Raw genomic sequence first — 144,179 nt, forward strand, 5'->3', positions numbered from 1 at the left:
TTTTTTGAACCAATGAGAATGTATGTAAGTGGACAAGCAGGAACTGGAAAAAGTTTATTAATTAATGTAATTAGAAGCTACCTACAGAAGAAAATGGATTCCATTTTGTCTTGTGTTGTTACTGCTCCAACTGGGTTAGCAGCGTATAACATAAAGGAGTTACCTTACATCGTTTGCTAATGTTACCAGTAGAGCATGAGAACAAAATACAATACCACAAACTAGCAGGAGAAGCATGATTGGAAGTTTCAAGAGTATTGAAGAAAATGAAAGTACTCATTATTGATGAGGTAAGCATGGTATCAAACTTAATGCTTGCCTTTGTGCATTTAAGAATGCAGCAAACTCTGAAGACAGACTGACGTGTTATTTGGAGGAAAACACGTCATAGTTTTTGGGGATCTTTTGCAACTTACTCCAGTTAAAGGACAACCGGTATTCCATATACTTACACATGAAGACACGAAAAAGTCGTTAGGAAGTATAGGCAATGTAAATATTTGGACATATTTTGAGTATAAGGAACTCATTACCAATATGAGGCAAGCCAATGATGAGGACTATGCAAGTATTCTGAAAGATATAAGAATTGGACTACTCACAGAACATGGCAGAAAAGCATTACAGAGTCGATTTCTGAGTAATTTGTTTACAACAGAAGAAATAGTTCCAGAGAAAATATACAAGAAAATTGCTGAAAAAAATACTGTAATCTGCTTAATGCCAACACTACATGAATGCTCTGTATTCAATCAAGAACTTTTGAAATTGGAAAATGAAGAGATCATAAAACTGGAAGCTGTGGATAAAATTCAACATGAACGAATAACTATTATATTGACAGGCAAATTGGCTACTAAATTGGATTCTCTGGAGAAAAACATTTCAAAAACAGCTGGTTTGGAAAAGAATCTTTATGTGTGTATGAACTGTAGAGTAATTTTAAGACGTAATTTGGATGTAGAAAAAGGTTTAGTGAATGGAGCTATGGGTAAAGTTGTGGGTTTTGTAAAGTACCAGAAAAAAGATGGAATTGAATTCTTAAAAATAAAATTTGATCAGATTGAAGAGGTTAAAGTCATTAGTCGTTGTTCAGTTTGTTTTTTGCTAGTGAAAGACTTATATGTACGTAGGAAGCAGTTTCCGATTTCTCTAGCATATGCTGTAACTATTCACAAGTCTCAAGGATTAACTGTTGATAGTGCTTTTGTAAACATTGGATCTACTGTGTTTAACCCCTTCGGTGCCCGCCCCTTTCCCCGCCCTGTGCCGGCCGTTACATTAGAGGGCGGTGTTTATGACGAGCTGGACTCGTCATGGGCACAGCGCAACCGCGGCCCATGACGAGTCCAGCTCGTCATGGGCACCGAAGAGGTTAAGGAAGGTATGGCATATGTTGCTTTGTCGCGCGTGAAAAAATGATCTGGTTTATTCATGATAGACTTTGATGACTCAAAAGTAAGTGCTGATGCAAACTGTGTAAAGGAGTATAATAGATTAGGAAGAAGCTATGCTCCTCATTTAGGTCAGTATCCTGTGTTTGAAAAACGTGTTTGTCGGAAAAGGAGATTTGAGAATATCTGTAATGAGGATGTACAGAAGAGAAAACAAAAAGACAGTGATGTGACTGCAAGCAAAAAGAAAAAGGACAGTGTGGAAGAGGTTGTTGGTTGTCATTTTGAAAATAGCTCTGGTGTCAACTGCTACGCAAGTGTAGTGCTGAATGTTGTATTTTATCTTGAAAGTTTGCAAGAGCAGATAATACTAAATCATAAAAAAGATTCTGTTCTTTGCTGAGTCTCCTTTATGAGAAGCTGAGTAATGATAAAAATAAAATAGAAAGTGCTTCTGATGTTAGAAATCTTTTAGATGTATGTTCTGGATGTACAAAGTTTACACAAAATGTCCAGCAAGATGCACAGGAATTCTTGATGTATATCCTGATGGTACTGGAAGATGAAGGGGTAGAAGTAGAAAATGTATTTGGTGTCTCTTATAAATTGGAACATTGTTGTGATAACTGTATGAACACATGCAGTAGTAATGTTGATTCTGAAAGGTTCAAATATTTACCATTACCAGAAAGTAAAACAGTGACTTTTAGTAAATTAGTTAAAGATGCTAATCACAGCATGGAATGTTCTGAATGTAAATCTGAAATGTTGTCAACGTCATTTTTAAAGAAATATGGTCAGTATGTAATTTTTATGGTACAACGTTGTAGAGCTGATGGAACAAAATTGGAAACTTTACTAAAGAAGTTTGTTGGTAATCAATTATCTATATCTGGAAAAACTTTTGTAGCAGTTGCAATAATTTTTCATGACGGTCCTTCTATAACTTCTGGTCATTACACAGTTTATCTTAAATGTGAAAAAGGATGGACACTGTGTAATGATTCTTAATTGATTTTCAAGCAACATTTGCCTTATGATTTACCCAATTGTTACTTAATTTTTCTGAAACCCAAATTTTAAATACTAAATTCAGCATCTGAAGAAAGCATTATTTAAATTTTAAAGGATTAAAATTGAATATTTCACTCAAAAAGGATTTTAAACTTACCATTTGGCCTCAAGGAAAGGTAAAACAAACAATTGTGGACTTCTTTGACAGATATTATTTTGGCATATGTTCTTTTGCAACAAGGTTTACAGACGTTATTTCTTGAAAATTGTTATTGTACTTAAAAGGTATTTTTGATATTTCATTTAAGGTATGTTTTAGTGAGGATAGATTCAGGGCTTTTTTAAACAATCTTTCAGATTGTTTTTTTTTTGCCCGCTGTTAAATGATGAATACAATTGATTTCACTATTTTCAGTGAAAATCAAAACATTCTGAAAACAGCAAAAAAAGGGCAAAAAATTGCTTTGCTAAATATGAAAAAACATGTACTGTTTAATAAAATGTATTGTTGAATATTAATACATTTTTTCTTTTTTTCAGAACTAGAAAGAAAATTTAGAAAATGTAATTCAGTTTCCTTGCAATTAAATAAAAACATGTATTTCTAAATAAGTTACTTTGATGGTCAGGTAAGTTTAAAATATCTGTATGTGTCACTGCTTTCGTTTCATGCTTCCTTTTCTTCACCTCTCCTTACTCTGCTTTTCTCATTTCTCATCTCACTCTCTCTTCCTGCTTTACTACTCTTTTGTAACTCCCTCACTCCTTCTCTACTACTCCCCTACCTTTACTACCTCCATCACTAATTATTCATCCATGTTTCTTTCTCTGTATCCATATTCTCAGTTGTTTGCTTTCTGTCTCTGTATCTGCCACTCTCTGTTTGTCTGTTTTACCCTTAACTTCCTTAACATCTCTGGGGCAGATTTACAAGCCACCTGCACCACCACTATGTCACTTTTCTTGACTTACTAGTGGCGCAGGGTGCTCCTCCATATTTACAAGGAGAGGATAAGCCACTCTGTGTGTCTTTTCCTCTCCTTGTAAATACAGCCAATTCAAACGCAGCACTAAAATGAGCTATTATCTTTTTTGATAGGTTTAGGGTACCTATACGTAAGTACTGATGCAGAGTTTAAAGTTTAATAGGAAGACTCTCTTCCCTTCATCTGTGAAATGTACACCATCTCTTTTTTAATTACTTTGCCACTCCCCTCTCTTTGTCAGGGAGTCCCTGAAGGTTTACTAAAGTTGAAAAAAATGATTATTTTTTTTAAAAAAACATCATTGGGTGGCGCAGGGTGCGTGCACCCCAACAAAAAAATTGACAAATAGATTCAAAAAACAAGTTTTTGTGTTTAGATTTTAGGTGGCTCTAAAAAGAGCCCTTGAGTTAATGTAGGGACAGAGGAAGAGAAAAAGGAAAAAAACAAATCACAAAACTATGGCCCAGTGCAAGAGTGCTCCTCAAATTTTCTCTGAATGAGATCAACACTGCTCTCACCCATAGTAATAAGAGTACCAAAATCCATGCACCGTGTAGTCATCCTCCCAAAACAAGGACGAATATCCAGAGGTGTGTAAGAAGGTGAAGGCACCATCGCAGAAGAAGTGCTCGGCTGAGCTGCCAAAGATGTGCTCGGCTGAGCTGCTGCAGATGTCGTTGGCTGTGCAGGTGGAGGGTTTGCTCCAGAAGCTTGACGAAAAGTCACAGGATGCATTTTCTCAACGTGCCTCAACATTGTGTGAATACTAAAAGAGTACTTCTTATTAGCATTCCCACGTGATAAGGTGCGCTGACAAAGTATGCAGGTGACTTTTGGTGCATTCACCTTCTTTTGTCCCTCAGGAAAAGTGAAAAACTGCCATATAAAGGAGTCTTTCTACTTCCTCTGCCTCTGTCTCTCAAGAGTGTCCTGTTCATTCTCAGAAGGTGGCTGGTGCTCTGCCATTGTCTCACAAAAACAGAGTAGCTCCTTCTCCAAGGGAATCAGAACTAACAATGAGGGGAGTGGGTGTGATTTTGGAAGAATCTGGAACTGAAAGTACTTTGAACCAATGAAAAGTGATGTTTCTTGATCACATGACTTGCCATGAGGGGATTGGGTGTGGTGTTGAAATAATCTGAAACTGAAAGTAATGAAAACCAATTAAAAGTGTTGTTTTATTAATCACATAACTCGAGGTGCGCGCACGGAGCAAGCTCAGAGCGCGCACGGTGCTATTACGCATGTGCGAACACGTACGCGCGCATGGGCATAAGTATTATGCGCGTACATAACGCGCATACGCAGCACGCGCGCATGCGCGAACGTCAGCGCACGTACTCCGTGCATATGCGCGAGTGTAGCGTGCGGAGCACGAACGACGCACCCAAGCGTATGTACGCATGCGTACTGGGTGCGCGCTGCGAGCGCGTACTAAAACGTACGTATGCGTACATATATAACGTAGTCATGCGTACACAAAAAACTTACGCATGCGTACTGGGTGCGCGCTGCAAGCGCGTACTAAAACGTACGTATGCGTACATATATAACGTAGTCATGCGTACGCAAAAAACGTACGCATGCGTACTAGGTGCGAGCTGCGAGCGCGCACTAAAACGTATGCATGCGTACGTAGATAACGTACGCAGGCGTACATGAAAAACGTATGCATGCGTACTAGGTGCGCGCTCAGTGCGCGCACCCTAAAAATGTATAGAAAAAAAAAAAATTAAAGTGTACATAAGTTAATAGAACATATTAACAATGCTGTTCAACTTTATCCAAATTCAAAGTAAAAAAAAAATGAGCCACACCAAATGAAAGGATACAGATAATCTATAAATGTATACATAGGGAAATTTTTGTAAAAGAAATATATAAAAAATATATTAAAAAATTCTAAAATTAGCATTTAAAAAACCTTTGAAATTCACTGAAAAAACCATAGGTTTCACACACGTTATAGTTAGGAATTAGCATTTAAAAAACCTTGCAAATTCACTGAAAAAACCATAGGTTTCACACATGTTATAGTTAGCTGGACATTTTACTCGTAAAAAACCAATGAAATTCCCCCATTATAGTTAATTCAGCTAACTATAACTCGCGCGCCCGCAATCCACCGCTGATGACGTCACATATTACATCACTCATGACGTGGTCAGTGACATCACTCATGACATCACTGATGACATCTCAAATGACATCACTGATGACATCACTGATGATGTCATCCATGTGATAAATTAGCATATCTTCTCACACCCTAATATAACCTTTGATACACCGACTCAAAATTTAAGAGTTCCATTCTCAAAACCATACATACTGCAATACCAATAACTACATACCCACTTATTAACTCTTAGGTCTACATACACCTCCACTCATTCACCTGTACAGTCACTCATACTTACAGTCACTCCATACAAAACTATCATATGCATTTATACACCTATATAGACACTCACACACCACCAATCATCCATAGAGGTACTCTCACACCTAGTCAGTCATGCAAATAATCACACTCCCATTTACTCACCTATGCGGTTATACACACTCAAGTTCACTTACTCATAAAAATACTACCACATTCTTACGCTCTTATAGAATCATTGATACAAGCACACATTCATCCATACAGTCACTCTCACAATCACACACTCTCACATCTACCCACTTATATACTTTTACACGCATATATACTGCCTTTCACATATGTAGTTAGTCCGAAATGTACCACTGAGATATACATTCAATCCCTAACACACCCATACATACACTAACTCAACCATACAGTCCATCACAGATGCACTCTTAAAACCATGCACCCATAGAATCACCCACTCACACATTTATGCATAGAGTCACACACACCCTACCCACACAAACACTCAGGAACGAGTAAAATGTCCAGCTAACAATAACATGTGTGAAACCTATGGTTTTTTTCAGTGAATTTGCAAGGTTTTTTAAATGCCACCAAAGTTTACACCTGGCCATAAGCAAATCAGTCTTGACCCTGTGCCTCATGGGAACAGTCCAGCCTAGGACCGGTTTAGCCAGGTATGCCCAGACATGGGTCCGTGCTCTCCATGCCACTGGAGTCAAGCTATCCTGGCTGATGAGGGCTAAAAGCCCGAAACCGGTCCTAGGATGCTTGTTTTCAGTACAGGGAGGACATGGCCTGGCAGTTCGGGCTGGACTGTTCCCATTGGGCGCAGGGTCAAGACTGATTTGCATATGGCTGGGTCCAAACTGGAATGGCATGGTGAGCAAAAAAACAATTGATTTAGGCCCAGATCTCTGTACTGGGGTGAATGTATGACATTGTTCTGCATTCTGTCCATCAATGGTTTTTGAATTTGTCACCCCTCGTGGGACAGGTATGCCCAGACATGGGTCCATGCTCTCCATGCCACTGGAGTGAAGTTATCCTGGCCGATGAGGACTGAAAGCCCGAAACCGGTCCTAGGATGCTTGTTTCCAGTACAGGGAGGACCTGGCCTGGCAGTTCGGGCTGGACTGTTCTCATTGGGCGCATTGTCAAGACTGATTTGCATATGGCGGGGTCCAAAACTGCAATGGCATGGTGAGCAAAAAAACGATGGATTTAGACCCAGATCTCTGTACTGGGGTGAATGTACGACATTGTTCTGCATTCTGTCCATCAATTGTTTTTGCTTTAATATGATCCATCATCATCATCAATGCTCACCCCATCTAATGCTTCTTATACATTCAATGCTTAATAGACTAAATTCCCCTCTTTATATTCATATTTATATCCCATTCTGTTTCAATTTTTCTGTGATTATACATCAAATGAGTTATGAATTAACATAAAGACCATGTATTATTCTATTCCTTTCTCCTCCTTTATTTGTTTGTTGTTCCTTACGTGACCCCCTTCTTTACTCATATTTTTGTTTATAATATATGATTCTTTTCCCCCTTTGAGAAAGTGATATTTTTATTGATGGTATCCTTTTGTGACTCCACAATGCCATGTAGTTTACTTATTTATGTATTTATTTATTTATTTATTTATTTATTTATTTATGTGTTCATTTATTTATTTATTTTTGTATTAGTGTAATTATGTATTCATATATCTTACATTTTCCAATAAAAAATTATGAAACAAAAAAAGAAATGTTAGCATTGAGAAGAGGAGAGATATGGGATTTGCCATCCTGTCATACCTATGTTAATTTCTCCTTAGATGCTTCCTCAAATGCATTGGCTGCTGGCTTGAGGGAGAAGAAATGAGAAGTGACCAATGAAGGAAAACATGAATTCATTGTATCAGAAATGTTCCTCACCAGAGGGGGGTTGCTAATGGGACCATTGTTCCGAGACTAGGCCCCTCCCTTTGATTACTGGTTGCCTCTATCCTTGGGGCAGGTTTTCTGCTTCTTTGAAAGCGCAGCTTTTTTAGGCCTTTTTTTGAGATTCAGTTGGTATTTTAACAGTGAAATTGTGACCCTAGCCCACCTTTTAGAAACAGCAGGAAAAGTGCTCGGGGTCAGAATATGGAAAGGATACATATGGAAAGACAGGTCAAATGAGAATTAGTCCAACAAAGGGCACCATCACCCCGAAAACCATCTTATTTTAATTTTCTGGATCATTGCTGATTTTGAAATGTTCTTTTTCTTTTAGAGTTTTTGAGCAATACACACCGGAAGCAAGAAAAACGTGTTTCTTACACATTTGCATTTTATTGTATGCAAGTCCTTTCGAACAAAATATTACCTTAAAAAATGTATGGGGATATTATCAAGACAGGCGATAAAATTATCGCTGCTTTAGCGGCAGAAAACTGCCGCTAAAACGGCGATAATGGGCTTGATAACATGCTCCATGGAATTCAAAATGAAGCCCATGTTAGATGTGAAGGACATCTAACCTGGGCTTCAATTGGAATTCCATAGAGCATATTATCAAGCCCATTATCGCCGTTTTAGCGGCTAAAGCAGCGATAATTTTATCGCCTGTCTTGATAATATGCCCCGTAGTGAATTATGGGAAGTGATGACTTTCATATTCAGGCAAAAAATACTGACACCTAAAGTGCCCTTTTGAATACATTTTAATGGGTGCGCAATGCACGAAAACATACCGTTTATCACATTACTAATTGGAATTCCAGTCCTGAACAAACAATAGAAATGACATTCTGTAGAAAGGCTTTGTTAGGACTATTAGCGGGACCAAGTCTATGGTCTGCAGCTAATTATTTATTTTTCTTGCGGATTTAAGGTCTTCATTAAAAATGCTCTGCTTCAAAAGAACATTTTTGCATCCTGCAGCTCTATTTTTCATTAGAACCATAAACACAATGAAGCTGTCCGACATGTTTGGAGAGCAGCCACTATACACGAGTTCTGTGTGTTTGCATCCAAGGCTTCTTAGCATTTGGAGAAGAATGTCAGTTTTTATAATGAGCACATTTTCGCTTTGAACAGTTTGTATTTGTGAAATTAAAGTGCTACAAGCATTGTCCATGACAACATGTCGGAGGTGAATTAAGTTTACTGCTTATAAAAGGCAGGATTTAACATATTGTTACTTAGAGAACAATTGGTGTTTTGTAAGGCAGGAATGCCGCTTAAGGTAATTTTGAGGCCATTGCATATCTGGTTGTTAGCGGTCTATGCGTTGAGAAAAAAACTGAAGGTTAATAGATAGCCCAGTGTTATTGGTTATTCATAGTTATTGGAATTAGTCTCTAAAGAAAACAAATGGACTTGGCATTCTCTGCGCAGTCACCACCAAACTTTTTGCCTTCACCCCTCCAGTTTTCTAAACCTGTTTTTGTTGGGTTTTAGAACTATGGGGCCCATTATGATGGCGTAACGATCGCCGCCACTGAGCCGGCGGTGTTGATTGTTATGCCATCGTAACGTGAAATACCCCCGCCATATTACGATGGTGGTGGGTATCGCGGCGGATGCAAAGTCTGTCCGCCGCTTTTCTGCCAGTCAGTAATTGTTACGATTGCCAGCCGGACGGAGCTGGACCACTGATATGGTGGTGGTGCCTAGTATATACCACCAGCCATATTAGGATGTGGGTTGGTTAAAGGGCTTTTACATTTCAAAGGAGCTGCTTCAGCACACACACAAAGAACATGACACTAGCCTTTGTGACTCCATACATCCTGTGACCAGGGCAGGGAAGCAGGAAATTCCACAACTCTCACTGAGAGGAACAACTCCAGAAGTATCTTCCACTTCAAATTTGTCACCAGGTATAAAAATAGGACCCTCACACCCACTCTTCAGAGCACTCCTAGACCTTTGGATGCTACAGAAGAAGGACTGTCCTGCTGCCAGGGGACTGCCCTACTGCCTGGCTATCTGAGAAGGAAGACTGGAACTACTCCCTTCATCCCAAGTGAATTGACTCCATGGGCTGACTGATCTCCTGCAGCTTCTAGTTTCTGATCCCCTATAGGTGCCCCCCATGTCCTAGGCCCTTGACTGGCATCAGCTAAGCTCCTCCTGAGAATAAAAGGAGAAATCCTAAAGGTTTGTGCCCTTTGTGACCATAAATGTACCCGTTCATAACAATATTTTGCCTCCCACAATGACCATGAACACGAAGCTCTCTTCATGCTTCAGTGATCCACATCGACAGCCCGTAACATGAGATCTGCACTTTGTTCTACAGCATCAGCAGCCTGGGGTTACTACAAATACAAAGCTCCAGCAACTCCCATCTGTGGTACCCTGCAGGATTTTTGTGCTACAGCGATGACTGTCTGCAAATCCCAGCCTGCTCTTCATGCTACAGCAACGACCATCAGTGTCATTCTCCCTGCTCCTTGCAATCTCCTGCACCACAAACAGGATTCTTTGTGCTGGAATTTGAGAAAGGTACCTCTTTCAATAGGACTAACCTCGTTCCAGTATTCAGCCCACACTCCATTGCAGTCAGCCTGAACTTGTGACGGTCACCCGGTCTTGCACGGCCAGATAACCGCAAGTGAGATTTTTCCCATTAAGGCGGTATTTTTACCTTAAATCTTTGAAATTGCATACCCCTGTTTTACCAATTGGATTTTTGTTGTTTTGATGTCAAATATTAACCGATTGGATGTTTGTTGTTTTGATGTCAAATATTTTTGGGAATTTTACTCTATTTTTCTAAATTAGTGTGGGATTTTTCTTGTGTTAAGTTGTCACGTTATTGCTGTTCAAGTGCTGCATACCTACTTTACACATTGCCTCTAAGTTAAGGCTGTCTGCCTTTTTGCCAAGTTATCAGAGGGTTAGATAAAGGTTAACTTAGTGATTGTTTGTGGTTCACCCTGACAAAGATTGTGGCAGTTGCTAGAGAAGGTCTCACAACCCCATCAACCAACAACCCAATATCTCATGCAAACCATTCCATGCATTTCCTCCAGCTTCCTTGTTACAGATTTAACTGATAGGATTTCAGTGTGATTATTAGTGGGGGCAGAGGTATGTGAGGTCATGACAGTACTTAATTTGTAAAAACAAAGTAAATGCAGGGGCCCAAGATGTTTCATTGGAGGACACTAGCTTGCACCACCCATTGCCCCTGCTAGTGCAGTCAAATGCCAGTATCAAACAACTGTTGTTTATCACAATTTTAACAATTGTGACTATTTAACGCCACCAAAAGCTGAAAGAATAGATTGGATGCACTAATATAATGTATTGTTAATATATGTGGAATTGCTAAACACTTTAATGTGGTCTCCTCAGAAATACACATATAGCTCCTCCATGTGGCATACGTTTATAAGTGACAGTGTTGGGAATCAAGTGCTGTTGCCTAGAACCATCATACACCTGTTCAAATTAAGTACTGGTTCATGCTGATGGTTGGTGGAAACAATGGATGAGTTAGAGGAAAATAGATATATATATATATCTTTGTTGTTTATGTTGTTTTGTTTCTGACTGTCTTGAATAGCACCATATTGCTATTGTTTTAGAACATACCCCCGTAGCAGTACATTCACGTAGAAAATATGGAAATTAAAGGAATATGTAAATGTGGTTGACAATTTGCTTAGTAGTCATGCACCCTGAGCAGTCAAAGAGTGGTAACTCATAGTGAATTTTCCAAATCTCTAACAATCAATAAGAGGGCACAATTCATGCCTAGCACTCTGGAGTAGGGTACTATTAAACACTTGCTCGGAAAGACATTGAACCACATATGTAGTAGGCACAGTAGGGCAACCCTCATGCCTGCTGGTGTAATTTGTGGTAACATAAAACAATGTCTCAACTGGCATCAATCGAAATGAGTTTACGAAATTAATTAATTCGAAAAACAAGGGAAAAACACCAATCAATTACTGCGACAGTGAAAACAACAAAAAAGTGGCTCATGATTTATTACATAATAATATAATTACTGTCCATCATCATTTCTTGTTTTAAAATCTTGTAATCATTGCCTACTTGATTTTTGTCACTTCCTTCTTGTGTATCATATGCGCCGATCACAGGCACTTGTTCATGAGCATTATGTGTTCACCTTCTATTTATTGCACATGGTTTAGACAACTCTTGATGCTGCTTACATTTGTCCTTTTGATCTTGTAAATGTAATCGCAGTAATTTGATTTGTGTTTTGTCCATTGTTTTTCTTATTAATAAATGTTGTTAATTTATTTTGATTGATACCTGTTGAGACATTGTTGTATGTTACCAGGAATACCTAGGTCTCAACTGAGTCTACGGGTTCTCTTGTGGTTTGTTTATTATGCTAGTGTAATTCGTTTACATTTCTCTAGATTAAAGATAATGGAGTCTGTCGCATTTTGAGTTCTCTTTAAACTCTGTAGTAAGCACTAGAGACCAAGATAGAAACTGTTTCCATATTTTAAACGTGAAATCATTGTATCCAGTACTACTTGGATTTTAATAGGATGATAAATGATAACTAAAATCTCTTCTTAAATAGCGCTTTGTACCACACTTTTGCTGTAAATATCGTGATACTGTTGCCCATTTAACTGGTACTCTATTTGCCAACTGGAGAATGACAAACAACTCAATCAATAGCAGCAATCAAACTTGTTAGCTGTAGATGGTCAATCACTACATATCTTAGCAGTGAACATTCAACTCACTTAGTTTCTCTGTCACTTTTTGGGAAAATGAGCTCTAGTAGTTTTTTCTCAAATAACTTTTAGTCACTGCTAGTGCATTGGAAGACAAGGGAAACTAAAGTGTAGGTGTCCCCCTGTTGGAACTGTCATTCTTGGTGTGGTCTTCCCCTAAACATTTTTCCTACACCCCTCCTGTTTTCTACATTTAGTTTTTGTTGGCATTTAGTAATATGTGCAATTTACCACTGCTAACCATGTGATCTCCCCTAAAACATGGAACAATTGGCTTACACCTGATTGGCATATTTAATTTAATTAAATAAGTCCAAAGTATATGGTATTCTCATATGGTACTACATGTAACTATGTCCTGTAAATTAAATGCTACTAGTGGGTCTGCCAAACTCATTTTGCCACCCACTTAAGAAGCCCTTTAAAACATGTTTCAGGTCTGCCATTGCAGCCTGTAGTGCAGTTTTAAACTGGCAATTCAACCTGGAACAATAAACCTTTTATCAGACCTAAACCTTCCTTTTTAAAAACAAATAATTCACCCCTAAGGTAGGCCCTAAACAGCCCACAGGGCAGGGTGCATGACATTCTCTAATTGGATAACATTGGGTTACCTCATCACATTTATTAAGCCATAACATTTGATTTGGAACAGATAGGAGTGCCAAGTTTGGACTCAAATGAATTATAATTTAAAATCCTTCTTAATAGTATAGTTAGCTTTCTAAGTTGCAATTCTGAAAATGCCACTTTAAAAAATGTGCCAATCATTTAGTAACGTCCTGCCAAGATGGTTGGGGCTGAGCTGTTCCCTTCCCCTCTTACATTTCAAAGAGCTGCCTAATAACACCCCAGGACACACTCAAAGGCACCTAAAACCAGTCTTTTGTCACCCCAGACTACTTAGTGCCTTGGCAGGGGAAGGGAACAACTTTTCAGTAACAGGTGTGTGGATAGCTAGGATGCCACCCCCACTTCAAATACCTGGCACAAGGTACTAGTATAGGACATCCTGAATCACTTCTTCAGTACACTCCTGGACCAGTGGACTACAGAGAGGAAGGACTGCCTTGTTACCCAAAGGACTGCCCTACTGCTGGAGGCCTGCCTTGTTCTTCAGAGAACTGCCTTGTTGCTTGAGGCCTGCCCTGCTCCTTGACAAGGAAAACGGACCTGCTCCCTTCATTTCAGGTTATCTAAGCAACTTCAAGGGCCAGCTGACTGTCCTCAAGTTCTGAGCTACAGGGACACAACAAGCTCCAGAGGCTTTCCTGCAACTGTCTAGTTGACCTGCTGCAACTGGACCTGCCTGGACCTGCACTAGCCCTGCTAGCCTCTTCTAGAGTGAGTTTCTGATACCCATGGTACTGGGCCCCTGCTGGCACCAGAATGCACTCTGCTGGAAGTAACATTGAAATCCTGAGGTTTGGGGCTCTTTATGACCACTAATGGGCTTGTTTTCTCTGAGACTCTACCACTTAGGTTGACTGCCAAGGTGAAGCTCCGATGAACCTGACTCTTCATGCTACAACAACCTCTATTGACAAACGGCCACACAAGATCTGCACTTCGAGCTACAGCAACAACAACCCTCTGTGACTGGCAATTTGAAGCTCCAGCAATGACCTTCTGCAATGCCTATGAAGATCTTTGCTGTACAGTGATGACAGCCTGTGACACCAGGCCTGCTCTTCATGCTACAGTGATGACAATCCACTACACTCTGCTTGCTCCTTGCGGTCTTCTCCACTGTGAACTCAAATTATGGCACCAGACTTTGAGAATTTAAGTTATCAGCTGGACTAACCTGTCACTGTATCCAGCTGACACTCCATCATGATCAACCTGATCATGTGACTTACCCCCCAGTCAAGCACTACTAAAAGGCCTCTAGTGATGTTTTGTGCTTTTAGGTGCTATACTTTAAAAAATTGAATTACATTTCTCCGGTGCTACTGTTTGGATCTTTGTTGTTCTGGTATCATTTCATATTTTAAAATGTACTTTTGTTTTTCTAAATTGGTGTGGGATTGTTCTTGTCTTGTGCTTTTACTTCTCTGATGTTTGTGTGCTGCATAAATCCTTTACACATTGCCTCTAAGTTAAGCGTGACTGCTTTGTGCCAAGCCACCAGAGGGTTAAGCACACATTAAATTAGTGACTTTGTTGTTCACCCTGACAAGGATTCTGGTTAGTGCTTGAGAAGGGTTTTCACCCCCTCAATCAAAAACCCAATTTTGTACACCATCTACTTTGATTATGGTAGCCGTAGTTTCTGAGAAATTTCAGGCCATGTCATGCAAGAATATATATTTAGGCTGTCCTGTTTCAGTGCTTATTTTTGGGGAATTTCATTAATACTTTCTTAGTGTTTTCAAACCATTTGAAATCGATGCTTATCAGTGTTTATTCTGCTGCCTAACTCCCAAAAAGAAAAAAAGTGTTTTCCAGTGTTTATAGTGATTTTTAATTTAAAGGGGATGTAATGCATGGTATGTAGTATCTTTCCATTGGCAGTGTGTCCAGTGGACGTGTGTCAGAGTATTTTAAGCATAGAAATTCTGTGTATTTCACCCTTTGTCACATATCATTACCTCTCAAATTCACTATGTCTGGCCTGTGTTAGTTGTGCAGAAATACTAATGGATTAAATATGTAGAGTGCTGTAATCAAATGTTTCGATGAACAAAGTTTGGACAACGCTGTGGGTCATTCACCTACTACCTATTAAATATTATGACATTGTTTGGCTGCCCACAGCATAGTACCTTGCAAAACCTTTTATTTATACTAGATTAAGTTGCAATCCTGCATTCTAAGGTAACTGAAGCTTGATGCTTTTAGCCTGCTCTTTGCTGTTTTTCTGCTATCCTCTCATATCACCATTAAGGTAGTTCTGCTATTGTGTGGACAATCATAGTAACCCTGAGCCGGTAACTCCATTCCGCCAGTGGAGTTTGCGGAGATTTGCCTACTCTGCACTCCGCTGCAAACGTGGAGGTAAGCAAAACTCCGCCTCCGTGGCAGTTAGCCGCTCACTCCCCCCTTCAAAATGATTTCAAAATTGAAAAATAAGGCACTTAACAGCTTGTCTGTAGCCTCCCCTGCCGGGCCGCTCACCTCCCTGCTCCTCGCTTCCTTCTTCAATGAAAAAAGCACTATGTTGAACATCTTGCACAGTGAAAGAATTAAACACTGCCAAAAGATTTAATATGATATCAATATTGCCAGATTTTCCAAAGGTTATAGGATATTTTCTATTTTTTTAATTTTCTTTATTGGTTTTCCAGTAGTATAACAACAAAGCAAAAAAGAAAGAAAAAAAAAGTGATACATTATTAATGCAGGGGTACTAAACAATATGTGCCTACCGAGTGCCTTTAGACTGTCACTTTGAGAAGACATTGAAATAGAATTATCCGTGCACGCTAGCTCAGGAAATTACACAAAGTCAAACATGCCCGTACTGAGTATTGTTGTTTAACATTTAGATTTTATGTTGAGGTTGCCTCCCTGTGCCCCATCCTCACTTGAGCTTGTGGCCTTTCCCCATCACCCGCCCCCAACAGCTCTCCAGTTTCCTTGCACACCAGATATTGCTGGAACACATTCCAATAGGCTCCCGTCTGAACTGGGGGGGGGGGGGGTAGAAGCTCATTGTAATCATCAGACTGTGTATTGCAATAGATCATGTCTCTAATCTATTCCTCTGTTGTGGGAATCAGGCCTCTACCCCACCGCATCGTTACCCGCCTTTTTTCCATCGCCATGAGTTGTCGGACCTCTTTATCAATAGCCTTGTCACATCCCAGGGCGAGGAAAGGGTCCGGGAGAAGGGCAAGTCCAGTTATGTCATTAATAGTGTGAGAACCTCTCACTAGGTTGATTGAGTTAAGTTGCTCATTTCTCTAATTAATTAGGGTTCTTGGGGGTATCTGTGACAACATTACAACATGGGAAACATGGAAATCCTTATGCGTGAAGATTGGTGAACCTCTGAAGTGTTAATTGCATGATGTTCTAAAATTAAAAAAGAGGTTCTTTAGTACAAACTGGATCACTCAGGTGTGCTTGTCTTAGTTCACTGTTAGGATGAAGGGGTCCTTTTTGAGCATCTGTATTTGCTACTTTTTTCTGTGCTTCTGCTACCATCTTCATAAATTTAAAGAAACACCCTGATATTTGGTTTGATTCCCCTTTTAGACAACAGAGGATGTCATCCATAAGGCATCTGATATTTAGAGCTTGAAACATTGGGCGCAGCCAGTACATCCTCATGGAATTTAATCTATCACAAATCCATATCACATATATCAGTTATTTGTCAGTTTGGCCGCACAATCTACACTGTTTACTGACTTCTCCATTCATGCGGCTGTACCAATAGCATTTTAACAAAATCAGGTCAAACCTAAGTCTCATAAGGTTATACTTCGCCATACTATGGAGAGGAAGCCTCAGGTAATCCAGCAGGACTCCCGGGTTGAATAGGTTACCACCCAGCTAACATGGGACTTGGGCTTCAAGTCCCTCATATCTTGCTCAAATGACTTTTGGCATTCTTCATTAACAGTTTTGTTATCACTTTGCTGGGTAGGGTTATTTGATGAGGTCATCTATTTTCAATATTCTAACAGAGTCAGTTAGAAAAGATCCCCACGCTGAGTTTGGCTCTGAAATTTGTTCCAGAGGAGTTGTTATATAATACATATCTTGCATGCAGCACCTGATCCTGTTGGAAGAATCTCAAGTCCAGCCTGATTTAAGTCTGATTGGTGCAGTCTGGTATGGAAAATAAGCAGAGGTAACACTGGCATTGCTGTTTGTCCAACAAGTTGAATAGTTGGTCTTTGAACATGGTTGCTTCACATGAAACAGTGGGCATCCATTTGTGTCTAACGACTGGCAGTAAAGCTCTTGCCAGCAAAGTTCTTTTTCATTCCACCCATTGTACACATCTGATGTTTAACTGTTGTCTTCATGTGCCCCTTTGTTACCCCTTTCATTGAGGTGTACACCTAGGTATTTGAAGCTCTTCACTCTATCTAAGACAGCTCCTTCAATATGCAGCACACCCTGTTAGATAAATTTCCTTGCAAAAATCAAAATATTGTTTTATTTAGGTTGATAATAATGGCATTATCACTGCAGTAACAGGCTAGCCAGTGTATTATGAGACCTCTGGAGGCCCAATCAGGAGTGGTCTAACTGAAGCATTATAGTTTGGAAAATAGTGGGGATAGAACACAGCCTTGTTTTATGCCTTTATTTGTAGCTATCTTTTCTGAGGTTGTCACGTTTGAAGATATCCTAATATTTAGCCATGTCTCATTATAAAAAGACTTAATTGCTGTAAGTAGTGATGGGGGATTCCCCATTTGCTTTGCTTTCCCCATTGCCTGCCTTTTACAACGTTATCAAAAGCATTGCTAAAGTCTATAAAAATAGCACAAAGGTACAGGGACTTGGGATGTGCTGCTTCGTCAATTTTGCTCACAAAAATAAAAAGCGTAGTGTGAAATAGTGAAAGTGAATTTTTTTAAAAGGCATTGCATTGACAGCAATATAGCAGAAATCCGTAACTGATTTATACAAGTTTATAAGGAATTCATGTTGTGGGGTGGTCGACGGCGTTTCGAAACCAATTATTGGGGTTCATCTTCAGGACAAGGTGAGCAAGTTCGGTAATATGGGTGCTTTGGCAGGAAGTCAAGGATGACAGAGGAAGAATTCAACGGCCAGCCTCAGCAGCAGCAGGACGTCGTCCACTGCTTGGCTTCAGACACCCATTCATTGCCATGTCGCCTCCCGTGACTTAATTAATATCACCCAGGCGGATCTCTGTACTGCCCACCTGCTCTATTAAAACATAGGATTGGTTTTCCTGTACTTATTCATCTGGTGTTTAATTAATTTGTGAAGTCCAATGACTCGCGCCCTGGATTTCTGCCTATAGGAACTACCGAATTGATTTTGTCTTAAAACAACCGGCAGATTACTTCAGACCTAATTCTTCCTCCGTCATCCTTGACTTCCTGCCAAAGCACCCACGAGACCAAAATTGCTCACCTTGTCCTGAGGATGGACCCCAATAATTGGGTTTCACTATTTCACACCACGCTTTTTATTTTTGTGAGCACTCTATAATTGATTTCGTGCAAATATCTTTTTGACCTACATGACCCTCTACAGACTCTGTCTTTTGCTCCCTACTGAATTGATTTAATCTTTTCTTAAGAAAGAAAACAGTGCGCCTCTCTGGGTCACCCCAGTTTCCCTTGGAACTTTTAGGCCACACTTGAACCATTGTTCGTTAAATATTCATCATCACCCCAGGTTCACATATTGGGGTACCCTTGTTTCCCAAAACCCGCTTTGTCAATTAGGCATGGCAGGGTTGACAATTTGTCCTCAATGATACTAATTCTATGGAAGTCAGATTGAAACCATGGGATCAGCTGTTTTTCTGTGGTTCAACTTTCCAACACTTTGCTTAGAATTCTGGCATTGCAGTTCCCTTCAATATTTAGTAGTGCTATAATTCAGTAGTTCCCCCGTGAAACTTGGCTTCCTTTCTTATGGATTGGGACTAGGATAGACCCTCGCCAGCTATCAGGGACCATGCTGGTGAAGAAGCAATCCCAAAAAAGCTTTGTTTAGATCTTGTATCCATAGTGTGTGGTCAGATTTAAAAAGTGCTGCTAGTAAGCTGTTGGGGCCAGGAGAGCATTCTTGCTTAAAGATTTGCCCCTCTTATTTTGTTAATTTAAGTTGAAACTTCAGATAGATCATGCTGAGCCTGCTGGCTAATTGGTTCACTGGCCAGTGACCTTCTGACTGGCAAATAATGTTTCAGCTCCTTTTCATATAAAGCTACATCCTCCACGGGTTCAGGGTCCCCTGTTGCAACTGGCTTACAGTTAGATCCTTCACCAGAGTGGGTGTTAGTGCTGTGTAAAAACTCTCTTGACTCACTAAGTCCCTCAATTTTTTCCAGTGTGGGCCCTGCTAGAGCAGGAGCTTCTTCCTTACTATATAGTCACTTGCATGTATTCAGTTCACTGTTTTGCAGCGATATTACAAATTGATGGCATTTTACTTTGGCAGAGTATATTTACAAGGCCCCAGAATTTCCTTTAATACTTACATTTAAGGGCTTCAAGGAGTTTGGCACATTTTACATACTTTGCTTTCTGTGTGGTCGCATCAGACCTTTACTTATTTCTTTCAGCTTTTCAAATGTTAGATTTTTAGTGAAATAGCTTTGTAGGGCTATCTTTAGCTCTTTCCTTATTTTCCAAGCATTCTCTCCCCAGGGGGATTGGGATTCTACTCTATGTTCTCTTCCGACTTTCAATGCTTCCCTTCATTTTGTGCTGTAAGTTGTTTATTAATTTGGACGAGCCCTCACTTGGGTTGCTATTTCTTCTAAAGTCCAGTCCCAGTTTATTTATCTTACTTTTTCTTTCAATTTTGCTTCTGGGGGATGCTTCCCAAGTCCAATTATGTGGTTAAGAGGCGCCGTGCCACTTTGTGTGACCATCAGCAGGAGTTTATGCCATTGCTGCAGTGCGGAACTAAACTTACAAGACAGCGTGGCAGTATCACTTGAGTTTTTCTGAATTATATGAAAATCATGAGTATTGTGGAAATGTTCTATACAAACCCATTTGTAATCTAGTGTTGCTAATCTCAAAGGGGAGATGTGGGTGAAAACGTACCAACTTACCATTTAGACATCACAGCCCAATTGCTTCAAATGTATTTGCTGAGTGCTCGCCACAGGTGTCTTTTTTCTGTTGTTGCAGCATCACAATAGCGATATCTCAGTATTCATTTTCGATGTTTTTACTTTCTTCGTGGGAACTGGGCTATAATAAATTGGCATTGAAATTACCACCAATCAGTAGCAGCGTGTTGCGGTGTTCTGATTTAATGCTCTCTATTTTCTCTCCAGGGATCCTAGCAGTATCACATTTCCATGTCTGTTATGGATGTAGATATATTTTACCAACAATCAGCATTTGCCATGAATTCCTATGCGGACTCTTGGCAGTGACAAGTTTAACAAATATAGCATTGCCATTGCCTGCCCAGAGTTTTGAGGCATTAGCTGCCAATCATGTTTTATTTGGATCGACATGCCATCACTCGGGTGGCATCGTCGGACAGATGGTTATTTGTCAACTGCGGCAGTGAAATCCAGGTAATCTTGAAGGAGCTCCTCCAAGAATCACCAGGTCTCCTGCAGACATATGATGTTGTTCAGAACTCACAAGAACCCTCAAGTCTAGAAATTAAAGTATTTGGCTATATGGAAGAACACCAACAACAGGTGGCATGCTTCATCAATAGGGAACCTCTTTGCACAATTAAACCTAGTCATGTGGGCTACAATCCCCTCACTGTGAGAGAGGAGCTCAGGGATGCTTTGTATATATTCTTGAGGAGGGTAGTTACTAAATACCCAATGTGAGTTTTGGGTTGTGGTGAGGAATACAGTGCAGGTGAAAAAGTGAGGATAAGCCTAGCAAAAGGACATGCCACATGTGTTTATTCAGGCCATCTTGTGCTAAGATTAAAACCAAGTAACTCAATGGGAGGCATTATACCCAATCGTGTTGTTCATGGATTGATATGTTTTGGCCGATGACCTAGTCAGATTCGTGGCCTTTTTCAGGATCTATAATGTGCTACTGCTGTGAAAGTGTAAAGTGTAAACGAAAAATGAGTATATCTTAACTTTACAAATTTTATATTCCTTGTATGCAGAACCAGTGGTCCATGGATTTTCATAATGGTGGGTTCACTGGTAGAACCCGCAATAGTCGGTTTGAGCAGGAGTAGTCAGCGGAACACTAGCTCATCACTCTCTGTCCACAGCAACAGAGTATACTGAAGTGGTGGTGTTTAAGTTCCACAATGTATACCCAGTTGTGCATTTGAAGTGGAGAGAAGTTTCTAGAGGTTTCTCTTTGAAGTCCCCAGGCATCCGACAGATGCTTAGCCCTTTGTGTGGAGACAGGATGCAGCCTATTCAGGTTTATTTTGGGCTGTGCCCAGCTCCTCCCACCCATCCTGCCAGTGATGGTCCTTCAAAACACACCTAAGCTGTCATGGTCTCACAAAAACTCAATACTTGTTTGCCCTTGTATCTCTAAGAAATCTTTTATTTGTTAATTTGCGGAATGCTGATTGTATTTTTTATATGTATGCTCTAGGCAAAACCAGTTTATTGTAAAGGAACCTTAGCATGAATGGTGAATTCAATTGTATACCAAAAGAATAAGGCAAAGATTGTATTCACGCTTGTGCTTCAATTTGCATTTAGAAAGAAAAAGTGTCAGTCCTCGCATGCACAAGTTAATGAAGCGAGTGAGTAATATGATCCCTCACGAACAAACTGCCAAGTTTCACCACCCACTGTGTGTATCTTTAACATATGCAGCAATCCCTATAAACAGATACCAAGCGCTAATGTTAACCTTTTGGCCTGAGGTACCGCTGAGACTTGCCTGTACTCCAGCTCTTGCTCCTCTGCTTTCAGCGGCTGCTTAGAAGAGGCTTTGTGGCTCCTCGCTGGATTCCGGTTCCTTTTCCGGTTGGTTGCCTGGCGTCTGGCTCGTAGAGTCAGGCACACCGCTTCCCTGTTGATTCCTGTAGAATAAAAATACAGAAAGAGACGTGAGTTACAACTTTATTCGTTGCATTCTTGGTGCGCTATGAAGAAACACGAAAGACAGCTATTCTTTTGTTAAATCCTTTAAATTTAAGTACATTTGCAATTTTACAAACTTCCTAATGCTTTCCTTCTGACTTTGTTGGGCAAGGTTTATTTCTCAAATTACGGAAAGCCTTCCTGGCTAACAAAACAAGTTTGGCTATATAATTACTGAACACTTATAGAATTCCAGGAACAAGTTTGGACATTGAATTCCAAAAGCGCTTGTTTACTTTCAGGACTACGAGTTGTTTTCAGACTTTCTTCTTTATGTTATACACTTTGTTTTAAGAGGTGATTAATCATAAATGGTATTGAGAATAATTATTATAATGGTAACAAATAGGATAATATTGGTATTTTGTTTTATAAAGCAGCGCACAAGAGGAAATCCGAAAGTCAAAGCCAAAATGCTAAAGACTTCCTTATGAAAAAGTGTCTGTTTACATAGAAGTTAATGTTTGAAAAGAACAAGAAGTCAGGCAGGTATTCATTCATGGTATTCCAGTCAGCATAAGTTTACTTTGCATTTATTCTCTAATAATAAGTTATCATGATAACAAATACAGTGATGAGACTGTATAATTTTTGTTCTTTTAGCAAACTGAGTGGCATTCCCTGTATTTTAGCATTGCAGATTGTGAGAAGCAATATCGAAGAACCCTGGCATATCCTGAAGACTCCTATGGACCTGAAGACCCGTGCAGTGTTTTGCCTTTATTTCTCATCCCATTCCCCCTTCCCCTTGTCACTACTTACAACTCAATCATGACAAAGAACATTTTTTTTTTGTCCTCATTTAGCCTCGGAAACACATTCCAACGCCAGTTTCTGGGTTTTCTTTTTGCTGCAAATTAGAAAAGAGGGGGATTTGCAACCGTTACAACTCTTGGAATGTGAAAAGCCCCTTCTCCAAACCGATGTTCCTATAAGCATTATCTGCCCGGTAGGATATGCACCAGCTGAGGCGGATGAAGGCTTAATAATTGGACCCCTCTTCTAACCTGTTTCGTCTTGCGTTCACCCACCTTTTGAAAAGTTGCCATCAATCATGACTTTTCTTTCTATTATCAGATGTGTCCAAGGTAACTATATTATTTATAGCCAATATCCAATCCTCATATCGCGGGGGGGGGTTGAGACTACCCATTTCTTACATATTTCCCTACGTGCAAGTAACATGGAATAGAATAACAGACTTGAGTGCCCTCTACAATCTTTTAGCTGGACCGCTAAATTTCCAAAGACAACCAAATGAACGCTTACCTGTATTCAGACATTCAGGATATCAGGCAAAGTTCTACCCACATCCTCCAAGATCTGCTGAATCTTAGGGCATGATAAAAACATATGGAGATCATCCACCTTCAGTATGCTGCACTTCGGACAGGCCACGTCTCCTCCTTTACCGAATTTAGACAGCCTTAATGGAGTTGAATATGCCCTATGAAGTGTAAACAAACAGTTTAACTGTATTGTAAAGCATAGACATAGATACTTGCCATAGGTTCTCCAGCATAGATTCCGGCAGGGATCTTTCCCATACTTCAGAAGGCAGCATGAACTCCCCATCTTCCTGATCCATCATAATCCAGTACCAGGTGAATACTTCTTTTTTCGTGGGTACTCCTGATATTAACCTGTCTTTTAGTTCATTTGGCACCCCAATCAACATGCTGGACACTTGACACCAGCTCAGTAATTGTAGAAACTTGAATCTTGACATTCCGTTGGCTGTTCTGTTCCTACACGTTTCCCATGATATCAAGTGGCCATCCTGGATCAGATGTTCCCATCTCAACATACCTGCTTCCTGAATGGTTCAGCCAGCTTGTCTCTAGTCCAATCCGGAGAACCCAGAGAGTCCCAAATTGGAGCTAACTTTGCAAGACATTGCAATTTGAGGGATCTCCTAATACTGTACCAAGTCTCGGCCATACCCGCAGGACTTTTAGTCTAACTTTCTTTAAATATTTGGGGTCAGCATACTTGTACAGGAATCCACAGTCCCCACCTTTCACCTCCTTCAACATCTCAGAAAATAATCTGCCTATGTCTGAACACCCTGCCCTGTCTAAAAACATTTTCCCATTTTTCTAAAAGAAAGCCCAAGCATAAAATTGTAAATCAGGTAACGCAAGCCCCCCTTTCTCTTTTCTTCTTCTCAGCTTTTTCCACACTATACGTGGACCTTTAGAGGCCCATAAGAAACTGGAAATATAACCCTGCACCTTTCCCAACCACTCCTTCTTAAAGGGAAGAGGAATAGAATCAAAAAGAAAAGTACATTTTGGTATGATAGATATTTTTTATCAAATTTGCCCACCCAAATATTGTTAAGGGGAGATGCGCCCAACTCCCCATCAAGTTACACACCTCCTTCTTGGTTTTCTCAAAGTTTACCTTAGTCAACTCTGAAATGTCTTAGGTTGCCATGATACCTAAGTACCTGATTTCTTTTTTACTGCTACCCCTCCCTCCTCCAAATTCCAGGCCATTATCTTTGTCTTACCACTATTAATTTCATAACCTGATATCATTCCATCATAGATTTCTGTAAGTTTATTGTATAGATTATGAGATCATCTGCGGGAGACATCCGTTACAATGCGGTCTTTGCACCGTGATATGTTTACATTGCGGGCATTACAACACAAGTTGTTACAACGACTTGCGCTGATTGGCGCTATACACTAAGGAATAGTATGATTTACTATTCCAACACCTTCCCTACTGTTACATAGGCTGGAGTTGGAGTAGTAAATCATACTATTCCTAAATCCAGCGCCCTCCAGCGCAAGTCATTGTAATGACTTGCATTGTAATGCCAGCGTTGTAAACGTATCGCGGTGTGAAGACTGCAATGTAACGTCATATATTCATCATCTGCATATAGAGTTAGTTTGTTTTCCCAGTTCATAAACTTAGAAGGTAGGATCTCAGGGTCAACTCTGAATTTTTTAGCTAAGGGCTCAATGTATGGGTCAGAGAGTAATGGCGATAGAGGGCAGCCTTACCTCGTCCCTCTAGTTATCTTCAGAGAATCTGTCAACGAGTCATTCACCAATACCCTTGCTACTGGAGAGGGGTAAATCCCAGCGAGAGTTCTACGAAACTTGACTTCCAAATTCAAAGTTTTCAGAACTGTTTGTTGAAAAACCTAGTTAACCCGATCAAACACTTTTGTGGCGTCAAGTGCAATTACTGCCAGGGGAAGATCGTTTGTAGTAGCTAAATCTATAGAGCCCACCAAAGCATATGTCAATTCTTTTAAATATCTCCCTTGTATAAGCCCTCTCTGGTCCTCATGAATGAGTTCTGACATGACCCCGTTCAACCTTCCTGCTACAATTTTTGTAAACAGTTTATAATCGCAGTTTAATAGTGAGATCGGTCTATAGGCATCACAATTATTTGCATTTTTCCCAGGCTTAAGAATTAAGGTTATAATGACCTCCTTCCAAGACTCTGGCATCCTAGCCTCTCTCAAGCATAGTTCATTAAACAACTCTGTTAAAATTGGAGCTAGTGTGCCTGCTAGTGCTCTACATACTTCATGTGGTAACCCATCAGGGCTGGGGGCTTTCTCCCGTTTCCCTTCTTGAAGAACTTGTTCAACCTCCCTTATATTGATCTTCATGTTTACAGCTCTGCTCTTTCTTCTGTGAGAATCTGAAAATGCTCCGGTTTTAGCCAGTCTCCCACCTCTTCTTCCGTTATCTCTTCCTCTTCCTTATACACATTAGAGAAATACCTATGAAAGGTTTTCTCGATCTCCATTCCGCTGCTCAAAATAGTCACATTTGATTTGTTTGAAAGTGTTCCTCACCTGATCCCTTTTAATTTTTCATGACAGCAATTTGCTGCAACTCTCTCCATATTCAAAATTAGCTAAACTGCTGGCCTCTCATCTTTTTTTTAACTCTGTCCTCTATTGCATTTACTAAATTGGTTTTAGCCTCTGTGATTTCCGTAAGTGATTCTTGGAGGATTTTCTGTTCTAAGTTTGGGGTAACCAGTTTCTTTCCTAATTCACGGATTTGCTCTTCCAACTTTGTAACTTTTTCTCGATAGGTCCCCCTTCCAGCCGCCGATAAGCTACTAATTAGACCTCTAAAATAAGCTAGATTAATCTAAAAAAAATCTTTTGTTTTCTCATTTAATAACTCCAGTACCTCCTCCTCCATTAACAGAGTGCAGTCCAATGTCCACCTAGTTTGAGTATTCTTCACAGTGATGTTTAACTCTAACAGCACTGCTGAGTGGTCCAAATGATGTACACCAATATGATGAATATCCTGTACCATTTCTTTTAAATTTATGTCAATTAAAAAGTAATCTAGTCTTGATTGATGACGGTATTTCCTCTTATTATATGTGTAACCTCTCTGTTATCTTGCCCTATGGCGCCAAATGTCACATAAGTCATCTGCCCCATGATTTGCTTTATTTGTCCCGCCATTTTTGGATTTATTGCAGCTCTACTGTTCAAGGATCTGTTGAGAACATTATCCAGAACTAGATTAATATCTCCTGCCATGATAATTGGATCTGGGAAGTTAAATAACTCTGATAAGACTTTCTCAAGGGGAGTAGTATCATCTTGATTTGGACCGTAGTAGCCAACTAATGTAAAAGCTTGCCCCAACACTCTGAGTTTAGCAATAACCCATCTTCCTGCATTATCTGAAACACATTCACTGATAGTGATGGTTGCATCCTGCTTTACCAAGATGGCCACCCCCTTAGTAACAAAAGATTGTTTTGTACAGGCTACCTGTTGCACCAATCTTTTTGCCTTAAAAACTTCTAGACACTCTTTTTCTGTTAAATGTGTCTCCTGTAAGACTATCACCTGTGCCGAGCAATCCTTTATGTACTGCAGTAGCTTTTCCCATCTCCCCCTTACCGTCAAAAGCATTGACATTCCAGGATAATATTTTTATTTCAACTGTTTGCCTCTCACCCATTTCCTATCCTAACTAAGTAACTGTGATTACTGTGACTCCTGAGGACTATTTTATTTGTTTTCTCCCACATGCTCCCCACCCTGTGTCCCCTACCTCCACCCCCCCCTTGGAGAACCCATACCTGACCATGGCTCGTGCCTAACAGTAGCCCCCCCCCAATGTGCCACAAGAAAAGAAAAGCAAGGCAAGGAAAACCAAATATAACAGTGAAAAAGAAAAAAATATAAATCCGGGTCTATTCTAATTGCTCAGACCCCAGACTGCCTACTTTCGATGAATTCATCCACTGTCCTAACAGATCGGAAGTTAAACATTTTATTGTTCAACATCACCCTCAAAAACGACGGGAATTTTAGCTGGACGTTAGCTCCCAATTACTTTAATGATTCGATCTTCTTTCATAATTCCCATTGTCGATTAGAGGTGAGGTTTGACAAATCTGACTGAATTATGCACTTAGCTCCATCAACATCCAGTGATTTCTTGCTTAGAGCCTTCAACAGAAATGTTCCTTTTAATGTGTATGTGTGGAAATTGAACAAAATTCACCTTGGCTTAGTTCTATTGGTGTTTATCCTAAAAGGATCTCTGTGGACCGTCTGGATGTCCATGGCAATATCCTGCTCCGATTCTTCCAGTTGTAAGTCGTTTTTGATCAGTTTAACTACAAATGATTCAATGTCTCCTCCCTCCTTCCCTTCCGGCACTTTCAAAATCCTCAAGTTGTTCCGCCTCTGGAAATTCTCCACTCTCTCCAGTCTATCTTGCTGCTCTAGCTCCTTCAATTTTAAGCTCTCAGTCTCTGCCCTGTTCACCTTCACAGTATCTTTGAGATCGCTTACAGTTTTTCCCAGAACCATTGTCCTACTTGTTAAATCCTCTAGTTTTTTCTCCAGATTTTCACAAGCTGACCTTATTTCCCTTTTGTTCAATTCTGACACCTCAAACCTAGACTTAATATCTGACGAAAGTGCCTCCAGCAAAGAGACTACCGAGGGCTCCTCGCTTTCCCAAAAAAATCTCCTTTCTCCTTCTTCCTCTCCTTCGAGACATTTTCCCTCCTAAGTATCTTAAGGTTAGGGGGAGGGCTAGAAATTGGGGTCCCTTTGCTACTCGATACTGTCGCTTGAGCATTCTTTCCTCCTTCCTCTGTGGCTGGGGCAGATGGAACCTCTTCCATCAAAGGTTGAAAGAGATTTAGGTTTAACATATCCGAGATAATTGCAGGAACCGAGACTGACAAGGAGTCTAAGTACTCCTTACTAGTCTGCTTGCTAACCGAATCCTTATCTGCTGACTTTGCCATATCAGCTTTGCATTTGCAGTCTCTGCCCTGTTCACCTTCACAGTATCTTTGAGATCGCTTACAGTTTTTCCCAGAACCATTGTCCTACTTGTTAAATCATCTAGTTTTTTCTCCAGATTTTCACAAGCTGACCTTATTTCCCTTTTGTTCAATTCTGACACCTCAAACCTAGACCTAATATCTGACGAAAGTGCCTCCAGCAAAGAGACTACCGAGGGCTCCTCGCTTTCCAAAAAAAATCTCCTTTCTCCTTCTCCCTCTCCTTCGAGACATTTTCCCTCCTAAGTATCTTAAGGTTAGGGGGAGGGCTAGAAATTGGGGTCCCTTTGCTACTCGATACTGTCGCTTGAGCATTCTTTCCTCCTTCCTCTGTGGCTGGGGCAGATGGAACCTCTTCCATCAAAGGTTGAAAGAGATTTAGGTTTAACATATCCGAGATAATTGCAGGAACCGAGACTGACAAGGAGTCTAAGTACTCCTTACTAGTCAGCTTGCTAACCGAATCCTTATCTGCTGACTTTGCCATATCAGCTTTGCATTCACTTAATATTAGCGTTTTAGGCTGCACCTTGAAATAGATTCTGAGAGACGGAGTAATCCTAACTATTGGGTCCAAGTTCTTCTGCTTGTTTCTTTTCAATTTAGCCTTCAAAACGTTATTTTTTTTTTGGACTTATTGTTTTAAGTGTAGATCAGGCCTGGGCCAAAATTCTGTTCTGTTCGTGGAAATTGCGATAATTTGGCATTTTCGCGTTCCGCGGAAAGCGCGAAAATGTCAAAATTTCCGCATTCCGCAGCTTAGCGATAATTTGTTTCTTGCTCGCGCTGTAAAATAATACATTCTTGCATGCGCGCGATCGCCTTACCTGAATCCCCGCGTTCGCCGACAAGTTTTCCCGATCCGGTTGCGTTCTCCACGAGATGTTGGATTGTTGTTAGCCATTTGCGCTGTCTCGCGACAGTTCGCGCCCGCAGTAACGTCATGCGTCGCGCGATCACGTCTTTCTTCTTGCGATCATGCACCGCAAGACAAGTGAAAACAAGAAGGCCGCGCCCGCGAGCAACCGCATGGGTAAGTTGGCGAGCCGCGACCACGCAGAAAATACCGCGAACGGGCGGGAAAAAATCTTCCGCATCTTCGCGATATTTCCGCGTGTTTGCGGAGATTTTTAACATTTTCGCGATAATTTGAGAAAGTGAATTTCGCAAATTCCGCCCACCCCTAGTGTAGATGCCTTTTTAGGTCTCACATAGCGTTGCAGCGCAACACTCTGCTCGCTTTGAGAGGCATGCAGTATACACTATAGCAGGGGAAGCACCGCCCACTTTCCGGCCATAATTTTGATTGGCTTCAATGATAAATTCTACTTTTTGATTGTTTTTGGGCTTCTTAGTCCCGCCTCCTGACAGCTATGTCGTCATTTTTGTTCTTCCGAGGCTATCAGCCCCTTTACTTGAAAAAACGTTTTGTTTCTCTGCCTCTCCCCATTCTCTCCCGCAGTCCGTAACTTCTTGGACCATGACCACCCCCTCCCATTCATGCCTTCTTTCATGCCTGCACTTCCATTTAAAATGCAATAGGTCTCGGGTTAATACAAGTCCTATTGCATTTTCAATGCTTGTTTGTCGTGTGATTGGTGGGTGAATTCGCACTCTTTGTCTCGCATGCGCGTGATGCCTTACATCATAGGCATGCGTGACAAAACAGTGGCGTTTTCCCAATTCACGGCGGGAGGCAGAGACAGCACAAGCAATGAAGCAGGATGAGGTGAAGTGCGGCGGGTTCCACTCCATCCTCTCCTCCCACAGATCACCAGCCTGACTACTCTATTTCGATCTGCAGGTGGGGGGCATTGTGCAGCGGCTCCCATTTCTCGTTGCTACATCCAGCAGCAGCAGGCAATCGGGAAATCAGGAAGTGGCAAGCATAGCCGTCATTAGTGGCTGGCTGCAGAATGGATACTGGCGAGATGGCAAGAGTGAGGATCCTGAGGAGAGGCAATAAGGAAGGATTGGGGTACACAAGACCTGTTGACCCGGCAAACATCAGATTCAACCTGGGCTGGTGTCTTCCACGCCCCCGGAGCACAGAACTTGTCCTGGAACTCTTATCCCCTCTGGAGGCCGGTGAGTGTGAGTGCGTGTCAGGAGTGCATATGCCAAGGGGTGTGTAGCCGGGCTTCTAAGCAATGGAGCGCTGTAGAGAAAAGGGCTTTATAATGGGGGCACTGTGTGAAAAGTAACCAAAATGACTGAATTCTAAAAGCCATCTCATCTGCTCAAATCTTTGGGCCAAAAGAAAGCCAGTTTTCATCATGGACAACTATAATTATCTGTTCCTAGTTTAAAACAGTAAATATCAAGTGGAATGTGTGCTTTGAGTTACCCCTTGCTGATCCGAATTCAGAAAGTGCGGCTTGGCTTTGTGCGTGCTGGTAGGGGTGTTGTGTGAATAGCAGCAGGTGCCTGCGGGCTGCCATGGTTGTCTGATCTCCTGGGTCACTTCCAGCCTATTGGCCCCACGTAGAGCGATGTATTTCCTTACAAGTGACAGATGTGCTCGGTGCACGCCGGCCCTGTTAGTTGCGACGTGCCCCCCCACGTGAGGGCGCAGGGGGCATGGAGGGGCAAATGCCTCCCTTTGTTGAGTTCTTGTCCCGCTGGTGAAACTGTTCCTCTGCGCGAATGAGATATCCACGCTGGGCCACTGTGCCACCCTCCAAAATAACTTGGATGGTATGTTTCATTTATGAAACATAATAGGGGACCACCCTGGCTAAGGACGCAGCTGCCATCAGCAAGTGGTCTTCACAGACACATTACATATTTTTTTGTGGAATTTAATTAAGTAGTGGCAGGATTAGCAAACTGTTTTGACAAGGGAGTCGTTAAAGCTTTAGACAAACCATGTCCCTATTTACTAAAGAACAAACAAGTCATCTACATTAAAGGTCTCTGCAAAAATATAGTAAATGCTAAACCAGCTTCGGCTTAAGTGCACTTTGTAAAACTGCTACTGTGCCCAAGCTCTGCCACACAATGTGACGTTTGGCACATAACCTGCTCTTGTCACCCAAAACTACTCTTTTTATATCTGAAGGAGGGATTTAATTAAGCTATTTTTTTATCAAAATAAAACACATTTTAATAATTTTATAGTACAGATCTTATAAAAAGGTAGCATTGTTTATATATTTGATTAGGTAGGAACACACCCAAAAAGTTCACACTAGTAGTTTAAACTTACTATTTCGAATCATGGATCTTTACTGCTGTTCATCTGTAAAGCTGTAGTCATATATTTTCATATTGTATTTTGCTGCTTTCACACCGAGACAATATTGTAAATAGGGGGGTGGCATACGTACTCTTAAACACACATTGTGCCACCTGACAGCTCTGCGACACAAGCTCAGATGATACTGCCACCACAATATCTCAGATTGTAGTCCGTAAACTGAGAGGTGGGAATAAAGCAAGTGTCAATTGCAGCACAATTGTAAAATTCAATGATGGTGTTCACTTGCAAGGCCATCCAAGTGTCCCTCACACAATGGAATATGAGCAATGCCCATAAGGTTTTTGTCTTCAGCCGATCACATGGTATCTGAAGACACCACACTCTTATCTCTAACCAAATGCTTCCAGGTACCAAGATTGAGGAGGCCCAGCCCTTGCACGTGGCCATGACATCTTTAAGAAGATGAAGATGTTAAAGTCAACCTGGAAGCGGTTGTGGAGCCTGCCTCCCTTCACTAAGCTCACTCTTGGCACTATGAGGACCTGAGATAAAAGTGGTGAATTAGCTGATATGTCTGGGTAAACTGTACATAAATTTGAGCTTTTCATGTTGGAGGACAAGGTCAGCGCTTGGGTGACTGAACAGGGTGGATTGGAAAGAGAAGCTCGCCGCGGTTTGAAACTAGGGTCGGTCCCACTCAGGCACCATGCCACAGTGGAGTGCAAGGTTAGGTGGGTTTGAACTTTAAGAAGCAGGTCTAGACTGTGCCCCTCTTTGGAGCAAGCCCCAACCCTTGACCTCTATACAAAGCTTCAGCAGAGATGCCTCATGCTCTAAGAAGGATATTGTACGGGCAATTAAGTTCCTTCAACCTGCCACAGGGGTTTGTGGACTCAGTGAAGGATCACTACTGATAGGTGAAGGTCTCTCCATCTCTCACAATGACATCCCTGCACAGTGCTTTATTTCAGCAAACTGGGCCTGAATTCATTAATTCTTCTCTTAGATGTGTGAATAAACAGGGTCAATAATTTCAATTTTACTCCACTTGTCGGTTGGAGGGTGTGGTACTGCGGAACTGATACTAACAATACAAAGCAAAAGACAACTCATGTTATTTGCCAAGAGCAGTTAATACGCTACAGTACAAACTTATATAGACGTGTGGCACTAAGGTGCGTTTTCATGGTGGGAAACAACTTGCAAATGAATGAATGGATGTTAGGATTTCAGCCTGCATGGCTACTCCAAGTAGTGTCCCGCTGCTAGATTAGGAAGTAGGAGAATGCAAAAAGACAGGATTAGAGAGTGAAAAGCCACGTTTTAAGTTGCTTTCTGAATGACTGTTTATTGTTCATTTGGCGTTATTCGAAGGCATGCTGTTCCAAGCTTATGGGGCAAAGAGTGAGAAGGATCTGGTGCCGGTCTTTGGTCGTTTGACCCTTGGTTCTTGGGCAAAATGGCCAAGGGAACAGTACAAAGTTCTTAGGGGAGAGTAGAATTGAATCCAGGTGGACAGGTATGCCGGTCCAGACAGGTGCAGAGTCTGGTGCATAAGAGTCAGGATTTGAACCTGGACCCTTTTTTAGGTCGAGCATTTGAGACCTCTTGTATATACTTTAATATATACTTTAGTATATACTTATATGTGTATGTACTTTGTGGGCCCTGGAGATCAGCCCTAGGACTGATCTCCAGCTTCCGCTTAGGGACTTTTTTTTCTGTTTAACTGCCTCTATTTAACAGTCTTGATAGACTCAACCAGTAGAAGTCAGTAAAATACAAGCATTTCTTTTTGCTGAGGGACTTTCTTTTTTGAATTTTTCTGGTAACTGCCTCTATTTCTTGATAGAAAACCACCAGCAGAGGTCTGTAAAATGCCACAATCACGTTAGCATTCTCTAAACTCCAGTCCATAGAAGTTGTCTTCCATGAGCACCCGTAGCCAATAATATTTTTTTCAAATCTTGTATTTTCAGTGAAATGACCATCGAAGGCCCTGATTTTATATTAAAAACAGAGCTTTGGACTATACCATTTGCCGCTGGAAGGCATTATTTCTTTCCATGTGTTCCCATACCTGGTGTGTCACGCAGTTTGGGCCTTACTTTCCCTCCATGTTAAAGAACAGTAGATGTTTCAGTATCCAGGCTAATATGCTGCATAGCCAAATACATATAAGGTCCCAACACCCACCGACCACGCACGCAACCTAGGGGTCATCCTCGACTCTACCCTCTCCATGACCCCTGTTTGCAGGCCAGGTCGCTCCCCTGCTGCTGCACAGCTCCACCTGTGTGCCAGCGCCTCCCTCGCTGCCGCAGCTCCTCCTCCGTGAGTTCGATACTGCTGTCTGTTGTGCCCCATTGGATTTAGTGCCTGCCTTGTGATTCTGTACTGTACTGTTGCCCCTTTGACTCAGTGCGTGTTTTTCTTTTTGTGATTCTGTACTGTACTGGTGCCCTCGCTTTCAGCTCGTTCCACCCCTCCCCCCTCTTCTCTTCTGTTTCCCCTCAGCCCATTCCCCACCGCTGCTCCCCTGTGGCCCCGCCCCCTCGCCACCCCGCTCCCGCCTCCCAGCTGCTCCTCCCTCCCTCCCAGCCTTAAATGGCGGCCGCTGTGTGACAGCAGGAGTGACCCGTGACCCTGCTTGCAGGCCAGGTAGCTCCCCTGCTGCCGCACAGCTCCACCTGTGTGCCAGCGCCTCCCTCACTGCCGCTGCTCCTCCTCCGTGAGTTCGATACTGCTGTCTGTTGTGCCCCATTTGATTTAGTGCCTGCCTTGTGATTCTGTACTGTACTGTTGTCCCTTTGATTCAGTGCGTGTTTTTCTTTCTTGTGATTCTTTACTGTACTGTTGCCCTCGCTTCCAGCTCATTCCCCCCTCCCCCCTCTTCTCTTCTGTTTCCCCTCAGCCCGTTCCCTGCCGCTGCTCCCTTGCGGCCCCCTCGCCGCCCCGCTCCTGCCGCCCAGCTGCTCCTCCCTCCCTCCCTGCCCTAAATGGCGGCCGCTGCGCGACCTCACGCAGCGGGCATGCAGCTGGTGCGCCAGAGGCACACCAGAGGCAAGCCCGTCTGCGCCCGTCCACGCCTGGATCGTGCCCAGCGCCAGAACCCCTGGACCCCGCACACACCACGACGCCAGACTCCGATACGACGCCAGCACTCTCCTCGCACTCAACACCAGCCGTGACAACCGCTGCTTCCAGGCCGCCCCGAAGCTGACCCACAGACCTTTCTCTTGCCGCACCTGCAACTTCACCTGCAACAGAACCACCAAACCTCCAAGGACCAGACCCAACCACCTTCGCTGCATCCTCTTCAACACCCGCTCCACACGCAACCACACCGTTGAGCTCTGGGACCTGCTTGACACCTCTGCCCCAGACGTTGCCTTCCTGACTGAGACTTGGTGGAACGACTCCTCGGCGCCCGACATTGCCATAGCCATCCTGGACGGCTACAAGATCACCCACAGGGATCGCGACAACGGAATTGGAGGAGGTCTAGCCATCGTCCACAAGTCCACCATCCAGTGCTTCACCCATGCAGATGACACCCTCAACACCGCCGAACACCTGCACTTCCGGATCCACATCGACCCCAACACCACCCTCAGAGGAACACTTGTCTACAGCCTCCCCGGACCCCGAGCTCAGTTCTGTGACTCCATCGCCGACCTCGCCAGCACCTACGCACTCGCCTCCACGGACTACACATTCCTCGGGGACCTGAACTTCCACCTCGAGAACAACAACGACACAAACTCACCACCCTCATCGACAACCTGACCAACCTCGGCATCAGACAACTCGTCACTGCACACACCCACGCCGCTGGCCACACGCTTGACCCCGTCTTTGCTACAAGCACCCACATCACCTTCAACCACACCACCGAAGTCCACTGGACCGACCACCGCTGCATCCATTTCACCTTCCAGAAACCAACCACGCACCACTGCACCCAACAGCTGCCCCGCCGCAGCTGGAGCAAAGTCACTGAAGACCAGTTGACCTCCACCCTCGCCCAGAACCCTCCCACGGCACCAACCCCACCAACCCAGACACTGCCACCAGCAACCTCAGACAGTGGATCGACGACTGCGCCAACACCCTCACCCCGATCAAGAAACCGTCGAACAACCACACCAGCAAGAAAGCCACATGGTTCACCGAGGAGCTCCAGACCTCCAAACGCACATGCCGGAAACTGGAGAAGAAATGGCTCCACGAACGTACACCGGACAGCCACGCAGCTCACAAGGACGCGATCCGCAGACATCACCACCTAATCAGAACAGCCAAGAGATCCTCCTTAAAAGCCTGCCTGGACAACAACGCGCACGACAACAAAAAGCTATTCAACATAGTGAATGATCTCTCCAACCCTAGCGCCAACACCAACGACATCCCGCCCTCACAAGATCTGTGCGACTCACTGGCCACCTTCTTCCACTGCAAGATAGCTGACATCTGTGACAGCTTCAACACCACGACCGCCCCGACAATGCCAGACTCCAACACCCCCTCGAACACCACCAGCACCAACCACCTGACCTTCTGGTCCAACATCAACGGCGACGAGACGCGCACGGCCATGAACTCCATCCACTCAGTATCACCATCGGACCCCTGCCCACACCACGTATTCAACAAAGTAGACGCAACCATCGCACCCCAACTATGGAAGGTCATCAACATCTCCTTCGAAACAGTGACATTCCCGGAAAGCTGGAAGCACGCCGAAATCAACGCCCTCCTCAAGAAGCCCAAGGCGGACCCCAAGGACCTCAAGAACTTCTGGCCCATATCCCTGCTCCCCTTCCCAGCGAAGGTCATCGAGAAAATCGCCAACATGCAACTGACCCGCCACCTCAAGGACAACAACATCTTATACCCGTCCCAGTCCGGATTCAGACGAAACCACAGCACCGAGACAGCCCTCATCGCCACCGCAGACAACATCAGGGGCCAACTTGACAACGGCGAGACATCAGCCCTCATCCTCCTGGACCTGTCATTTGCCTTCGACATGGTCTGCCACCGCACACTAAGGACACACCTCCAAGAAGCCAGAATCCGAGAGAAGGCCCTGGACTGGACCACGTCCTTCCTCTCCTGCAGAACCCAGAGAGTCCGCCTCCCACCCTTCCGATCTGAAGCAACCAACATCATCTGCGGCGTACCCCAGGGCTCAGCCTGATGCTGGTCAACGTCTACATGGCCCCCCTCACACAAGTGCCCGCCAGCACGACCTCAACATCATCTCCTACGCCGACCCGCACATCGCCAAAACCAACCTCCACGAGGGAATGAAGGCCGTCACCGAGTGGATGAGGAGCAGCCGTCTGAAACTGAACTCGGACAAGACAGAGGTCCTCATCCTCGGCCCCACCCCCTCTGCCTGGGACAACTCCTGGTGGCCGACCACACTGGGAACAGCACTGACACCCACGGACCACACACGCAACCTAGGATTCATCCTCGACTCCTCCCTCTCCATGTCGAAGCAGGTAAACGCCATCTCCTCCTCCTGCTACAACACCCTCCGCATGCTCCGCAGGATCTACAAATGGATCCCAACCGAAACAAGAAGAACGATGACCCAAGCCCTCGTCAGCAGCAGGCTGGACTACGGCAACGCACTCCACGCAGGAATCCCTGCCAAACACCTCCGACGACTACAACGCATCCAAAACACCTCCGCCCGACTGATCCTCAACATCCCTCATCGCAGCCACATCACCCCCACCTGAGAGACCTGCATTGGCTCCGCATCAACAAGAGGATCACCTTCAAGCTCCTCACCCACGCATACAAAGCACTCCACAACATCGGACCAGGCTACCTGAACAGCAGACTCAGCTTCTACACCCCCACCCGCCAGCTCCGCTCTGCCAGCCTCGCCCTCGCACCCATCCCCCGCATCCAACGAACAACCTCCGGTGGCAGATCCTTCTCCTTCCTTTCCGCCAAGAGCAGGAACACCCTCCCAACCCACCTGCGACAGACCCAAGACTGCTCACCTTCAGAAGACTCCTCAAGACCTGGCTCTTCGAACAGTAGCAGTACCCCTCTCCCCTCAACGCCTTGAGACCCTCACAGGTAAGTAGTGCGCTTTACAAGTGACTGATTGATTGATTGATTGATGATGAAGCAGTCAACGCCGTCTCCTCCTCCTGCTTCAACACCCTCCGCATGCTTTGCAGAATCTTCAAGTGGATCCCCACCGAAACAAGAAGGACGGTCACCGAGGCCCTCGTCAGCAGTAGACTGGACTACGGAAACACACTCTACGCAGGAGCCCCGGTTAAACTGAAACGGCTTCAATGCATCCAGAACGCCCCTGCACACCTGATCCTCGACATCCCTTGCCGCAGCCAAATCACACCCCACCTGAGAGACCTGCACTGACTCCCTGTCAACAGAGGATAACCTTCATACTCCTCACCCATGCACACAAGGCACTCCACAACACGAACCAACGTACCTCAACAGCCGACTCAGCCTCTACACCCCCACCCGCCAGCTCCGCTCCGCAGACCGCACCCTCGCCACCGTCCCCCACATCCGAAGAGTGACCGTCGGTGGCGGATCATTCTCCCACCTCGTCGCCAAGACATGGAAAACCCTCCCCATCTGCCTACGGCAGACCGAAGACCTTCTGACCTTCAGAAGACTTCTCAAGACCTGGCTCTTCAAACAGTAGCAGCTCACCCCCCCCAGCACCTTGAGACCCTCATGGGTATGTAGTGCGCTTTACAAATGCCATGATTGATTGATTGATTGATTGATTGATTGATTGATTGAAAGGTGAGACCGATTGCATTGCAAATGTTTGTTATCAGTAGACGGGCTAATATCCTTCTGACCTCCCTCCTTGCCTCCCTTTTTTATTCCTGCGGTTCTAACTCTCCCAGATTCCCCGGAACCTACAAAGTCTCCTGCTCTGCCCCCTCAGAAACTCTCTCGCTCTCCCTGCCCTTCTCAGGGTATAACGAGTCAGCCTTTGTCCCCCCCTCCAGTGTGGCCTTCACCTGGTATCCTTTGCCTGCAGCTCTCCTCATTGATACACCTGTTTGGGCTGATTCGAATCAGTCAAACATATTAGCTTTATTTCGATAAAACAGATCTTAAAAGCTTTTTAAAACAAAAATCTACATTTTACACAATACAAAACTTTTCATCAGAGTTAAAAAGGCATTAAAAAATACACTTATTAGATTAATAACATAAAACATCATGAAATCATTAGCGCCCAGCTCAAGAATTTTGCCACACTACATGCATAAAAGGCTCGCGAATCAGATCTTAAGATGCGCAATGCCGCAGAGTGGCTACGAGTGCTGAGCTCCCTACAAAGTGGTTTAAGCCAGCATTTCCCTGGCATTTTGTAGGCTGGGCACACGAACATGATATGGGCTATTGTCTCATGATCTGCCGTGCAATTTGGACAAGAGGCTAGTGTTTTATAGGGGACCTTCCATTGGGCAGTCATTACACGGGTAAGAAGTGAGCCAACCCTAAACTCAAAGTACAAGGCTCTATCGTAAGGTTTTTGGATAACGTCTTGGTATGGTTCATAATAGATGGTAAATTTGTGTTGCATAAATTCCTCAGTAAGCCTACCTAGTTTATGGTCCAAAAAAACCTTGTTATGGACCCAGGACCAGTAAGCTTTCTTAAGTTCTGCCTTTGGTGGGGAAGATCTAGTTGTCCACATCTCTTTAAGGCCAAGATCATAGAACAGTGATTTCAAGGTGGTAAGCCAATTGATTTTATGCCAGCCATCTATGTTCATGACTTCTTTTAGGCCTGCAGCGTACTTGGCTAGCTCTGGGGTTTGCCACAAGCGGGCCCATAATAAGAGAGGGCGGAGTCTAGCCAAGTCTCTAAATGAGTGGCACCCTAGATCTTGTAGCAGAGGCCTGGTAGGAGTCCTTGGGGGCAACATCATAAGATATTTTAAGAATTTGTTTTCTGACTTCACAATTTGATCTAAATTGGAGAAGCCACACAATTCGGCTCTATAGAGGGCCGAACTTACTCCTCTAGCCTTGTGTATATCGATTGCTGGAGCTATGGGCTTGCTTACTGAGGTACGATGTTCTTTAAATATAGCTCCAGCAACTCTTTTGTGATTCAGAAGCAATTTTTGAATATGTGAGCTCCAGCACATGGTGTCTGAAATGCGGATGCCTAGATAGTCAAATACAGTGACCCTCTCAAGCGGGACACGGTTTAAGACAGGTGAGAGTCTAAGGTTAGCAGGAGAGTTCAGCACCAGATACTTAGTTTTTTCTGTGTTGATAACCAATCCTCTGGTGGTACAAAAGGATTGAAAGCCGTCAAGCAAGCACTGTAGGCCCCTCGGGGTCTTAGAGATAAGGAGGGCGTCGTCGGCGAACAGGAGAGAAGGAATTTTTTCGCCCGCCAGGGTCGGTGCATCAGATGGTATTTGCTGCAAGTGCTCCACCACCCCATTTATATACAAAGAAAATAGGGTGGGAGCTAAAACACAGCCCTGGCGGACGCCCCTGTTCACCGGTATTCTATGCGTTCTCTGCCCCTTCGGGCCCTATCTGACCTGGGCATAGTTTCTCTCATGGAGACGTACCAAGAGGTTTAAGATAAACGTCGGGAGTCCCTGATCAGATAAGACCTTCCAAAGACACCCTCGAGGAACCAGGTCAAAGGCAGTCTTTAGGTCTATAAATGCAAGATAAAGACTGCCTTTGCCTATCCTGACCACCTTCCAATACAGGAGAAGTAGTCTGAACACCTGCTCAATTGTCCCCGTGCCTTCCCTAAAGCCTGCTTGGTAGTCAGAGAGAATCTTCTTTTCGGCCGCCCATTCCAGGATTCTCTCCAACACCACCCTCCCAATGATCTTTTGCATAGAGTCAATTAAGCTTATTGGGCGATAATTAGCTGGATCGTCCCTTTTTCCCTTTTTATATATAGGGACGACCTCTGCTCCTTTCCAGGAGTCTGGTACCGGAGAGCCAGTATCAATAGCATTAATGAGGATGGAAATGAATTTTGCCCATTTTGCGGGGTCCGTACGGAAGAGATCTCCAGGTATGCCATCTGGACCGGCTGCCTTGGCTGGAACTATGTGCCGAATGGCAGTTTCCTCTTCCACTTCGGAAAAGGGATGGCTATTTAATTCCCCTATGGCTGATCTTAGTTCTGTTGATGAGTCCTTTATTGGAAGATCATCAGGGGCAGAGTAGAGTTTCAGAAAGTGGTCATACCAAATGGAGCTTGAGATATTGCAAGTAATTATGTCACTGTCGGGCCGCGTCATTGCCCTAATAATGTTCCAAAACCGACAGGCATCCTTCTCTAGGCTAGCCGTTTTTAGATCCTGCCAGTGCTGCTCTTCCCATTCTTTTTTAGCACTATCTACTGCCTTCTTGTAATCCTTCCTTGCTTGCTTAATCATAGGGTGCGATCTACTTCTAACTGCAGCAACCAAGGCCGTTTTTTTTTGCCTACAAATTTTCGTATACCATGGGTTGCCACTGTTTGGCTTTTTAGGCGCAGGCCGATAACCTGCTCTGGTCGTTGGGCAAAAAAGATTCTGGAGAATACTAATTGTTTTGTCATAAATTTCAGGAATTTTGACAACAGCATCATGATCCAAAAAATCGCCTCCCAATTCTTCCAGTGCTTCTGCAACAGTTCTTTTAATGGCGCATAGCTTCCCTTCATCTAGGAGGACCCTATCCCATTTCAAGTACCTGTTGCAGTTAGAGGGAATTACTTCCCTTGTTGGCATTGGATCTTCTAGTAACAAGCCACCAGATTTGGGTAACCACACTGATTTTAGGGTTAAGGAGAGTAGATTATGGTCACTATCAACTGTCGGTATTATCTCCATATCTATTAGATGCTGCCACAATTTGAAGTTTAAAAAAATGTAATCAATCCGCGACGAGCAGCCCAGCCTATTGTAGGTATGTGCCCCGTTTACATCAGACAGAGACCTACCATTTGTTCAATGGCCAAGGAATTCAATTGGACAGCAAGCTTAGTCCATCTTTTTATCGGCGGGATGCTTAGTTGGGGAATACCTCGCTTTTCATCATCCTCCTCAGTACCTGACACATCCTCAATAGCAAGAGGCTCAAAAGTACATTTGAAGTCGCCTGCTATTAGGATGTGTGAATCGATAGGGCAGTTAGAGAGCTCAGCTTCCAAAGATGCAATTATTAGTGACTCAATACCTCCCTTGGTTCCCCGAACATATACATTAAAGATTACAAGGGTTCTTCCTCCTTGGTTCTCCCGGATGGTCAGTTTTAGAAGGTCTGGAGAAATGCATTGGACCTGTTTGGTTGACCAGTTCAGGGATATACTTATCCATACCAATAGCCCACCCAATGGCCGTCCCTTTCCTGTTTGTGCCGATACTGCTGGGACAAAATAAGACACAAATCCTACTTTATAGTGCTCAGTCTTGCACCACGTTTCTTGGAACATGCATATATTATAGCCTTCAATAAGCCTATTCCAATCTGGTAGAGAAAGCTTTCTAGAAAGGCCAGCTATGTTCCAAGAGAGGATATGCAAGCCTACGCTGTCCATTTCTGCAGGCCCCTTTTCACCAGGTGATTGAGTATAGGCACAGTCGGATTGTAAGGGGGGAATTATAGTGTTGGGGCTCATTACTACGAGCCCTGAGTCAGAAACCTGGGTATTTAGGCATTGTGGGATTGAAATGGTGGTAGAAGCATCTTGAAAGAATAATAGGTCAGGGTCACATATGGAGGAGATTGACGTTTTGGGAATTTTCACCAGTCAGTCATTTCCAAGAGGTGACCCCCTAGGGGGCTTCATGGCTTTATCCCCCAAAGCTGTAATGCCTATCATTGAAGGATGTCTAAATTGGATATCCGAGGTAGCAGGGGGGCAAGATCTATAGTCCAAGGTTAGAAGTCCCTCTGCTAAATGCGGGGATGTCAAAATGAGCTCAATAGTGTCTGTTCGCTGGGCTGGATGTGAGTGCCTAGTAGCCTTCACTCTGTCCTCTCTTACTACTGAGTAGCAGCCTCTAACATGCCTAATCCAATGTGTGGCCTTGTTGATCAGCGAGTCCTCGTGTTCCTTAACCACCACCTTAGGAACGTTAACCATGAGGACTGACCGCTTTAAGGATGTAAAAGAGGGGAAGAAGCCGCTAGATGGAGCACCTGATGCACCTCTATCATGCGTAGTTGTCTGAGATCTTAGAGGGGTTGGGGCCGGCAAAGCACCAAATGTCCTTCTGCGCTGCGTCATTGCAACAGACTCTCTATGCAGCCCTACCTTATGGTTTAAAGTGGGAAGCTCTGGTTGAGTGGACTGAGAGCATGCCCCATTGGTATTTGTGTGATTAATTGGCGTCATATTTGGTGTTTGTATTACACACTGTGAGGCAGCTGAATTTAGCGAAGTGTGGTGCAATATTAGCAATTGTAAGGAGGCTTTCAGATCTTTGACTAAGGCTTTTAAGTCCTTTACTTCTGCTGTTAGTAAGCTAATAGTCGATTTCAGATCTGGGGAGTCACTATCTGTGTCTAAGCCACCCTCTACTTGGGCCCCAGAAGCAGTTTCCACAGAGCTATGAGCTATCGGATTTTCGTGAGGGGCTGGTTCATTTGCTAGGGCCGCGAACCTAATGGTGCACACTATTACAGTGGGCTCGAAGTGGCTTGGCCTGTGCTGTGAGAGAGGCTGGGTCGGTGACTGGGAATGAGATGATTTCCGAGGAGGGGATATTCTGTGCGCTTCTTGGGCCGGATAGCTTGCGAAACATCTCTGGTATGTATATGGAATCTGTTTTGTAGGATTTACACAATTCCCCCTTCTCTAATATATTTGCTTCCTGGTCTACTGCTGGGATCCCCAGTAAGATATTTTCACAGTCTTCAACTAAAGCTTCAATGCAGTCCATCGTGTCGCTTTTGGACTCCTTCTTATAGCTTTTCTTGACTTTTTGGGCTTTCCTAGGGCCCTGCATTGCGTTCATTCCTGAGCCCCCCCCAGCCCCTCCATTGATTTTCTTTTGCCCATAATTATACGACCTAGGAGGTAATGCAGCAAGTCGAGAAACTTTCCAAGATTGTGACAAAAAAGTACCTTAGAGCTGAATCTCTTTGTTGCTGAACTCGATTGGGTTTTCCTATTGGTGTTGGTGGGCAAAATATTAGAGGGGAAGCCCTGGCCTGGCCCCTCCTGGCAGTGACGGGCAAGGACGGGCCCGCCCTTGGCCCGGGCTTTGCCCGGGCGCTGCCCGCGCGCGTCCCGCGCTGCGGGGCACCAGTGGCGGCTTTATGCTTCCCCGGCGCTGCCTGCTGACATCAATGGCACTCGCCTGGGGTGAGCACTGGGCCGCTGGGAGATGTAGTCCGCGCTGGCCGTTCCCCTCACGGCGGGATGCAGGGCGTGGAAGGAAAGCTGCTGGATCTCTTGTTGGCCCTCAAATCAGAATCGAAGCTCCAAGCGCCTCTTTCACTCAAAGCCATGCTACCCCCACTGCTTCTGTCTCTCCTCCCCTGAAAGGAGATTCTGGAAGCTGTGCGCTGACCTCTAAGCACCTCAAAGGCAAACCTCACCCAAGGCAGCTCCACTCCTCCGTCTGTGTCCGCCGTGACTGCACCCGAGGCTCCGTCCCAGTAAAGAAAAACGATAAGAGGTACACACTGTCTCGGCAGTGTGGTGTCCTGTTTTAATACTTTAATATCCAAACCGACCTCCTAAAGAAATGAAAAATGTTCCCCTCCCTTCAGCATACTCGGCACACACGGAGCTCTCCCGCGACCTGCTGCTAGCCGGCCGCCATGTTCTCCCAATCATTACAAAGAACATTATAAATGCACAGGAGGTTCAGCACTATGTACTATGGTTGGATCTCCAAGTACCCAAATTCTTTTGTATCGTTAACAGTAAACGAGTAAAATTCTGATGAAGCACACGACACATTAAACATATAAGTTTTTTTCTCTTTTTCTTCTTTATTAATTTTGTATGCAGATTTCTTCCATGTCATATTTCACATTTTCATAGCCAACGCGTTTCGTCTCCCATGAGACTTCTTCAGGGCTATCAAAAAGAGCATACACGAAAAGGTTTTTAAAATTCAATCTAAGCATTTCTAAGCATTTTTTTAAAAACATATTTTGATTCCTTTGCATACAAATCTTTGCTTGTGAAAGTATATCAGCTCCATATATATATTCACTGACCATATCATTCATAAAGCATTTTGCATACACAAACAGAGGACCTAGTCTATAAAAACATTAGACAGCATCAGTGTTATTATTTTTAAATATTCAGTTATCGTCTGAATTGATAATTAGCTCAATGCATAACATGTCTTTCTTAACATATGGATTGCTCAACTTGCAAGTGTATAGCATTCTTTTTATCTAAAGACCACATAGTGGTCAAGTGCTTTAGGGTTACAAAAAGGCTTCACTTAAAAGTATACTGTACATAGTTTTATCGTAATACAGATACACATCCTCATTGTCAATATTCTATACTCAATTTATATCTTAATTAACAGCCATGAGTGGGCCTTCGCATAACTATTATATAATATTTCTTAAAATCATATTTACTTAACATACCTCAATGATATGATGAATCTAATTCCTTTATATCGTGTTGTTCTTTAGGGTATGGTTTCTAAAATTCCAGTATTGTCTAAATAACAAAATAGTCTAAAATCAGTATATCTATAGAATCTTTCAACCTTCTTGAAGTCATACTCGATGACACATTGAATTCATTTAGAAGATAAAATATACCACATAGTCATGTGGTTCTACTTTTTAGAAAAAAATAAAAACATCAATTCTATCTAAAAAGCTATAATACATAGCCTATTATGATAAACGATGCCATCATTACATTGTGGACTCATAATATTGTCAGACAGTTTTTAGCAAAATGACAATGAGATAAACATGTTACACAGTTATCATGGAGACATTTCTCCTCAATCACATTAGTTTATAAGATGAACAGGGAAGGGGGGAAATTTTTCATTTCCTCACTCAGTACGAATAATATTCGCATACGCTAGGAAATACCATCATTTTGTATCATGTAAACAACAATAGAGTATAGGAGCAAGTTACGGGGACTCATGAGCGTATAAACAAGCATATAAAGCGTGCATCTAGTGTCTACTCCCCGCCCAGCGTCGTACCGGTTTAGAGTGCTCACAATATTGGTCGCATTTATTTTAAAACAACAGAAACCGTATATGTTTAAACGGTTCTGATATTAGAGGGCTATAATTATATACAGTCCATGTTATATTCAAATTGAACATGCAAATGTTCCGTTTACATCCCACCCCATTCATTTTTGTATAAGACACTCTTAGGATTAGTTGGATATGTTTTAAGGGACAGACACCGCATGTGTGCGTTTGAACAAGTGCAGGAGAGCGTCTCCTTTTTAGGACCTGCAAATATATCAAGCCCATATAGCGTTACAATTTAAATAAATTATCTCTATCTATTTAACTTACTTTCAGCGATCTAGTAACCACCGACTGCGGACATCATTTCAGCGAAGCCGTGTACACATCAATTACGGCTTTTTAAACACCGCGCCAGGTGATATCGTAGTCACATGACCTATCTCTCATTCAGAAAGTTTGTTAAAGATGTTGTTACAAATCCGTCGGCCATCTTGGAAGGGTTAATAGCACATAAGTTATAAACACGATTAATTAAAGTTTATCGATGAAAACTAAACGCAATATTATAAACAGTTTTTCAATTCAATGGACCTCATTTCATTATTGGATTTAGATGGTTAATTTCCTAAAATGTGTTCTATGACATTATGGTGATATCGTACTCACATGAGCTATGACTCTTTCAGAAAATTTGTTAAGGATGTAGTTACAAATCCGTCGGCCATCTTAGAAAGGTTAAAAGCACATAAGTTATAAACACGATCAATTAGAGTTTATCGAAGAAAACTGAGTCCACTTATTCTATGCCGTCTTTCAATTCATGGGACCTTATCTCATTATTAGATTTAAATGTTTAGTTTCCTAAAATACATTTTAAGATAATATGGGACCAACAGTTAAATTTCATTCATGTCACGTATATCAAGTGACATCAAGATCATATTTGCGACGCTGTCAGGAGCACTCGCGCGGCCATTTTTAAATGGTAAAGAATGATTTGATGTCATTAAAAACGGACATTTGTGGTTGATTGATAATGGCCAATCCCTTTGTTGAGAATAACAGGTCTGATGTATTTTGTGACAATATGGGCCCAACAGCTAGATTCAATTCAAGTCACTTGTATCAAGTGACATCAGATTCATATTGGCAACGCTGTCTGAACCACTGGCGCGGCCATCTTTAGATGGTAAAAAATGGCTTGATATCATTAAAACAGACCATTGTAGTTGGTTAATGAAGGCTAATCCCTTTAGTGAAAACCAATCCCTTTAATGAAAACAACATACCTAATGTGCAGTAGTGAGTTATGCTCGTGTGCTGAGACAAGTATGGAGAGCAATACATGTATTAAAGACAACGTGTATACGAAAGTGCTTATGAGGTGTCTAAAAAAGGTTAACCTATCCAAGTGGCAATAGAGAAATTGTTCACAATAATATCATATAAATTCATTTTATAGCATTGTTTTTTATACCATATTCAAGTTAGAGGAAAGTGACAACAATTAGATTATAAGAAGTGATGCATCTCGTCATAGATGTTAAGACCAAACTGCACAGTTCTAAGACGGCATATCCATGACGCCTCCCGTTGTCGCAAAATCAGTTGTCTATTACCTCCACGTTCTGGCATCTTCACGTGATCAATACCAATGAATTTGAAATTTTTGTCATTGGGATGTTCACATTGAACATGTATTGAGACTGGATATTTATCATTGCCATTTTTTATGGCTCTTGCATGTTCTTGTATACGCAGTTTCAAACTGCGTATGCTGCTTCCAACATATTTTTTCTGACAGGCACATATAATCATATATACCGTGTACTCGGTATTGCAATTAATAAAACAATTTATTGCATATTCCCGTGAATTGTTGCTAAAATTCCTATTCTTATTCATACCAAATTGGCATATACAGCAATTGCCACAAATGTGGAAACCCAGGGGTTTGTCTGGTAACCATGTATGTATAGGTGTCTTGGAGTCCCTGATGTAACTCGGACTCAAGATTTCTTTTAGAGTTTTACCTCTACGATACACAACTTTCGGTCGCTCAGGCATATATGTGCCTATTTGATCATCTTTAGATAGAAGATGCCAATTTTTCTTTAAGATGTTATATACAAGATGACTTTGAGCGTTGTATTCCGTAATGAAAAGTATCCCTAGTTCATTACTTTCTTTGGTTATTTCATGTGTGCCCTTCGCAACCAAAAGGTCTTTCCTCTTGAGGGCCATAGCCCTTCTTTCGGCCTTATTTAAACATGCCTGGTTATAGCCTCTCTGTCTAAACCTGTTCTTAATTTTGTTGATGTTGCTTCTAAAGTCAGTTTCACAACTACAATTGCGTCTTGCGCGAACCATTTCACCATAGGGAATAGCTTCTATGGTGGATCGTGGATGCGCGCTAGTTGCGTGTAGGTAGCTGTTACAGGCAGTTTGTTTCCTAAAAATATCGCTATGTATATTTCCATCTATGACAAATAGCTTTAGGTCTAAAAACTCTATATTTGTTTCAGAGTGCTGGATGGTGAGCTTTACATTGAAGTTGTTTGAATTAAGGTAAATGTGATATCCCTCTAGCTGTTCAATTGTGCCATGCCATATCATAACGATATCATCGATATAGCGAGCATAGAAGATTACGTTATTCACCCATGTTTGTGCGCCCGGGCCCCAGACATGCTCCCCCTCGTACAGTCCCATAAAGAGGTTCGCATAAGAAGGAGCAAATCTGGAGCCCATCGCAGTCCCGCGTCGCTGTAAGAACCACTCTCCATTATGTAGGAAAGCATTGTGTGTTAATATCATCTCTGCCATGCTTAAAAGCATGTCCGTGTGTTCCAGATGCTGTGCGCCTCTCCTAAAGAGAAAGATAGAAGGAAATATTAATGCACATTTATGGGATTGGCATGAATCCAATCTATTAACGGATCATGAATATAAATTTTTACAGGCACACCATTCTCGGTCACCCTGTATCTACGCCCTACCGAAAATTCATAAAGGGGGCCCCTTTCCACCAGGGCGCCCCATTATTTCTGGCAATGGAGGGCCAACAGAAAATATGGCCAAGTATGTAGATAATTTTCTTCAACCCATTGTGAAGAACCTCCCCTCCTATCTTAGGGACAGCTCTGATCTTCTGTGCAAACTTGAAGACTTTAAATGGGATCAAGACAACCTACATTTTGTTACAATGGATGTAGAAAGTCTTTACACCTGTATTCGTATTGAGGAAGGAATGAGAGCCCTGAAACACTTTCTCTTTAGGAGAGGCGCACAGCATCTGGAACACACGGACATGCTTTTAAGCATGGCAGAGATGATATTAACACACAATGCTTTCCTACATAATGGAGAGTGGTTCTTACAGCGACGCGGGACTGCGATGGGCTCCAGATTTGCTCCTTCTTATGCGAACCTCTTTATGGGACTGTACGAGGGGGAGCATGTCTGGGGCCCGGGTGCACAAACATGGGTGAATAACGTAATCTTCTATGCTCGCTATATCGATGATATCGTTATGATATGGCATGGCACAATTGAACAGCTAGAGGGATATCACATTTACCTTAATTCAAAAAACTTCAATGTAAAGCTCACCATCCAGCACTCTGAAACAAATATAGAGTTTTTAGACCTAAAGCTATTTGTCATAGATGGAAATATACATAGCGATATTTTTAGGAAACAAACTGCCTGTAACAGCTACCTACACGCAACTAGCGCGCATCCACGATCCACCATAGAAGCTATTCCCTATGGTGAAATGGTTCGCGCAAGACGCAATTGTAGTTGTGAAACTGACTTTAGAAGCAACATCAACAAAATTAAGAACAGGTTTAGACAGAGAGGCTATAACCAGGCATGTTTAAATAAGGCCGAAAGAAGGGCTATGGCCCTCAAGAGGAAAGACCTTTTGGTTGCGAAGGGCACACATGAAATAACCAAAGAAAGTAATGAACTAGGGATACTTTTCATTACGGAATACAACGCTCAAAGTCATCTTGTATATAACATCTTAAAGAAAAATTGGCATCTTCTATCTAAAGATGATCAAATAGGCACATATATGCCTGAGCGACCGAAAGTTGTGTATCGTAGAGGTAAAACTCTAAAAGAAATCTTGAGTCCGAGTTACATCAGGGACTCCAAGACACCTATACATACATGGTTACCAGACAAACCCCTGGGTTTCCACATTTGTGGCAATTGCTGTATATGCCAATTTGGTATGAATAAGAATAGGAATTTTAGCAACAATTCACGGGAATATGCAATAAATTGTTTTATTAATTGCAATACCGAGTACACGGTATATATGATTATATGTGCCTGTCAGAAAAAATATGTTGGAAGCAGCATACGCAGTTTGAAACTGCGTATACAAGAACATGCAAGAGCCATAAAAAATGGCAATGATAAATATCCAGTCTCAATACATGTTCAATGTGAACATCCCAATGACAAAAATTTCAAATTCATTGGTATTGATCACGTGAAGATGCCAGAACGTGGAGGTAATAGACAACTGATTTTGCGACAACGGGAGGCGTCATGGATATGCCGTCTTAGAACTGTGCAGTTTGGTCTTAACATCTATGACGAGATGCATCACTTCTTATAATCTAATTGTTGTCACTTTCCTCTAACTTGAATATGGTATAAAAAACAATGCTATAAAATGAATTTATATGATATTATTGTGAACAATTTCTCTATTGCCACTTGGATAGGTTAACCTTTTTTAGACACCTCATAAGCACTTTCGTAGACACGTTGTCTTTAATACATGTATTGCTCTCCATACTTGTCTCAGCACACGAGCATAACTCACTACTGCACATTAGATATGTTGTTTTCATTAAAGGGATTGGTTTTCACTAAAGGGATTAGCCTTCATTAACCAACTACAATGGTCTGTTTTAATGATATCAAGCCATTTTTTACCATCTAAAGATGGCCGCGCCAGTGGTTCAGACAGCGTTGCCAATATGAATCTGATGTCACTTGATACAAGTGACTTGAATTGAATCTAGCTGTTGGGCCCATATTGTCACAAAATACATCAGACCTGTTATTCTCAACAAAGGGATTGGCCATTATCAATCAACCACAAATGTCCGTTTTTAATGACATCAAATCATTCTTTACCATTTAAAAATGGCCGCGCGAGTGCTCCTGACAGCGTCGCAAATATGATCTTGAGGTCACTTGATATACGTGACATGAATGAAATTTAACTGTTGGTCCCATATTATCTTAAAATGTATTTTAGGAAACTAAACATTTAAATCTAATAATGAGATAAGGTCCCATGAATTGAAAGACGGCATAGAATAAGTGGACTCAGTTTTCTTCGATAAACTCTAATTGATCGTGTTTATAACTTATGTGCTTTTAACCTTTCTAAGATGGCCGACGGATTTGTAACTACATCCTTAACAAATTTTCTGAAAGAGTCATAGCTCATGTGAGTACGATATCACCATAATGTCATAGAACACATTTTAGGAAATTAACCATCTAAATCCAATAATGAAATGAGGTCCATTGAATTGAAAAACTGTTTATAATATTGCGTTTAGTTTTCATCGATAAACTTTAATTAATCGTGTTTATAACTTATGTGCTATTAACCCTTCCAAGATGGCCGACGGATTTGTAACAACATCTTTAACAAACTTTCTGAATGAGAGATAGGTCATGTGACTACGATATCACCTGGCGCGGTGTTTAAAAAGCCGTAATTGATGTGTACACGGCTTCGCTGAAATGATGTCCGCAGTCGGTGGTTACTAGATCGCTGAAAGTAAGTTAAATAGATAGAGATAATTTATTTAAATTGTAACGCTATATGGGCTTGATATATTTGCAGGTCCTAAAAAGGAGACGCTCTCCTGCACTTGTTCAAACGCACACATGCGGTGTCTGTCCCTTAAAACATATCCAACTAATCCTAAGAGTGTCTTATACAAAAATGAATGGGGTGGGATGTAAACGGAACATTTGCATGTTCAATTTGAATATAACATGGACTGTATATAATTATAGCCCTCTAATATCAGAACCGTTTAAACATATACGGTTTCTGTTGTTTTAAAATAAATGCGACCAATATTGTGAGCACTCTAAACCGGTACGACGCTGGGCGGGGAGTAGACACTAGATGCACGCTTTATATGCTTGTTTATACGCTCATGAGTCCCCGTAACTTGCTCCTATACTCTATTGTTGTTTACATGATACAAAATGATGGTATTTCCTAGCGTATGCGAATATTATTCGTACTGAGTGAGGAAATGAAAAATTTCCCCCCTTCCCTGTTCATCTTATAAACTAATGTGATTGAGGAGAAATGTCTCCATGATAACTGTGTAACATGTTTATCTCATTGTCATTTTGCTAAAAACTGTCTGACAATATTATGAGTCCACAATGTAATGATGGCATCGTTTATCATAATAGGCTATGTATTATAGCTTTTTAGATAGAATTGATGTTTTTATTTTTTTCTAAAAAGTAGAACCACATGACTATGTGGTATATTTTATCTTCTAAATGAATTCAATGTGTCATCGAGTATGACTTCAAGAAGGTTGAAAGATTCTATAGATATACTGATTTTAGACTATTTTGTTATTTAGACAATACTGGAATTTTAGAAACCATACCCTAAAGAACAACACGATATAAAGGAATTAGATTCATCATATCATTGAGGTATGTTAAGTAAATATGATTTTAAGAAATATTATATAATAGTTATGCGAAGGCCCACTCATGGCTGTTAATTAAGATATAAATTGAGTATAGAATATTGACAATGAGGATGTGTATCTGTATTACGATAAAACTATGTACAGTATACTTTTAAGTGAAGCCTTTTTGTAACCCTAAAGCACTTGACCACTATGTGGTCTTTAGATAAAAAGAATGCTATACACTTGCAAGTCGAGCAATCCATATGTTAAGAAAGACATGTTATGCATTGAGCTAATTATCAATTCAGACGATAACTGAATATTTAAAAATAATAACACTGATGCTGTCTAATGTTTTTATAGACTAGGTCCTCTGTTTGTGTATGCAAAATGCTTTATGAATGATATGGTCAGTGAATATATATATGGAGCTGATATACTTTCACAAGCAAAGATTTGTATGCAAAGGAATCAAAATATGTTTTTAAAAAAATGCTTAGAAATGCTTAGATTGAATTTTAAAAACCTTTTCGTGTATGCTCTTTTTGATAGCCCTGAAGAAGTCTCATGGGAGACGAAACGCGTTGGCTATGAAAATGTGAAATATGACATGGAAGAAATCTGCATACAAAATTAATAAAGAAGAAAAAGAGAAAAAAACTTATATGTTTAATGTGTCGTGTGCTTCATCAGAATTTTACTCGTTTACTGTTAACGATACAAAAGAATTTGGGTACTTGGAGATCCAACCATAGTACATAGTGCTGAACCTCCTGTGCATTTATATTTTATTGTAGGAATTTGTCCCACATTATTGAGAGTACAGAGGGTAGTACTCTCTGGTTTCGTGCACTATTTGAATTGTTTACGTTAACCACGAATATTTGTTTGGTGCGGTTCTAATCAGCCCCTACCCTCTCCCCTTGTATATATATTACAAAGAACATTGTAGTTGAAACGAGTTTCAGAAGGCATTGGGTTCAGTCATCTTCCCAAAGGAAGGCCTGGAGTTTAGGTAAGTGGCTCTGACAGAAGGCCAAGCCAAAAAATTCATCTTCCTTCAGGAGACATGGACCAGGACCAAGATCATATTGGTGCCCATGACATGGCCCAAGCTCTAGCAGCAGACATTTTAGACAATCAAGATATCACCCAGTTGTTACATAACTTACAGTGTGAAATGCATAGATTGCGTGTTGAGAATGAAAAGTAACGCAAAGAAGTGGTATGTTTTTACCCAAGGGACAATCCCTGGGATACATTACCTAACAAGGTGGCAAAGAATCCTTTTGATTATGGCACTTACCCTAATACGTCATCTTCCCTTAATGAAAACCCTCAACCTGTACAAGTAACTTGCTATAGCAAACACTGTTCCCTTAAAGGTTCACAGGAGATAGCTCAAAGTTCGCAATTTTCACTAGTCAGTGTCAGTTTTATTTTTTAAGCAAACCCCGATCTTTTCCCACTGAATCAGCCAAAGTTGCTTCTGTATTATCCTATCTTGTGGGTGTGGCACTAAATTGGTCAATTCCTCTAATTGAAAATGATGATGCAATTATATGCGATTGGATAGCTTTCAAAACAGCCATGCATTGTTTATTCACAAAGCATGTTTTTGTACAAACTAGTAATAATGAACTGTTAAATTTAAGACAGGGGACTACAGATTTGTTAACGTATATTACAAACTTTAATAGTCTTCTAAAAGAAACAAAGTGGGCCAAAGAACAAAGAACTCCCTTTTTTATCAATGATTAAGAGAAGAGTTAAAAGATTCTCTTTCCCATATTGTGGACCTCCCACATGATTATGCAGATTTTGTAAATGCAGTTGTGAAATTAGACCATAGATTAGGAGAAAGAAAAGGGGGCAGTCCAAGATCTGACACATGATTTCATCAAATAAAATCAGAAAGAAAGGAAACAGATAGTAGGAGTGCTGAAGTTGAACTACTGCAGATAGTTGGCATTAAAGGGCCTTTAACATCAGAGGAGAAGGAACGTTGAAGAAAGTTACACTTATTATTATATTATGACAAGGCTGGCCATACAAAAAGGTAGCTGTCCTTTCCACTCCATCAGTAACACCCTCGGAAAATGAACTTTATCGACGAGTAAGGAGATCCTCTAGTCAAGAGAAGAACATCCAAAGATCTCCTAGTACTTGGTAAATACAGTTGCTTGAATTCCTCACCTTTTCACAAAACAGGTTACATTCATTTTATCAAATCAAAAAGGCAAATATTGCCTATGTTAATTGACTCATGAGCAACAAGTAACTTGTTTGCTATCAGTTTAACCTGTACACAAGGAATATCTAAGGTTTTAAAGGATGAACCAGAACCAGTTTGTGCAGTTGATGTGTCTGTTTATCCTCAGGTCTTATAACTTATCAAACAACTTCTCTCATGCTAGTATGTTCAAATGGTCACACAGAACTAGCTTTTGACCGTTCAATACTCCTACTTTAGGAGTCATATTAGGGGTTCCATGGCTAACCATTCATAACCCCAAAATAAATTGGGTGCGTAGAACTGTAACACTTGACGCTAGATATTGCCGGACTCATTGTTATCAGGATGCTGAAATGCAATGGTTACTCCATCACATCCCATGAAAGCCAGTACTTATGGCAATTTTTAGATGAATTGCTGGCTTTAGGATTTATCAGACATTCTACATCACCAGTGTCCTCCACTCTTTTCTTTGTTCCAAAATAGGATGGAGATTCAAGGGCTTGCATTGACTAGCGCAGTCTGAATAAGACCACCATCAAAAACAATTACCCCTTGCCTTTGAATCCGGTCATGTTAGATCAACTAAGGCATTCAACCATATATATCAAATCAGACCCCCGGAGAGCATTTCATCTAATTTGTGTAAAGGAGGGTGACGGGTGGAAAACAACCTTTAGAACAAAATTTGGTTTATTTGAATACACCGGCATGTCTTTTGGCCTATTTAATGCCAAGGCAGCATTCCAATACTTCATTAATGAGGTATTAAAAGAATTTTTAGACATTTATGTAGTCGTTTACATTGACAACATTATTATGTATTCAAAAAATGTATGAGAGCATATCTAACAGGTGAGGGCTGTTCTCCAATTTTTACGTGAAAATCACTTATTTGCTCAATCAGAAAATGCACATTCCATGCACACACTCTAGACTTTCTGGGATACTGTTTATCGCAACAGGAATGTCTATGGACCCAAGTAAGGTTGAAGCAGTACTAAATTGGCCAGAACCTAGTAATATAAAAGATATACAACCAGCATTGTGTTTTGCAAATTTTTACTGATGATTTATAAAAAGAAATTCTGATGTAGTAGCCCTCATCACTTGCTTGTTACGCAAAGGACAACCCCAGTGACTATCTTCACTAATCACAATAATTTGCAGTTATTTGGATGAATTAAGGCATCAACTCCACGTCAAATGAGATGGCTCAATTTCTTTAGCAAATATGATTTCTTGATCACGTATAGACCAGGAACTAAACAGTTTCAATCTGATATCTTGCTCCGGTTTGGACATATCCCCAATACCCAATACCTCTGAATCCACACAACTCACGATCATTCATCCTGAAAAATATATAGCTGTTACAACTATAGATGAAGATTTTCTAACACTTTAAGAAAACAAAGTCAACACGTTAACATAAAAGAATGGCTTTCACACAAGAATCATAGCATTCACAATGGGTTACTTTATCATGAATCTTGTATCTATGTTCCAACACAAGAATTGAAAGACCAGGTATTAAAATGGGTGCATGATGTTTCTTTGGCTGGGCATCCTGGAATCCACAAAATCATTGGCAATTGTAAGAAGCACTTTTGATGGAATGCCTTGCATCAGGATATAGAAAACTATATCGCCAGATGTCCTGTCTGTGTCAGACAAAAAACTTCTCATCAAGCTTTGGCAAGAGTACTACAGCTACTGCCAATCCCATCCTGTCCTTGGCATACTATTAGTGCTGATTTCTTAACAGGCCTTCCCTAATCAGGAGGGTATACTTGCATTGCAGTAACTGAAGATCTATTATGAAAAATGGCTAATTTTATCACATAGCAAAGAATACAGACTGCAATTAATTTAGTAAAAACTTTTTTCAACAGATTGTGCGTCTGCAGTGGCGGGCTGCCTTCTAAAATCTTTCAGATCACGGAAGTCAATTCACTTCACGATTCTAGAAAGCATTATGCGAAATGTTAGACAGTGAAGTGGCTTTGTCCTCATCCTATCAAACAGAAAGCATCATTCAATCATTACAGCAAAAGATTTGTTGTCAATTGACCACGGTTACTAGTGAATAGTCCATAGCTCTCCCCATAACAGAATTTGTACATTATAACAGCATGCATGTGGGAACTCAGTGTACATAGTTCTATTTCTTCACAGGATATCACCCAAGGTCCTTACCCATTACATTACCCACTCAGTATTTCCTGCAATTAATAAATGGCTTCGTCAGTTAATAAAAATTCAAACACAAGCAAAGGTCTCATTAAATTAATATAAACAGTCAATAAAGCAAATAGCAGACAAAAGACAAAAACCCTCACCAACATATAAAACAGAAGACCAAGTATGGATATCGACAAAAAATCACGAAATAGAAAGATCATGGAAATTCTTACCCAGATATATAGATCCTTTTAAAATGACCCAGATTATAAATCCAGTTGCAGTTAAATTAGATTTACCTCCTGAATACCAAATTCACCATGTATTCCATGTGTCATTGCTTAAGTCAGATCATGCAGATATATGACAAGAAACAACTCTACCTCCCATTCACATTAATAGTCATTTAGCATGTGAGATGCAACACATATTGGACTCTAAACGAATGCACAGCTGATTATACTACCTGATTTCTTGTAAAGGCTTTGATGCATCAGAAAAATCATGGGAACCAGAATCTCACGTTCATGCCCCTAGACTAATTCGACAATTTCATTTACATCACCCAAACCAGCCATGTCCTGTAAGGCATTCTTTGAGAGGGGCAACTGTCATGGTCTCACAAGTACTCAATACTTATTTACCCTTGTATCACTAAGAACTCTTTTATTTGTTAATTTGCTGTATGCTGTTTGTCTTTTTTATTTGTACGCTCTAGGTACAGGATTGATGTCAAAACCAGTTTATTGTAAAGGGACCTATGCATGAATGGTGAATTCAATTGTATACCAGAAGAATAAGGCAAAGATTGTATTCAAGCTTGTGCGTCAATTTGCATATAGAAAGATAACGTGTCAGCCCTCGCATGCACTAGTTAATAAAGCTTGTGAGCAATATAATAATTAAGAATGTGCCTTCTCCCTCATGAGCAAGCTGCGAAGTTTCCACACCCACCGTGTGTATCTTAACATGTGCGGCAATCAATATAGATTCCAAGAGCTAATGATAACTGCTTGGCCTCATTTCCCTCTGAGATTTACCTGTACTCCAGCAATGGCATTCATGCTCTTGCTCTTTTTCTTTTGACGGCTGCTTAGAAGAGGCTTTGTGACTCCTCGCTGGATTCCGGTCCCCTTTCTGGTTGGTTGCCGGGCTTCTGGCTGGTAGAGTCTGGCTATACACTTCGCTAATAATTCCCGTAGAATAAAAATATATAAAGAGATGTGAGGTACAATGTTATTCATTATGGTCTTGTTGGGCAACAAAGAAACAAGAAAGGCAGGTCTTCTTTTGTTAAATCCTTTTAATTTAAGGAACATTTGAAATTTTACGAACTTCCTAATGCTTTCCTTCTGAATTTGTTGGGCAAGATTTAATGCTCACATTACAGAAAGCCTTCCTGGCTAACAAAACAAGTTTGGCTATAATAACTGAACAATTATAGAATTCCAGGAGCAGGTTTGGACATTGATTTCCAAAGGCACTTGTTAATTTTCAGGACTATAAGTTGTTTTCAGACTTTCTTCTTTATGTTACACACTTTGTTTTAAGAGGTGATTAAGCATGAACTGTATCGATAATAATTATTATGACGTTAACGAACTACAAAAAGGCTAATATTGGTATTTTGTTTTATAAAGCAGCGTACCAGAGGAAATACGAAAGTCAAAGCCAAAAATCCTGAAGACTTCCCTATGAAAAGGTTTCTGTTTATGAAGAAGTTTATGTTAGAAAAGAACAAGAGGTAGGGCAGGTATTCATTCATGGTATTCCTTTCAAAATAAGTTTACGTTGAATGTATACTCTAATAATAAGTTATCATGGTAATAAATGCATTGAAGTGACTGTATCATTTTTGTTCTTTTAGCAAGCTGGCATTCCCTGTGTTTTGGTATCACAGATTGCGAGAAAGGGATTTTAAAAAACCCTGTCATATCCTGAAGACTCCTATGGTGCAGTGTTTTGTCATTATTTCTCATCCCATTGCTCCTTCCCCTTGATGCTCCTTACAACTCAATTGTTACAAAGAACATTGTAGTTGGAAGGAGATTCAGGAGGCATTGGGTTCAGTCATCTCTCCAAAGGAAGGCCTGGAGCTCAGGTGAGTGACTCTGACATAAGCTCCCAATTGTGTGTGGCTGTCTAGGAGGAGTACACAAAGCTCAACTGTCAGCTACATCCAGACATGTTACTAGAGACAGGCTACAGTCACTAAATGGCTAAGGTAGGAAAATAAATGCACTAGCTGGTGACCGAATGGCAACCAGACCCAGGGCGCAAAACTTTTAAGCGTGCAGTCTTCCAGAGTTTAAACAAAATCAAAAATATTTAAAACAATTAGTCAGCACACAGGTGAGGCTCTCCAATTGCTTTATTCAAGCTGTAGTGATGCCAGTATTCAAATTCATACAGGATGCTACTCTCAGCTTGTAGCTGCAGAATCTGACAATGCAAGATTTATCACAAATTGACAGTTGTGTTGTAAACCCAATGCATTTCGGAAAAAAACATTCAATGGTCTCATCAGAGGAACTAACTGTAATTAATGTTTGACAATTGATGCATGTGCTACATACAAAATATGAGTGCTGAATAAAAGATGATATGCACCGAACCATAAAACCACTTTCTTTAATTGAATCATCCCCAAATAAGCCTAAGTCCATGTCTCATGCAAAGTGTGAAATCATGAACATATCAAACACACAGCCAAGAGTTCAGTGAACTTGTGTCCCACAGAACAGTGATGAGCCATTGAGCATAATGACCCAGAGAGGTGAAAACCGAAATTCTAGAAACCAGTGCTGCTGAAACAACTCTGTCTGTAACAAAAATACAGAAACAACATGTGGATTATTGTGCCTGTTAGGTAATGGTGAAATGATCAGTGCTATTACATTCACATGTACAGTGACAGATGATACACTGTCAATGCGTAGACTTTGCAACCAAGGTCTGTGAGTGAAAGATAAAAATCCATGGTTACGCATGATATAGAGCAAATCAAAAGTGCTAGATCGAAAACGAGTCTAAGAAGTGTTTTCCTCTAAAGCATAAAGAAGACCAATGTGCGGTGCACCGTGTGGAGGTAAGAGCATATGTGGCCCAAAACCTCAGCGTTCTGCAATGCTAAATCCCCGCAAATGCGACAACATTCTGAAAAATTGGAAAGGCAATAGTTAGACTTCTATTCTAGAAGATTAAATGAAAAAGTGGTAGAGCGATAGATCTGGATGTTCTGTTTCCCTTGAAAAATGAAAGACAGCCTCTCCTGCAGCTCTCATTGTAGTCCATGTAATGAGACGATGAATGGAGTGCATTTTGAATACACCATGCAGCTGGTGAGTAGCATGTAACCTGGACAGGTGGTGAAGATAGAACAAATACTCCTGAATTTGTGTATATGTGAAAAATGAATGTGCCATTACTCAGCGTCAAAGCCATAACAATTGTCAAGAATAATCAAAAAATTACCACAAACTGTTGCAGTGTAATCCAAAGAGAAAAAGAAAATCTGATAAAAGTACAAATCAAACAAACAATTGCATAAGGATTGTAGAAGCGGCAATAACTGAAGACACTAATATTTAAACAGAGTAGGAACAAACTGGCAAATTTAAGCATGCCATGATGTACAAACATAACAGCATTATAGACCTCGACAGTACAAGTTGCAATGACTTGTAACAGTGGTATAAAACAGCTTTGTAAATGTGATAATAGCATATGAGTTACATGAATAACATTAGACACTATCGTGTGGTGATAAACGGACATGTGATGACTTAAACATGAGTATTTGATTATATACACACACAATGAATATTTGTGCAGGCATGCTATAGCAATTACCAAAAGGAGTCTATTACATTGCAATGTTACATTTCAAACTATATGTCAAATTATACCTGCTGACTCAACCATTAACTGTGAAGTAGAAGAATTATACAATATTATGTATAAGTGCATGCATTAAGATGTATGCCAATTATAAGAAGCACCGAATCTCTATATTGTCATTTAAATCCTGAGGTAAGAGAGTGTCAAATTTCCTGATACAGTACATTTCTCATTGCACCAGAATTTTGTGACTATTGATTTTAGGATTAGGCCTGATGACCTCTAGAATTTGAAAGTGAATTTGTAATATGTACGCGGCTAGAATGGAATTATTGTTATTGTTATGTATCATGCTGTTGTGTTCAGTTATACATATCTTGATTTTTCTTTTAGTCTTTCCAACATACACTAGGCCGCATTGGCATTTTATAATGTAAATGACATTGCTGGTGTTACAGTCGGCAGAGTGTCTCTGTTTTTTGGAAGGATGGCTGTGTCATCAATGATGATATTATTGCAATGCATGCAATTGTGAAATTTTTAGTGCCAGCGTGCGTTTCAAGGCATGCAGATTATTTTGAGGCAAGTGCATCTTTTAAATTTCTGGACTGTTGGTAACCAAAGATGGGTTTGTGTACAAAGAGTCCCTTAAAATCTTGCTCAGTTCATAGTAGCTCCCATCGATGGTTAATGATGCTTCTAATGACATGGTACTTTGTAGGAAAATTTGGAAACAAATGCCATACATGAGGGTTTGTCATTGGTATTCTTTTTAAAAGAAGACTCGCTCGATCCAAAGATGACACCTGTTTCATAGCTGAATTAAATATGTCAGAGGAATACCCACTCATGCTGAATTGGGATTTTCATTCTTCTAGTGTTGCTGTACACACTCCATGTGCTGAGGGTGAAAACTATGGAAAGCAAGGAGTTATTAGGGTCAGTTTTTATATATACTTTTTTCTTGATGCCCACTGGAGTCAGTTCAATCAATACATTGAGAAGGTAAATGGTTTGGTTATTGATAGAATGGGTACATTGAATCCACTGCTTCTTTTTGATTTATTGTAATGATGTTCTTTTCAAGATCCTTCTTTGACCCTTACAAATAAGGACGATGCCATCGATGTATCGAAGATATACAACAAGGTGTTCCTACCATGTCTGCATGGTAAACATATGTTTTTCTTCAGACTTTGCCATACTAATATTCACAATGCTTGGTGCCCCTGAAAAAAACATAGAGATTAAATTCTTTTAAAGATAGAATTCACCATTTCAGGAGAAGTAGTTATGATAAAGACAGAAATGTAGCAGTTCTAATAAGAATACTTCGCTAGCTCCCACATGTTTTTGCTATAATAATGCACGTATAACTGCCTCTATGCCTTCACTTTGAGCAATCGATGTGTAAAGGGCAGTTCTGTCAATTGTGCAAACCCACCATGTGTTGATGTCAAGTTCTGGTATTTGGATAAGGTAATTCAAGATAGCACTGGTGTCTTGTATGTATGACTTCCATTATTGTACAAATGTTTGAAAGAAGGTATCCAAATATTTTCCAAGTGGCTAATGCAGTGATCCGCAGGCTGATACCATTGGTCTAAAGGGTGGATCTGTGGGATGTTTATGTATTTTAGGTAATATATACATTTTCGGTTTGTGGGGAGAATCAGTGGTTAGAAAACGTTTAGTGTTCTCATTGATCCATTCAAAGTACAGTGCCTTCTTTAAAATTTCTGGCAAAGTCGTGGACAATTCCATGGTGCGGTCTTGCTTCTTCCAGGTGGATGAAAGTGTTCTCATCTGATACGTGGGCCATAACTTTAGACACATAGTAGGTGCGATCAACCAGTACTAGAGCTCATCCCTTGCCTGCTGGTTGAAAAGAAAACGTTTGTTTCCTGGAAAATTGAGTATGCCCTGTTCTTTTTCCATAATGTTCTTGGTGCTTGAATATTAAAAGTTGAGACCTTTGAGATCCTTTTTTAAAAGAGTTTATCATGTTTCCAATTTATTTATGTGAAGTAGGTGCACTACAAATGCTTTTTGGTTTAAATTATTTGTATGTTTGTTCTTCTTGGGGGCCAACACTGGATGGTATGTTGTCAAAGAAATATCTGAGATGCAAATTGTGAATCTGAAGAGGGCGATTTCTCTACCCAGTAGATTGGAGTTATACATGGATGCAAATACGAGTCTTTATTGAGCACCAATGTCTGCTGAAGGGTAAGAGTAATGGATACAATATTTATCACTAGATTTTGGTCTGACTGCCAAAGTTCATCCTCCGATCTTTGCTCCTTTTCTCTTCTTCTGCTTCTCCTTGTTTTCCTACAGCAATTGTGTGCCGCTGGTAGATGTGTCCAGTTGATGGTTTGCTGCCAGACTTGTGGACAAAAATGTAATCTTGGTATGAGCTGGCTCTGAAGCCATTTTGGGTTGTTTGTCTATGGATAAAGATGTAGCATCCACAGGTTGACGACTAGGTAATGTATCTCCCACAGTGGCAAGAATCTCTTCAGATTACACTTTGCTTGGTTTTTAAAATGTGTGTTTCTGTGAGTAAACTTCTGGTCAAGAACATACCTCATCTAACTGTCTTGCTGGAGTATACCTCTTCTTCATGTTCTTTCAGAACATTAACCAGTTCTGCTTTGATCAATAATTTAAGGTCTAAGAAGTGTCTATTTAAAATTGCATACCAGTGCTCCATAAAGTGTTTATTGAATTTGCACAACATAGGTTTGATAGCAATTCGTAGCCCAAGTTGAATTTGCTTGGATTTGTGCTATTGAATGAGGGTACTAGTGTGCAGGCGCTGTTTGAGTTCTTTCCTGTTTAGGTATTCAAGTTGGTTTCAACTGTTGGGAAATATTTCCTACTTGCACTTAGAATGATCTAGATTCTTGGCTTAACAAGTACATCTCTGGGCCTTCTTATGTGGTGTAAGCTAAGGTGTCCGCTTTCTTTTCAGTAAGGTGTGCAATATCACCAAATTACGTGGTTGTAGAGTGTAAGCTATACTGATTGGTTGGAAAATACTAAATCTAATGAAATTATTGATAGAATTCACTAAAAATGTAAACAAATAATGATCAAACTTCACTTTTTTATATATGAATGCATAAATAAAGATTTAAGTGTGCAACACTGGTGCATGCTCTGCCCAGCACACACGTGGACAACAATTGCAATAGATGGTGACCAAATGGCAACCGGACACAGAGGGCATAACTTTTTACCCCACAGGCTGCCAGAGTTTAAACAAAATCAACAATATTTAATACAATTAGTCAAGGTAGGAAAATGCCAACCTTCTAAAAGTGACATTTTCGAAAATGTAATTTAAAATCTGACTTCACCATAAGCTAGGATTTTCAATTAGGATTCCAGAGACACCAAAAATGAACTTGTTACTTGTTACCATTTGGAAATAACGGTTATAAAATGTAATAAGGTAACTCCAGTGTTATCCTATGGGAAAGGTTGACCTTGCAGTAGCAAAAAACAAATGTAAATAGTTTTGCACTGCCAGGACAGGTAACACCTGAATGTCCTACCTTTTAAATGCACAGAACCCTGCCCTCTGGGAACTCAGTGTACATAGTTCTATTTCTTCACAGGATATCACCCAAGGTCCTTACCCATGACATTACCCACTCCAGTAATTCCTGCAATTAATAAATGTTAATAAAAATTCAAACTCAAGCAAAGGTCTCATTAAATTAATATAAACAGTCAATAAAGCAAATAGCAGACAAAAGACAAAAACCCTCACCAACATATAAAACAGAAGACCAAGTATGTATATGGACAAAAAATCACGAAATAGAAAGATCATGGAAATTCTTACCCAGATATATAGATCCTTTTAAAATGACCCAGATTATAAATCCAGTTGCAGTTAAATTAGATTTACCTCCTGAATACCAAATTCACCATGTATTCCATGTGTCATTGCTTAAGTCCTAGGGGTGACATATAAGTATAAAAAGGGAAGGTTGAAATCACAGTATTAAACAACACACACAGGCCCTGGGTGCATGTAGTACCTCTTTACTAGGGAATTATAGATACATTAAATATACCATTTGGGGGTTAGCCAATGTTACCATGTTTTGAGTGAGCATGTGCACTTTAGCACTGGTTAGTAGTGGTAAAATGTGTAGAGTTCTAAGGACAGCAAAAATGTCATCAGCAAAAATGGAGAAGGGAGGCAAAAAGTTTGAGGGAAGACCACCCTAAGGCTGACAGGTCTAAAAAAGGCCTATTCCCAATTAGGATGACAGGGACCGATAGATATTGCAAGACCCCTCATGTTGAACTTGCTGGTCCTTGTCTTCTTCATCCTGAGTGTGAAACTTACTGTATTTGCAGATATTTTCCCCTAATGGCCCATCCACCCTCAGGGCAGAGAGTTTGGACTTGTTGAGAGATTCACGAATGTTGCTGCATGGTCACTCTCAGCGCTGTATGGGTAAAAAGCCCCCTCACACAAGGATCTCCTTATGTCTCCTACCATCTCTTTCATGCCGTCTTTATCTGCCCCTTTTAATCACTGAATGGCACAAAGAAGTCTCTTATGGAGATGCTGTCTTGTTTTGCAGTCTTAGCTCTTGGTCATTCCAGTTCCTTATTAGGAGGCATATGTATCAACATCACCATTTGCGATTCTCAAATAGCGATTTTTAAGGAATCGCTATTTGAGAATTGCAAAACGGGATGTATTTAAAAATTTGCAAACTTTTTGCGATTTCTTAAAATTCCTTAATTGCGATTAGCAAATTGCGAAATCGCAATTAAGGAATACCTGCCCATTCATTCCTATGGGCCAGGAGACCCATAGGAATGTATGGGAAGTAATTCTCAAATTGCGAATCACAATTTGCTAATCGCAATTTGAGAATAATTTCAAAGGTGCAAGGGTGTCAGGATGACACCCTGATACACCCCTGAAATTAGCATGTGTGGTCATGTGGCGCACATACATGCCCTAAGGGCATGTATGTGCATCACGTGGCACTTTGTAAATTTACAAAACGTGCATTTTTAAAAGAAATCGCAAATTAACACCAACTAGTAGTTGGTGGTAATTTGCGATTTCTTAAGGATTAATCGCAATCCTTTGGTGAGTGTTACATTTCATTTAAGAAATCGCACTTTGCGATTTCTTAAATGCTTACGCAAACGTAAGAAATCGCTAAATTAGCGATTCCTTAAATTTGCGTTGGGAATTTGCCTAATACATCCCGTTTTGCGAATTTTTAATCGCAAACGCTGTATTTTGCGAATCGCAGCGTTTGCGACAAAAAATTCACTTGATACATATGCCCCTAAGTGCCATAAATGATGCTTGTCCACGCTGAAAGTCCCATGTATTCCCTATGAGGGGCTTTTGAGATTCTGGGGAACTGCATGATTATTCACCTGTATGGAAATAAAGTTTTACGTTCTCATCCATCTTGTTGGCACTGACCACTTAGAGAGATTTTGAGATGTGAGTTCTTAGAAAATACAGTGGTGAAGATACAGTTAAATTAATTCAATTTGCCTTCCGGTGTACTTTCACTTGCCCACAAACGTAGGCAGGGAGAGCTGGAGAAGTACACTAAGCCGTCACTAACAGCACAGAGGCCTGGCACAGGGGCTTAGCCTAACCACCTCAATGCTCTGTATTGCCAAGTTTGCATGTTCAATGACAAGTGGCAGCAAGAGGTGACAGCAGGTCCTCACCCTTTGCTCTGGCCAAGAAGGCACCCAAAGCACACCAACCATCCCTCGTGGGCCAAGGCATGATGTCCTTGCATCACAATCCTCCATGCAGATAAAGGGAAAAGGCATAATGAGGGCAGATTGATTGAATATTTAAATGATTGAATGGCGAGCCATTGGCTGAAGATGTCGCTAGCTCAGTGACCCCCAGGAAACAAGATTGACTCTTTGACCTATTGTAGACCTCCCAGAACCTACTACTCCCACGTGCAGCCTGGAACCCGCTGATCTGCTTGTCCTCTGGCACACACTCCGGCATGCTGGAGCAGTGAGGGGAGGGTTGGAAGTAGCTCACTAAAACCTGGCTCAGCCGCAACCGCAGAGTGCTTCCAACCCCTGCAGCCTCCTCTAAGGCTAAACTGCAGGGAGCTTGTCCTGCTAAAGTCAATGCCAGGTGCCTGATGCTGGTGCTACTGTCCCCTTACCAACTCAGAAACTCAGTGGTATGCAATGAGGGGTGACAGGACGTGGCTGGAAACGGTGAGGGCGGTGAGGGATGGTGTCAGTGATGGCAATATGGAGCGTGGTGTCTTGATTCTCTACTCCACTCAGCCCCTATCCTCTCACTAGCAACAGAATAGATGAAGTCACAATTCCTTTATGGCATATACATGTTTAATTCTGTCCCAAACAGGAAGAATGGTGCTGCCCACATATTTCATTCCACAGGGGCATCCGTATTCAGAAATGCAAAAATCAAAGAACATGTAATGTATGTAATCTATTTGGTTCTGCCCATTGGTAGTTGGTATGTGAGGCAGGTGCTACTGTTTTAACACGAATTACATCTCTCGCATTTGTCAAACCATTTTGAGCATGTTAGCCAGGTGTTTTCCAGTAATGTTTTGAAATGGCTATAAATCAACATATCTTTAAGTCTTTACATGTTATGCCTATTGAAGAAAGCATTGCTGTTCCTTCCTCTGACAGCCAGAAAGTCCTTGGTACAGGCTCTTGTTGTAAGTCTACTAGAATACGGACACGTCTTACAGGCTTCCGTCAAAAGTCACTACTGTCTAAACTTCATGTAGTACAAAATACGGCTGCATGGCTGATCTGGAACCGGCGTCCTAGAACACCTGCCACGCCTCATCTACAATCTTTACACTGCTTGCCAGTAGAGAAAATAATAGTTTTTAAAATATGCTGCTTAACCTATAAAGGTCCCCAAGGCAAAGGGTCTCAGCACCTTCACTAGAAATTTGTTTTTCAATGATAAAGAACTTCCCAAACAGTCAACGATCTAAATGTGGTGGAAGAGACTTCTCTTATTTGGTTCCCACCACCTGGAATAAATGACCATTTTCAGTCAGAACGTGCCTGACCACAGTGAATTAAAATTAAAACCGGCACTGTTTTAGATCTTATGTTCATTTTCTTGGGTTGACTGCGCTCCGAGATACGCTGGTTGGGGTGATTTGTGCGCGATATGCTTTCTTCTAGGCTATGGGAATGTTTGTGTCCATTAGAGGTTTTAAAATAGTGTCAGATAAATTTCAATATGCCCAAGTTGTTATTCATGAGAAATCTTAGTTTGTTAGACTTGCTATTGAAATCTGTTATGAACCTTATTTGGTTCCCTTTCTGGTTCTTTGTTTAAAAGTAACTAAATGTTGTTTCTATCTTGTGGTGTGACCTTACATAATGCTTCCTGGAATACTTTGTTCGGATGATCCCTTTTTAAAAAATCTTATGAGAGCCTTATGTGCTGCTTCTGCATTTAGAGAATTATTGAAGCACTTTATTTTGATCTTAATTAATTTCAGTCCTGACTATCTGTTACTACCACTAACCCATAAAAAGATTCATGAACTGGGTGTGGAGCAGGTACTCACAGCAGATCCAGGGATCTGTTGGTTAATATGATTTTTGAACCCAGAAATATTGCGCTCCAAACAGGATAATTCCATCATATGTTGCAGGATGTTGGTGCTGTAAAGTAATTTGATGGATCTGGCTTTTGAAAAAGGTGTAGATGCCTCACCCCTTGGGTTTGCCTGATGTTGGTATATAGGGACTTCATGTCTAGGGCAACCAGGATATTATCTGTTTCCCATTGAATGACGTGTATCTTTCTTAAAAAATCAGAGGTGTCTTTACAGTAGAAAGGTAAGGTCTAAACAAAAGGTGCCAGGTAGTGCTTTAAATAAATGGCAGTGCTCTCTACTACCCCCTGTAGAAAGAAACTATTGGTCTGCCAGGAGGATTGGTGGGATGTTTTTGAATTTCGGGGTTCGAAGGAACCACTATTCATTACAATCAATTAGCACTTGTTCCCTTCATTCGAACAACAGTTCATAATAGCCATGTATAAAATCATTTTAGTCCTCCGAAGTGATGGTTCCATAGGAAGTGAGATCTCTGAGTTGTCTGAGTGTCCCTTGCTTGTAATATTCAACACGCATGAGTTTGATGTTAAATCCCTTGTCATCATAATATCAAACTCAATCATAAGTGTATGTAGGGTAGTGATCTGTATTCAAGTGAGATGACCTGCCATTTTGCTTCTCAATGTTTTCCTTTCTCCAATGAGTGCAGTGTCAAATGTGCCTATGGTATTGTGATAGGTGTTAGAATTAAACCTGCTCTGTGGTTTGAAGCAACTATGTGGAGAAAATCAGCACATGAAAGCCCTTCTCTAACAAAGTCTCTCTGGGAGTGTTAAGCCAGTCTCTTGTTCCAAATGTATTGCTTGTAGTGATATTAATATTAATGACACAGATGAATATTATTAATTCATCTGTGTAATTAATATTAAAGGTGTTGGGCTCTGAACTCTGGCACTTGTTATCAAATGTGTACATTTTCAACTATTTAATTTATGCAAAAAAGTATGTCAAACCTAGCCTGACAGTAATCAATGTCAGCAGTGGGATAGAACAAGAGGCCCTTTCTTAGAAAATATACTTCTGTGTAAGATAAAATATAATTAGATAAATTGATAATAGTGTTTTTACCCATTGACCCCAATGTTTATTCCTTCTTGGTGGCTCAAGGGGTGTGGTCTCTTCATTGGTCCTCTCCAACCCCTCCTTGTCTTCTGTGACCTTTGATTCCTCCTCTTCCTCTTCTCTTTGGTCTACCCCTCTTGAGATGTTCCTGCGTTTGGTTTAGGAATCCGAACCACTCTAAGCAGTACATGGTTTAAGGGATCTGCTGGCTGCATTTATTGGTTAATTCGCTTCAGAACTTTTGAATTTGATCCTTTGACAATTAATTCTTGTTGTCTCTGTTGTTTTGTTGGTTTCGTTTTGTTTAGTGTGTCTCATGCTGCGTTGAGAAGATGATGATTCAGCCTTCAGCATAATCATTGCTATCCCCGAGAAATGTAATTCTAATGGGGGGGTGTGATCATTATCTGGTTATTTTTGGGGGACCTGTTGCCAGAAACTCTGGCACAGTCCTCTCATATGACCCAGATTTGGTCATCGGAATGTGGGGACTCAGCAATCCTTTAAGGTGCCAGTGGGGACAGTTATAAAACTTGGTTAAACTTCAGCCTGATGTGAAGTGATTCTCAGTATTAATGCAACAAATTTGGGCTGCCATATTGCTTCTCTTACTGTGCAGAGATGCAGAGTAGCGGTTTTAAGATACACCCACATCCTCAGCAGTATCTATTGCTCCAGGCAGGCCTTGCATACCACAACTGCCCACCGCATTTCAAAGGCCCCTGCAGCATCTACCGGCTGAGAACACCTGAAGCCAGCCCTTAACAGTCTACTCGTGCCCCCCTTGGTGGTGCTGTCCAACCCTCTGCCTGCCTTTTCACATTGTCGTACTGTGAGTTGCCAATAAAATTACCTCCTATTACTCTATCACAGTTGTAGAGGCCTAGCCTTAGGTAGACTTACATCAATTACGCTTCAAACTGTACATCATGGGCAAGAACAATGTTGAGCAGTCCAAGCTCTCCCTTGAGAGCCATATCCTCAACCGCAAGGCTGACCAGGGCCAGGATACTGACCTCACAGTGACGCAGAAGGAAGTAAGTGACACCCAACACGTTGATCTCCATGCGTTACTCATGGAGGTGAAAACAAGCCTAAAGGTTATTGATGCCAAACTTGATCTCCTTACCAGCCGCTTAGACCATGCAAAGCGACACGACGACACACATGAAACTCAACTGGATCAGTTGGAGAACCAAGTGTCAGATGCAAATTATATCCAAGAAGAATCAAAAGAACATTTCCTGTGGCTGGATAAGGTGCTCGAACATATACAAGCTAAAAATGAAGATTTAGTGGCATGTTTGAGATGCAATAACCTCCTCATAAATGGGATTTAAAAAACCAAGGCCATCTCAAGAATGGAGATCTATGTCAAGATCCTGTTGCGCGATCATTTTGGAAATTACCTCTCAGCTGTCTTTATCATGGAGCGAGCCCACCGCTCCCTTGGCCCTAAACCCCTTGTGTGTTCTTCAGCTAGCCCAATAGTTACCTGCCTCTTAAATTATTGGGACCGTGATACCATCTTGAGACTGGCTTGTGAACGCGGTTCGATACAGGACCAGGGTAACCACATATCCTTCTACCCAGACTTTACCCTATCAGTCCAGGTGGCACGCTTAAACTTAGACGTGCCAAGAAAATTCTACAAGCCAATATATCATATGACTTTCTATATCCAGATAAGCTGAGGATCTCCTTTGAGGATAAAATGAACTTCCTCACTGATGCCAAGTCTGTGTTGCTTTTTGCTAAACATATTACCAAGGAGCTGTGTTACCCTGCAGCTGTACAAAAGGGGGTGGTGATGGACGGAGCATCAGAACCAATCAAACACTCACACCCAGTCAACAGATCTGGGTTTAATCCATCACCGTTCTTTAGCCCACTCTGCCACCCCAGTTCAGACATGGCCATATGCAAATCAGTCTGACCCTGTGCCTCATGGGAACAGTCCAGCCCGAACTGCCAAGCCATGCCTTCCCTGGACCGGAAACAAGCTTCCTAGGACCGGTTTCTGGCCTTTCAGCCGTCTTCAGCCAGGCTTGCTTGAATCCAGTGGCAAAGTGAGCAAGGGACTCACGTCTGAGCATACCCTGCCAACTTATGGCGAACAAAGTGGTACAAAAGGGGGTGGTGATGGACGGAGCATCAGAACCAATGAAACACTCACACCCAGTCAACAGATCTGGATTTAATCCATCACCGTTCTTTAGCCCACTCTGCCACCCCAGTTCAGACATGGCCATATGCAAATCAGTCGGACCCTGTGCCTCATGGAAACAGTCCAGCCCGAACTGCCAAGCCATGCCTTCCCTGGACCGGAAACAAGCTTCGTAGGACCGGTTTCTGGCATTTCAGCCGTCTTCAGCCAGGCTTGCTTGAATCCAGTGGCAAAGTGAGCAAGGGACTCACGTCTGAGCATACCCTGCCAACTTATGGCGAACAAAGCTTCGCCTTGTTCCGCATCGGGCCCCAGCTTAGCAATAACAATTGATCATTCTTGCATCGGTCATACCTGTAACTATGCCTGCCAGGGAGTGCCAGGGGACTTTGTTGAGAACCTCCAAAATGTTTTGTATATTTGATTGCTTGTTATTCTATTTTGTTTGCTTAATGCTGCTGAAATGTGCTGACATTGATTCAAATTCAGGGGAGAGGATGTGGTCTCACGGCTAGACTGCCGACCTTGGAGCTGGAAAACCAAGGTTCAAGCCTCGGGGTCGAATCCCCATCCTGTGATTCTGGGCGAAACACTTAATCTCCCCGTGCCTACCAACAAAACGTAACTGGTGCTCATGTAAAGCGCGCCAATACCTTTGGGTCGAGTTTGCGCTATATAAATTTAAAAAACAGGGTAACCTCCAGACTATTGGCTTGGCCACCCAGCTGATGACCGCAGGGTTGTTTAGCCCCGTGTTTCCTTGTACCCGAGGGATGATTCCCAATCCAATTTTTCAAAGTGTTAATATTATTTGGGGTGGGGAAGGGCTGCATGTCTCAACCTGTTTAGGTGGTTGGTGTGGTTGGGGGGTGGTATAGGACTGGATCACTGGACTGCTCTCGGCCTGATTGGAGAGTCGATGTAACCTGAGTGATTCCAGAGATGTATGGTTGAACTGCTTTTTTTTCTCCTATGTTCTCCTTCCTGCCTTTGTCCGTGCCACGCTATTGCAATACTACTGTTTGCAATTGCCCATTATTGACTCTATGCCACTGGGCACTCGCTGGTCAACATTATGTAAATTATCTGCAGATAGTATGTCCACTATATCCTGCATTGCATGGAATATCCATGGGCTCAAGAATTATAGAAAGACGCGTCTTGTTCATGCCTATCTCAACAGGCACAAGATAGATATATGCTTTCTGCAGAAGAAACATTTGCATGGCGCAACAGCATCTGGGCATTGAGCTCACTGGTGGGGTGAGATTTACTCATCAACCTACTCAAACTATGCACGGGGCATTGCTGTGCTGCTGTCCAGAGGTCTCCCATTGCAAATGTCCCATTCACTTGTTGACCCTGAAGGACATTGGCTATGGTGTATGGACCCAATAGAGGTAACCCCGATTTATTTGCTGGGATCTCGGCAAAAATCTCCAATCTCATCACCTGCACCATGATATGGGGTGGTGATATTAATGCTATAATGGATGATCACATGGACCGCTTTGACGCCTCTAAACGTCTGCACCCACATGCTACAATTACATTATGCACGATCACTCAAGACAATTAACTTGTAAATGCTTGGAGACAGACACACCCTCAAGCCCAGGAAGGCACTTGCATTTCGGTTTATCACAATGCCTGCTCTAGCCTGGACTTTTGGCTGGTGACATGGACATCCTTGGTATCTAACCTACCATGTACCTTCTCAGATCAAGCACCGGTCTTGTTGAAGATCTAGATTCCAGAGGCTCCACCTCGGGCTTTTTCCTGACACCTACTGGTGGGAGCATTACTAGATGCAGCATTCAGAGAGGAGATTCGTAAAAAGATAACAGTCTACTTTACAAACAATGTGGGTTCGTTGGAATCACCTTCCACACTATGGGAAGCATTTAATGTGGTAGTGAGGGGTGCCTGCATTGTAAAACAAGCAGGGGTCTTGAAGGCCATCCAAGAAACCCTAGTTGGACTGCAGAGAAATATTCAAAATCTGGGGGAACACTATTTCCGAGGGCCAGTAACACAAAGGTAAAGTGAGACAAAAGTCTAACTTTATGACTTTCGGTATTCACAAAGGGCCTTTACGAGTAGTAAATGCCCTTTGTGAATATCGAAAGTCAAAAGTTAGACTTTTGTCTAACTTTACCTTTGTGAATCGTGCCCAGAGTCTACATGTGGTCTGCTACCTACATTACGGGAAGCTGTTATAATTACACTCCTAAAGCTGTGGAAAACTGCCAACCTATTCGACTTATACAGACTCCAACCTCTTTTACCTAAGATGGAGCGACCTGACCAATCCGGCTTTATTCCGGGCCATTCAACGACCCATTCCTTATGCACGATATTCTTGTTAATGCACCTTCTTGACCCCCAAGTTTCTGCAGTACATGCTCTACTTGACGCCACTAAGGCGTTCATCACTCAGGAATGGGCGTACCTCTTTTCCATGTTAGTCTGGCTGGGCCTCAGCCCCATTTTCATCAAGCAAATACAATTGCTTTACACACTTCCTACTGCGCCTGTGCACCTAAATGGGCTAATCTTCGATCCCATTGAGATTACTTGGGGCACACGCCAAGGATGCCCGCTATCACCGCTCCTATTTACTATTGCAATGGAGCCGTTGGTGGCACTATTTCAACAACACCATGCAGCTAGGGTAATTGGTTTCACCATCAAAGGGCTGGTAGTTTCAATGGATGGAGATAACATCTCCCTGTTCATCAGTTATCAAGATGAACTGAGGCTCCTCTTACATGAGAATTGATTTGCTTTGGATATTACTCTGGCATATATATTAATTGGGTAAAATCCATACTATTTCCCCTTACAGATCACACATAACAATTTCAAAGAAATACCCTCTTCCGTGGGCAGACAGTCCAGTTAGATATCTAGGTATATGGCTTAGTCATGACATGGATGAGTTGTGGAAGGTGAACTATGGCCAAGCCCTGACTTGATTGGAGGTATGAGGATTGCTGTATGGTCTAGATTGCCTCTATCCCTAGCCGGCTGAATTGTGATAGCTAAAATGATCATCCTCCCAAATTTCTTTTTTTATTTGTCAACATTCCACTTTTGTTCACTGCTTCTTCAAGCACTTACAGTCCTGCATGATCACACTAATATGGGCCGGGAAACAACCAAGGGTTTCTTTAGAACTTCTAACTCTTCCACTTCCACAAGGTGGTATGGGTCCTCCGGATTTGACATTGTATGCATATTACACCCAGGCTCAATTCTTACACTTCTGGATATACCCTATTCAGTTCCAGCTTCAGTTGGCTGTTGAAACCGACTGTTCTGCCCCATGCCCGTTGACGACGTTTCTATATCAATCTTATAAAATCCCTGGGATAGTGGTCAATACTTTAGAATGTGATTGATGTGCATGGGACAATTTGAGGAAAAGAGTGAAGCTGGCACACCTGCATGCCCCTTCTATTCCACTGGTCAGTAATCCACATCTAGATAAAGCAGACACTGCGTGAGCACATAAATACAAGATCACAACATTCTCAGATCTATACCCAGATGGGCAATTAGTCCCACCATGACAAACCTCAGGTTTCCCATCCCCTAGCTTCTTGATACCCTACTATACCACTAGCTAGAAGCCTCATGTCATATATTTCCTGCCCCTTCTCTGGCTCTTCCAGCAGAGGAACACTCTCACTACTCTTTTTTATCGTGAGCTAATTACACAACTCTCCAATAATATGGAGAGGTCCACACCCAATGTCACTGCTAAAGCTCAGGAGTAGAGGATGGCTGACACCAATCCGGCCGACATGGATGCATTACGGTCTTTTTGCGTGGACAGCTAAAATTCCTCTCACCAAACTACAGATTGAGATTAATCCATTTCTAATTCTTGCATTACATATATTGCACTCCTTTACAACTGGTTTTATTGGGATTAGATTCTGACCCTTGTTGTTTCCACTGCAGGGCTCCATAGGCCTCCATTCTCCACCATACCTGGCAGTGCCTGGAGGTTTATGCTTTTTGAGAGAGGTGTATGAACACATAAGAATGATAACTGGTCAGGATGCACTCCAATCTCCTCTGGTGGGCCTATTGGGTTATGTTAAAGATAGCCCTAATACATGTCGTTGTCTTGTTGCCAAGTTGCTCCTACTGTCCAAGCACAGAGTGGCCATACACTGGGGCAGGTGATCCGCTCCCACTCAAGACATGGCTGCACAATGTCACATTTTGCCAAGAGAAACTATCTACCTTTTCGGAACTCATGCTAGTCTTCTCTCTTCCCAAAGATATATGGACGTCATTTACTTCTTGGCTCCATCAACAGGACTCTGTTTCACACACTTCCGATCAAACATTGTAAATATCATGCCTAGCTGGTGCCTTGTCCTTTCCTCTTACTAAACAGAGAAGAGCATTTGATCATCAGCACAGTTCACATATTCCACTTTTTAAGAGTCCCATAATGTACTAGATTACCCTACTATCATTAGTCCTCAAGCAGTGCCTGGAATGTTCAACGGTATTTACCTGTACTCAATTGAATGATGCCTCACGTTGGATCTTGTACATATGGTACTATTCCCCTAGCACCTACCCCTAATTCCTATCATGCCCTTTTCCCCCTTCTTCCTCTCTATACCTTCCTCTCCTTTCGTTTTTGTTTCTGATGACACAGCTGTTGTATGTATGTTCTACAATTAGAAATGCCAATGAAAACAATAAAAAAAATTCTAATAGAACTTAACACTTAAAAATGATAAAAAAAACATAAATCCTCTGTCTTTTTACTGAGACATATTTCCACCATCAGTTTAAATGCAGATTAAGACAAGTTATTTCACCTTCGTACCACAATAATCACAACATAGCTTGCCATAAATATATACACATTTAAAAGCGTCTCCCCACTGAACCAGTATACGATTAGGCGACTACACAATACCATGCAAGTTGGCTTATGCTGCTAGATTGTGATTTGGTAGTGCCTTATTGACAACTTCAATACATCTAGGTCTGTCCATCTTCCTCTAGTTTGCTTTTAGCTGCAACTGCAACTCACAACTCTTTCATGCATGGCCAAACTGACCATAACAACGAGGCTGCAGGATTGAAAATAAGCTGATTATCTGTCCTGAGACAGAACGATAGCAAAAACCTAGAAGATCTGATCTCATACAATACATGTACATGCTTTGTGCAAATGACCAAAAAGTGCAATAAATTGCTGTTTCCCCAAACATAGCCATATTTTAGTTCCTCTTAGCAAGCATTGCACATTTAACAAGATATTCTCTGGAAGGCAGAATTCCCAATCTTAACTTGATGTATAGAGTTCTTTCTGCTAAGGATAAATCAAATCCAGATATAGCTTCTGTGAGAAGTTGGCCTGAGTTATGCTGTCCACTAGTTATAGTGGGCACCCTGTACCAGTCCAAACAAACCCTTATTGGTTATAGGTTAACGACAACCTTTATTGAAAGCTATCCTAGTGGTAGCAATGGAGAGCAGCCTTCAGGCTAAGTGTTGAAGGAATGTAAAGCAGCTTGTTTTACCAGTCTATAATCTCTTGAGTCACTAAATGAAAGATATCCACACCATGTGTTTATATAAAATATATGTATTTATTAATAAACACACCCTGCTAGTCTCTTTATGAGACTAGAGGTCAAAACACATAAGTTACACTTCAATAATCACAGTAAAATAGCACAAACACACGTCAGGCCCTAGGGGCGAGCCAAACCATATACTAAAATAGTGGTATAAGAACCATGACTTAACTAGACACAAGGTCTAGAGCCTGTTAAATCGCTGGGACCCCAAGGAACCACCCAAGGTAGTGACACAGGGGACTCACGGGGGCCGTGTGCAGTGTGTGAATATAGCCGCGAGCTCCCGTTAGCTTCTATGGGGAAAGTCGCGGTTAGATTTTTAAAGATTAGGTACACTTAGAAATGAGTCAGGACCAAACCCTTTTGAACTTAGGAAGTTCTAGGGCTAGCACCCATGGGAGCACCGGAGTACTCGTGTTACCTCACCCAGGGAAGCCAGGTGCATAGGTGTCTTTTGGTGTCGGGTCGCGTCGTCGATTTCAATGGGAGCTGGCGAAGAAGTGCTGCTGCCGTGAAGATGCAAAGTGTACGAAGAGATCCAAGCCTAGATCGAAGATGAGAAGAACCAGAAAGCAGAGGGGACAGAGTCTGGGTCACTTGCGAGTGACCAGGAAGGCAATGAGCAGATGCCCACCGATGTCGGGTGATTTCAGGTGAAGGAGGTGAAGCTTGACTCTTCAGCCACGAGGTCCAGGAGGCTTTGAGGACAACCAGGAGCTGGATTCGAGCTGTTCCACGAAGGATATCGAGTGCTGCAGCATCGGCGCCCGGATTGGACACAACAAGCCTTGGCAACAGCAACCGATGCAGAAACGAGAAAGATGCTTCGGTGCAGACCAGCAAGGCCTGTGGGACTCACCACTTGGTTGGGTGTCAGGGCACATCTGGAGCAACCAGGAAAGCCTAAGGAACTTCAAAGTTACCCCCTCAGGGACTCACCAGTCAACAGACCAGGGATCGCAAAGGGACCTCGAGACAAAACACAAAATGGCAGCCCACGGGTCACTCGGAATGACCAGGCAGACAATCTTCGGTGGATTCAGTGATCGAGGTTGGGGCTACAAGTCAGCCCAAGCACAACTTCAAGAGATGTCAGGAAGTCAATGCACTTGCAGAAATGCACGGTGACCAGGAGTTACGGTTCCACGCTACTCACAAGGGCTGGGGGTCTCAGCTTTCCTGGGGACTCGGGTTGGCCTCTGAGATGTCTAGAAATCTTCTTCCTGGGCTGCAAATACTTCAGAGTCCGGCGGGAGCTTTGATGATGCAGACCAGCAAATTGCTTCATTGGTGCCTGCCAAGCATGGGAGTCACTCCTTGACCCCAAGGGAGATTTCTTCAGTCCTCTGGTCTTGAGCAGAGCGTCGAAGGTCCAGGATTTAGCATCAGAGTTTCGGCCAGGGTAATCTAAAGTCCTAAGGACAGGGGTCCCATACTTATACTAAGGTAGGGGTTGGACATACTCTGGGGACCCACCTATGGGAGGGTTTGGAAAGAGTGGTGGCTACGCCCATTACCTTTGTCCAGTTTTGTGTCAGAGCAGGGGCTTGAAGCCCCTGAACCGGTTTGAGCTGCACTATGCACAGGTACACCAAAAAGTGTACCCCCAGTGCAGGACTTCAAAGCACACAGAGAGTGCTCCCACCCAGACCCAATACACATAAGCCTGTCTGGGAGGTGGCTACACCTCCCTGTGATAGGAAACCTATTGTCCAGGCCTACCCTGCCGGAGTTTCGGTCAGCAGCAGGCGGCCAGACACGTGTTTGTGGCTGCAGCATCCATTTTGTGAAGATATTGCTAGTTCCGTCGGCACAAGCCAGGGTAGTTGGTTGGCCCATGTGAAAAGTACATTAAATGGGCTGCAACTGGGGCATTTATGGGCTTATCCAAGCATGGCAGGACAGGTCACTGCAGTTCTTGTAAAGGAGTGCTATTATGCGCTAGGTTTGGGGTGAAGCTTTCCCTAATGGGCACCATATTGGAAGATTAATTCAAATGTGTGCAGTGTCCAGGTAGGAAGCTGTAGGAGAGTAGGATCTGATTCATATGTTCATCAGAGGGTCCCCCATCTTATATCTCTTTGCCGTTGACACTATAGAGCATAATTTTGAGGTATATATCAATCAATTGAGACATTCATTACTGGATGGCGCTGCAGTTGTGACCCTATTCCTACAAATTTCTCTTTGTGCCACCAGAATCATATAGAATAACAATATTTTCTTGTCCTTGCTCAAAATCCCAGGAACCTCTAAGGCACCAAAGATAATAAGGCAGAGGCTTACCTTCACATTAACTCCCAGAATGCTCATCATTACCGTACCCACATTTTTCCAGAACAGCTGAATCATTGGGCATACCGCAAACATGTATAGGTCATTCTTCTCCAAATCAGATTTCAGGCATTTCATTTTTCTCCCTTTTCCTATCTTTGGAATACTATATGGTCCAAAATGCCCTGCCGAGGGAAAATAGATGGGTTCTTCTTAAAAAAGTGGTCTTCAGAGTATTATATATAATGTGTGCATTGATACTTGCCAATAGTTGTTTAACTGTGACCTCTGCAAGTTTACTCTCCTGCTCTTCCTTCAATTCAAAGTCCACATATGTATTCTCCACTAATGACCAATACTATATAGAAACTTGAGTTTTCCTTGGCACCTGCTGTTCTTTGAGTTTTTTAGTGCTTCCGACCGTATTGCTTGTGTTATGGAGCCAGCCTATTACTTGTAGATACTTAAACCTCAATAGATTTCAATCCATAATCTCTTCAAAATCATTCCACGTAAGGGGTATATCCCTCCTGTGAGAGTTGACCCCAAGTTTGTAGGCCTGCCTTTTTGATAGGAAGAGCCGGCTTGTCTCTACCCCTCTCTGGTGTACCTGAGGAGTTCCATATAGGTGCTACTTTGCTGTAGTATGAAAGTCTTGTGCTTTTTCAACTTTGCACCCACAACACAGCCATTGATTATAGCACTTTTAGCCTCACCTTTTTGTAATATTTAGCATCTCCAAACTTATAGAAAAAGCGGGTTTCAACTCCTCCAACTATTTTAGCATGGCTTTTAGAGGTATACCAACTTCCAAGCTATCTGGCTTATTGAGAAGTTTTCTGCAGTTTTTTTAACTGAAACACCTAAGCATAATGTTGCATATCTGGTAGTGTCAAACTCCCCTTATCGTGTTTTCTATGAAGCTTTTTCCAAGAAATCACTGCCCCCTTTGAGGCCTATTTAAAGTTACTGATGGTTCCTTGTAGCCTCTCCAACCACTTCTTTGTGAAATATAAAATATAACAGGATTTGTGTTAAAGAAGCAAGTGACTTTTGGTAGGATGACCATTTTTATCAAGTTGATTCTTCCAAAGATAGTCAGCGGGAGATGAGCCCAACCTCTCATAATTTTACTGGCCTCAACCATAGCTTTGATAATGTTTACCTCAGGAATCATACTGGGATCCAGTTGCATCTCCTTCCTAATTGGCATATCTCACCTCAACACATTCCAAGCCATTATAACAGTCCTTGTGGTGTTAACAGAATATCCTGAAAACGTTCTGAAATCTGTTGTCAACTGTTCGATGACTGGGAGAGAGGTTTGTAGGTCTGAGGTATAGACTGTGAGATCATCTGCATTCAAGGAGACTAGTTTAACTCACCCATTTCAAGTGAACGGAACAAGTGTAGTCTCCTGCTTAATCTTCCATGCCAGAAGCTTAATATGTAAGCTATTTAAAAGTGATATAGTTCTGTATGATTCACAGTATTCTGTATTTTTTCCTGGCTTAAGAATTAAGGTTATGGTGGCTTCATTCCTGGAAGGTGGTAATGAGTTTCCTTTTGCAAAAATCTCCTCAAATAAGTTTGCAGTTATTGTTAATACTCTGCCATCTGTCAGAGCACATTGCAGTTTAAGCCACCATCCATGAGTTCTAGGAATCAACTGTTGTGGGAACAACATGCATCTTTTCTCCCCTGAACCCACCCCATCACCACTGGATGTGAGGAATTACAGAAGCAAAGAGATGAATACACAGATTATTGTATACATCTCTGACAACTTGCCCTTAGCAGCTAACACGTTTATTCATTGCATGACCAAGATTAACATCTAGATGAAAGAAACCTTTCTTAAACTGAACACAGATAAAACTGAGGTTCTGGTGTTTGCTGCACAAGAATCCATTTGATCTTGCAGTTGGTGGCCTGAGCAATGTGGCCCTTTACCAACTCCTATTAAAGCGGCCAAACACCTCGGGGTAATTTTTGACATTTCCCTGAACTTTGACTCACAGTTCAATCACATCAAGAGTACCTGATTTCACATAAGTAAGACTCTTTGGAAGGTCTTTCCTTTTACTCCAGTTGAATTGCATCACTCAGTGGCAATTGCTTTAGTCTCCTCCAGACTCGGTTATTGCATTGTGCTCTATTTGAACATTAATGGCTCCTCACTGAACAATCTACAAATGGTGCAAAATGCAGCTGAACGCCTTTTTTTAACATTCCCAAATGAGTATCAGTCAGAGATGGCATTAGAGCTCTGCATTGGCTCCCTGTAAGGAAGTGAATTATTTTCATAGCTATTTGCCTAGTCTTCCTAGCTCTCCATCACAGAGGGTCCAAACATCTCTCCTACCTCTTTAACTAGTACACCCAGGCAGGTCTCTCAGATATTCCTCATCCAGGAAAGTCTCAATTTCCAGGCTGCGTAGAGTCAGCTGTGGCGGTAGGTCCATTTCGGGGGCTGCTGCCAAGTTAAACAATTCTCTGCCTTCCCACATTGCTAGACTTGACTCCTTTGCCTCATTCAAGAAATCTTTAAAAACATGGCTTTTATATTCTTAGGCTCTCTTGCTTTCTGTGCTTATAGCTCTGTTTTTCAGGCATAGTGCATATATACCCTATGTTTAATGCACTCTATAAATTAATTTTTAAATACATTTATTTCAAGGGAAAGAGGTTTGGAAGCAAACAATAAACTAAAACAACAATCTAAAATCAATGGCTAAAACAAACAACCAAAATAACAAACGGGTTGAGCAGTAGTTCTCTTTAAATTCCCTTGGACCTAAAGGATGCACATCGAATAGGTGACATAGCATGGATAACATGACAGTTCATCACCCAAAATGGAAACTGACACTTGCTACCTTATTGGGGCGCTTAGCAACGGCTCATAGAATAGGTTCTGGTTACAGGACTTGGAATACTGACCCCTTTTGGTGTTAATAAATCCCACTCAGGTTCGTTCTGTGGAACAAGACATAACATGAAAACACGGAATGTTAAACTAAGCACATGTCATATATTTAACTTAGCTCATGTTTGATACATGCTGCATACTTAGTAGATGAGTATTCTCTGCTCGTCCACCTTAAGACATTTCACAGCAATAAACAATTCCCACATGAATAGAAATAAGAGTTTCTATTAACACACAATACGGACACAACTGTTTAAGCAGTAATTCCTGTTGTAATTACGGAAACAATGAAACACAAACTAATGAGTGACAACCTTGTTGGTATTAGGGGGAGCCGTCTGAAAGGATCTCGGTGAATCCTTTGTATTTCCCTAGCAATTTCTTGGCAGGAATACTCTACTTCCAGCCCAGCTTTTATTAAACTTACTACAAAAGTATTAGGGTCGTCTCCTTCTGCACCCTCAGGTACATTAAGGATTCTCAAATGGTTACACCTAGAGCTATTTTTGAGTGTCTCACTCTTTTCCAGTACCTCCTGCTCACCTGATTTATATTGTTGAATCTCCTTTTTGTTTAAATCTACTGAGTCCCTCATTCCCTCTGAGCTTCCTGTAGCGCTCGAGTCCTGGCCACCAGACTATCACGTTTCTTCTCTAGATTCTCACATTCCCCCTCTGTCTTTCTCTGAAATAGTAAACTACTTATCATTTCTATAGCCAGGGCTACTATCATGGACTCTACTGAAGAACTGGGAGGCTCCCTCAGAGAGGGTAAATCGTAGCTGACCCCTCATCTCCTGTGTGCCCTGGATTAAATGGCAGGTCTCCAACTAGTAGTAATCCCGTTGGTACAACCGCTACCTGGCAATGTTCCTCACATATTGCCATCACCCCTGCTTCTCCCTCCTCATCCATGCCCACTAAAAGTTGGTTCCTATCGGGCTCTTGTTTTTCCAACACCCACACTTGAGTTCCTGCTTTATCACTGATCTGTGTACCGGGGGGTTGTGTATTTACCACAGTCTCTGGGTCAGCAGCCCTTGGGGTTGCCTTAGGTAGAATTTTAATAAATGTCCTTAATGAGCGGGTATTTTTCTTAAAGTTTATGCTGGCTACCAAATGGTTCAATGTTATTATGCCCTCTAATGGAGAAAGTATCAATATCGGTGCATTTTGGTGCACCTACCTGAGTGGTATACTTGACAGGATATGCCTTATGAATTGATCTTTATGTAGGTGAGAAGGTGGAATGCTTTCCCTCATTAGCTGAACCCTTAATCCTTTCTTCCTCAGCTCAGACCTATTCTTCTAAACTGGGAGTTTTATTTTTAGAAATATTACTGGAGGCTTGAGGTTTGGCTAACCTAGTCTCAGATTCCTCCAATGCACCCTGAAATCTGACCACAACAGTGTTGGCAGTGCAGTGCCTAGGTCTTGCCCACAAACAGTCTCCAGTTACTGGATTACAAAGTTCCGAGCTCTTGATTCTTCGTATTCCTAATGGCTTCACACTTGCTTGTGGACTTGTTCTGATGCTATTCCAGAGAAGAATCCTCACTGCCTCACCTCAGCTCCGGTGCTTCCCTCTTCCAGCTGCCCCTGGTGCTAATCCCACTCCCTGGATCCGCTTTGGTTTGTGTCACACTGTGGGAGCTCCATCCCCTTCCTTCAAAACTGTATCAATTCCCTAAGTACTGCTGATTATTATCTTGCTCAACCTTTTTACCTCGCATCATGTCATTTTAGAAATGAATCAAAGGGGTCAAAGTGGGTGTGCTCAAATGACTTGCTGCTTAGCTGGCTGCCATGTTCCCCTTCCTTCAGCACCGTTGATAAGAAGCTTGAGGGCCCAACATGCCTCAGTTACCACGGTTTGGTCTATTTACAATTGTTTACTAGTACTATTAGTATCTTTCCTTACAATGCCACATTGGCTCGTCCAACTGTACCTTTGAACAGAACTTGGCATATGCTTCCAGCACAAATTAGACATGCTTGAAATAGGTGTCAAGTGATCCCAAACAGCACTCAACCTTAACACACCCTCCTAAGGAACATATTAGTCAGAACTCCCAAAAAAACTGAACACTACTTCCTCATCTCATGGTTGGGTATGGACCTGCTCCTTACAGCACTATTCACTAAATAACAACAAACAGAAACTTCTAACACAACATATTGGACAGGACACCTCACACACATCAAACATTACAAATATATATCACCTACATGCATACAATAAATGCACACAAGTGTGCATTTCTTAACAAAACTCAAAACATCCACCCAACACAGTTCAAAAGAACATGTAGATGTGTAGGACTTTCCAAAATCACTTAATCCATCTGGTTAATTCTTTCCCAAACAATCCTGTTGGATAAGGCACAAGTTAGGTAACCCAGTTAGCATGTGGATCTCCAGCCACATCATCACAAAATATATACTATGTACAACGTACCTAAAAAAAACATCAAACTGCCTGCTCTTGAGTACAACTCAGACAGAACACCAGACTCTAGTGATGGAATCCTTGAAACCAGGTAGAGACAGAGTGAAACGTGATTGGTCCAGTGTGGTCATACCATACCAGAGCACCATAAAATGTGCACCATATAAAAAGCTATATAACTATACCATTACACAACACTTACAGTCAGCTTGACAGGTCAGTTTTCTACATTAAATTCCAATCATATTCACTGTAGGTTTGCTACAAAACCTAACAGTTGGTGGTTATCACTGGTATAAGCATTTGTATGTACCATTCCTCAGACGTTACAATTGCAAGCACTAAATTGGAGATCGTCAGTAGATTTCAAACTGCATTGGTCTTGCTTCACAGTTGAGATCACACTGCTGTTGACAAAGTCTCATCTAATGTCCAAAGAGGAAAGCAATACATTGAGAAGTGGTGATCCTGATGTTTAAAATGAACAAATTGTTTAGTATTCTCCAAGATTGTTTGCTTAGAGTTACATGCTAAGTTTCTTAATATGTTTCTTTATTTCTAAATATATCATATTATGCATTCTTGGAATAACACTTGTTAAAAATTAGGATACAAAGGTACTATGCCTCAGTGACCTCCTCCTTCACTTTAACTGTGTGATTTTGAATAACATCACCTCATGCAGATGGAATGATATGTGTATTTGTCAGTCCTATTCATGATTAATCAGGCCATGCATTCAGAATAATCCTACTAATGTCTTTCTTAAGAAGTCCTTTCCAGGATCTCCAGTGATTTTTACTTACCCGAGACACTCTGATACCGCACAGAAACTCCAATAAAAGTGGGGCATTTTGAAACTGGAGTGGACATGAGTACTTACTGTGGTGATTGTGTTTTTAACTGGGGCACTTTGTTACTTCATGGCAATCTGTGCCTATGTTGGTTATTGTGATACTTCCTGGTAATGTACCACTAACTATGGCATTGTGTTGCTCTGTGGAAACTAGTACAGAACTGGGACATCATTATACTGCATGTAAATATGTGTCAAACTAGTGGATTGTGAACCGAGCATAGAACTATGTACCTCCTTTGGGCATTTTGATACTGGCTTTAAAATGTATGCCTAACTGTGTCTATGTATATGTCTTACACTGGAATGAGGCATATGATAAGCTGGCACATTAAGCTGAAGTAAAACCACAATGGGGTAACCCTGTATCCCTCATAACCTGGGTATGTATAAGAGAATTTACAATGGTTCCGTCGGGGTGAGAGAAATTACTTAAAGGTAGAATTAATCAAAGAATGGTTGCTTAATACATAGCATGAATATGGAAATTATTTCAATTGAAGAATAACATGTAAGTTCAATGATGTTGGAACACAAAATTACACAGCCTCCCCATAGGCGCCTGGCTGGGCGCCGCCCCGACCAATCACAACGCTGCCATTGCAGCATTTTGATTGACTTAGGTGAGGAGAGGGAGGCTGCCTGCTTCCTGTTCCTGCTGGAGGCAGGACAGCGGGAGTGCAGGTCAGGAGCAGAGACAACGTGGGACCCGGAGAGGTAAGTTTATTTATTTTTTTTATTTAACGCCTCCACGCGCACGACCCCCCGCGTGACCTCCCCCAATTCCCCACCCGTGAGTCATGCCGGCCGCGACTGATACCTTGGTGGGGGGAAAACAGCCAAAGGCGTTTTACCCCAATGTAATGCTGCTAGCTCCATAGGCTAACATGGTAAGACTTGATTAAACTTTAATAAAGTTTAGCTTTTCAAAGTATCAAAATAAGAGTTGCAATTAATCCAACCACTTTACAATGTCAAATTTATTATAACCATTGCAGAACAGTAGTTTTAGAACTTATTATCCTGAAGTTACCTAAAGCAGCCCTGTAGCAGTCTCTTCTGATTGGCCAGCCTTTGATGGCCTAGCCAAGCTGCTCCCTGAATAGGTGTGTAGAGGCCTGTGGCTGAAACAATACAGTCATTTGGTGGGAGGACATTTGCTTCCTGGAGAGCCAGGGACAGAAAGGGGGTAGTGGAGGTAAACTGGACTTCAAAAGTAAAATCACAGATGTCACAGGACCCAGGCCAGCCCCTACTTACCTGATGCCCAACCAGATGAGAGTCCCCCTAATTAATTAGGACAGGGGTTAGATGGGGAGTGTAGGCAAAAGATAGCCACACCTGTAGGTTGGCTTAGCCAGATATATACTCCAAGGTGAGAATTTCTCCAGATTGAGGTTTTTAGAACTGCGCATTCTGGGTCAAAAATATGCCACACTTCTGATGAAGTGGTTATAGCAGAGAGCCCTGACTTGAACCCTATTGGTTGGGTTGTCCAAGAATGAGGAATAAATATGGGGGTGTGCAGGAGCCCCTCAATCGATGACTAGAGCAGCTGGAGAAGAAGGACTGCCCTGCTGGACCCTTGGACTGCACCACAGAAGGTTTGCACACAGAAGGCCTGCACCTGGTGCACTCTCAATGCTTCACACAAGAAAGGACTGTGTGTGTCTTAAAGAATGGGAGTGGACTTCATGAGCAGCAACAGGTAGAAAAGTGCTGGAAGAAGCCACTTGCAACATCCTAAAGAGGGGACTACTCCAGCTGACAAGCTACACCTGAACTTTCCTGGACTGCACAGGTGCACTGTCGGAGATTGAGTGGCCCAAGCAGCAATCCAGAGCTTCTGAACCATTGACCAGCGCTAGAGGACACTGATCTCCCCAAAGGAACCATGAACTAACAGAACTCCAGCTTCTAGTACCATATGCAACAAGTTCCTGACCTCCAAGAGGTGCCTCACAGGAGCCCCTTTCTGAACTCTTACATTCAAGCTTTTGGGCTCTTCCCGAATGGACCCATTCACTCCAGACCGTGCCGTTCGCACAAAGGATCAGAATGAGTGGGCGCAAGTCTGTCCCTTCACACAGCTAGCATCATCATTTGCGACTGCGAGGCTTGAGCCCATCTGTCCACTACACCTGGTGGCTCTTCCCTCCATGTGGACCACTGCCAGTGATGCTCTCCTTGCTCCTGGCTTGAACTGTCTCTTGGCACAATTCTTGAGAAGGTAAAACTTCAGCGGGTCTTACCTGGAACTGTATCCGACCCAACATCCACTGCAGTCAGCTTGAACTTTTAGATTTGACCTGGTCCAGTAGAACCAAATACCTCCGGTTGGCGCTTCATGCTTCAAGGCGCTGTACTGCAATTTAATCTTTAAAATGTATATCTCCGGTTTTATTGTGTTATGTACTTATTTACAGTTTTGGTGCTATTCAATACTTTACACACCTATCTCCTAAGTTAAGCCTGACTGCTCATCTGCCAACCTATCAAGGGTTGAGCAAGGGTTAATTTATTGAGAATTCACTGGACTGTATTAGCGAGTGTAATATTATTTCAAAGCTGCATGTACCTACCTGCACCTATTATTAACCCACCTTCTTGTAAAGATTAGATGATTTGTATTTCCTCTAATGTCATTGTAGGCCAAAGGGCCAGTGGTGTCACTTCTGCTACCCCTATAATCATAGTGAATTGACATCTATGTGTTTCTGTCAAATTTCCACCTTAGGGTAGTAGTAGCACCTGCTCCATCACTAACCAGCGTGTTTCATTTGTTGAGTGTCCTTTTCCTCAAAATATAGTACCAGACGGCGTTAGGTGTTTTAAAAGTGTTTTGACTTTCTGTGTGGTTTGTTCCACATGTTTCTTCGTGGAACGTGAGGCTAGGTAGTGTAGAGAAAAAAAAGCTCTTTTCACAACTTTACTCTTTACAAAATGTCCTTGGATCATCGGAAACCTTTATAATGTATCAAAAGCAAGTGATCACAAAGGAATAATTTATTAACACAGTTAGAAGTTGTTTTTTGAGTTCTGAAGATAGGTGTCGAGACATGCAAATTTGATTCAGCATTGAACGTTGATTGAATCAGAAAAAGTTGTTCAAAAGAAGTGATAAAGTCAATAGAGGCATACAAACTAAGACAAACTTACAGTGTTTTAGTCACTGGGTGAATATCTCATTTCAATATTTAAAGCACGGCACATCAAGAGTTCTTGTAGCATAGGAGCATTTATGTTCAGCAGAGGAAAACGATTTTACAATACAATATGTTTTTTCACACGTATGTGCTACTCCGCTCTTGTTTATTGTGCTATTCGCACATCCTTGAAATTGCCCAGATAGATCATAGGTTGCCACTTCGAAAATAGCAGAGCAAGATGAGAAGATAGCGTCGACATTTTGGTCTAAAAGTTAATCAAAAGGCGAGACCATCCTCAGGGCTGTATGCATGAATAAAGTACCAAAATGGCAGACCCAGAGACTAAGGTCTTTAAATACCAAACACTGCCATATTGGCCAGTATAAGATAGCGCTTGAATGAATTTCCAGAGCATATTCCAGATGCAGAGAATTCCCATAGAAGTCCATGTTGACACCAGAACATGGACTTCTATGGCAATTCTCCAGGGCATATATTATCAAGCCCATTATCGCCGCTTTAGCGGCAGTTTTCTGCCGCTAAAGCGGCGATAATTTTAACGCCGTTTGTTGATAATATGCCCCTATATTTGTTCGAAAGCTTGCAAAATATTGCAAAACCCACAAAATGTAAATGTGAATGGCTAAGGTACTGAAGCCGCTGTCATCTCCCGGGCACACCGGCATCGAATGATCCCTCGTCTGCCTTCTGAAATAAAAATAAATAAAAAAAGCAGTTTCTAACTGTGTTCATAATTAATTCCTCTGGGAGTACTTGTTTTAGATATGTAGGGTCATTTGCGCAAGCTCTCAAGGGGTTATTGAGTTGCCCTTCTTTGTATTGACTTTTATAATGTGATCACAGTTAGTATGCAGTTGCTTATGGCAAAACACGTGAAAATGGATTCCGGCTATTTGAGCTCGTAGCCATAATTGCATGCCACCTATTAAATCCACAGCTCTTCCTCTATGGTCTATTTTTTTTATGTAGTTCTTCATCGAATCTCATTTTTGACCAATCCCGAAGGAATAGCAACCCTCTAGAAAAAAGTGATCTTTTCTTATTTGTAATTTTGTATATATTTGCGGCAATCACCATTAAATCATGCATTTGTCAGAAAAAGTTTATTTAGAGGGAAACATCAGTTTGGGCATCACTGGAAATGTGTTTACCACTTGTGCTTCGTCTTTGCATCTATTCCTCTCAGCATCTTTGAAGCACGCCAGAGCAGCCCCTTAGCACCTTATGTCGATGGATGGACCTCTGAACTCACCCACTGCTGCACACTTCAAAAAGGGCCCTCTTCATCGCTCATTGACTGATAATGTGAAGGCGCACCGCAAATGCCAAGAGAAAACCTTTAAAGCACCAGTGAACTAATAATGAGTGTATCACTTACCACGCGCACTAACAACACTAACGATCTGTTTCAACGGCAGCAGAAACAGGCAAATGAATGTTCTATTTATACAAACGCCAGTAATTGCCTACAGAGTCTGACACAAGGCTTAATTAGCACCACACAACTCTTGGAAACTGAGCTGATCCAATACACCTATAAAATACCACAGCAGTGGACATTGATGTAAAATATGCCTAGTTACATACACAGGATTCTCACCTTTAACTATCCCATAGTGAAGGCGTGTAAGTCACAGTGTTATATAAGAAATCTAGGGCCATATGTATCAACACATTTCCCCATTGACACAGAATGGACAAAACCCTTTGATACATCTGGCCCCTAATCCCAGAAAAGTCCTAGATGATAATATTTAGAAAGAACAGATATGCATTGCATACATTTTTCTAAGTTTAATAATGTTAATAGTTCTTGAAGGAAAATGAATCATGACATCAAATAATAACGATAAACTGTGTGGAAAATCCTTCGCTTAACAATAGATACATTTTGTTTCCATATTGCACCTAATATAATTATACTATTTGATGTAAATACATGAAAGATGTTAAAGTAAATCATATTTGATGGTTAAATTGTTAAAATGCATACATATATAGGGTTGTTAAATCCCTCCACCATGGTATTTAACTATTTGTGTAAACAGCCAATTTAAATGTTATCATAACATTTTTGATAGATTGAAAAGAATGTACTGGATGCCAAAATCCACTTTTATTCAACAGGGCGTTAACATACCCCTGCTTTATTTTTGTGTACCCACTAAAAGCTGCAAAGTGCACAATTTTCATTTTTGACATGTCAGCAAAATACTGGGACCAGGAAATGTCAAGATTCTCTAAATCATTGCTGTCCTCAGTAGATGATCATCCGACGTGTTTTGAACTGTCTTCGGGTTAATCTAATTTACAAGGTCTTTTTCAGTAATGATATACCTCGAATGTGGTTATTTGACAGTCAGATGAGGACATCAGTTAACCAGTTTATTGCTGTGTAGATTCTGTTAGATTTGTATTTTTGGGAACCTTGTTTTTACAGATTGTAAATTCATTTCATGCATGCGTCTGAAGCAGCAGGGGGTGGGGTTTACACTGTGCAAATTCTTGGGACAAAATCAAGTACAAAATACACTTGAGTAGATGAACCTTTGTCTCGAATTGGGGCTTGGTATCAACAGTATAGAATGCACATAAAGCACATTTTCCCCACAAGGATGGCAGGGAATTGTAGATTTGCAAACCACCATGACCCCTAACACCTTTGACACCACCACCACTAATATCATTCCATCACCATTTCTACACCCTCAACATTACCACCCTCATAATCATCATTGCTGGCACCTCAAGTGTGGGGACTGGAGGAAGCATTACTGGCCTCCCACCGCCACCTTCGTGGTAGGACTATAACTTTTACCACCACCATAATTACTCTTATTACCTTCACTATTATCTCCATCTTCTTTACCACTACCATTGCAACCATGAACATTCCAACTATTGCCAGCACCACTAAAAACACCAACATTACCACCACTATCACCACTACTATGACCTCCACTATTAACACCACTATCATTGCCACCAGTACCATTACAGTCACCACCAATACTACCACTAAACTCACTATATTAAGACAACCCATCCACCATCAAACAACCAATGTCATTCATTAGCACAGCCAACTTAATAAGTCCACACATTCAATATCATGCAGTCACCACCACCATCATAAACAACCACGATCCTATGCCAACACAATGACCATCATACATTTACATATACAATATCATATGCTAAACGCTAACCCACTACAATCATATGTCAAAACACCACCATCCTACCTCCACACAAAAAAGCATACACGAATGCAACCACCATCATATGCCATCACAAACAACAACATACCCAATATCATACACCAACACAGGCATATCATACTTTGACACTACCAACATCATATGGTAATGCAGTTACAGTCACCCAGAAACATAACCTAAATCCTAAATCTACATAAATAACATGACACATGAACACAAACAGCATCATATGCCCAGGCATCAAGAAGCAAACACCAATATACCAATAATAATGCATATACACAACCCCATCATACTTTAACATAGATCTAACATCATATGATGATATATCCAGCATCATACGCCAAAACAATGACCAATATGTGATAACTCAACCATCATTATTCAATGCATACCCATTCCCCTACATCTACACAATCAGCATCATAAACAAGCATACCCACCATCATAGGCGAAGACACCCACCATCACTTATCCACAGTTCCAATATTATATTCCAACACACTTATCATATGCCCACACAACCAAAATCATACACTAATTATGGGTGGGCGTAACTCGTATAATTCTGTGTAGCATATTCACATGACAGTACCTAAGAATACCACAATGTTACGTGGAAGAATTATTCTATGAATAGCACTATTTCCTAGTGCAAAATACCCCTTTGTACTCATAATGCTTAATGTAACAGAACGTGAATAGCTTACACTCGCTAAATGTGCTTTTGGGAAAGATTTTTCCCGAACTTAATGCAAGCATTTAGCACTATTTTCGTAGATTAAATTGCACTGACATGTTCATGCATTTTGCCCTAAGGAACAGCCCTAAATGCAGCAGAACCTCAATAGGGAGTGAGCACTCGCACTTGCTAAATTTGCTCTTGCCCTGGGATTGTTTCCCCCAGATTTCCTTTAACTATTCAAGCAGGAGTAATCACATAATTATCGGTAATTCCGCATAAAAGAGTAATGCAGAATTATCTAAATTATCCCGATTACTACAGCATAATTGAAATTATGCCAACACCTGTCCTTAATACCCCCAGTAACATATGCCGATGCACTCATACTTATAATCTGAAATAACAACATCCAAACAACATGCAAGTAACAACAACCAAACAACAATAGCCAAACAACCATCAAAGCAACATTCAACCAAGCAATATCATGTTCTTGCAAATGCAATATGACATGCCCACACATTCATGATCATAAACCCCCACACTCGATATCATATGTCTACACAACCAAAATAACATGCCAACACACACATCAACAAAGGCCAAAATACCCACCATTATATGGTCACACAATCAACCTCATACGCTAACACTCAGTTATGAAATACAAACCCAAAAAGAGATGAAATTTCCTGAAAAATATAAAGTTGAAAGAGCGCTATGGCTGAATATTTTGTTCACAGATTAAAGTCCTGTTTTTACTTCATGTCCAATACCGCCGTACACAAACCAGCCTTAACTCCGACCATCAACATACAATCTTCACAATGTTGAAAACCTATTTAAGCACAATTTAATACACCACACTTTTATAAACAACATTTATTACATCATAAGCGAATACACTCATCATTATGTATCCAAACAACCAACATCTTATAAGAAACCCATCATATTATAGGAGCATATCCCGCTTTCATAAATACGTTCACTCAACATCATAAGGCAAATCACCAATCATCATAGGGATGCTCATCCTCCTTCACATACAATAGCACTTCCACTATCACATAGTCACACAACCACCAGTACACACCAACACACCCTCTAATCACACAAACACCCAGCCACATTCTTACGCCAACTCTCACAAGCATACGTAACTACTATCATACACCCACATAGCCACTGTCATATACCGACACACCTACCATTATACATGAAACCACCCACTGACATCTGGGGACACCATCACCAACATAAACACAGAAATACAACATCATATGCCATCACACTAACTATTATGCATCATCATACACCCACAGAGCAATAAATCTAAATGATCTACATTGGCACTCAGAGAAGATTGTGATTACATCAGAGCCCATTTTACAGACTTAAAACAATAATCAATGATTCATCCACATCTCATTTACATATCTCAGGTAATAAGAGCGGTCGCACAACCACATCATAGACACACAAAGTTTTCAAGTCAACTTGGAAGAAATTCGATACGTGCATCATGGAAAGGAAGGAAATATTTTCTGCACTTTATCTTGTGTCATTATTCAGTTCATTGGTAATTCTTTTATGCACATCTCTAGGGCAAATAAAGTAGTCATAAAAGAAAATATTCATGTATTGTGTAAGTAGTAAATACTAACCATAGTCTATAGTTGCAATTATTATTGTTCTCAATATTAAATCACACCCAAATATACTAACCGCAGCCTTTAGATGAAAATATTATTGTTCTTAATAATAAATCACAACCAATTGCACAATAAAAACACACATACACATCATATTCTATAATCAGTATTGGATGAAGCACAAGTGGCAGGGGTGTAACGTAGGTCTATGCAGCTCTTGCGGCTCGGGGTAGGGCCCCCTAATGTTTCACTCATGGCCCTATTAAGCCCAAGGCAGATGAATATCAATGAGCTACAGAACACTCAGGGGTCCCTCTTTACATTCTGCAGGGGGAACCCCGTCATTTTGCTTCATGCCACTGCCAACTAGACAACTATATTGGAAAATAAGGCAAAACAAAAAAAGGTGATAATAGAAAAGAAGATAACGTGCTTAAAGTAATAAAGTAAAGGTACTCCGTATCTACAAAATATCAAGACATGAATGAAGATGACAAGCATGCACACCAAACATTTCATGGCAACATTTTTACTGTGAAAAGCAGTACAACTTATTGGCCAAGGTATTGCTCAAATTGTATCTTAAATCATTAGAATCATGGTTTAGAAAATTCACAAATTTAAAAAAATAAGAAAAGCTAATGTCCAATCCCCAAGTATAAGAATTATTTGCAATAAAACATTATATAAGATAAACTATCTACATTTAAAATACTGGTACCAAACTCTCTGCTAAACACATATGGCCTCGATTACACGGACCGCCAGACTCATGGGGGTGCGGCGGTGGCGGTCTCCCAACAAACCTATTACAACTAGGGTGGTCGGACCCCCATAGACCCGCCACAGCTGTCAGGGAACTGCTGTTCTCTGGTGGTGTTGAGGTGGTCAGGAGGCTGTAATATGCTTGGCGGGACAGATGCTGTCCCGCCAACCATATTACAAGTTTCCTCTCCGCCGCCGGTGTCTTGGAGGTTCCTCCTCCATGAACATCATGGCAGAGAGGAAACAAAGGGGACCCTGCAGGTCTCCTGTGACTCCTCTGCATGGGGTTGTACACAGTGTGGGAAATCATGTGCCCCCCTGTGTGCATACACCTCAGTTTCTGCATGGCATGGACTTTTCAGCCCGTGCCGTGCAGGAACTATTTTTGGTGTTCCCATTGAGGCACTGCCGTGAGAATTCCAAAAACAAGCCCACTAGACAGGAGGAAACTCCTAATCTGGCGGGCAGTCTGACCATGGCTTTGGTGGTGCCGCGGCTGGGCGGACACGGCGCCGCACCAACAAAGTCATATTTGGGCCCATAATGACATTAAAAATGTTGTACTAGTTCATGTCATTAATTTAATTGAACACATGGTCATTTAATCAGCAGTATATATCCAGGCGTATATATCCAAAACTAAAGATGATTGTCTAGCCCTCTTCCCAGTTCTAATCTGCTGGGTACTTAGTCTCATGAAGTCATATTTACTGTCATGAAATTCCTGGAAGTTTGTGACAACAGGGCACATTATATGCACTTTTTAAATATATAAACGTCCCGAAATTTGCTCCTTTACATAGTTAAAGGTGTTGTGAATGTAGCTCATGTCTTGGGGACAAATCCATGCACACTCTGTGCTATACAAAATATAGGAAATAAATATAATGGTTTCTGTAACTCGTCATCAGTACTGCAGATCCTCCATGCACTCAGTAACTCACCATTTGGAGTATTTATTTAAGTTCATTTAGGTGTCCACTCAGAGCATGGAGTAAGCGGTTCCCTTATGTTGGTTTCCTATAGAAGAATGTTTCAAGTCTGTTTCTCAGCATTTCAGGTTACAGGTGTTCTATTTCCAATTCATTTAAGTTTGCAGACAAATGTAAATTCAAATTTGTATGATTTAAAATGCCAATGAATATGCCAGACTGCATTTTAATACCTTTCAAAATAAGACATACATCTTATAATATCTTAACCAGATAATGGCAAATTGTGTTTATTCTTCAAGAAGTGACACCCAAACTACGTGCTCTTGCCACAGCCCATCAAACTATTTGCATAGCTGGCGGTGAAGCAGGTACACATTGCCAGAACTCTTTCTTTTCTATAGTTTCAAAACAAAAATATTTTAAAATTGCAATATTTTTAAAAACGGCTGGCTGCAATGGTGGCATAAATTGTGTTTAGCTTCCAATACTCTGGAAATGAGAGAGCAGTATACTTCGAGTGCACTTGTCGGAGCTCCAGTCAGAGGTTGGAGTAGCTGGAGCCAGACCATTTTTTAAAAGGCTTCACTTTTATGGAGGATGAACTAGGTGACAGAGGCTAGCATGAACATATTTTGATCATGATTCTTAAACTCTCACAGCAGCACCAGCCATCTTTGATATTGAATATGGGTTTCATTGTGGTCCACTGTGTTGCAATCCAGATATTTAGTTGCTGCAGCCAGGTTCTTCCTATTAAAAATCCATGAGAAGAGTTATTTCCACAGATGCCTCTTACGCTTTAATTTATCAGAATGTCCAGAGAAGTATATATAAAAACACAGTTGTATTAAGGAAGTTACTTTGAACATTTGTCTTCAAAGCCTATTCTATTTCAAAAGTTGTGAACAAGAAAATACTACAGTTTTAAGGGATTTCTGAACTGTTGTTTCTCAGTGCATTTGGATCCATATTACATTAAGTTAATGGATAGAATCCAAAAAGTTTGCAATATTTGTAGTTTGCACTCTGTGTTTGTGTTCCCAAACGTTCTAGCCAAAAATTCATATTGCACATCTCAAGAGTTGAAAGTGTACCCACAGTTAAAGTTTTCAGAAGTATCAGACATTTCACTTCACATGAGAGAATTTGTAGGTATGTTGTTGCCTAGATAGATGCCAAGAAATGGGTGGAGCACATTTCATGTTCCGTATTAGTCTTATCCAATTTAGATAACTACTTTAAGCTGTGACTGTAGTCCTCACAATGCACCCAGACGCTACTGCTCATTCTGATTTTGGCTATGAGCCAATGCAGATCTTTAAAAATGTAAGTTACTGACAAAAATTTGAAGGTTTTTTTGCTCAAATTAGAAACTATGCTTGCTATAAATACATGGAAATGACATTAAAACCTTTTGTTGAAAGAGCGCTGACACACTATGTTGAAGAGGAAATGTATCAGAGGAAATTTGATTCCCGAACACTCTGTCTGGCACTGTGTTCACATTTTATTAGAACGTGCAAACACCTCTGAGTAGAATACTTGAGAGCGTGTGATTCTTGAACCTCCAAAAGAACTGCAATTTCTCTCCTCAGTAGACATTGTCTAGGAACCTCAGTCTTATTTGAATTATTGCGGCTTACTGCATCAACATTATACTTCTGTTTTGGGTCATATGTTGGTTCCAGAGGCTGCAGAGACCTTTAGTTTTTTGCTATGTGGTGTTCCTTATATTAACTGCCACGCATTCCTTTATGCACATAAAGATCAGATGTCTATTCAAAAAACGAATCTCTGATGGGACACTATGTCATTGAGATTAAATAATAGTATTGTGAACTATTTACCATTCCAATCTTCTTACCTCCTCCAGTTAGCCTTGACTTCCAGTCTTTGCTGTTCCTGGAGACTGAACTGTACACTGGGTGTACATTGATTACCGAGTTGGAGTGAATTGTTATCCAAGACCCTGTGCAAATGACACTATCTACAAGGAATACTATCTGTTAGCCACTGACAGTGACAGGTCCTGGAGAAATGGCCTCACAAATAGAATAAAATCGCACTTTATTTAGCTGATCCAAAAGCTAAAGACAATGAAAGGGAGGTATTTGAAGTTAAAGACTATTATAAATTATTCTTACTCCTCTATCGACTTTTTCAGCACTACTGGCATGCAATGGATGAAATTATAGAAGGTAGAATACCCACAATTGCATGTAAGCATTCTACTTACCAGATCTCCATTAAAAATCACATAAATAAAGTAAAATCTTCTATGCAAGATGTTACTCATACAAGTTACTCAGAGGCAGACCTACTATTAGACTTTAGAAATATGGCTATTTAAAGAAATGATTTCTCTCTTGCTATAGTGTTTCCATTTATTATTTTAGTAATTTTTTTCTGTACAGCTAATCACACAATGTAAAATATACCTATAGCCTTTCCTGTGCCCTCATTATTCACAAGCAGCTATATTCCATTGTGCTCTATGCCATCACAGAACAGAGAAAAATAAGATGGGCGGGAGTTTTAATTTCTATGGCATTGCAAAAGCATCAAAATTATAGGTTTTAATAGCTTTTTCAAAAGTGTTTTTAGTTCTCCAATGTGTTGTAGTTCCTTTTGACAGCCTAGAGCTTGGAATTGACTTTCATTGGCATATAACAATGTATGAGTAAATCCAATTCAACCATTCGGGGCGAACAACAGAAAACAGGATAATAAAAATTATATTCAATAAGATTGTAGTTAACACCAAACAAGAAGGCTATACACATTGTATACTTTAAAGTTGGATGTACAAAATTGTTTAGAATGTTAGGTACCTGTCACATTTTTTTCTAGCAATATCTCACTTTCCATTGAAAATCCGAATAGGAAAAGTGCTTATTATTTATTGCTTTTTCAGTGATGGTATATGGTAAACACTCACAAAAATGTGTTACGATGCAATACGTTTGTGTGCAGCAACATATAGGAGCAATGCTGCTTTCTGTCTCTCACCATCCTTACCAATGACCACATGGACTGGGATATGACGAAATGGGATAATGTAATAATTAAAAATAAACTATACAATTCCACAAATAATACATATACTTTAAACACTGCAATTTATGACACAGTACAAAAAGCATTAAACTCATGAAAAGTACAAATAACTAGTCCCACTACAATAAATGCATGAGTTGGCAAACCGTTGGATTGTGCAGATATAAAATGTACTATTTCCACTCCCTACAGTGCAACAGTAGGGAAAGCGTTGGATTGCGGAGGGGTAAAACGTACTATTCCCACTCCAATCAGTGCAAAAGTCGGGAAAGAGTTGGACTGTGGAAGGGTAAAATTTAATATTCCCACTCCAGCAGAGCAACAGTAGAGAAAGTATTGGATTGTGGAGGTGTAAAATTTACTATTCACACTCCACTCAGTGCAACAGTAGGGAAGCTGTTGGATTGTGGAGGGGTACAATGTACTCTTCCTACTTCAATCAGTGCAACAGTTGGGAAAATATTGGATTGTGGAATCCCACTACACTTTATACATTATACTCACAGTAGTTCACTTAAAAACAACTTTTTTATATAGCAAGATTTTTAAATATATATATACAAAATTATGCATACAATTGTATTTAAAAAAATAAGCAAATGTCATATGTTTACACTCCTTACATATTATAAATTAAGACAAATATTAGTATTATATCTAAAATGCCAAACTATATTCCCAAAATAATAACAATTAATAAAAAACATTTGTTTTCCTAATTAAAAAGCACAAGATAAATAACACATAGCATAATAAAAAGCTCAGGTTTTTAAAAAATATTTAATTATTTTTAAATTTCTTACTACTTATTTTTTAAATTATATTCACACATTTTTGATAATTAGTTATTGATTGAAATATTCATAATAATTACCTACCAGTAAAGTGGTGGGGGAACATGGCGGCCGCGAGATAAACGGTCTCGGACCGCTGGGAGAAGAAGGTGTATGCAATGGCCTTCCAAAGACCCACCCACCCCGCATTACCCATTTCTGCGTAAATAAAACTGCAAAGTACATGTATGTATGTATTCAAAATACTGGTTTGTGCGGATTTCAATTTGTGGCGTTCGGGCTGGCGTCCGATGGGTGTGATCCTGTCTCCGGCGCAGAGGAGAAGATAGCGTCTACGTTGTCGAGGGTGCCGGGGCTGCTGCGGTGCATTAGAATTGCACGCATACGGAGGGGCAGCACCAGCAGTGTCAGAACAAGTCCAAATGCAGATAGATGTGCCGGTTTGAGTGGAGAAGAGAAGCGCTTCGCTATGAGTGCGCCATGGTGGGGTGACCCAGCAGGATGGTGAGGGCCAGCGGGCCAGCGGGTCCTGAGTGAAGGCCTTACACGGCGCTTGACTCTTATGTGCTCTCCACCTATGGATAAGAGTAACTCGATGCCTGCAAAGGTTGGTGAGAACGTCGGTGCAATTTCAGACAGGATATCAAGGTAAGCTCTCCGCGCAGGAGCCTTTGGCACTTTGGGGTGCCATATAGGGGTAAGTGATGACTCTTCTCTTTCAACTAGAAGGGCCCCCGGGGATATTACTGTTAACTCCATCCCACCAAAGGCTGTAAGGGTTAAAAAAAACTACAAAACAGCAAGGGAAGAGCCCACGCGGAAGAGGAAAATAATCTCTCCAGTACAAATTAAAGTCACTCTGTCCCTAAAATCATACTACAAAGTCCTAACACACGGGATGGTGTCAGGAGATAATGGGGATGCTGGAAACAGAAGAGCAGGGGGGCCTCCAGACACACTTATGGAGTCTGAGATAAGCAGAGTTAACCCCAGCATGCCTGAAAGCAGCATAGGAGAAGAGGGGCAAAGAGACCCAGAAACAGGGAATAATTATGGCGCTGAAGAGACCCGTTTCCAGGTCACCACGCAAAACATGTTTAGTGCCTTTTCTACTCAGGATGAAGAAGACGGAAATTGAGGTAGTGCCGCAACAAGTGAACCCGCCAATCCCTTCAAGCCGCTCAACACAAGCTGAACCTTTAGCGATATCTCAATCTAACTTAGAAACTCCAGATGTCCCATTGGCGTCTATTCTTCTAGGCCTCAGGGAGGAACTTAAGAGTTGGTTTGAAATGTCAGAGGCAATCCAAGCAGATATCCAGGCCTCTTGTACAATACTGGCACAACAGTTAGACAATGTGGCTGCTCGGACAGGGCAATTGGAGGTGGAAGTATGTTCAATGGAAAAAGACATATCCAAAAACTCCAAAGGGGTAGAGAAAACACTATCGCAAGAAAAGTGAGAGGGACCCAAACACCAAAGGAGAAGGGTACCAAACAAAACTTTAGTCAGCAAAACACCCCTTTGGTTAGATAAGTATATATAAATCACACTAGCACTCAGAACCCTGTGTCACCGGGATATAGACAACGCATACATGGATAAGGAAACCAAGCAACAAACACAATTCTAAATAATCAGTATCAATTTAATTTGGATACGTTATAATCTACACAGTTTGCTCTTAGTTGAACATACATTAAAAATTTATCATAAAATACATTTAAAAAACAGCCATATCGAAACCAATATGGTCATTACAATTTCAAAACATGCATATAGTTCGATGATATTTTATGGCAACAAAATATAAAAATACAGATATTTTTTATATAATAATAACATTGAAATTGGGAGAACAAGCAGGAAGATGTTTCCTAATCATAGGAAGAACTACTAAATCTTTTTAGTCAGATAAATTGTTATATTTCATTAGAATTTTTTTTTTTTCTAAATAACAGTTTTCCACATAGATTTAAAGTAGGCTTTCCTTTCTCATTGCATCGACGCGTTTCGGTGGGCACTATATTTTGACCATTACCTTCTTCAGGAAAGAACAATAGCTCCCAAAAGTTAAAACCAATTCTGCAATAGACATAAAAATACCAAATTGTAATAAATCAAAACCATTTGGTACTTCATCCCTCCATCCACACACATTGTCAGAACACTGGTGACACTAAAGGTTACCACATTCATTCAAGCAAGACATTCATACATCCAAAGTGCCAGATGGACACTTTGGGGCATATTTACAATAACTGGCGCATCCCTGCATATCAGCAGGGATGCGCCAGTTATTGTGCGCCACAGCTCTGCCACCATGGATGCGCCGCATTTACAATGCGCCGCACCATGGGGCAAAAATGGCACAGATGCGTGACGCATCTGTTCCATAAAAGTAGCGCATTGCTGGAGTTGCGTCGCAAGCGTGACGCAGCTCCAGCAATGCTCTGGGGGGCCCTATTTTGTTAATGCTGCGTCAATCCTTACGCCTGCTTCAGGCAGGCGCAGGGTTTTGACGCAGCATGGGCTTAAAAGTGAGTGAAATCTTGTAGATTTCACTCAGCCACTTTTAGGAGGCGTTTCTGTGCTGGAACGCCCCCCCCTGCGTTGGAACGCCTACATGTGGCGCAGGGCTTTACAACGTGATGCATCTCCCAGATGCGTCAAGTTGTAAGTACCCCGCACCATGGCGCAGGATTTGCACCGGCGCTGCATCACAAAAGTGATGCAACGGTGGCGTAAATGAGGTGCAAGGGGCTTGTAAATCTGCCCCTAAGAATAAAAGAGAGCAGATACCTTGATAAACTTAAGGACAGCCTCAATGAGACCCAAGATGGACAGTTCCTCTTTATCAGGCTCCTACAAGTATCTGTAATACAATGTCTAAATTTACTTTTTATACTTAAAGATTCAAAGCTGTTACATTGTAAGACTAGCACTGGATAACATCTTTCACCATTTAACTTTGGTGTTATATCAAATGCCGATATCAGAACACCACTTATGTATCGGTGCGATCTTGTGGTAATATTTTATTTGACTAGAATATGGGTTTTGACAACCTGCACTCCATTCAATGTTTAAAATAATTCCAGAAATACATTCAACTAATTAATCTTTCAGTAATCAAGGGTGCTGCCTTTGTACACCTGTTCAACCCCTTGACAGGCTGCAAAAAGTGTGGCATATACCTATTAGGAGGAAGACAATAATCACTCTTAAAGTAGGAAGGATCACAGATATTGTAAGGAGGCATGTTTTGATAATAAAATTACCTCCAAATGTATGGCCCAACAAAAAGGCGTGAACTGCCCTTGATTCTTCTTTAAAATCCAGAACTTTCCCTATTATCTAGGGTTAAAGAGAAAGATCCTCCTTTTTATTTTTTCATTCATACTCGTTTTCTTTTTCTGTGGCTACACACTAATTATAAAAATATATTTTAAATATCCCACTTATATAGTTTACCTATAGTGCTCGCTGGATCTCATCTATCGTGGTAATCTCCACTTTAAATAGTCCTGTTGGAGATTCCAGGATGACAGTTAAAATGCAAGGGTCTGCAAAGACAAGACAGATTCAATGCTGAATGCCATAGCAAATCAATACCATCTAGTAGCGTCTTAGCTGAAACAGAATATCTCATTTATAGTAAGAATTTCCTGATAGCTTAACAAAACAGGAAGCTATGTAAAACACTATCCTTAGGGAGGACCTGGAATGAATAGAAAATCACTCTTGAAGAAATAATCTTCGGATTCTAAATATTCCAGAAACTGAGGAAGGGACAAACTGAAAGGCTTTAGTGATTCAATTCTTAACAGAGATGGCTCTGAAGGATAGACAGGACATTAACCTCGACCAGGAAATACAGCGGGTACACAGGGACCCATTTAAGAGGAGTCCGCAGCAGCAAAAGCTAAGAAAAATTCTGATACATTTCTTATCATATTCAGTCAAAGAGGCCATCTTCCTTGCCGCTTTATGAAATGGACTCTACACAACTCAGAATCTGACGTTTACCATCAGATCAAATGTTTGTCATGCAACAGACCAGAAGCAAAGAATGGGGGAGGTACATAATGTAGGTGCCAAGGCCCAATTAAAATTTCCAGCTATGCCCCGCGTTATGTGGAACAACCAAATGTGCAACATACGGTCTATTGATGAGGCAGACAGCTTTATAGACAGCATGAGGAAAGGTGGGGGTTCCTGAGAAAATTAATCAGTTAAACATATTAATGCTAGCTTAAGGAAGAGCTAAAAAAATTAAAAAGCCAAAGATAGATATAAATGGAGATAAAAAAAAGAATAAAAAATAAATATAAGAATTACAAAAAAATAATAGAATAGGACACAGATATAGAGTCACATACATCAGGCGGAGATGGGGGTGGGAGGGAGGGGTGAGGGAGGGCTTGGTTTTAACTATAGATTTTCTATGTGATAAAGCCTTATCCTCCTCGGCGGTTCCAACAGGCCTATGCCTGACAGTTCTGGGAGGGTTCCCATGGGAGGGATAAAGGGTGGAAGGGAGCAGGTTGGGGCACGGGCACAGAGTGGGGAGCAGTGGGAAGAAAAAAAAAATCAGTCCTCATTTCACATACCAGCATTATCATTACCACCATTTTAAAAAAATGAAGCAGAGAGCCTCGGGTCCAAGTCAGCCGGTTCACCTAAAGACAGATCATCGGGAAGGACAATAAATTACAAATTGCAACCTGGAAAGTAAATGGCCTAAGAACTAAAAAGAGCCATAAACTGGTAATGAGGTATTTGGAAGCTTCGCAAGCCCATGTAAGCATTATTCAAGAGACCCATCTAACAGCAATGAGAGCAGGGAGCTATATCAAAAGCAAAGTTGGATAGGGAGCTATGCTGCCTCCGACCAATTGGAAAACTCAAAGGGAGTGAAAATAATAATCAGGAAAGGGTCAGAAGTTGAGATGATCTCATCTAAAATGGATAGTTCTGGTAGATGGGTCATGGGCACTCTTAGATGTACAGGTTCCGAATTTGTTTGCGTGGGGTTTTATGGTCCTAACGTGGATGACCCCCAGTATATAGTAGAGTTGCAATTCATGGTAGTTGGGGCAGCAGCACCTATAATAATAGGGGGGGGGGGATTTTAACACCCTTCTAGATCCAGTTTTAGATAGGTCTAATAGTAGGAGGGGCGCCAAAGTCCAAGGGACAAAAACAAGACAAGCTCTCAAACATATGCTATTTGAATTGGGTTTGGTTGATTCTTAGAGGCACCTAATGCAAGGTAAAAGAGCCTATACCTTCCACAGTAAAAAACACCATCATTTTTCACGTCTGGATTATTTGTTAGTAGATAGAGAGTGGGCAGGGAGTCTGAAAGAAGTATGTATACTCCCAGGACATATTTCTGATCATGCCAAGGTTAGTATCTTATGGAAGGGCGTAAAAAGGAGAAACAATCCGAGATGGACGTTAAAAATATCCATCTTATTAGATCTAGATGTGGTTGCTCGCTTGAAAGAAACAACCATAGAGTTTTTTCAGATTAATGCCAAATCAGCTCCAATTGGAGTCATTTGGGACACTTTTAAAGCCTACCTTCGGGGGGTTCTACAAAGTCAGGTCTCATTTAAGAATAAGGCAGAAAGGGCTGAGTTAAAGAAATTGGAAGAAGTCATTAGAAAGAAGGGCACGGCAGGGAGAACATAATGTACAACATAGAGAGGAGATACTGAAAAACCTCGAAGAAGCTAGACTGAATTATAAGATCAAAGTAGGTATAAAATGTATGGAAAAGTGGGACACGGGCGTATGGTGAAAAAGCAGGTGCACTTCTAGCTCGGAAGTCAAGGGACGAGAGGGCGAGAAACCACATTGGGGAGTTGGTAATCAACCCCGAGGGAGATACTACGAACAACGAAGAAGAAATACAGGAGAATCTGGTCTCCCTTTTTTCTGAGTTATATACTGATTCAGAGTGACCAGATGAAGAGGTATTAAAATGCTAGTTAAATAATGTAGGTCTTCCGGCTTTAACGATAGAGGGTAGGAACAAACTTGACACCCCCGTTACAGAGGGGGAAATCAGAGAGCAGCTTAAACACATGAAGAACGGTAAAGCCGCGGGCCCTGACTCAGTACCAATCGAGGTCTACAAACTGATAGTGATGAGATAGTGCCAGAAATGGAAGCTCTTTTCAATTCAGTCTATAGGGAGGAAGGGCTTACCCCGACTTCTTGGAGAGAGGCCATAATTACCCTGATTTTAAAACCGGCCAAGGACCCGAGGATGGCCAATTCATATCGCCCAAAAGCCCTACTGACTGTAGATCATAAAATATACATGGGCATCTTGGTGGGGCGATTGGCTAAGGTCGTTCCCCAACTGATCCATACTGACCAGAAAGTCTTTGTTCCTGAGCGGCAAATTCAGGACCTTATAGACTTAGCAGTTGCTCGATCTATTCCATTGGCGGTAATCACTATAGACGCCTCCAAGGCATTTGATCATGTCAGCTGGGTCTTTCTATGGGCTGTTTTAGATGCTATGGGTTTTAGTTTGGAGTTCATAAGGGCAATGCAAAAACTATACGAGCACCCCACGGCCAAAATCCTTATTAATGGCTCTCTGACAAGGAGCTTTGAGGGACAAGGCAGGGCTGTCCCCTGTCTCCACTCTCTTCGATTTATATATCGAACCCCTGGCGCACATGCTGAGAATCAACGATCAAATTATTCCCATATACCAGCTTCTTTCACATAGTAAAATTGCATTATATGCTGATAATTTGATAATATACACCTCTGACCCGGCTTTTCTGTGTATTTAGTAAATTTATCTAAGACAGAAGTGATGTGTTGGAATATGGAAGACTGGGACGGCAGAGTGTGCAAAGAGATGAGATATCTGGGGATAGTCATTACAGATAAAATCGATGAGATTCCCTCCCGCAATTTGAAACGAGTTATGAAAGAGATGGAAAGGCAATTAGCTAGTTGGAGGAACTTACATTTGTCTATTTGCGGGAGGGTAAATCTGATAAAAGGTCTGTTCTCCCGAAGCTGACATACCTTTTCAACGGTATACCAATCAGTTTCTCTAAAGATGAAATTAACAAAATACAGGGGAAAATATCGCGTTTTATTTGGGCATCTCAGGGGGTGCATCTCTCATGGAAAAAAACTATGGAGCAGTCTTAAAAAGGGTGGGTTAGCATTGCCAGACCTTAGACTTTATTGCATGGCCTTCCAATTCAAAAACATTTGTATGTTGGTAGGGGAGACCATCAGTACCACATGGGGATCATAGGAGAAATGACTAAAGAATTGGGCACAGAGGCTTTTCTATATAAATTCAGAGCTCAATTTATTTTTTACAAAAAGTAAGGCTAAAGGTCCGAAAATCTGCACTAAAACCGTGGCTTACAGTGACACGATTATTAATGATCGGTTATTTTTCAGTTTTTTCTCCAATTTGGGAATCCCCAGGAACACCGGAGTGCATGAAAGATGCAATGAGTTTGCCATTAAAACAGGCGGGGATAACGAACTGGGGAGACCTATTAACAACAGAAGGAATGACTTCCTTGGAGGTACTAAACAACAGGACAGATAATAAACTATCCAGGTGTAAGTACCTGCAGCTTACTACGTGGTCTTCGACAGTCGCTGAGGAGGTGGGGGGCATGTGGGATTTTGAAGTCTCACTCCAGGACACTAATCCTAGTACTAATGAGGTGGCAAAGTGGTATGGACAGTTCCTGGAGGCAGAAGAAGAGAAACTGAAGGTCTCCTTCGATATCTGGGCAAGTACACTACAGGAAGGCAATATACAGTCTTTGTGGATGGACTCCCTGAAAATCCTATATGCTATAGTATCTCCTGCTAATTTTAAACATCATCATTTCTTTGTCATTCAAAGGTTGAATTGGACCCCGTAAAGATCGGCCAAGTTTGTGCTGCAACCGGTCCCTTGTTGTAAGAGGTGCAATATTTTAAGCCCTTCCTTGCTCATGATGGAATGGTTCCGTCATGAGCCCCTGTGCTCATCATGACGGAACCATTCCGTCATGAGACCGGCGGCATGAAATCCCTCTGCTGCAGACTGTAGAGGGATTTCTATTTCACCCCTGTGACCTTGGGAGCTGGGGAAGAGCTTCCCCAGCTCCCGAGGCCCCCTCCCTGGTTTCTGTGCCATGAGGATCAGCGTGCACATTGCGCTGCCCTCATTGCACAGAAACCAAAACTGAAATGAGTCTTTAGGCTCATTTCAGTTTCACTTTCTATGTGTTCAAGGGGCTATCTCAGCCCCCCGGGCACGTAGAAAGATGGGAGAGGTATCATTGGAAAGGTGAGAATCTCCCCGTTCCAATGGTACCCCTCCCCAGTGGATCCCTGCTTGGGGATTACCCCAGGAGGGCGATCCCCAAGCAGGAATCTACCCACTGGACACCAGGGAGGGGGGAGCGGCCCCTTGAGCAAGGGCCTTCGCTCCTCCATAAAGAAATAGCCACAATTAAGTCTTTCTGCCCCCTGGGGGACAGATGGGGGTAACAGCCACCAATCTGCCCCCGGGGGGGCAGAAAGCCCGCTAAACGCCAGGGAGTTTTTATTCGCGCAATTGTTTTTAGGGCGGAGGCTGCCCAAAACGACTACGCCAATGATCCCACCCCACCACCATTACAGCCTTTCTGCCCCCCTGGGGGGGAATTTGGGGGCAGTAGCCCCCAATCTGCCCCCCCAGGGGGCAGAAAGCCCACTAGACACCAGGGATATTCTGGGGCAAATCTGAATTAGGGTGGGGGCTGCCAAAATTGCTTCATCATAGGGCGCTCCTCGTCAGACCGGCGTTGCAATGTCCAATGGGCCTGGTGATATCTTTAGTGGAGTTCTTTTGATCTGAGATCGCCGTATGTGAATGGTGTGTCTATGAGAAAAGATTGAGTGAATCTTAGTGTATGTTCTGAGTGACAAGGTGATTTAAAATAGGCACAGTCCTATGAATATTTTAATTTGGGTATTAGGGCTGGGACTAAGTAAAAACAGTGGGGCTACCGCAAGGATTCACGGTATCTAGGTAGCTATTGGGTGTAAGTGGTCAACATGTTTTGTGTCATTAATGCTCCAAAATTGAGCGACACTTCTTCAGGACCAAAAAATGAATATGAAGGGTCCCCAATGATGGAGGACCAATTCCTGACTCCCCTAAAAATAGGGGATGTACAATAAATGAAACAAGTTCCTAATTCAGGAACCCGCACTGGGTCTACACCTAAAAAGAGGGAGACAGAAGCGGGGAGGACAGAAAGGGGGGCAACATCAACAGTTGGTACAAGACAGATAATTATCAATCCACACAGCCACTTTTAATGGGCAAGTCACTAAACTACGTAAGGAAAGTAAACCCTTCATAGGTGCGATATACAATTAATATCAATGCTTAGTTAAAAACAAACAAACGCAGTGAGTAAATGGTCTTCTAGGCACCAACTATATCATCCCTATCCAACCACAAGAGATCGGTGAGAAGAAGATGACAACATAGCTAAGTCTTACCTCAATGTGGTGGAGAGTGAAACTTCACAGAAGTGGGGGAGGCGGCCCGACCACTGGAGTGGACCCACTAGATGTAAAGATACTAAAAGGATACAAGAATAACAATGTTTCTGCTGGAAGGAACAAAGTCAAACCATACACACTGTATCAAGTGAGGTGAGATACCATGTCTATAAGGCACATAACTGCTGGTGGAATGCCGTACAATCTGTGCAGATGCAAGCATAAGGTGACACCCATATACATGCAGCGGTGGAGTCTAGGTTGGTATTGGACGGTATGCCAAAAAAGGAAAAAATAGGAGGGCGCGCCGGCGTAGTCCGTGTGCCCTATATCCAACTGAAGATCATGTTTGCATGGTAAATGAAAGGGAGGAAGGACGCATTGCAATTACAAACAAGCATTTGCAATGCAATAGGTCTCGCATTTGTTGCAGTTGGAGCTATTGGCATTGTAGATGGTAGTGTTTTTTATCAATGTTTTTGTTTGCAGTGGAGTGATTATTTAAAAATTACACACTATACCATATTATAAGCTATTCTAGCAACTGTACAGTAAAGCTATGGCTATTTTAATGTAAAGGAGTGAATGGATGAATAAAAATACAAAAAACAGGATCTAAAAATTTACGATGGAATGTATAGCAGGGGACAGGGACTACCGATCACAACAAATGTACTTGAAGCGATTGGGGCATCATATGCAATAAAAAAATCGGTAGTACGGGGTGTCAGCGACGCTTGTGCAAATGTTGTTCAGCTGGTGAAGTGGTCAGCTCTGTTTGCAGATGCAAAGTGGTGAAAGGTGAAGTATTCAGCTCTGTTTGCAGGCACAAAGGGATGAATGGTGAAGTGGTCACTCTCTTCAGCGATGAACATGCTCTTTACTGTTGCTCATGGGCATCAAGAGACTCTGCCAGGTCTAAGGCATTCCAGAGACCTTATATGATGGCTGGGGTTTGTAAATGAACCTACATTAAACACCACTAAGAGATGAAGCGATTTCTGCAACATCACATGATTTTTCTCCAAAATGTGTTTTTTCAGTTTTACTTTTTGGATTCCTGGGATGCTCTGGCATAAGATTCCCGGTTCCACCATGATTCATTTGGTACAGTAAATAAACACAATAACCAAAAATACTCTCAAACTGCAGTTTAACGGAGACGTGGTTTTCTGTGTAACAGACAAACGCCTGACTATGGTCCCAGCAAGGGCACGTGCCACCTAATCTAGAGACACTTCTCTCACAGGAGTTGTGCCAACTCACCTGCAGCCAAAGCTATGGGTCATGGGAAAATGGGATGGAGAGTATGGGGGGTACAGGGAGAGAGAGAAAGGGGGCACAGGGAGAGAGAAATGGGGGCATGGAGAGATATGGCGGACTGAGAGAGAACGGGGGAAGAGAGGCTGGAAGGGTGAAAACGAAAGGGAGAGAGGGCACTAGTGAGGGGGGTACAGGAAGGGGAAGGAGGTGGACAGGTGATATATATTTTAAAAAGCAGGTCTTTGGCAGTAGGTGATGACTGCTGGCAAGGACCAACACCCGGAAAGGAGGTTTGACATCCGAGCCCCCACTATTATAATGTGAAACTATCATGCAACTACAATATCACAAAAAGGTGCTAGTTTTCCAAAGACACATGACCCGCCTGATGTACACACTACAAGATTCTTATAAGTCCCAAGAACATAAAGACAAATTCATCTGGCACATTGGAAAAAAATGATACTTTTCAAATAGCCCTCCGTATTAAATTTGCTCCATTCCTAAGCTCGGTTAACAGATATAACTACTACCCAATCAATGGTATTCAATTGATCCACCTCGGAAGAATGAAGGCTGAGGCAGACTTGCCGGGAGTGTAACCTCTGCCCTTTACAAGTGTACGTCTCACTGAGCCCTTCTGCCGGTATTGTGTTGGACAGCTGGTTACAATTCGATCAGTTGAGCCCCTTATGTGTAGCCTTTAAACAGAAACACAGCAAAGCCCGCTTTTGTATTCACCAGATAACTAGGAAAACCAGCTATACAAGAGGCGCGAGCAGCAACCGGAGTCACAGAGGTAGAGAGACCAGCCTTGGCTCCGCCGGTTATAAATAACTTAATTTCCACGTACCTACCAAACATGAATGTGTCCTTCTATAATGGACGTGGTATACATGTAAAGTGCTCCAATACCTACGGATTGAGTTTGCGATAAACAAAAAAAACTAAAAAATAAATACAAACACCTAACAGATCTGTTCCAGGTCAGGCAGCGGAGTCATAGTTCGCCCGACCCTTGTGAAGACAGAGCAGCCGTCCCTGAAAATCAGCAGGGCAAGGGCGAGGATGTGGTCCGTCGGCTAAACTGCCGACTTTGGTGCTGGAAACCAGAGTTTGAGCCCCGAGGTCGCATCAACATCCTGTGATTCTGGGCAAATCACTTAATCTCCCCGTGCCTGAATGTGTAATGTAAATACGGTGCTCGTGTAAAGTGCTCCAATAAACTTCGGGTCGAGTTCGTGCTATATGTATATGCAAAAAAAAACAAGTGCAAAGGCAAGTAACAGTACAAGGACATGTCGCCAGCTAGTCACATGCACTCATAACCACACCTACAGGCGACGCAACAGCACAGTGAACCCATCCGCCCAACACCGGACATTTTGCAACTTGCTTTTATATGGTGTACGCATAATTATTCATTTGCCACACTTGCCTCATACCATCATCTCCTGCTTATTTTTCCTTTTCTCGCATAATTTAGCCAACCCTGCCAGTTATACTATAATAAAGTAAACAAACTAAACAGTTCACAGAACTTAACCCAGTAAAACAAGTGTCTTCAAATAGGTCGTGTCTCCAATGAATGTCGCTGATTCGCCTTCTTTGAAAATGTTCAGTGCTGCACGTTTAAATAGAGCATTGGATGCATGAAAGATATCACTAATAGCACTAAGTAAACAAAGTAATTGCTAAAAATGTCCTAAAACATGCCGCCCTAATTATCGCTTGCCATGCAGCTTTTATGACTAATGAAGGCGTGGCGGTGGTGCCAGTAATATGCCTGCTCCCGATCACAACACAGAAAGTGAGAATTATCACAGCATGAGACCCCACAGTAATCATTAGCACAGCATGTCGACAGGCGCCCCAGGCTGCTGGAGCACTCAACTATAATTAATGCGCAGCACGTCTTCCGGAGACGAGCACTCAACTGAAATTAACGCACACAAGCTGTTCCACTGTGAAGCGCGTTCACAGACCAGAATCGGCTCGTGCCCAGACCAGAATCGGCGCAGCACGTCTTCCGGAGACGAGCACTCAACTGGAATTAACGCGCACAAGCTGTTCCACTGTGAAGCGCGTTCGCAGACCAGAATCGGCTCGTGTCCAGACCAGAATCGGCTCGTGCCCGGGTCTGTCTCCCTTGGGAGTAAACACGGCAACAATAGTCTCGTTGGCGGCAGCGCTTCGCGCTGCAACGCCAGCGAGACCTAAAAAGGAACGTGCATAATTCAAGATTTAAAATACAACAGTCATTAAACGAACGAGGCATATTACTAAACCTGGGCGTAGTGCTCCGCTCCACCCACGGAGTGTACGTAGAGCTGCCTGCTTCGCGGTTCACGAAGTAGGCGTAGCAGGCAGCGATAAGCACGCGCCACGGCGGAGCAGAGCTGCCCACCACCCGCCTCCCTCCTGTCCTCATTTTAAAATAATTTCAAGTATCTTAAAGTAAGTAAAATGCCTTACCTGCGGTGCGGCATCCCGGGGCTCCCTCTTCCTGGTTCACGGCAACTTCTTCTCACAAAAGTGCATACGCGGATGCCCACGCATGCGCATTTCTCGCGAAAAATGCGCATTTGTGAGAAGAAGTTGCCATGAACCAGGAAGAGGGAGCCCCGGGATGCCGCACCACAGGTAAGGCAATTTCCCTTACTTTTAAAATACTTTAAATTATTTTAAAATGAGGGTGGGTGGGAGGCAGGCGGCGCGTAGCGGGGGTACGTGCAGCGCGCAAGTGTGCATAGATTTGGCCACGCTACGCGATGCTCCACGTAGCCCCACTATGCCAACTATGCCCAGGGTTACATATTACTCGTAGACTGCGGAGAGGCAACGTTAGTAACCGTGGTGGTCCCATGTGCTCGGGAGACTACGGTCTACAATAGACTAACGTGTGGTGGTAGCAGAGTGTATTAACAGTTGCTAGATTGTTACGGATAAGTGCTTAAAGATGGCTTACGAGTAGTGTTACAGACCGCAGACATCCCAAATACATGGGAGGTCACGATCTGGGTATAGGTGACGTGAGAGGACACTAGCCTGAACTATTAGCTATATGAGTTGGTGGTGCATCAAGCTAAAAATAAAAAATTAAGTAGCTCTCGTAGTGCGGAACAAAGGTCCTGAAACGTATACGGATCAGTGCATAGAGACTCCGAAGTTAAAAATGGGAAGGTTCTGTGATGATTAACTTGCAAATATCGTGATACCTTGGGAAGGGACGCCATCTTGTCCCCACCTGAAGTGCCTGACTCTGTGTAGACAGACTGTGTCAAAGAGTAGGGGTTGGGAACCAAAATACCCGATGTAGTGTAATAGAATGTATTAATTGGAAACGGGGATATATGGAAGAACGAGGTGACATAGATCAACAGGGAGTATCTATAATGTACCAAGGACTATCTTTAAGACGTTCCTAAAGAAAATGCTGTCAGGTGAAGCAATTATTGAAATGTCTAGGTAACATCTTGTCGCTACCTGAAGTGCCTGACTCAGTAAAGACAGACTGAGTCTCAGGGTATAAACGTACAGGAGGTGGATATCAATATACCCAGTGTACTGTTGACTAAATGTATTTGTTGGGATGCATGGGAGAACAGAGTTACATAGATCAATGGGGAGTATCTATGAAATGCCAAAGACTCTTATATAGGGATTCATAAAACAAGAGTGTTCTCAGACAAACCAGGCAGATTGTAAGCTGGTGGATGTTCGGTCCATTAGCCTAACAAGGTGTCAGCGGCCATAGGGGCCAGAGTTAGGGTGTGTGATGGATGCAGATATAAGTGTGGTCCAGTAGGAGGAACCAGTTATGATAGTTAATTCCACGGGATATCATCATTGAGACCCTGTGTTGTGTGGACAAGCGAAATATCCATCTCTGCTCTGTTTCGAATTGTTTTTGTGTTGACCACATGGTATTGCTTTCGATCACTGTCCAGTTCATTTCATCTGCCCCATGTGGGTGCGAAAGGTAGTGTGTGCTCATTTTTGTCGTAGATCTGCCACATCGTATGTTGCTGTGGTGCTCCATGTTCCTGGTTTTAACAGGGCACGTAGTCATGGCAATATACCTTAGATGGCATGGGCATTCAATAAGATACACACAATTCCTAGAGTTGCAGTTCGTATGACTTCCTTGAGTCCAAACCTTGCCTTCTTCCAGGATAAGTTCTTTGGTCACATTAGTGAGGTCACAGACTCTGCATTGACCACATGGATAGTGTCCTCGTGCTGGTGTAGTGTCCCACAGGGTCCCCTGTGTGTTCCTCTGGGTAGGTTTTGGGCGAGTGTGCACCAGAATGTCACGTAGGTTTCTAGTTTGTTTATTGGCAAATCTTTGCATTGGTAAGGATAGTTTTCCAGTGGAAAGGATCTTCCAATTTTTGCAGATGATTCTTTGGACCTTATTAGATTCTGGTGTGTATGTGGTAACACATGTCATCAGGTCTTCAGTATTTCTTTGTTTAGGTTCCAGCAGAGCCTCTCAATTATTATTAAGTGTTCTCTTGTTAGACTTTTTAATGATGTTCAGCGGGTAGTTACGGGCTGTTAGGTTAGTGTTCAGGGTGGTAGCTTCCTTCTTATAATCAGTGATCTTTTCACAATTCCTGCGGAGGCGCAAGAAATGGCCGAAGGGCAGATTGTCCCTTAGTGCTTTTGGATGATGGCTCCCATAGAGCAGTAGGGTATTGCGGTCCGTAGGTTTCTTATAAGTATGGGTAGACAAACGACCATCCCGTAGGGTGATGGTAAGGTCGAGGAAGTGGATTTCAGTGGTGGAAATGGTTTGAGTAAACTTGAGGTATGGGTAAAAGAAATTCACCCATGTGAAGAAGGTGTCACATGTTTCTATGTCACCCTTTTTAAATGATAAGAATGTCATCTATGTAGCGCTTCCAAAGATGAAGTTGTTGACATAGATGTTATTATCTGTAAGGTGGAGGCGTTCGAATTCGGCTACATAGAGACAGGCCAGACTCGGCGCAAATGTATTCCCCATGGATGTACCCTGGGTCTGGTGAAAAGGTTGTTCTTGAAATTGGAAGAAGTTCTCACACATTGCTAGCATGGCACATTCCATTATAAAGGCCACTGGAGTGTTTGATGTCCAATTCTCTTTTAGGAGACGTTCTTTTACTACCCTCAGTGTCTCTGCTTAGGGAATATTCGTATAGAGAGCCTCCACGTCCAATATCATCAGGAGGTTGATTTCTTCGCTTCTGGTGATGCTGGTGATAAGGTTCAGGACATCTCTAGTATCTTGTAGATAAGAGGGTATTTTTTCACCAATGGTTGTTGGAAGCAATCGCAGAACTTGCTTAGAGGTTCCAGCAGCGATCCGATCCCGGACACTATAGGGCGTCCACGGGGGGTGGGGGGGGGGGGGGGGGTGACAAGGTGATTTAAAATAGGCACAGTCCTATGAATATTTTAATTTGGGTATTAGTGCTGGGACTAAGTAAAAACAGTGTGGCTACCGCAAGGATTCAAGGTATCTAGGTAGCTATTGGGTGTAAGTGGACAACATGTTTTTTGTCGTTAATGCTCCAAAATCGAGCGACACTTCTTCAGGACCAAAAAATGAATATGAAGGGTCCCCAATTGTCAGGATTGCTAAACCTAACTATGGAAAAAGACCAATTATCCGCACTCTGGTGTTGAAATCTAGGACTAAGACCAAGAAATTGCGAGGGCAGTACAAATCATTGTCAAGCATTATACCTAAAATGGCTGCCAAGAGTCGATCGCTGGGGCAGCAGGTTAGCGCTCTAGCTTCCAAGGGAGTGCATCAAGATTCAGGTGTTGCGCCCGTTCAGTGGTGCACCTAACCTGATATCGTCGGAGAGTAGGACATCTGTCAGTGAAGCGTTGCGAAGTTAGTTTATGGAATAAACTTAGTCGCGCTTCAATATTCGCTGTTGCGGTGGAGTTTGGGTTTGTAGAGCAACTGTGAAGCAGTAAGATCTTTCCATGTTATTGAGCTCAGAGCATGCGCATTAACTGAGGAGAAAACTTGTATTTAATTCATGCGCATTAGAGAGCAATCATTACTGAGCATGTGCGAGTAGAAAACGCTGCTTATTCCCTGAAGAGAAAGCTAGAGTCAGCACTAGTTTTGAGAAAAGATTCAACAGCTCATTTCCTGTGAGAGAAATAACGGGCGTGGTCAGTGGGTTGGGGAGTGCTGCCTAGGGCGGGGGGCCACCAGGAGTTGTCCCATGCGGTGGGAGTAGGGCCGAGGATGAGGACCTCCGTCTTATCTGTGTTCAGTTTCAGCCGGCTGTCTGTCATCCAGTTCACTACTTCCTTCATGCCGTCATGTAGTCTGGTCCTTGCTGAGGTGGGGTTGTCGGTGAGGGATAAGATGAGCTGGGTGTCGTCGGCGTAGGATATGAGGTCGAGGCCGTGTTTGCGTGCGATGTTCGCCAGGGGGGTCATGTAGACGTTGAAGAGAGTGGGGCTGAGGGAGGATCCTTGAGGTACGCCGCAGATGATCTCCGTGGCTGTTGATCTGAAGGGGGGCAGGCGGACTCTCTGAGTCCTTCCGGAGAGGAAGGAGACGATCCATTTCAGGGCCTTGCCTCTGATGCCGGCGTTGCTGAGGCGGCGTATCAGGGTGCGGTGGCAGACCGTGTCGAAGGCTGCAGAGAGGTCCAGGAGTATGAGGGCCACGGTTTCTCCCTTGTCGGTCAGGGCTCTGATGTGGTCCGTGGCTGCGATGAGGGCGGTTTCGGTGCTGTGGTTGGCCCTGAAACCGAACTGTGTGGGGTCGAGTGAGTCGTTGGTGTCCAGGGCGCTGGTGAGTTGAGCGTTGACGATTTTGTCAATCACTTTGGCGGGGAACAGTAGGAGAGAGATGGGACGGAAGTTTTTGAGTTCGGTGGGGTCTGCTGTGGGTTTCTTCAAGAGGGCGTTAAGCTCTGCGTGTTTCCAGCTCTCCGGGAAGGTGGCGGTGGTGAGGGAGGCGTTGATGACGTCTCGGAGGTGCGGTGCGATGATGTTGTCGGCCTTGTTGTAGATGTGGTGCGGGCAGGGGTCTGATGGGGATCCGGAGTGGATCGAGTTCATGACGCGGGTGGTCTCCTCGGTGGTGGTTGGGCTCCAGGTGAGGATGGTGGTGATGTCGGTGGCGGGTTCCGGGGGGGGTTCGCGTTGGTGGTCGTGAAGCTGTTGTATATATCGGTGATCTTGTGGTGGAAGAAGGTTGCGAGGGAGTCGCAGAGGTCTTGTGAGGGAGGGATGGGGTTATTTTCTGAGTCCGGGTTGGAGAGCTCTTTGACGATGCCAAATAGTTCCTTGCTGTTGTGGGCGTTGTTGTCAAGTCTGTTCCGGTAGGCTGTTTTTCGTGCGGCGCGGAGGTGTTGGTGGTGTTGGCGGGTGGCGTCCTTGAGAGCTGACATGTTCTCCTCGGTCTGGTTGAGGCGCCACTTCTTGGAGTCCTTGAGGTCAGGGGTGAACCAGGAGTTTTTCTTGTGGTTGTTGGTGTTGGCTTGAGTCTTCAGGGGGGCCAGGAGGTTGGCGCAGTCGGAGATCCAGCTTGTGAGGTTGTTGGCGGCTTCGTTGGGGTCGGTGGTGTTGGTGGGTTGGTTCTGGGAGAGGGTTGATGCGGGTTGTTCAGTGGTGATACGATTCCAGTGTCTTCTTGGCGGTTGCTGGGTGTGGTGGTGCATGGTGGTCTTCTTGAAGCTGAAGTGGACACAGCTGTGGTCCGACCAGGTGAGTTCGGTGGTGTGGCTGAAGGTGATGTGTTTGCTGGAGGAGAAGATGGGGTCGAGCATGTGTCCGGCGTAGTGGGTGGGGGTGTTGACTAGCTGTTTCAGTCCCAGGTTGGCGAGGTTGTCCAGTAGGGCGGTGGAGTTGTTGTCGGTGAGGTTCTCCAGGTGAAAGTTGAGGTCTCCTAGGAGGATGTAGTCGGTGGATGAGAGTGCGTGAGGGTTGACGAGGTCTGCGATGTCTTCGCTGAACTTGGTGCGAGGTCCTGGTGGTCTGTACATGAGGGTGCTTCTGAGGGTGGTCTTGGAGTCGCTGTGGATCGTGAAGTGGAGATGTTCAGCGTCGGGGAGTGAGTCATCGGTGTAGGTCGAGATGCGGATGGAGCTTTTGTGTGCGATGGCGATGCCTCCTCCGGTGCGGTTGGTGCGGTCTTTCCGGATGATTTTGTAGCCGTCGGGGATGGCTATGGCGATGTCGGGTGCCGAGGAGGGGTTCATCCAGGTCTCGGTGATGAAGGCGATGTCAGGGTTCGTTGAGTTGATGAGGTTCCACAGTTCGATGGCGTGCCTGTGGACGGATCGGGTGTTGACCAGGATGCAGTGGAGATTGCTTCCGGGGGAGTCGTTCTTGACGGGAGCGGTGTGAGTCCGTTGGCAGGTGAAGCGTCAGTTGCTGCAGGTGAAGGGTCCGTGGGTTCGTTTCGGGGTGGCGCGGTGGCAGCCCGGCGTGCGGCCGGGGTTGAGGTTGGCGAGGGTGGCGGAGTCGTAGGTCAGGCAGGAGTTGCGGGGGCCAGGGGTTCGGGCGCTGGGCGCGGTCCGGGCGCGGACGGGCGCAGACGGGCTTGCCTTAGGCGCGCCTTCGGTGCGCCTGCTGCGCGCGTCCGCTGCGCAGCCTCGCAGCGGCCGCCATATATGGGGTAGCTGGGGGAGGAGGGGTCAGCTGGGAGGTGGGCGGCGGGAGGGTAGGTGGGGAAAAGCGAAAAATGGCGGGAAAAATCGGCGAGGCCAGAGAACGGCGAGGGGGCCAAAAGTGGACAAAAGCTGTGGAGAAAAGAGGCAAAAAGCGAGGCGAGGCCCAGAGAACGGCGAGGGGGCCGGAGAGAAACAACGGGGGAGAGAGAAACGTGGCAGGGGGACCGGGCACACACGGGGGGTCAGGCACTCGGGTTACACGGGAGAAAACGGGGAGAAATCAATCACTCAAGCCACTCACACGGGGCAAAGCACTCGGGTTACACGGAAGAAAACGGGGAGAGATCAATCACTCAAGCCAGTCGCACGGGGCCAAGCACTCGGGCGAAGGAGGACACCAGCAGGCAAGACGGCAGCTGGAGCAGAGCTGAGAGGTGGTGAGAGGAGGCAGACAGGCACTGGTGGTGCTGCGGAGGTGGGGGAGCGATCTACCCTGGGGTCAAGGGTCGCTACCTCCGCCTCGCAGCGGCCGCCATATATGGGGTAGCTGGGGGAGGAGGGGTCAGCTGGGAGGTGGGCGGCGGGAGGGTAGGCGGGGAAAAGCGAAAAACGGCGGGAAAAATCGGCGAGGCCGGAGAACGGCGAAGGGGCCAAAAGTGGACAAAAACTGTGGAGAAAAGAGGCGAAAAGCGAGGCGAGGGCCAGAGAATGGCGAGGGGGCCGGAGAGAAACAACGGGGGAGAGAGAAACGTGGCAGGGGGACCGGGCACACACGGGGGGTCAGGCACTCGGGTTACACGGGAGAAAACGGGGAGAAATCAATCACTCAAGCCAGTCACACGGGGCCAAGCACTCGGGTTACAAGAAAGAGAACGGGGAGAGATCAATCATTCAAGCCGGTCGCACGGGGCCAAGCACTCGGGCGAAGGGGGACACCAGCGGGCAAGACGGCAGCTGGAGCGGAGCTGAGAGGTGGTGAGAGGAGGCAGACAGGTTTGCAAGGGATTCTGGGTAACAGAACCTGGTGAGAGGCAGTCAAGTCACTCCATCCTGGATTCCCCTGGGTGTCAAGTTTTCAAAAATGTATAGGTTTGCTAGGTTTCCCTAAGTGCCGGCAGAGCTAGGGTTAAAAAACTACAGCTAGGCACTTTGCCAAAAAAGGGTCATTTTTCACTGTGAAATTGTGGTGTGTCCATGTTGTGTTTTGCGCCGTTTCCTGTCGCGGGCACTAGGCCTACCCACACAAGTGAGGTACCGTTTTTCTCAGACAACTTTGGGGAACGCGGGGTGGGTGGAAATTTGTGGATCCATGCAGATTGCAGAAGTTTCCACCACAGAAATATGAGGAAAATGTGTTTTCTTTGACATTTTTTTCGGTTTGCAAGGGATTCTGGGTAACAGAACCTGGTGAGAGCCAGTCATGTCACCCCATCCTGAATTCCCCTGGGGGTCTAGTTTTCAAAAATCTATAGGTTTGCTAGGTTTCTCTAGGTGCCGGCAGAGCTAGGGTTCAAAAACTACAGCTAGGCACTTTGCAAAAACAGGGTAATTCTTCATTGTGAAATTGTGGTGTGTTCACGTTGCGTTTTGAGCCATTTCCTGTCGTGGGCACTATGCCTACCCACACATGTGAGGTACCTTTTTTATCGGGAGGCTTAGTGTAATTCAGATTTGTAAAGCAAATGTTATTACCTATTGACTTTTGCTGCATTTCTGCCTTCCAAATGAAAGACAATGTGTAAAAAAGTAGTTATTTTGAAAAATGACCGATAATTCTCATGCTAGTATGAGTATTCCCAATTTCAGAAATGTGCAAATAGCTACTGTTTCTAAACTCTATATTTTGTTCCCATTTCAGAAATACATAGGTGTCTTTCATACCGATTTTTCCATGAATACATTTTCCCAGAATAATATATATACCCGGTACATAATGCAAAACCATTGCAAGTCGCTGCTCAGTTTTTGGCTCTGGGTTTGTCGGGTTCTTGGTGAACCTACAAGTCCTATATATCCTCACAACCAGTAAGATCCAGCGGATGTAATGGTATATTGCTTTCAAACAGCTGTCATAATTAGAAGAAGTTACAGGTGAAAACGTTGACACAAAAAGCTGTTTTTTTCAACTAATTTTCAATTTTTCCTATATTTAACTGTTAGTTTCTATAAAGAAACCTTGAAGGATCTACACAAATGCCCCCTTGCTGAATTCAGAATTTTGTCTACTTTCCAAAAAGGTATAGTTTTTCAGGATCCATTATTGCTTTCATACCCATTTCTACCATTAACTGGAAGGAGGTTGAAAGCACAAAAAATAGGAAAAATAGGCTATGTCCCAGAAAAATGCCAAAACTGTGTAAAAAAAAATTGGTTTTCTGACAAAAGTTTGTAATTCCCTAAAAGCTGGGAAAATGTTGATTTCGGCCCCACAAACCGTTTTTTGATATCATTTGCAGGGAAAAAAACAGACGCTTTCATTTGCAGCAGTTTTTTCCCATTTTTCCCCCAAAAACCCAAAATGTCGCTGTATTTTGTCTCATTTCTGGGTCCCCTCCAGGAAAATCCCCAAACCCTGGGTACCTTTAGAATCCCCATTATGTTGGAAGAAAAAGACGCAAATTTGGCGTGGATATCTTATGTAGTGAAAAGCGCGAACTCCCCAAAATAGCCAAAAAAAGGCATGGCACAGGTGGGGAAAAGGCCTAGCAGCGAAGGGGTTAAGGGCAAATGATGTTCATGTTTTCTTTACTTCCCCAGGTATTAAATAATTCTGGAAGAATGTAGAAGCCGCTATCAGGGCCATTTTAGTAGAGAATATAGTTTTGACTGAAACATCGGTGCTCCTTGGGGTGGACAGTGCCTCCCAACAGGCACTGAGCAGAAAGCAAAGGGACTTACTACTCTAATTGTTGCTTCTGGCCAGACGAGAGATCTGTAAATGGTGGTTAGACCCCTTGCCCCCCACCACGCAGTTTGGTTAAGTGCAGTAAAATGGACTTGCAATACAGATATCAAATGTAATCCACATAGGTCAGAAGAGCTTTGGGCGGATTAATGGAAGTGGTCAGGATAGGGTTTAAATAACAATGTTTTTTTCCCGTTTTTTTTTCGGGTCGGTCATAAACATAGACACTTGGTCCAATGATTACATTAGGCCATGGATTTGGTGGTGGCGGTTCCCAATTGCTCCTTATAAGACCAGTGCCATGGAGGCCAAGAGTCTGAACCTGCATGGACCACAGACGGACCGAGAGTGTTTCCATACGGCCCAGAATGCAGTAGCCATGGTGAAATGAGGACAGAATAAAGAAAAAAAGAAACAAATAATAATAATTACCTAATAGTAAAATAATGAAATTAAATTACCTTCCCACCCTTTATCCTTGCAAAACCAACAATATATATATATATAGATTTATTTGGTCATAATTTAAAGAAAAAAACACGCTGTATGAAGGATTGGAGACTTGTGGCATCGTTTTTGGACTTACATATTAACGATCGTTTTGGATATATATATAGAAATGATGAAATAAACAACATTAACTGATCTTGCCGTGCTGTGGATTTCCTTGGTGCCGTGGATGCTCTGGTGGGGGACGCTGCCGAGTTTTTGTTCAAATATTTATATCTATATACATATATATATAGCTAGATATATAGATATATATATAGATATATGTCCCCAAATGTTCACAAGTATCGTGCGCTCTCAGTAAGTACACACTTCGCACTGGTAAAGTAATCCACAAAGATGTTTAATCACACCTTTGTTGATTACTTTACCAGTGCGGAGTGTGTACTTCCTGAGAGCGCACAATACTTGTGAACATTTTGAGATTAAACAGCCGGCACACTCTGCCGGCGTGTGCGCCACTTCTCACGGGTCCTTGGCGGTTTGAAGGAGCACGAAAGACTGTGAATCTATGTATATATTCATGTCATGAGTAATGTCACTGACCATGTCATTAGTGATGTAATATGTGATGTCATCACCAGTGCATTGCGGGCGCGCGAGTTATAGTTAGCTCAACTAACTATAACGGGCAAATTTCTCTGGTTTTATATGAGTCAAATGTCCAACTAACTATAACGTCCCTGAAACCTATGGTTTTTTTCATTGAATTTCTAAGGTTTTTAAATGCTAATTCCTAACTATAACGTCCGTAAAACCTATGTTTTTTTCCAGTGAATTTCAAAGGTTTTTTAAATACTAATTCCTAACTATAACGTCTGTAAAACCTATAGTTTTTTCAGTGAATTTCAAAGGTTTTTTAAATGCTAATTTCTAACTATAACGTCTGCAAAACCTATGGTTTTTTTCAGTGAATTTTGAAGGTTTTTTAAATGTTAATTTCATATTTTAATATTTATAAAACCTATAGTTTTTCTTTTTTTTTGTAATATTTTGGAACCTTATTATCCTTTCTTGTTTTTAATTTGAAAAATATGTAAAGTTTTATATCTTAAAAAAAAAGTATGTATATATATATATATTTTTTTTTAGAAAACTGAAGTCCTGTACCGGTAGTGTACCAAGCTCCATCACCACGCGAATCATATCCGCCATATTGCTAAACTCGTAAAGGATGCGCATTTTGTATCTGATGGGTTTGTGGAACCGCGTCCCGCATAACATCATATACGTATGTGGTCGCGCCAGCTGCTACTTTGGTATGCGACGGGTACGCAGTACCAAGCCGCACCTTACGTCATGTACGTATAGGCTAAAAACGATATCTAAATAAGTTTAAAATGTATATGAGAACAAGCGATAATCTAAATTTTTTTAAACATTTATATATTTCTAATAACTTATATTATGGTAATATTTTCTCAAAAGTGCGTCGGGTGCGGCCTCCTTGCGCGCTCGCTGCGCGATTGCCATGTGACCTTAAAGAAAAGCATTTGATTGGTTCATAACATTTCCCATTGTAACAGTTGGAGGACCCCACCCATTTTCGCCATTCTCTCTACAGCGTTTGATGAGAGACTCCTCTTCTGCTTACAGAGCTTTTTTGAAAACTTTTTGCTATGTACACATATCTGACAGTACACACAACATGCAACCATCATATTCATCAATATTAATGCTCTGTAAAGTAGCTTTCCACCTGTGATAGCCATGCACCTTAAAGTTACATACCCAAAGTTTTCCCCACTGCCAGAGGAAACATGGTTGCATACGCTGTCAACAGCCCAATGTAATGTGGTACAGCCCAGGGGCAGTATCATGTATAGATAATGAACACACGGACATAGATAGATAGATAGTGACGTCTGTGCTCGATGCGTGTGGGGTGAGTGTAAACAAAGCCCTCAGGGAATGGTTGCTGCTAGCATCAACTACAACAGTAATCATTGGATCACACACTGAGATTCAATAATAAAACAGTCAATATTTTGTGCTGCAGTAAGGTCACAAAATACAACAACATAATTTACACAAAACTCTGCAATAAATAAATCAAAACAATTCGAATTGCGATCTCTGCTGTCCACTGTGTACACTGTTATTCAGTGTTCTTTACCACTACCAAGAATAATTTGGTCATTGTACTACACCTATAAGTCATCTTAAAAAACTTCTTCAAGCAAGTATACTAAAAGGCTATTGTGTATATTTCAATAGACATTGTAGTTAGTTGCCTACTGGATTCTGTAATTAAACAATCACCACTCCATCTGAATTGTGAGCCCTGCTGACCGCACTGTAGGCCAGAGGCAGTTGTCATTAACGCCTCACAGCCACGTGCCGTTGGATTCAGAAGCATGCAGTTGGTTGCACCTGATCAGAGTGGGTGCACCGAAATCATCACAAACTTTAACTTCTGACAACCTCAATCACAGAATCAAGACCCCATTTCTCTGTTCCCACCTGCTGTACCACGGTGTACTCCACCGACTGCAGTCAATCAAGCCCAATAATCATGTGCAGCAGTTAGCTACGGAAGCACAGAGTCTGATGCACCTCAACGGAGGGAGATCTGTCAAAACCAAGCAGCAAGTAATATCGGACACCGTCCGTTCTGGGATCAAGACACCGTTCCACTGTTGGGACCTAGAGTTGCTTGCACCTGGTCGAAGGGAGTACCTTCATCTCCACTCTCAGATACAGTTCTAACATCGTCCATTCTGGGATCAAGACCCCGTTCCACTGTTCGGACCTGTTGTACCGCGGTGTACTCCACCGACTGCAGTCACCCAACCCGAAAATTAATGTGCAGCAATTAGCTACGGAAGCACAGAGTCTGATGCATCTCAACAGAGGGAGTTCTGTGAAAACCAAGCAGCACGTAGTATCGGACATCGTCCATTCGGGGATCAAGACCCCGTTCCACTGTTCGGACCTGCTGTACCGCGGTGTACTCCACCGAATGGTGTCAACCAAGCACAATAATCTTACAGAAGCACAGAGTCTGATGCACGTCAACACAGGGACTTCTGTGAAAATTCACAAGCAGCAGCTAATATCGGACATCGTCCATTGTGGGATCAAGACACCGTTCCACTGTTGGGACCTAGAGTTGCTTGCACCTGCTTGAAGCGGGTACCTTCATCTCCACTCCCAGATGTAGTTCTAACATTGTCCATTGTGGGATCAAGACACCATTCCACTGTTGGGACCTAGAGTTGGTTACAGCTGGTCGAAAGGAGAACCTTAATCTGCACTCTCAGATGCAATTCTAACATCGTCCATTGTGAGATCAAGACACCATTCCACTGTTGGTACCTCTTTGACTACTGTGTTAGTAGTATACAGAGCACTTCACAGTACTGGGACTCAGGCTGGGCACTGTCTGCCTGTGTCGCGGTAGCCAGCGTTGATCTCAGGAGCCTTCCCAGCTCACAGACTTCTGCCAAAAAGCTTCCGCCGCCACGTGGTGGGCCCTCATTCACATACGACGGTGTTGAAAGGTGAACTGTGGGGCATATGTGCGTCGCAGCAGCCATGACGGTTTCCGGGTAGCAGCAGGCTGAGAGCATTATTCCCGATGCCACCCTCACTCACAACGTCAGCCTCGTGGTGGTGTAAGCTGCGCCAACCTGACAGAAATGTTCGCCATTCCGTAAGAGAACCACACCAAGAGAAACGTGTCTTTTATTCATAGCCCGATGCTAGCCTTGCGTACGCCGAGCCAGCCCACTACGCTAAAGATTTGGTGGGGAGGGGGCATGTACGTGCAATGTTTTCATAATTTTCCCTACTGACTGTACTATCATGGTTGCCTCCACTGTCGACTTCACTCAATAGACCATCAGTGTATGTTGACATGTAAATGTCTGTGCTCTGCATACTCAAGTCTCTCCACCACATCCCCTCAACACTTTGCATTGTATACATTTATAATTGAGAATCACTTGCCACCTTCGCACATACTTTGCTCCCATCTCTCCCCGCATTCTGCATTATGTGGCAGAGGTGCCATGCCATGTTTGGTTTGTATACATGGCTAGCCACGGTTCCCACAGTACGTAGTGTCATTGTGTCTGCTAGGTGTACATGTTGTTTGTCATGTTGTATGTGATTATATAAGGTAGCGCATTTTTTTACGAGCAGTGGTTTCTCCCATTTACATATCGCTGTATTAAAGAGGATACAGAAGTTTTTCTCACAGCTGAAAGTGCAAACACAATGGCAGTCATTTATTACTATGCAAGAATGTCCAACTGCACAACGCTTCTAAGCTTACAGCCCCCAATCTTGCGTGCTTTCTTAAAAGCATGCCAACTCCCACAATCAGACCAACATTCACGCAGCTTTCTAACGGCAGTTATCTGCTTCTTAATAACATGGACTGCTACGCAATGTGAGTTGGCATACCGTATGTCCTTACTGTTTCAAACCGGATAACTTCCTCTGGCAATCCCTATTCCCACCCACGCAAAGTAACTCCCAAACTTCAACTTGGCCTTCAATACCTACTTTGAAAACAGATTTTATTAAACAGAGCAAACTGAAAGCACTTTTGTTTCAAACAGAAGTGTCCCTCCCTTCTCCAGGTAATTTATCGGCTGCAGATAGCACGAACTTCAAATAAAATACACTCCCTTTTAAATACGAACCTCCCATTACACTTTGTGAATTGTTACACAATTTTCAACACATCTGACATTTTTAGTCTAATACCAGACTTCATTCATTCGATCATCTCTGGAATAACAGCAACAGTGTCCATAATTCTCGCTCTGTTTGCGGCCATCCTACTACTATTTTAGCTTGTTAAAAATGGCTACGCTCCCTGTGGTAACAAGCATGTCCGACAGAATACGCGTCTACGCGAAGCTATATCAATACCGTGAAAAAATGGAACAAGTTTTCGGCTGCCTGCCTCTATCTATCATCGGAGCCAGCTACAACATGACATTTATTTACACATATACAATCTGCGTGCAACAATCTTTTTATTGCAAAACTTGCCCAATCGACGGGCAAATGGATCTATGCCTTGCCAACATCCCAGCAAACGCTCCCGATATCCAGCAGGTAATGGAGTATTTTGAAAACACTGAACTTGATTGTTCGGGTGCTGGAGCAGGTAATGCAAAATTTAGTATACTCACCCCATTTTACATGTCATTTTATTAATCAGATTACTTAATTAATTATAATCGTACTAATGGTTTGGAGTGATGTGAAAATAACTAACCAACCTTATTAATGATCGAAATACACGTGGGATTTGCATCTGCAAGGCCTAATTAATTACGTGAATTAAAATCCGTACGCATATTAATGATAGATAAATAGAATATTGCATGATATATGTTGCTTTTGTGATGTAATTGTGATTCATGCTTTATTTTGTAAGTCTAACCCGCAATGAGTGTTGCTTTTGCTAGATAATTACACACACATATGGGTATTAGCGAGGGAATAACATTTAATTAGTCATTTTTATGTATTAATTACGTTTTTGGGTCTCTTTGCTTAAGTTGTCCATTATGGCCTGCCTAAAGATGGCTGACTTTGGTGCCTAACCCGACTGCCAACGCTGAACAAGGCTTGGGTGAAGTGCACCTGCGCTAAGATGGCCCCTTCCTGACCCCAGGCAAGATGTACTTATCAAGGCCACTGGGAATGATGCCAACGCTACAGACAAAAGACTTTATAAAAGCACCGGAACCAGCAAGTATGCTGACATCATAGACTAAACCTTATGGGAACAGAGAGGTTGACCCCTGATCAGCCAATCAGAACAATTTAAAACTAAATTTTGTTACATTTTGTTATTGAAATTATTATAAAAACCCATAGAATAGAAAGGTCGAGAGTCGCTCCTTCGATTTCCTGATGATATGCTGACGGAGAGGACGGTGACACTGCAGGACAGCTGTTAGCCCAATTCTCTGACGGACTGAATTAATGCCCAAATTCCTGATGAACTTTATCTGCTAAATTGATGGGCATAGATTTGCGAGACTGACAGATTTGACATAGAGGACGACTTAGCCAGAATAGGTAAATATGAATGGCAACTTGATTGAATGCATGATTTAATTTGCAATTTTAATATAAACTTGGATATGAACATCTACAGAAATGAGTCGGGTTGTTTATTCATTGAAATGTGTTAATATAAAGGTTAATTAGAGAATTAGGGTTTCACTAAAACCTTCAACTAACAGATCCATCCCCGGGATGTTGGGAGGATAATACCAAATGTGGAAGTCTAGGGCCTGATGATTATCAGAAGGGTTTGTAGGTGTATTGCTCATTAGGGTAAAGTGGTATCTTCCTCCCTCATTATCCAGCGCTTAGAAGGATAAACCGCCTCTCGCACGGACTAATGGTAAGTGTGCGCTGGTGTTATGGGCCCCACCAGCGAATGTATAGATAGTGTATGTGTGTGTGAGATCTTTTAGTCCATGGCAGTAGGGAGAGATTTTGCACTCTGCGCTGGATCATGGGCAGTGGAGCAATGGCGGATGCAACGCAAAAAGGTATCCTGGTGGAATGGGATTTCTGCGCAGCCACGAAAGATCTCCTACAACGTGCGACCTTTGACAACATCACAGATTGCTTGCCAATTTAAATTGCCGCTCCAACATTCGAGGAACATTACTGTCTCTTCGAGGATATGAATTGGATCGTTTCGCTTTTCTCACACGATGGCAACAATCACCTCTTGGAACATTACGCATCTCAAGCCGCTGAAGAACTTCCGGACTGCAATCTCCAAGACTTGTAAGAAATTCACTTTATTCTTGGATTGATTTTTTCCAACTTTTTTTACTTTTTCCTATTAAATTTTTAATACACTTCAATTGAACTATTTTCATATAATAACTTTCTAAGTATGCTTAGGCATTTGAGCTCTGTTTTCATTATTGGCCCTTACCTCTCCACACTAACCATGAATGGATGATGTATGGCCTATGAAAATTAGGCCTGGGCGAAAATTTCGTTCCGTTTGCGGAAATTGCGATAATTTGACATTTTCGCGTTCCGCGGAGAGCGCGAAAATGTAAAAAATTCCGGGTTCCGCAGCTTGGCGATAATTTGTTTCTCGCTCGCGCTGTAAAATAATACATTCTCGCGCGCGCGCGATCGCCTTACCTGAATCCCTGCGTTCGCCGACAAGTTTTCTTGATCCGGTTGCGTTCTCCATGAGATGTTGTATTGTTTTTAGCCATTTGCGCGGTCTCGCGACAGTTCGCACCCGCAGTGACGTCATGCGTCGCGCGATCACGTCTTTCTTCTCGTGATCATGCACCGCGAGACAACTCAAAACAAAATGGCCGCGCCCGCAAGCAACCATTTGGGTAAGTTGGCGACCCGCAACCATGCAGAAAATCTCGCAAACATGCCGGAAAAAAACTTCCGCATCTTCGCGATATTTCCGCTCGTTTGCGATAATTTTAAACATTTTCGCATTAATTTGCGAAAGTTAATTTCGCAAATTCCGCCCACCCCTAATGAAAATACGCTATTTACTTGCTAAATTAGCCTAAACCCGACATCCATTTTGAAACCATATCTATTCTTTGTACACACCTCTCTCTGCCTGCCTCTTATCCACGAAGCCCTTTCATACAAATTAGCTCATCCTCAGCCTCTGCTCACGAACTGGCGATCAAGATATAACAACACGGCATTGTTTAGGAACTGGTTGGCACAGTGTGGTAATCGTATTCTACCTTTATTTTCATTCTACAATTTACAGTCATTGATGTCTAATAGGTATTGTTTATGTCACATGGAACTGTAACAAGTAATGTGGAATTGACTGATGCAGGAGCTTAGGTTTGAATTCAGCAGAAGTGGTTGGAGTTTGCCTCAGCTGGATGCCTTTGCTCTTGAACCAGTGGTTCCATTTATGGCACTTATATAAATACACTTTTTATATAACTTGCAGACTCCATCGCTTTATCCCACACAGCCACTTTCTTAAACACACCGGATTTCACCATTTGTCTTCTGTGGTATTGCAACCTTCTGCATTATATTCTTCACGATTATTTCTTTATTCCTGCTTGCTAAAACACTCCATTCGAGTCTTCAGACCGGTAGGGGTGAGTAGTTTACTTCCCTCTCCCGCTATAGTCTAAACCCATACTAACCCCACTTGCACAGCTATGCTACAGCGGCCAGTATGCTACAGTGCCAGGAGCACATCAGTTTATAGGAACAACCTCATGGTTTCGTCCCCAAGTGTACTGGCACCTCACCTCATCACCATCTCACTCTGGTCAAAACAGCACTTTCACACCACTAGGGGTGAATACTTCACACTCCCTCTATAGCAAACCCTAACCACCCCACAGAGCTCACACCGCTATACTCTAAACACATACTAACACCACTTGCACAGCTACGCTACCGCGCCCAGTATCCTACAGCGCCCAGAGCACATCAGTTTACAGCAATCAGCTCACAGTTTTATCCCCAAGTCTACCGGCACCTCACCTCAGCACCATCTCACACTGGGCAAAACAGTACTTTCACACTGGTAGGGGTGAATACATTGCTTCACACTCCCTGTATAGTACACCTAACCACCCCACAGACCTCACAGCGCTGCTACCCACCTCTTTCCTACTCTTTTCACCCTTTTTTCCCTTACTCGCTTCAACAGAATCACAAAATGGCGGCCAACACTTCCAATAATCAGCAAGCTCGTGCTCGTAACGCCTCAGCCAATCAGATGGCAGAATTACCAAATATCGATATCTGTAAATTTCGATATTTCTCAAAACCTACTGAATGGATTTACACCAAATACACAAAAGCAACTTTTCTAGACCAAGACCCTTCTCCCTGCCAAATTTGGGGTAATCCCGTTCACCCGTTCTACCTGTAGCCTTGTCTAAAGTTAACTATGGAAATTAACATTGAGAAAATACGTTTTGGGAGCCCCCTTTTTTTTCGGCCCCCCCTTGATAAATCACCCCCAAAGGAGCTGATATGAACAAATAATTAGTTTGGAAAATTTCATGAAGATTCATCAAACAACGCCAAATTTATAAGCAAAACAAAAAATGCTCTTCCTATGGAAACTTGGTCCTAAATATAACTACCTACTGGAGACCGCCGACAGCAAATATATATATATATATATATATATATATATATATATACACCACCAGTCCCGCCTCTTAAAAGAACGGGTCCGACACATGCTATAGGACCACTGCAGGTAAGATTTATTTGCCACCAGTACAGCAGGTAAATACTAAAACACCTGGCAGACGCGTTTCGGCGAATGCCTTAATCATTGCCAGCATTGTGTTTTAAAACAAGTTCAAAATGTCCAGGAACTTTGCTTATTGTTTGATAGTTCTTCAATCTCTGTGGATGGTAAACGCAAAGTATGCTGGTAACTGGAGTCCCGCGGTCCATATTGTCCCACGCACTGAGTGAGTCAACAGTCCCACATCACGAACTTTGGTTAAGTAACCGGTCCGTGCATTCAGTAATGCCCTGGCAGTTGCCAGCATATGAGTCTGCTTATCCACTCCTTGCGGCGACCATGGCGGCAAACGTCATCTGCAGTTGTCCAAGTCAGCAGTAATCTGCTGCTCTCTCCTCTTAGTACCAGGAACGTTGTCTTGGGCGAGGGGGCGCCGCTTTTGCGCATTCCGCACATCACACCACAGAAGTTGTCGACATGAAGCGGAGCACCTGACCGAGAGGCGTGTCGGATGTACAGCGTCGACTGCTGCACTTTAACATCCACCACCAGTCCCGCCTCTTAATAGAACGGGTCCCACACATGCTATTGGACCACTGCAGGTAAGATTTATTTGCCACCAGTACAGCAGGTAAATACTAAAACACCTGGCAGACGCGTTTCGGCGAATGCCTTAATCATTGCCAGCATTGTGTTTTAAAACAAGTTCAAAATGTCCAGGAACTTTGCTTATTGTTTGATAGTTCTTCAATCTCTGTGGATGGTAAACGCAAAGTATGCTGGTAACTGGAGTCCCGCAGTCCATATTGTCCCACGCACTGTGTGAATCAACAGTCCCACATCACGAACTTTGGTTAAGTAACCGGTCCGTGCATTCAGTAATGCCCTGGCAGTTGCCAGCATATGAGTCTGCTTATCCACTCCTTGCGGGGACCATGGCGGCAAATGTCATCTGCAGTTGTCCAAGTCAGCAGTAATCTGCTGCTCTCTCCTCTTAGTACCAGGAACGTTGTCTTGGGCGAGGGGGCGCCGCTTTTGCGCGTTCCGCACATCACACCACAGAAGTTGTCGACATGAAGCAGAGCACCTGACCGAGAGGCGTGTCGGATGTACAGCGTCGACTGCTGCACTTTAACATCCACCACCAGTCCCGCCTCTTAAAAGAACGGGTCCGACACATGCTATTGGACCACTGCAGGTAAGATTTATTTGCCACCAGTACAGCAGGTAAATACTAAAACACCTGGCAGACGCGTTTCGGCGAATGCCTTAATCATTGCCAGCATTGTGTTTTAAAACAAGTTCAAAATGTCCAGGAACTTTGCTTATTGTTTGATAGTTCTTCAATCTCTGTGGATGGTAAACGCAAAGTATGCTGGTAACTGGAGTCCCGCAGTCCATATTGTCCCACGCACTGTGTGAGTCAACAGTCCCACATCACGAACTTTGGTTAAGTAACCGGTCCGTGCATTCAGTAATGCCCTGGCAGTTGCCAGCATATGAGTCTGCTTATCCACTCCTTGCGGGGACCATGGCGGCAAACGTCATCTGCAGTTGTCCAAGTCAGCAGTAATCTGCTGCTCTCTCCTCTTAGTACCAGGAACATTGTCTTGGGCGAGGGGGCGCCGCTTTTGCGCGTTCCGCACATCACACCACAGAAGTTGTCGACATGAAGCGGAGCACCTGACCGAGAGGCGTGTCGGATGTACAGCGTCGACTGCTGCACTTTAACATCCACCACCAGTCCCGCCTCTTAAAAGAACGGGTCCGACACATGCTATTGGACCACTGCAGGTAAGATTTATTTGCCACCAGTACAGCAGGTAAATACTAAAACACCTGGCAGACGCGTTTCGGCGAATGCCTTAATCATTGCCAGCATTGTGTTTTAAAACAAGTTCAAAATGTCCAGGAACTTTGCTTATTGTTTGATAGTTCTTCAATCTCTGTGGATGGTAAACGCAAAGTATGCTGGTAACTGGAGTCCCGCAGTCCATATTGTCCCACGCACTGTGTGAGTCAACAGTCCCACATCACGAACTTTGGTTAAGTAACCGGTCCGTGCATTCAGTAATGCCCTGGCAGTTGCCAGCATATGAGTCTGCTTATCCACTCCTTGCGGGGACCATGGCAGCAAATGTCATCTGCAGTTGTCCAAGTCAGCAGTAATCTGCTGCTCTCTCCTCTTAGTACCAGGAACGTTGTCTTGGGCGAGGGGGCGCCGCTTTTGCGCATTCCGCACATCACACCACAGAAGTTGTCGACATGAAGCGGAGCACCTGACCGAGAGGCGTGTCGGATGTACAGCGTCGACTGCTGCACTTTAACTTTAACATCCACCACCAGTCCCGCCTCTTAAAAGAACGGGTCCGACACATGCTATTGGACCACTGCAGGTAAGATTTATTTGCCACCAGTACAGCAGGTAAATACTAAAACACCTGGCAGACGCGTTTCGGCGAATGCCTTAATCATTGCCAGCATTGTGTTTTAAAACAAGTTCAAAATGTCCAGGAACTTTGCTTATTGTTTGATAGTTCTTCAATCTCTGTGGATGGTAAACGCAAAGTATGCTGGTTATTGGAGTCCCGCAGTCCATATTGTCCCACGCACTGTGTGAGTCAACAGTCCCACATCACGAACTTTGGTTACGTAACCGGTCCGTGCATTCAGTAATGCCCTGGCAGTTGCCAGCATATGAGTCTGCTTATCCACTCCTTGCGGGGACCATGGCAGCAAATGTCATCTGCAGTTGTCCAAGTCAGCAGTAATCTGCTGCTCTCTCCTCTTAGTACCAGGAACGTTGTCTTGGGCGAGGGGGCGCCGCTTTTGCGCGTTCCGCACATCACACCACAGAAGTTGTCGACATGAAGCAGAGCACCTGACCGAGAGGCGTGTCGGATGTACAGCGTCGACTGCTGCACTTTAACATCCACCACCAGTCCCGCCTCTTAAAAGAACGGGTCCGACACATCCTATTGGACCACTGCAGGTAAGATTTATTTGCCACCAGTACAGCAGGTAAATACTAAAACACCTGGCAGACGCGTTTCGGCGAATGCCTTAATCATTGCCAGCATTGTGTTTTAAAACAAGTTCAAAATGTCCAGGAACTTTGCTTATTGTTTGATAGTTCTTCAATCTCTGTGGATGGTAAACGCAAAGTATGCTGGTAACTGGAGTCCCGCAGTCCATATTGTCCCACGCACTGTGTGAGTCAACAGTCCCACATCACGAACTTTGGTTAAGTAACCGGTCCGTGCATTCAGTAATGCCCTGGCAGTTGCCAGCATACGAGTCTGCTTATCCACTCCTTGCGGGGACCATGGCGGCAAACGTCATCTGCAGTTGTCCAAGTCAGCAGTAATCTGCTGCTCTCTCCTCTTAGTACCAGGAACGTTGTCTTGGGCGAGGGGGCGCCGCTTTTGCGCGTTCCGCACATCACACCACAGAAGTTGTCGACATGAAGCGGAGCACCTGACCGAGAGGCGTGTCGGATATACAGCGTCGACTGCTGCACTTTAACATCCACCACCAGTCCCGCCTCTTAAAAGAACGGGTCCGACACATGCTATTGGACCACTGCAGGTAAGTTTTATTTGCCACCTGTACAGCAGGTAAATACTAAAACACCTGGCAGACGCGTTTCGGCGAATGCCTTAATCATTGCCAGCATTGTGTTTTAAAACAAGTTCAAAATGTCCAGGAACTTTGCTTATTGTTTGATAGTTCTTCAATCTCTGTGGATGGTAAACGCAAAGTATGCTGGTAACTGGAGTCCCGCAGTCCATATTGTCCCACGCACTGTGTGAGTCAACAGTCCCACATCACGAACTTTGGTTAAGTAACCGGTCCGTGCATTCAGTAATGCCCTGGCAGTTGCCAGCATATGAGTCTGCTTATCCACTCCTTGCGGGGACCATGGCGGCAAACGTCATCTGCAGTTGTCCAAGTCAGCAGTAATCTGCCACTCTCTCCTCTTAGTACCAGGAACGTTGTCTTGGGCGAGGGGGCGCCGCTTTTGCGCGTTCCGCACATCATATATATATATAGCTTGTAGTCCTGCCCTTATTGCCCAAAGTAGCTCAGTAATGATTATGTACTAGGTGATCTATGATTGACCCGCTGCGTCTGTATGTAATATACATAGTCATTACAGGGCTACTTCGGGCAGTAAGGTCAGGACTATCAGCTTTTTCCTTGAATGAATTGCAAAACAGGCAAAGATAGCAGCAAGGTCAGTGGGTATGAGGTGGTATAACGAGGTGGCACCAAACAGAAAAAGACTGTTGGATTGTAACTCAGAATTCACAGTATCTTGTCTGGTATGCCCTTGTCCTAAAAGGTACATAGGAAGCACTATACATTACACCAAAAAAGAATTCTTGAGCATATGCAGGCGATTACTAAGCAAGATTTGAACTATTCAGTTGCCCAGCATTTTTAACAAAAGCATAACAGCAACTGTGACCTTTTAAAATTCTTTCGACCAGCAGCCGCGGCCCGTGGAGGGAGTTCCGTGGGGCGGAAAGGTGGGGCGGGGGAGGGGCAGCGTGGGGGGTACTAAAAACCGGAATATGGATAATTGGAGGTAAGTAAACAATTAAATAAATAAAATGAATTTCGTAGCGCGCCCTGCTTCGCTGCCTGCCCTTAAAAAATGAAACAAAAAAGGTTTTTTTTTAAAATGCATCCCATTTTTCTTTAAGGAAAATGGGCTGCATTGAAAAAAAAAATGCTTTATTTAAAAGCTGTACCAGACATGCTGGTCTGCTGAGCCCAGCAGGCCACCATCCCTGGGAGAGCCAGCCATTCCAAATGGGGTTGCAAAATGCAAGTGGCTCATTAATATTTGTGAGCCTCGCATTTTGCGACCCCATTGGGAACCGCAAACAGTGTCCAAGACACTGTTGTGCATGCCAAATAGTGAGTCGCAAATTGCAAGTTGCAAAAGTGACACAATTTGCGAGTCGCTATTTGATAGGTCGTACATCTAGACCTTTGTGCTTGGTGTCTGAGAAACCGGAAGGTAAAACACTCTCGAATGGCAAAGTAGGATTTTAAGTTACAATTTTGAAAATGCCACTTTTAGAAAGTTTTATTATCCGAAAAATAATGGTTCTTTTTGGACAATATATGTATAGCTTATAAATTGAGGCACAATGGCTGTAGTAGGACACTGATAGAGAAAGCCAGTGTCAAAAAGACAGACAAATGTTTTGACAAATAAATATATAGTCTGTATTCAAACATATAAATGCAAACAGTGCAAGATGTCCAACATGAACGACAAAGTTGAATTTAACATTACTCGTTTAGAAATACCACTTTTAGAAAGATGGCATTTCTCAGATCTTAAAGCATTATGTGCCTCCAGCCTGTCTCCAATACACGTCTGGGGTGGGTGACAGATGTACTTTCTGCATTCCCTCTAGACAGCCACAAACAAAGGAAGGGTAGGTGTGACTGAGTGCCCATATTCATCATGATGGGTCATCCTGGGCAGGATGGGAGGGAGGAGCTGACCCTTACACCTGAATAGACAGTGGCCTGCCCCCACAAAAAAGGTTGATTACCCCTGTGTAGTGAGTCTGGAGTCAGGGCTGAGAAGGGGGGGCCTGTGTGCACTTTAAAGCCACTGTTTGAAGTCACCTCCTCTTCATAGACACAATTGGGTATAAGTACTTGGTCTGACCCCACCAAATCAGACACTTCTGGACCTGAAAAGAAACTCTGTCTGGGAGAAGGACCGCTGTGCGGCTACACGTTCTGTCACTCTGCTGGACCACTGCTCTAGATGAACTGCTTTTCAGCTGTGCTGCCCTTCTGCCTGCTACCCTTTGCCCCTGCTGATGAAAAACTAGACTCTTGCTTGAATCCAGAGTGAACTCCAAGTGCATGCTGGCTTGTCTCCTGCTTTGAGACTCATGGATATCAAAGTCTCACCTCGTGTTCCTGTGCCTGGTCCATTGGAAGTGGATCCAGGTGCTTGCTCTAGTAGAACCTATGCATCCTCTGCTGCGTGAAGCAGAATCGTCATATTACCGCTGTTTCAGGAACAGACCCGAGGCTTGCACTGGAACCAGCGCATAGCCTCAAGAACTGATGCATCGGAACAGCGGCAGTGTGAGAAGATCAACGCATCTCCTCGACTGTGTGGATAAACCCGGCGCATCAGCTTCGGAACCAGTACTTCTCGGCTTCGGCACTTTGTGTTCAGAACCGGCACATCACATGGAGAAAATCAACGCATGGAGAAAATCTTGACTTGCAGGGATCAACACAGACGCATCGCTCAGCTGCACCCCGCATTTCACTGTTGTGACCAGGATCAAGAATCAGAAGGTCTTGTGTGGCTCCTGTATCCGGCCCACGCCCCATCTTGGTCAGCCTTAGCTCTTGAATTTGCATCAGTCAAGTGCAACCATATAACCCCCATAGGCGCTTACTGCTTCTCAGTGCTATTTTTAATTTTAATCCTTAGAAATTCATATCTCAACTTCTCCTTTATGGATTTTTGTTGTTTTGGCTTTGTTTTATTTATAACATCATAATCTGTTTTTCTTAACTGGTGTGGAGTCTTTTTGTGGTGATTCCACTGTTTTACTGTTTGAAGTGTTGCACAAATACTTACACATTGCCTCTTATGTTAAGCTTGCCTGCTGTGTTCCAAGCTACCAGAGGGTGAGCACAGGCTAATTCATGGTGTCAATGTCACTTACTCTAAGTAGGATTGTGGTTCCTGCTTGGACCCGGTGCATACCTCTGCCAACCAGAAACCCAATTTCTAACAGGGCTCAATTCACTTTGTGTATCCGACCTGTGCTCCATCATAGTTGGCTATATCTTTCGACTTTGCCGCAGTCTTGCGTGACTAGATGTCTGCTGTTGGCGCTTTGATATTTTAGGGGCTAGATTTCACTTTAAACTTTAAAAATTCATAACTCCAGTTCTACTGATTAGATTTTCTTAAATTTGGTATCAAATAATTTTTCAAAATTGGTTTGTAATTTTTCTTGTGTTGTGTTTTCACTTTATTACTGTATGTGCGCTGTATAAATACTTTACACATTGCCTCTAAGTTAAGCCTTACTTATTTTGTGCCAAGCTACCAGAGGGATAATTGACTGTTTGTGGTTCACCCTGATGGGGATTAAGGAGGTAGCTTGAGAAGCGCTCACACCCCCCTCAACCTATAACCCAATCTCTCACAAGTTCTACATTAGATTTCTCATTGTATGCACTAAGCATAGGATGAAAGGATGAAATAATGTTTGCAGTGGCTATACAGAGTGAAATTGCATGTGAAATTGTGTTGTCCTTGCTGATATAGCATCTTGTGTTTTCAAGAAAACAAACTGTCACTCCTCCTGAGCTAGAGTTAATTTAAAGCATGCTTCAAAAGCATGTCGAATTAGCAACACTTTCAATGGCTGTCATTATTTTACTTGCAAATTCGACTCCAGGAAAACAAAAGTCAGTGTAAGCCAAAAAGACTTTGTTCTGTGGCCGCTGAACATCTGAAGATGTTTGTTTAGCATTGACAATCAGGGTTCAAAAAAGAGTTTGTTCCCTTTTGAAATAAATTAATTTACAGCATAAACTGTCTAGAAACAAATTGAACCTAAAACAAAGCGCCTTTATGGCACACTGTGCTTTAGCATGTCATTTAGATTTGTCTTGCTTTATTTCCAAGGTTGCTACATGTATTCAATCAAAGCTTTTCACACGGTGCTACTGTTGGAATTTCAAAGAAAGCGTTTTGCAAGAAATGTGATTGTACATAGTTCATAAATGCTGCATGCATATTTTTGCTTAGATTTTAAAATATTATTTTTCATTTTTGAAACCATGCAACTGCATTGAATTCAGATAAATAATTCACTTTGTTTGCAGTTTAAAAAGAGCAGAAGAGCAGAATGTAATCCTATCTCAATAAGGAAAACATTGACTTTAATAATACAGTCTTTCAGGTAACTAGCAAGTACATTAGGACATTGGAATACTGAGAGCTCTATTAAAGACAATGAAGTGACTCAGGCCTTATAATGATTGGCCCTGAACCAGAGTAATAGGCCCAAACTGCAGGTCATTTAACAATAGCCCGAGGCAGAAGGCTACAAGGCAGAACATTCCATTCACTGAAGAATTAAAAAGGGAGAAACAAAAAGACAAGCATTGAAATGTTGGAAAAGAAGGCTCCTCCCAGCCATTATTAGCCTTGAGCAACTTCATTGTCTTCAAACGCACTCCCAACATTCACATTTTCTAATAATGGTGAGAACTTCTACCCAGTCTATGTGCTCTTGATCAGACCAAGAACACAGAGGTAGTTAGTTAGCGCTTGGGGGATATGGATCATCTGGCAAAAATTGACAAATGTCCCTTCACATACACTCTGAATAGAGTTTGAATGGACATCCTCCAATTTCTGTTTCTGGCAGATGTCCCTGTGTCTGCTAAGCTCCAAGTAGCCTACTATGACAGTTAAAATCAGTGTTAGGTTTCTAAATGTATCTGCATCTATGCAGTACATGTTTCAGGTCATTTCCACATTGTTTTATCCATGTATTTCTTCTATGTCAGACTTAAAGTCAAAGCTTTAATATACCAGATCTTAGCCATCGAAGAACAACATCATTCACCTTATGTGCCCTTTAAAATAGCATTAGCTAGAGGGGATTTCATTCCTGCTGGTATTAATCCAAAAAGTACAGTTAATGGACGGAATACTGAAAAATTTCAATACTCACAACGCCAGATCAGTTTGGACCCAGCCATATGCAAGTCAGTCTTGACTCTGCTCCCTATGGGAACAGTCCAGCCTGGACTGCCAGGCTAAGTCTCCCTTGACTGGAAGCAAGCACCTTAGGACCAGTTTAGGGGTGTCACCCCATATCAGCCAGGACAGTTTGAATCCACTGGCATGGTGAGCACAGGACCTGAAGGGGCCCTTTCCCAAACTATCACAATATGCCATTTTATTCCATGATGTTCACATACTTTCCTGCCCTGAGGAAGACCAGCTGTGATCCTTTTACAGTACCATATACTTACAGGGTGGAAAAGTTGATGATGATAATATTAAGGATCTGTATCCTCGGCCAAAAGTCCTGAAGAATATGCTACTCATGCAACAAGCTTTATTGTGTTGAGCAGACTAGATTTATATACCTAACTATCCTCCAGAATATTCTTGTTTTGCATCATGTCTGCTTCAAATGATTATTGTTGTTAGAATTAATCTATTTATTCACTTAGTGTCACCTTGTCAGGAAAGCACTTGTTCATGTGTTTATTTCTGTATAACTACTCCATTATTATTAATGGTCATTTCGCTTCCACAGCGTCTATTTTCTTTCATTGCATTATGCAAGATTCCTTGCTATGCTACCAGGAAACATTATGATAAATACTGATATCAAGTAGTGAACCCAGTGGTGCTGCAAGGATTCTCAGAGTGAAGGTGCTGCCTACTGGCATTGCCTCACTAAAATCTTAGCAATTCTAAGAAATATGATCATTATGTAATGAGCACATTCACAAAATCATATATGTAGTAGTATGATAGTTTTGTTTTCATGTAAGTAGAGGGGATGTTATGTGTTACACAAGTGCAGTTGATCACCAGTCAGGACTGGGGAACAGGCTTAATCTCGCAACCAGCATCTAATGTGACATTTAATGAATCAGGCTCATGCAATTGTTTTGAGATGAATTTTAGGTATAACATGTTGGTGAAACACATCATATTTAATCATAGGCTAAATTATTAATCAAGGTCTGATATTTGAATTTATCCCAGGATTCATATACCCCACTAGAAAAGTTGTTTTTTGCTGGGACGTGTGCTGGCACATCCTTGATGGATGGGTGTTCGACCCCTTCCTCTGTTGCTTACAATCCAGTTGTTCATCTTAGTAATAGATTTGCACCCTCATCTCAGCTCAACAAGCAAGATTGACTCCAGGTTACTCATGTCAGTAGTGATGTAGACCCTAGGGGGGGGGAAGAGGCACAATCCGTGGCTTATAATACACTTGGGATCTTGTGTTGTAATGTTGCAGGGGCAAGAACTATGGGGCTGATTAGGATGGCGGGCGGACGTACCCTATCGGAAACAGGACCGCCCGACAGGCTGTCGACGGTCCCGACATAGGCATTATGATGCAACCACCACCAAGGCAGTTGCAATGCCAAGACTTTGCATTGCGGCTGATGCTGTTGGATGCTGCACCCACTGCAATTCAAAATAGGGACACCTGACATATCCCTGAACTACATGACAGGCACCATGCTGTGCCTGCCACATGGTGTAGGAATATGTAGTGCGCATAACAGAGAGCCAGGAAAAAGGGGGCCCGCAGCGGCCCCCCAAAGTCCCTTTCGACCTGCCTTTTCATGGCAGGATAACCAACATGAAAAAGCGGGCGTAAAGAGACATTGTAATCCCTATGGCGGTGCCTGGCAGACACAGCTGCTATTGTAGGGAAAACAACCCCCTCCACCAAAACGGTGATCTCAAGGAGCCGACCGCCAACCATCCGCCCACCATTGAAATATAAGACACACAATTAATGGACGGAATGCAGAACAAATCAAAACATTCACCCCCAGTCAAGAGGGTCAAGACTGATTTGCATATGGCAAGGTCTAAACTGAGGTGGCATGGTGAGCAAAAGAATGATGGATTTAACCCAGATCTCTTGACTGGGGGTGAATGTTTTGATTTGCTGTGCATTCCGTCCATCAATTGTGTGTCGTTTGCTTTCTCGCCCCAAGTGCACCAGGTATGCTCAGACGTGAGTCCTGGGCTCACTGTGCCACTGGAATCAAGCTATCCTGGCTGAAGAGGGGTGAAACCCCGAAACCGGTCCTAGGATGCTTGTTTCCGGTCCAGGGAGGACCTGGCTTGACAGTTCGGGCTGGACTGTTCCCATGAGGGACAGGGTCAAGACTGATGTGCTATGGCCAGGTCTAAACTGGGGTGGCATGGTGAGCAAAAGAATGAAGGATTTAACCCAGATCTCTTGACTGGGGGTGAATGTTGTGATTAGCTCTGCATTCCATCCATCAATTGTGTGTCTTTTGCTTTGCCACCCCAAGTGCGCCAGGTATGCTCAGACGTGAGTCCTGGGCTCACTGTGCCACTGGAATCAAGCTATCCTGGCTGAAGAGAGGTGAAACCCTGAAACCGGTCCTAGGAGGCTTGTTTCCGGTCCAGGGAGGACCTGGCTTGACAGTTCGGGCTGAACTGTTCCCATGAGGCACAGGGTCAAGACTGATTTGCATATGGCCAGGTCTAAACTGGGATGGCATGGTGAGCAAAAGAATGATGGATTTAACCCAGATCTCTTGACTGGGGGTGAATGTTTTGATTTGCTCTGCATTCCGTCCATCAATTGTGAGTCTTTTGCTTTCTCGCCCCAAATGCGCCAGGTGTGCTCAGACGTGAGTCCTGGGCTCACTGTGCCACTGGAATCAAGCTATCCTGGCTGAAGAGGGGTGAAACCCCGAAACCGGTCCTAGGATGCTTGTTTCCGGTCCAGGGAGGACCTGGCTTGGCAGTTCGGGCTGGACTGTTCCCATGAGGCACAGGGTCAAGACTGATTTGCAGATGGCCAGGTCTAAACTAGGGTGGCATGGTGAGCAAAAGAATGATGGATTTAACCCAGATCTCTTGACTGGGGGTGAATGTTTTGATTTGCTCTGCATTCCGTCCATCAATTGTGTGTCTTTTGCTTTCTCGCCCCAAGTGCGCCAGATATGCTCAGACATGAGTCCTGGGCTCACTGTGCCACTGGAATCAAGCTACCCTGGCTGAAGAGGGGTGAAACCCCAAAACCGGTCCTAGGATGCT

This window comes from Triturus cristatus, chromosome 4_2 (assembly GCF_964204655.1).
Source record: "Triturus cristatus chromosome 4_2, aTriCri1.1, whole genome shotgun sequence".
In the NCBI taxonomy this organism is placed as follows: Eukaryota; Metazoa; Chordata; class Amphibia; order Caudata; family Salamandridae; genus Triturus; species Triturus cristatus.